At 39.3% G+C, this 140,711-nt stretch overlaps 2 protein-coding genes across 4 annotated transcripts; one reads left to right on the top strand and one right to left on the bottom strand.

Annotated features, from left to right (window-relative positions):
- The first annotated feature begins 24,834 nt into the window (after window positions 1-24,834).
- On the top strand, window positions 24,835-56,784 carry slc6a15 (solute carrier family 6 member 15). The gene is made up of 12 exons (XM_038309030.1): window positions 24,835-24,992; window positions 27,147-27,656; window positions 37,371-37,528; window positions 39,161-39,287; window positions 40,294-40,475; window positions 44,169-44,279; window positions 48,997-49,238; window positions 49,468-49,666; window positions 51,781-51,973; window positions 52,230-52,389; window positions 53,909-54,071; window positions 55,699-56,784. The coding sequence occupies exons 2-12, from the start codon at window positions 27,356-27,358 to the stop codon at window positions 56,074-56,076; spliced, it is 2,214 nt and encodes a 737-aa protein (XP_038164958.1). The 5' UTR covers window positions 24,835-24,992; window positions 27,147-27,355; the 3' UTR covers window positions 56,077-56,784.
- A 4,898-nt stretch (window positions 56,785-61,682) lies between these two features.
- Window positions 61,683-139,712, bottom strand: lrrk2 (leucine-rich repeat kinase 2). Of its 3 annotated transcripts, XM_038309031.1 has the most exons (51): window positions 139,625-139,712; window positions 139,269-139,378; window positions 135,493-135,581; window positions 130,668-130,802; window positions 130,057-130,191; window positions 127,610-127,741; window positions 125,328-125,447; window positions 121,154-121,314; window positions 120,998-121,077; window positions 120,806-120,912; window positions 116,221-116,350; window positions 113,920-114,044; window positions 112,785-112,912; window positions 112,498-112,642; window positions 110,519-110,658; window positions 110,054-110,179; window positions 107,954-108,124; window positions 107,582-107,843; window positions 106,561-106,749; window positions 104,604-104,719; window positions 104,420-104,489; window positions 102,593-102,786; window positions 102,266-102,516; window positions 101,044-101,192; window positions 95,768-95,861; window positions 95,510-95,696; window positions 94,074-94,255; window positions 93,755-93,972; window positions 91,547-91,674; window positions 91,226-91,444; window positions 90,949-91,150; window positions 90,669-90,757; window positions 88,841-89,028; window positions 88,600-88,754; window positions 86,256-86,402; window positions 85,840-86,031; window positions 83,451-83,597; window positions 83,246-83,358; window positions 82,052-82,242; window positions 73,630-73,790; window positions 73,387-73,557; window positions 73,213-73,313; window positions 72,794-73,015; window positions 68,940-69,133; window positions 64,309-64,381; window positions 64,036-64,226; window positions 63,744-63,896; window positions 63,464-63,672; window positions 62,960-63,028; window positions 62,730-62,861; window positions 61,683-62,304 (listed from the first exon to the last, which is right to left on the bottom strand). In XM_038309031.1, the coding sequence occupies exons 1-50, from the start codon at window positions 139,646-139,648 to the stop codon at window positions 62,737-62,739; spliced, it is 7,410 nt and encodes a 2,469-aa protein (XP_038164959.1). In that variant the 5' UTR covers window positions 139,649-139,712; the 3' UTR covers window positions 61,683-62,304; window positions 62,730-62,736. The 3 variants fall into 3 exon arrangements, 2 of the variants coding, with proteins under 2 accessions (XP_038164959.1, XP_038164960.1); XM_038309032.1 differs by lacking the exon at window positions 127,610-127,741 and having other exon boundaries at window positions 62,702-62,861; XR_005282824.1 differs by lacking the exon at window positions 61,683-62,304 and having other exon boundaries at window positions 62,804-62,861; window positions 63,516-63,672.
- Window positions 139,713-140,711: the final 999 nt, after the last annotated feature.

Below are 140,711 nucleotides of genomic sequence, written 5' to 3'. Positions count from 1 at the left end.
ACAGTGGTTAGAATCCAACCTGGATTCGAAGTCATGGAGATACAACAAAGATCTAGGCTTTAGCGCTGACCAACTGGAACAACACTGCGGCGTTGAGGCTAGGTCTGAAGACAGCTTATATAGTGGATCCTCTGATGATCTAGATGAGCTGCAGCTGTGCAGGAGGCTCCCTCAGAGGATCCACGGCGGACTCTGCTGGAGAAAGATGGGATTTTCTCCTGCTCCCAACACACCTAAAGGTTGATCACCCACTTCCTTTAAAACAAGGAAGAAAATTGCTGAATTGCTGATTTCAACACACGTGCACATTTGCAGTATAATGTTTGGTTGAAGAGAGTCATAATTTGTGATTATGGACTCGATAATTTGTCATTTGTGCTTGTATTCTATTGAGATTTTTTACTTGTACTGATAACTTTTAAACTTGTATTCTCAAACATGAAGATCTGATGTCAAAAAGCAAATTTTAAATTTGTTTATGTTATTGACTTGGTTTTACAAATCCAGACAGAAAGGCATGCTTTTCTTACTGACAGTAACAGTGGGTAAAATAAGTATTGAGCACACCCCGATTTTTCTCAGTAATTGTATTTCTAGAGGTACCAGTGTTGTCAAAAGTACACACATTTGTTACATAAGTAAAAGTATAGATGCTGCAGTTTAAAAACATTCTGACACTCTTTTTAACTATTTCGAAAAATTCTGAATCCAACATTGCTGTGCTAAAAAGTCGCACACTATCTACACTTGTGCATGGAGCCCAGAGGTAGGCTCGTGCTGCTTGTGCGAGAGCGGGGAAACGACTTTTATTGTCTCGCCAAAAAACAAGCGGCTGTCCGCTCCGTGGGATGACTGGCTCTGATAGGTAGAGGTTCATCTGCGATGATGTTGAGCTGCTGATGTCACCGCCACCATGTTCCCCGTCTTCATCCAACAACTCAGCATACATAGCGTTTAAGGAGCCAGCTCGTGGTACTTTCTCTGGGGGCTCGGTGCCAGTCGCTTCCAGGACAAGGACATCAGAAAGCAGCCCGCGAATCTGGGGCCTGAGTGCGTCGGAGAAATATCTGTCTTTATACCTTTTTTTTTTGGTTGAAAATAAAAATAAAACTTAAATGATTTACTTAAACAAACAAGATTTTATTTTAGCTGCGCCTAGATTACCTAAATGCACTACCGGGCCACCGTCCGTTTTCTTCTTCTTCCCCACTTCCAGTCGCATACCAATGCAGAGCAACTACAGCGCCCCTAGAGGAATCGGAGGAGTGAATCCAACAAGTAGTGCGTCTCATCGGCCCATCTGATCGGCCTTTATGGAGACCGCCGATCAAACTATTTAAAGCCTTTATCGGCCGATAACGATCGGTGACCGATCAATTGGAGCACCCTTAACAGATACCTAATAAGTGTAAAGTAGTTGTACTTCGTTAATTGACACCTCTGTGCATTACATTTTCACCAGATGTCGGTAACAATCCATGCTATCCACACAAAGGGAGAAATCAAACCATAGATTTCCAGAAATTGAGTTCTGTGTTTTAATGTGGAACGGCACAGGGAAAAGTACTGAACAAGTGAAGGAAGGGATGTGCAGAAAAGCATGGAAATCCAAGACACCCGCCAAAATCTCTCAGTAATTAGATAGTAATCCTGCCCCTTGTCAGCGCAAATCAATGTGAGCTGGTTCAAAGTGGATAGCGCTGGGTAGCACTGCTGCCTTGCAGCAAGAAGGTTCTGGGTTTGATTCCCAGCCCGGGGTCTTGCTGCAAAGAGTTCGCATGTTCTCCCTGTGCATGCATAGGTTCCCCCAAGGTACTACGGCTTTTCCTGCAGTCCAAAAACATGACTGTTGGTTGGTTAACTGACTTCTCTGTGTGAATGTGTGGGTGAATGGTTGTTTGTCCTGTTTGTCTCTGTGTTGCCCTGATATAGCCTGGCAACCTGTCTAGGGTGTATCCACCTCTCGCCGATTGACAGCTGGTGATAGACACCAGCACCCGTCGTGACTCCAGTAGCAATAAGCATTACGAAAGATGGATGGATGGATGGATGGATGGATGGATGGATGGATGGATGGATGGATGGATGGATGGATGGAATGTTCAGTTCCAAATGATGGCCTATAAAAAGGTTTCTCTGCTATCACACAAGAAACATCTCATGATGGGTAAAAGTAAAGAGCTTTCTCAAGACCTCCACAAACTTATTGTTAGTTCTGTTGTTCTGACAGAATTGTTAAAATGATTGTCAGAAGAGTTGTCCAGGAGCCAAAGACTACTTGTGGAGAACTTCAGAAAGACCTGGAATAAGCAGGTGCAATTGTTTCAAAGAAAACGAAAAGTAATGCAATCAACCACCATGGTCTGTATGCACGCTCACAACGCAAGACACCAAAACTGAATTCTTTGCATGCCATAATGGCACTGATCACCCGGGGCTTAATGAAATCTAGCTCTCTTTGTATATTTCGCTAAATGACTGACTTGTACTGTAGCCGAAGAGCCTAGAAAAAATGTGACAAGCCCTATAGGGTGTTTTTTGTTGACACAGAGAACAGATATCCATTGTATCGAATCCAAATGAATCTCAATGAGCAGAGGCAAAGGACAGAGAGACAGCTCTCCCATAGCAGTCATCGCAGAATTTAAGATTTACAGAAAAGTGTCAACTAGAGTAACATAAGACAAATCTGTAGGATTGAATACTTTTAAGGAAATCTAGAAAATAAAATCACCAATTTGCCATATAACACTGGTGCCATTATGTCTGGGTTATGAGTTTGTTCATTTTCATGACTGCAGAACTTTTACTTTGCTCTCTCTTAATTGTTCCTGTGACACTCAGTGGCACTTAACACATAAATATAAACCAGGAAAAGAAACCCTGGCAGCACCCACCAACAAAATGTAAAGATTTCATACATTTATTTCAATTCAGTTTATTTATATAATACCAATGATGTCATATCAATGATCTCTACAGAGACTGAGAGATTGGTTAAAGTAGTGTTGTAGTCAAGACCACACCAACTGAGACAAAGGAGTACTAAGACAAGGTCAAGGCCTTTAGAGCCCAAGACCAAGACAAAACGAAGACATGTAGAGGCTGTGACCATACAAGGTCTTAGTTCTGGTCTTTTTCTCAGCCTCTAAATGTCTTGGCCTTGTCTCGGTCTCGGTACTCCTTTGTCTTGGTCGGTGAGGTCTTGACTAAAACACTAGTTAATCATTTTCTGAGGAAACAGCTGACACTGACTTTACAGGATTTGCTTCTCTTGATTGTGTTTGTGGCAACAGTAGAGAGTTGCTTGCATTTTGTTGATGATGCTGCAGCAGTCCTTCACATCGAGCATGCATGCAGCAACAGTGGAGAGGAACAACTCCCTTTTAATAGGAAGAAACCACCAGGGGTTGGCCTATTGCCGAGGCATATTGGGGATTCAAGGAGACAGAAACAGACAGACAAAAGGAGCAGATAAGCACTAGTTCCACAGATGGCAAACCGTTTTTATGTCAAAAAGGATGAAAGAAGGCACACATAATTATTCGCAGTAAAAGTTAAGTCCATATCGTCTAGGAGAGAAACAGGACTAATACTGAAAAAAAGGCCAAAGTCATCAATAAGGAAATTCTTCATGGATGACTTTATTTTCTTGCACAATCCTGGAGGGGGGCAGCAGCCCAGCTGATGTTTTCCACCAGGATGATATCAAAGCTAAGCGAAGAGCCAAGCCAGATGAAGCTACGATTTTGTGGAAATGCAGAAGGAAAATAAAGTTAGGATTTGAACTAGCAAATAATGCAGAACTGGATAGTAAAAGAAATAAACAATAGAAAGCGATCCTTATGTCTTCCAGCAGCATATGTCTATAGCATCATGACTATAGACAAAGCTCAGGATAACCTGAGCCACTCAAACTATAAGCTTTATCTAAAAGTAAGGTTTTATGCCTAGCCATAGAAGTAGACAGAGTGATGGCCTCATGGGCTAAAACTGATGGTTGGTTCCACAAGAGGATAATGAAAACTAAAGTATTTGTCTCCCATTGTGCTTTCAAAAATTCACTGAACCATTACTTGCAGATTTAGAGCTAAGTACTCTGTTAGCAACATGAGGAATAATCAGATCTACCTCTGAACCTATGAGGAAGTCTCTAGAGCCCTGGCCTCATTAACTTACATTTTTAAATCTTTTTTTACAAATACAAATTAATTCATGCTGATCCAATTCATTACCTTATCAGCTTACATTAACAAAAATATTGACTGAAAAATGTGTTTAATGAAAAACAGACAGAAACTGAACTTGTACTCTGGAAGGGTACATGCTGAGAAATCCAGATGTAATAACAGATACAGTTCAATAAAGCAGCATCCATCACTGGTGAGATGTACTATGTTGGTCCCATGAATTGTTTTTGGATTTTTTTTCAGAGAGGAGAGTCTAGAAGAAGAAGAGACGAGGCTCCACTTTTGCAAAATAAAAAAAAAGCCATTTAGATTTACTTAGTTTAATTAGTGTCTATTAGTAAAATTGTGTTTTTTTTCTCTTTTTGTTATTATATCTTAACATTGTTAGGATCGAAAAGAAAGATCAGACATGAAACTTGAAGAATTGGCACTGGCTTCTTCTCCAGAACATAAAAAATAACTTCAAATGAGAAAGAATATCTAAACCAGAATCAGTAGGAACTGGAATCCTCAGACGTAACATGATAAAGGATATAAATCTGTATCCCCTGTTCTTCTTCTCACATAATATCTATCCAACAACGCTTGATGTGGCCTTGGGATCTGACTTTGAATACACAACACACCGTCAAGGCTCCCACAGCCAACGTCACTGTTACCTCAGCATCGACTGCTTTCTTTTGTTTAATCAAATCAGGTTAGAGCTGCACATTGCCTCTCACAGAACACAGTGTTATCTCGTTTCATGGCAGGTCTTAGACACGGAATGTAATGAATGTTCCTTCAGGTACAAAGGAAGGGTTTAAAGAGCCTTATATAGAGACATTAAAGAGTGAAGCCTCTACCTGCAACTGAAAAGGAAATGGATAATACTAACCTTTAATATCCTTTTATTAAATTAACCCCCTTGTCTTCAGAATAAGTTCTAAGTAGTTTACTTTTGGAAGAATACTGCCTTCTATAACTCTGTACACAAGGCAATGTGTCCTCTCATTCCATTTAACATCTAGGAGGAGAAACTGCTGAGGACAGACCCCCGTTGAATCAGTTTTGTTACCAAACTTGGAGTCGGTTAATGAGGAATTAGACAGCTACAGGTTTGCCATCTGTGACTGGCTGGATCAGAAAACAGTTTTAAAACCAAAAATATATTGGATCTTTAGAAGGAAAGCTGTTTTTCTGCTAATGTCTTGTAAATAGCATGGCCAAGACAGAGCTGCCAAATCTTAACAGAGAAAAGGTTCAACATCGTATTGAACAGAGCAGCAGGTAGTAGCAGCAATATTTACTCATTCATTATATTCACACACTGAGGGACCAAAAGTATACCTTATCAAACCCAGCGGCTTTTCTTGTGCCGTTACCATTACTTTCTTTATTATTAAAAATAAAATCCTTTTATACATAACTAGTTAAAAATTAAAAGAATAAAGTTCAGTTGATAAAGCAGAACCCTTATGAATATCATCTTTAAGACAAAAACAAAACAGCAAAATATAAAAGCCTGTTGATTAGATAGTATTCATACTCTTTGTCTTCCGCTTTATCGTGGACCGGGTCGCGGGGGTAGCAGACTCAGCAGAGACTCCCATACTTCCATCTCTGCAGACACCTCCTCCAGCCCTGCTGGGGGAAGCCTGAGGTGCTCCCAGACCAGCAGAGAGACATATACCCCATTAACAATACCCTTGAAAAACTGTGCCGAGACTGGTTAGAGCTCAGTGACTGACATAACTTATCGTGTGTAAATGGAAAGCAAATTGATGGCTCGGTTCTCTGATAACAAGAGCGCATGAGCAGAAAGCGTCATCTCCGTCTGGCTGCACATCGTGATTCACACTCTATTCCAGTAGTTGGCGGTAATGCCCCTCCGGAAGTTGCTTGCCAACCAACACAAAACAGAAGAAGAAGAACAACTATGAACAAGAATCGAAATCTTCTCCACACAACATATGACGGTATGGCCTTAAGCCAAATTCTGACCCTACCATCCGAATGTCGCATATATATATATATATATATATATATATATATATATATATATATATATATATATATATATATATATATATATATATATATATATATATATATATATTAGGGCTGTCAGTTTTAAGGTGTTATTAACGCGTTAACTGCTTTGAACTATAACGCCGACATTTTTTTTAACGCACGTTAATCGCGCATCAAAACAAATGCACCGTGTGCTGTACAGTTTGTTTTAACCCTCGGCGCTTTCCGTAGCTTCAGGAACGCTAAGTTTTGGGAGAGTCCGCAGCATAACAGACCCGTGCTTTGAATGAGCAAAAATGGCCAGCAGACAAGGTATCCTGAATGATAAGTTTCATTTTAAAGTTATCCCAGAAGGCTGTCTTGACAAAACCTGAGTCCTATGTCTATGTTGTCCAGAAGAAACAAGCATCTCACTGGCTTAGTGCCAACAAGACAAAGAAATAAATTAAGTCATGTGGAATGCACTGCTGCTGCAATTCCTGTTCAGACCAAAGGAATATTAAAGCATTTTGAAAATGTTCTACATGTAAAATGTTGTGTTGTTGAGATGACTGCAAAGCCCAGTTATTGTAAATTTGTTTGATTTATTTATTATTTTGTGAGTAACTTCATTTTATTTGAATTAAGTCTGAATTTCATAACGGAATGTGCACTTTATTTTAACAGTACATCTTTATTTTTGTCCTATGTTTGAGAAAAAACTTAATTTTATGGAGTTTTTTGAAGTACTGTTTACTGTTCTGTAGTTTTGTAATTTTTTTTTACAATTTTTGAATAATTATTGGCCGGAATTTAAACCAGGATATTTTTATTCTAGTTTTTTAAAAGTGCTTTAAAAAAATAATAATTAAAAAAACTTATTGTATAAGCAAGTTTTTTTTACATTATTGCATATATATATATATATATACAGTGCTGCTTGAAAGTTTGTGAACCATCCAAACATGGCCATTGTTTTCTAAAGAAAAATTATAATAATCATGTAAAATGAACATCCAAAGCTCAAATTGTAATGCGGACCTTCCAGATAAGGAACACAAAGACAAAAAAGATGCATCTTTTTATTATTTATTCAACAAAAGTATTTTATCTGTCAAAGACAGAAAATATGCCAAGTGCAAAAGTATGTGAACTCTTTCAGTTAGTACCTTGTGGCACCGCCTTTTGCAGCCATTACTTCAACTAAACGTCTTCTGTAACCACAAACAAGTGTCTCACATCTGCTTTTGGGGATTTTTGTCCACTCCTCCTTGCAGAACTCTGCCAGTTGAGAGATGTTGGAGGGACATCTGGCATGTACTGCCCGTTTCAGATCTTGCCACAGCATTTCTATGGGATTGAGGTCTGGACTTTGACTGGGCCAATCCAGAGTGTAAATCTTCTTTCTCTTAAGCCATTCTTTGGTACTTTTGCTGGAATGCTTTGGGTCATTGTCTTGTTGCATAATCCATTTCCGTCCCAGCTTCAACTCCCTGACTGATGGCAAGAGATTCTGATCAAGAATTTGTTGATAGCCCTGGGAATTGACGGTTCCCTGGATAATATGGAGTCGTCCAGGTCCAGAGGCAGAAAAGCAGGCCCAGACTTTCACATTTCCACCACCGTGCTTCACTGTTGGGAGGAGGTTCTTCTCTTTAAATTCAGTGTTTACTTTTCTCCAAACATGGCGCCTGTGATTGTGGCCAAATAATTCAATTTTGGACTCATCCGTCCAGATAATGGACTTCCAGAAAGCCTCTGGTTTGTCCAAGTGTTCTCTGGCAAACTTTAAACATGCAGCTTTGTTCTTTCTTGAGAGCAGAGGCTTCCTTCTAGCAACTCTCCCATGAATGCCATGTCTATTGATATTTCGCCTGATTGTAGACGCATGTACATTTATCCCAGACGCTGACAGAGAGGTCTGCAATTCTCTGGAGGTGATGCGTGGGTTGGCCTTTACCTGCATCATTATTTTTCTGGTGCTTCTTTGTGAAAGTTTTGACGGCCGTCCACATCTGGGCAGAGTTGTAGTGATGCCTAGTGCCCTCCATTTGTAAATGATTTGTCTTACAGTGGATGGATGAAGCTGGAATCTTTTGGAGATGGTCTTATAGCTTTCCCCAGTCTGATGGGCTGTCACCACCTTCTTCCTGACATCCTCAGATGTCTCCCTTCCTCTCGGCATTGTTGATCTGGTCTTTATGCCTTGACACAACAGTGGTTTGTTTGGTTTCGTCTCCCTTTTAACCAGTGCACCTCCAAACTTTTCCCAAGGACATCTCATTTGATTGGTCTGCTTAATTGATTACTCAAGCACTAACATGTGCTTCACCTGAGTCATTTACCTGATTGTCTTTACCACTGCAGCTGTGGTTCATTTACTTTTGCAGATGCTCTGATTCCGTTTTTCATTTAGTTTGCTCTCAACTCCCACATTTTCCTCAAAACAAATGAATGGAATTGATGAACATAAACCTGACATTTCATATACAAAAACTGGTGATGAAAAAATAAGAAAATCATGGTAAAAAAAAAAAAAATAAAAAAAATAAAAAATCTAAACTACTCAACTAGTTCACAAACTTTCAAGCAGCACTGTATATATATATATATATATATATATATATATATATATATGCGACATTCGGACGGTAGGGTCAGAATTTGGCATCTACATGAAAGCATGGATCCATCCTGCCTTGTATCAACGGTTCAGGCTGGTGGTGGTGGTGTCATGGTGTGGGGAATATTTTCTTGGCACTCTTTGGGCCCCTTGGTACCAATTAAGCATCGTTGCAACGCCACAGCCTACCTGAGTATTGTTGCTGACCATGTCCATCCCTTTATGACCACAATGTACCCAACTTCTGATGGCTACTTTCAGCAGGATAATGCGCCATGTCATAAAGCTGGAATCATCTCAGACTTTTTTCTTGAACATGACAATGAGTTCACTGTATTCAAATGGCCTCCACTGTCACCAGATCTCAATCCAATAGAGCATCTTTGGGATGTGGTGGAACAGGAGATTCGCATCATGGATGTGCAGCCGACAAATCTGCGGCAACTGTGTGATGCCATCATGTCAATAGAGACCAAACTCCCTGAGGAATGCTTCCAGCACCTTGTTGAATCTATGCCACGAAGAATTGAGGCAGTTCTTAAGGCAAAAGGGGGTCCAACCATGGGGTACCTAATAAAGTGGCCGGTGAGTGTATATATATATATATATATATATATATATATATATATATATATATATATATATATATATATATATATATATATATACACACACACATATAAAGAACATGTATGTTCTACATAATAAGAACAAATATATATATATAATATATATATATATATATATACATATATATATATATACACACACACACATATAAAGAACATGTATGTTCTACATAATAAGAACAAATATATATATATATATATATATATATATATATATATATATATTGTTCTAATTGTATGTCTTTTATAAATAAAGAGGAAGGCTGACAGGCTGGCAGATTTGACAAAAAAAAGTAGCACACAATTGGTCTCTATCTGTATTTACAAATACTTTTCTGCTGTCTGGTTACCAGCATTTTATACCTCTGCCAAGGAGGTCATGCTTTAGGTCATGTTAGTTTGTTAGCAGGATTTACTTGAAAATTTATGAAAAGATTGTTATGCCCTTTTTTTTACCAGAGGTGGTGCTTCCGGCCAAAGAACAATTTGGTTATGATCCAGATTATGTGTGGGTTTTAGCTATATTTGCAAGTCCCAATATGGGGCAAAATATGCTGTTTAGCTGAGGTCTGCATTCTCCAAATGCTTCTCCAGAATGAATGTAATACTTTGGCATTTTGGTACCCCTGCTCACCTTTAGGCCCTAAGCAGCTGCATAATAGCCTTATATAGCGGTTTGCTGCGATGTAGGTATATATTGCCCTACAGTTTAAAAGCTAAAGGTCCAAATCATTCAAGTTTTGAATTTACAAACTCTCAATGCCCATATATAGACTGTTTTCCAAATACACCCAACTTTCTGACACATATACATTTACTGTATGTTAGTGCCGATATGAAGGGAATTTTGTTCCATTACTGTTGTGAGCAAAGAACACATTTTGTGATCAAAAAAAGGTTTCGTGAGTAACTTTGCTCTTATCTTATATATATTTTTTTCAAATAAGATTTTTTTAATGTTATTTTATGAAACTTTATTTTATAAAATTTTTCTTAATTTTTTTTTTATTTCTCTTTTTTAAGTTGCATTTTGGCACTTTTATTTTTTCCAAATTGTGTTTTATAGATCACATTCTTTTCTCTTTAACCCCTTACAAATGCTTTGCTTCAACCAATGCAACGAAAACGTGTCTTCGCTCCTCATTGCAGAGGAGAAGCTGCCACCAGAAGTAAAGAGAATGTGATCTAGAAAATGGAATTTGAAAAACTGAAATAAGAAAAAGGAAAATGTGAAAATATATTAAAAAATATAAAATATAATATGCAAAAGTAAAATTCATTCAAAAAATACATAAAAAAGATTAAATCTGAGAAAACAACAAAGTTACTCCCCATAACTTTTTTATGGGTTGCATTGTTTTTAAAATTCCATTTACAGAACATGTTCCTTGCTTCCAACAATAAAGGAATAACATTCACTCCATATGCCCACTAAATGCATTCCTCTTTAGTTTATGTCGGCCTTTGGATTAACTAAAGTAAACTGTCTAGTTTGGACCCAGCACTGTAATCTTAAAGCCTTAAGCTCACACTATATTTACATCTTTTCACATTTTCTCAGTCTGATTTCTGTTTTGTGTATAGCTGTAGGCTTATTAAAGTTTTGCATTATTAAATTTTATTGTAAATGCAAAAACTAATCTGAACCTAACATTTGAAAATATACTTAAACAGATTAGAGACTATATTTCCATCCCATGTGGTTAGCATCCGTTATCATCAAAGGCAGTTTTTTATTAAACAAACTGATGTATTTTACTAAATGTTTTATGATAAACACTTTTAGGTAATACTTTTTATCTACAGTGGGTAAGAGCAAGTATTTGCTACCTCGTCTATTTTCCAGGTTTTCCCACTTGGAAAGCCTGTGAAAGTATTTTTCAATCAACAGTTTTCTTCAACTGTGAGTGACATAATCTAAAACAATAACACAGAAAATCATATTTTCCGATTTTTAATTAACTGATTTGCATTTTATCACAAACTTCAGACCCTCACAGACCTGCTAGTTGTTCTTTGAGAAGCCCTCCTGCTCTCCTCTCATTAACCGTAGTAACTGCACCTGTTTGAACTCGTTATCTGTATAAAAAGACACCTTTCCATATGCTAAATGAAACTAATTGTAACTGCACAAGGGCCAAGACAAAAGAGCTCTGTAAGCACATCTGGGATTAAACATAAAAACAGACTTGCACAAGGGTGGGATGGGCTTTAGGGAAATAGTCAGGCAGTATGGGGAAAGGGCAAAAACTGTTGACACATTTATAAAAAATGGAAGAAGTTCAAGATGGTGTTCAATCTCTTGGTCTGGGGTTCCATGCAAATCTCACCTCTTGAGGCATCAGTGATCATTAGGAAGGTGAGGGATCAGCTTAGAACTACACAGCAGGCCCTATGCAATGGCCTAAAAAATATTAGGAACAGAATATGCCACCATAGCAAAAACAAATCCTGCAGCACACACAAGGTTCCCAGGCACATCTGAAGTTTACCAGTGACCATCTGGATGATCCAGAGGAAGAATGTCATGTGCTCTGAGACAAAAAAAGGGATTTTTTGGTCTAAACTCCTCTCGTCGTGTTTGGAGGAGAAAGACAAATTAGTACAACCCCAAACAACACCATCCCAGTCGTGGAACTCCTATGGCTAAGATTGTTGGCTAAGATCTCCAATCAGAAGATTCCCTCAGTAAGGGCATTGAAAACGGGTACAGGCTGGGTCTTCCTGAAGCACACACCTCAGGCATGAAGGTGTGGCTTTGTAAGAACCATCTTAAGGTCCTGGAGTCACCTAGCCGGTCTGTAGTCCTGTAACCAGTTGAAAGTCTTTCAAGAGAGCTGAAAGTTCATATCATGAAGGATCAGTAGAAGGTCCATATGGAGGAGAGGTCTGCAGTGTTTGTAAACCTCTACAGGAACTACAGAAAATGTCTGATTTCTGTATTTGCAAACCATGAATTCAAATTATAAATAGCTTTTGACGTGTGAAATGCTTATCCCCTTGAACCCTACGGACCCACCGTCCGCATGCTCCAACTCCTTCTCTCTGTGCCTACCTCGTTATGTTTGTGATTCCCCTGATGTCCCCATGGTTTCTGGTACGTTAGACTTGTTTTCATGTTTTTGATTTTTAGGATTTTTGGACTTCTGGTTTCTTGTTTGTTTGGACTTGTTTTCCTTTGGATTTTTGGATAACCAGCCTCAGATTTCTGTTAAGTCATAGTTAAAACCACAACAGATTCACTTCTGCCTCTCTGCCTCTGCTTTTGGGTCTACACTCAATAACCAAATCCTGACAGTAATAAAGTGTTTTGTTTTAAAGCACTTCCGTTCCGCCTGCCTGAATTCTGGGTCCTATTTTCTGAGCCTTGACAAAAACCAGTAAAATCAACATTATATCAAATACTTGTTCTCCCCATATAAATGTCTTTTAGTATATTTTCTATTGACATTGCTTTAAATAAAGGTACACTAAAGTAGACACATTTATTGTAGGCTAAATGTTATTAAAAGTGTAAAAAGCATATTTGTGTCAATACATTAGTAAAACATTATACATATATTATATCATGTCAATCATGTCCTACGTGCTCGCCCCCATTTTCACTTAGGCCTATGCCGAGAAATACCTGGCTGGTGAGAATTACCTCCCCTCTCGCACACCTTTAAAAAAAAAAAGCATAGAAATACAAACGAAAAGGGAACTTTTAAACATTCTTAGTGTTTTCATATTTCTTATACATTGATGCCCTAAAATTCAGTTTTGATGGACATATAAAGTTGAATGACAATGATTTTTACAAGTTTAAGTCTATGTGCTACAGTCAGTGTCAGACTAATTTATTCTCTGCTCAGTGGATTGTCATGATCATGGCTCTGGAAGTTGGTCTGATTGCTCATTTCATCCACCTGCCTATCTCTTCCAGGTACGCACCTGCTTCTCCTTCTTTATATAAGGCTCAATACCTGCTATCTGGGCCAGATCATTGAGGTTTAGATTATTGCTGATGCCATATTTCATGTTCTTGTTCTCGGTGGCCAGTGGTGAGAGACGGTTTTAGCATTTTCGTAGTGTTTCTGATCATGTTCTGACTCTTATCCACTGAGCGTGGCCTGTCTTGGCTTAGTGGAGAGAGCGGTTTTAGTGTTTCGTACTGTTCCCGATATCCTGTTCTGTTCTGCCTCTCAACTACTGAGTCTGCCAGTTCCCATCTGAACGTTCTGCCTGAACTGTCTGTGGACTCCTGGAACCCTTTACTCGCCTGTTCCTGTTCTGATCGGATTCCCTGAGTGGGTTACGGACTCTTGCAACTTTGAACCTTCCTGTTCTGATCTGTTTCCCTGACCTGGCTCGGACTCATGCTTGACCTCTGGGACTGTAGCATCGGGGAGAATCTGGGTGGCCCCCGCCGCATCTAGTTGGCAGGCCTCTGGCTGGATTCTACCGCGTTAAATAAAGATGGAATGAACTGTAAAACCAGGTAAGTGACTCACATGGATAATCATCATTAATCGTCAGATTACCATGGTCACTTATCAGTGTTTTTCCTCCACCAGAGTATCCAGTGATGGGCGGTGCCCCGCCCTAGCCAAAAAAGTAAGTGTTTTAAATTATCCCACTGTCTGTCTCGCCTTGAATACTGGGTTTTTCTGTCCACCTTCATGACATGGATAGCATTTCCCACTTTTGCTATCAATACCATTTAATATAATTTCTGACAAAATATTAAGAATATGTTTGAAAGTTCCCTTTTTTATTCAGATTTCAATCCATTTTTCAGCAATGGGTGAGAGTTTTATGCTCCCGAGACAGGGGAGGTAAGTCTTGGCAAGCAGAAATTTCTCTGCATTTATCTGTCCACCAAAACTCTCAGTTTTAGGGCATCCCTACATAAGAAATATGAAAATATTAAGAATGTGTTTATGAGTTGTATTTTCTTTCATATTTCAATGCATTTTATCATTAGTGTGTTGGGGGGAGGTAATTCCCAGCATGCAGGTGTTTCTTGGCATAATACGGTGGTGAATCTGAAATAGTAAAAAAACGGCTAATCTTCTTTTGGAAAGTTGGCTTGTATGTGCAGTGCAAACAATAACTTTTAAACAGAGCATGCAGAAGGATAAATGGGCTCATACATGCTTTTTGCAAGCATTTAATTGGTGCTCCCTCTCAGGAGACTGTACAGGGTTGTGCATGTGCATTTTTTTTTTTTGTGGAGAGTGTGGGTCTTTTCAAAAATTTGCGAAAATCCTCCACTATACCCTTAAGTTTTAAGCATTGAAATATCATAAAAAAGTTACCAAAATGCTCCCCACAGCATCAGGATAAAGAAGTTACTTTATATATGCCATTCTGGAAACCAAACAGAAAGGGGTTTCCTATCAGCCTGGGAAATGTTTCCAGCTGTATCCACTGACATTATGGATAAGGTCAAAAACAAAAACACAGCAATTCAACATCTTCTCACCACTTTAAGAAAGAAGCCCTTAATATATTTAATTTGTTCAATAAGGTCATAAATGTAGGGAAAGGCAGTTTTTTTCTCTTTTTTTAATACTTTAAACTGTGACTGGGCAGGCGGTTAGTTCCTCCATTAGGAATTGTTTTAATTTCTTTGCTTTTTATTGTGTGGTCAGAAATTTAATCGCTAAGCATACACTGCTCTTGGACTCTTTGAATGCTTTCTGTAAATTTCTCAGCTAAGTTTGATTACTATTCAATGTTCCGTCCTTCTCTGTCTCTCAACTTTTTCTTTCTCTCTTTTTAATCTTGTGGACCACATGTTCGTTCCTTGGTGATCACACAGCTAGCTCAGCTTTTAGCTGTTTGCCCACCACACTCTACCTCTACTGTATTCACACGTGTCCACAGCCTACAGTAGTAGCCATTCAACATTTCACCACTTTCCTTGTGGGGTCCTTGGCTCGTTCTTGGCTGGTCCCCTATAATTCCTTTTTAAACATCAATCTTTGTACTAAATATTTTTTTCTGTCATGATTTGTGGACATTAAGATCTAAAGAGAAGTGTTATCTCCTGCCAGGCCCTGTAATTCAGTGAAAGGGTGGAGTCAGAGTAAAAGAATATGCAGGAGAAGGCCAGTGGCTGGAAATTGGAGAGGATTTTGCTGGGAACTGCAGGGAAGATGGCTGCCATTCAGTTGGCGTTTGACTGGGAAGGGCCATTTTGAATGGCAGCTACCATATTGTTGATGAGTGAAGCATTTGTAAAGCCAGAACCTTGAGTCCCACCTTAATTTTCTCCACATTTCGAATTTACCTCTCTGCTGTTTATTTTATATATGATGTGAGTTTAATAATTATTCTGTACTGAATCTGCTAAAACCCTTTTGTTTGTTCTTCCTGTAGGTTTTTGTTTTCTAGTTAAGTAATATTAAACAGAATAATTGCGTATAACATGGAATTATTGTGTTTATTAAATCCCAAACCCCCACATTGTTTTGATTGATTTGAATTAATTAATGGTTGATTGATAATCTAAATTACTCAATATAAATATTAAAGGGTGGTAGCCCTCAATCAAAATCCGTCCATCTTTTCCAAACTATCCGCCAGATTCATCTTCAGCAGTCTATGAGCGAAAGGCAGGGTACACTGTGGATAGATATCCAGTCTGTCACATGGCAACACATGTTCACACCTAAGGAAAAATTAAACTTAAATGAATTGCTTCAACTCGTAAAAAGCAATTGAATTATACCTAATAAAAATTTGGAGTCAACAATTAATCTAACAGTCATGTCTCTGGAAAAGCGGAGGAAGCTGGAGTACCCACAGAGAACCCCCACAGGCATGGGAGAACATGCAAACTCAATGCAGAATATCCTCAGGCCAGGAATTGAGCTCATGCCTTCTTGCTGCAATACAAAAAGTGCCACAAACTGTGCAATAATGCAGCCTGCTTTCAACCACAGTTATCTAAATTATCCATTTGTTCCTAATTAGTTTTTGTTTTGAATCATATTTTTTTAATCATAATTCCTCATAATTATTAATAAATATTAATCAAATAATGTAAAATGCATAACATTCGGCATAGACCTATGTAAGTAATCATCTACAGGCAGAATCTGCTGGTTTCTCTTCACAATCTTGCTTACTAATCTGAATTATTTCCACTAGTAAAAATGCATAATGCAGCAAATCTAATGATGAAATATTGCTGTAGACTGACTAAGACTTTAAAGGTTTGTTTTTAGTTTGACCTCTGCTAATAGTTTAGCGGCTCTGTCTAGATTAACTTCCTCTTTCACTTCCTATTTCTGGCTTCCAGGAAACTTAATTTGTATTTTGAGTGTCTTAATGCGGCTTAATGTTGCATCAGTGTGTCTGATGCAACATTAAGACGCGCTGATATTAAAAACACGTTTGGTGTTGAGAGCTTAACAGAAAAAGAACAGATGACATCTCAACTGGAGAAAGTAAGGGTGTAGTGTAGTAGCGAGGCACAGTAAGACCAAGGTAGGCGCTTCCTGGAGGAGGCAAGGATTCACTCTCCTACATTAAACAATCAGGGCAACTCATTTTCCAGGATGGAGGGATTGGAGATTGCTGCTAACAGAGCAGAATTTAGTCAGTCATTTATCAATCACAGGCAAAACTATTTTGGGCTGATTTTGGCCCTTTAAGATACATCCAAAGACACAATGTATTGATTTAGATCAAAGCATATTTATACATTAGAATGGCCTAGTCAAAGCCCAGGCTCAATCCAATTAAGAATTTGTTTCAATGCCTAAAATATAATTTTCTGAGTTTGACTGAGCTTGAGCTACAGTAGATTCCAAAGAAGAATGGAAGATTATTCCTAGATCTCTAAAAAAGCAAAGTTGGTAGTTAGATTCCCCTGAAAACTTTGCAATCACTGAGAAAAGTGATTCTATGCAGTGTGGTGTGCTGTTGGTCGGTTGCATAATATCCCAGACTGTGAGGTAACAAAAAGCGGAAAAAAGAGGTGTGTATACTTCTGTAAGAAATAGTGGATCCTTAAATCCTGGTGGTTTAAAGACAGTGAAACTATTAGAAAGTAAATCATTATGCTTCCAAACTCCATTTGTCCTAAAACGTACACTGAAAGAAATCAACCTTCAACAATCCTAAAAAAAACTATAAGAACATGCATGTTTAACTTAGACACAAACCTCAAAACTCTATATGCTAAACTGAGCTGTCATTGATAGTAGAAGCAAAATGTAATCATACTAACAGTTTCAGTGACTATTCTCCTTCTGTGCTCAGAGTCTCTGTCCCTCCTTGCAGAGACGATAGAAGCTATTAGCAGTGATCAATAAGACTGCTACTTACTCAGCCTTTGTGCAGAAAGGAAAAAAGAGCTGGGAGCTGGTGCTTTGTTAAAACAAGGAAATGGTGACGAGTTGTATTCAGGTCAGTAGTACAGAGAAGCAAAATGTGTGGTAAATGTTTATCCCTCAGCAGAGGAACTCTGTAGTGAAAAGAGGCATGATTGGACCTCTGATGATGATGCAACTGAAACAATTATAGTGAATGAGCTGCTTTCCCATCACCAGGAAAGACTTGCATTAATGGATTATAAATAAAACAATGAACTTGGCTTCCCGGAATATAAATAAGAGTTATATAGTTCTATAGAATAGAAAAGTTTCTAGATTACGTCAAACAATTTGACAATTTATCACAAGCATTTTGGAGGAATTTTAGCTCTAAAACAGTCTAAAACATTTTCAGGAAGAAAAATGTCCTAACGGGTCGTTTAAGATTAACCAGATATTTTGTTCACATTAAAACCAGATTAAAACGTAGTCGCAGTTGAATCTTTTCATCATAAAAATACAATCTACAATCTTCATGTAACATGCCACTAAAATAAACTAAAAAATACTTTATTACATAATGTGATTCAAAATAACGAGTAGAACACAGAGTTGTTAAAGATGTATAGCCACTTTATATAACTTGACAAAAAATAGCTTTTTATCATGATAAAATAAGATCCAGAAGACATGGCAGTAAGGAGATGCAGGCAAGGTTTGCTATAGATTTTCAGGCTGAATGTGTGACTAGGCTCCAAAAGTGATAAATTATTAGAAAAGAATAAAATATTTTAATAAAAAAAAAATTCAAAAGCTTAAAAAGTACAATCAAAGGACACTCTAAAGAAATATTTCCACATTAGCAAGTACTTTCTGTGTTTTAAATAAAACATGTCAGTATCTATTGTGTGCGATCTTTGGGTAGAAATCTGACCTCACAGCAGTTCTTTTTAACAAGATATATATCAACAATTTGATCTTTTCTGTAAATGAATGTTTTATTTGAAGGCTATGGGAGGCTTTCGGACAAAAACATGATCAGTAATTCCTGGTATTTTAAGGACATTAAAGTAGAGAGGCCAGCATGGGCATTGCCCCCCCATCCTGTAGATCCGCCTCTGGGTCGGAACAAATTTGATGATTTTCAATTTGGCCAGTAGTTTTTCCCTTTTAAATTAGAGATTGATTTGTTTTCACTACAGAAATCTGTTTAAAATTCACAGCATGATAAATAATAATAATAATTAACAATAATGATAACAATAATAATGACAGTACATTTCATTAAAAACACCTTTCAAAACACCCAAAACACTTTACAACAAAAATGATCAACAATACAGAGTGATAAAAACAGAACAAGCGATCTATGGAGGTATGCATTTGTCAACAAGGTATCAGTATCACCAATAAAGGAGAGAGTGAATTCTAGAGGGATTTTTAAATTATGTTCAATTCATTCTTTTTTCCACTTTTCATTGTATATTTTTAGTTTCCATTGCTTTATATATTTTGTGAATTCTGTGTATGTATCTAATGTCACGATTTATTTGGAGGTTTTTATGACCCAAATGCAGAGGCAGAGAGGCTAAGGTGAATACTTGTAGTTTTAATGATGAAAATAGTTAACAAAGCAGCAATCCAAAAATCCAACTAAAAATGTAACAGACCAGAACCATGGAGACATCAAGGGAAAAAGTGCACAACGAGCCAGGGAGAGACGAGGTGAGAGGACAACGGCGACGTCAGGACCAGCAACAACAGAGGAACCAACAAAGAGTGAGAGCAGAGGGAGAGAATATATAGCTGACTGAGACAAAGGGAGGGCTAACGAGCTGACAAGGAGCAGGTGTGAGAGGAGACAACGAAGGAGCCAAGGGGAAAGGAACACACACACACAAGAGGGCAACAGAAAAAACATGAGAAATAACATAAATCTAGAAATTACAACAAAACTGGAATTAAACCAATAAAACCAGAAAACAAGGAGCAAAGTAAAGCACAACAGAACCAAGACCATGACATCTAATAGTGGTAATCTTTTTTAAATCCATTTTTTTTTGGTGAAATTTTAAGTAAATAAAAATTTTTTCACCCTAACTTTTAGTGCTCTAAAACTAAAATGCGAATCCAACTTAAATGAATTGCTTCAACTCGTAAAAAGCAATTGAATTACACCTACCGGTAATAAAAATTTGGAGTCAACAATTAATCTAACAGTCATGTCTTTGGATAACAGGAGGAAGCTGGAGTACCAGCAGAGAACCCCCACAGGCATGGGAGAACATGCAAACTCAATGCAGAAAATCCTCAGGCCAGGAACTGAGCTCATGCTTTTTGCTGCAATACCATGGTACCACGAACTGTGCAAATTATTAATAAATTATTAATCATAATCCCCTATTATAATTATTGATAAATATTCATAATAAAATAAGATAAAATGCACAACATTCGGCATAGAGATGTGTAAGTAATCATCTACAGGCAGAATCTGCTGGTTTTACAGTAGTAGAAATTATTAAGTTTATATAAATAAATAAATTAAGTTGGGCAAACTTAATTAATTTACTTCACTGCATGAAAAGTGGGATTTTCGTCAATATACGGCACTGTAGATTGTCGTGGAACTTCAGGTTAGCGGCAGTTTACGGCAATTTGCAGGCTTCGTCGAAAACTCCCGTAAATTGTCAGAAATTGACGTGGACTCTCTTAGGCAGTGTTCCCCCCATGCCTCCCCCCCATGGAATTCTAGGGGAGGCTTTAACATGTAAATGAACATGCTGTGAGCTATACAAATGCAAACCAGGGTTGCAGGGGGGGGTTTACCCCAAGTGACATCTTTCTGAGGAAGAAAATCTCTGATACAAAGAGATCAGGCTTAGTATAGCCTCTCACATTTTAGCTTGAATTGATTTATTTAATTAAAGTATAGAGACCAAAACAGATCTTTAGCCGACAGAGCAATACATTTAGAGCAGTAATTATTTTTTTAAAAATTTGCATTTAAGATAAAAAATAAAATGTTGTCTGTCAATATGCTCAATTCACAATTACTTAAGTGGAAAAGTTTCAAGAAATGAGTCTGAGATGATTCACTTTATAACATGGCGCATTATCCTGTTGGAAGTAGCCATCAGAAGATTGGTACACTGTGGTCATAAGGTCCGGCCAGGTCAAGATCCGCAATTGCAATTGCACCAAACAGGAAAAAGAACATCGACAAATTCCGGTTCGTCAAATTAAAATATAGCAGCAACAGATCGGTGACTAGAAATTATAGCACAATTCTTATATATATATATAAAAAAAAAAAAACTAACACCGTTTATTTAAATGATTGGATCCAAACTATTGGTTATTCACCAACGAGGAAGCAGATTTCTCATCTCCATCAAAATATTTATTTTATACCGAGGGACTTAAACTTTAATGAAATCCATTCAAAAGAAACTTCTTATTACAGGAATGAAAAGAGATGCTGAGTTTGGAAGTAGTGAACAAGTTCATTAAAAAAAAAGCAGTTTTGAATTATCCTTATCCCCGTTACAAAAATCTACAAAAATATATATATATATATTTGGGCAGAAACTGAACATATGCTGGATGATGGTGGGATTTTTTTAATATGTCATATTAAATTAAGCGTTCACAGTGTTCATACAGGAATGAGTGACTCTAATTTAATGCTATTTAAATGCTATTAGAAATGATTTTAATGCCATCAACAAGAATCATGTACACAAGTTATTAGTGTACATGAAATATGAAGGAGCTGTAAGCAGAGTTCCATGACTCCTGTATGTATGTAAACACACACACACACATATATACGTATATATATATCCTCTAGCTTTTTCTCCGCCTGGAGCGATATAATATATCTGACGAAATTGTTTTTATAAGCATTTTTTATTAAAGAATTATAAATACTACGATAAACATATTTAAATAATTTTAGTGCCAATTAAGGCCTTGATTTAAAAAAAAAAAAAAAAGAATGATTTTTTAATTATTTTTATTGATCCGCGGAAACTCTGGTTCATCTCGCGCATGCTCTGTACAATCTCCAAGAAACTTAGAGCGGCGGGGTCTGGATCCACAGTGGAGGATGCTGCTTTGCTTTGTGCAGGCGGTCTGGAGCGTCTGGATTTCGGGGTAAAACTCCTCTTGGACGCGATGGCGACTCTGCATCGAACAAGACGAACTCAAAGAAGAGATGCTAGCGGTAAATATATGTTCGATTACTGCCTGCTAAGCTAAAAGCAGCCTAGCCTAAGCTACGGCTAATAGCAGCCTAGCTATTAGCCTATCTAGCCTAGCCTTGCAAGAACAAGCTTTATTAAAGTGTATTTTTTGTGATTACAGGAAGCAGTACGCCGTCTTCACAACTCGGAGACTAATTGCAGGCGCTATGAACCGGAGCAAGGGTAAGATTTAAAGAATATGCTTTCATTCTGCGGTAAAAGGCAATGGATACGGATAGATACCGATCATAGCTTTACATTTTGTTTTCACAGACTACTGTCGCCTCACAATGAGGCGGTGACCTCCTATTTGCTCGGAGCCATAATCAGCAAGTCCAGATTTGCACGATGTTGATAAAGACGACATTGTGTGTAAGTGACTTGTTTTAATGTTTTCTCCTTCCTTGTTACTGTGACTTGCGTTTGATTTTTTATTTATACCACTCTCATTTAATTGTTTTCCAGCTGCCTGTAAGACGTATTTTCAGACGGTACGCAGGAGCTTCAGATATAGGCTGCCAGCCACACGCTGCGTGCGGAGGCTATCTGCTCGGAGTCGGGCCAGAAGAAAGAGGGTAAGACTTTATTTGGTGACTATTTTTCAGGTGCATTAATAGATGTGTTGTGTCCATACGCAGTGCGCTGATTCATTGTTTTTTTTTTTCAGCTGCTGAAAGCGAGGCAGAGTGTGCTAACAGATGAGGAAGTGGAACTCTGGAAGTCCGCCTTCCTCGGCGGTGTCTCTGGATGGATTGTACGGTCGCCGCCATTTCGTAGGCCGGATCTCACTGAACTCTGTGTTAAGCTGCAGTCCCGGTTAGAAGCGATGCCGAAGTACAGGGCCACGCACAGTAGGCGTCTGCACATCGGACCTGCCTCGGAGGGAATGCTGCCAGTTACCTCCAACCCCGAGGAAGCAAACGGACCCTTCACGGACTTTTAATTTTTAGAAACGCATGTGTTTGGATACGCGTTGTATATAGTTGTGTGTTTTAATAAAGCTCTTTCTTTGCATAAACAGCTTCCTGCAAATGTTCATTTCCTGTATAAATTCATTCGTGTCCTTGATGGTAGCCTAATAATTGTGTAGTAGTGTAGGATAACATAAATACACACCATATGAATGAATAAATATATGAATGAATAAATATATATATATATGAATGAATAAATATATATATATATGAATGAATAAATATATATATATATGAATAAATATATATATGTAAATATATATATATATGCCAACCAATCACGAGCGACTTTACTTGTTTAAAAAGAAGTGGTTCCGTCCAATACTCAGTAAGAAAATTAAAGCCTGGCGTGGCCATGTGTGGTTTTGCTGCCAATCACGAGCGATTTCATTTGTTTGAGAATAGTGGTTTCAGCCAATACTGAGTAGGTTATTTAAGCCAGACCTGGCCAGCCGCGCGGGTTTGCTGCATTCATATGCTAATTAGGGCCATTAGTACAGCTGATCGCTCTCCACATACGTCACGGTACGTTTTCGACAATTTGTGGCACGACAAACGCGGACAAGCACGGGTTGCAAATTGTCGGAAACTGACGAAAATCAGGCAGATCTGCGGGAGTTTACGGGGGTTTACGGGGACGAAAATCTCACTTTTCATGCAGTGCTTGTTACTGTAAAAGCATGCAGTTTAACCATGGACGGTTCTAGACAGGGGCAACTGGGCCAATGCCCCTGTAGATCATGTCCTGGCCCCTGTCATGGCCCCTGTACTGAAGACATAATACTTTGTTACTTTATTTTTCTCTGTTTTACTTTTTTTTTTTTTTTAAAGAAACAATAAGGTAGCTTCAGTGGTATTGAGAAAGGATCCCAGTTTTCATCTACTAAATGTTTTTTTTTTCTCTACTTTGTACAGCTGAATTTACCAGCTTTTCATGGGTTCTAATTCAGATTTTATAAAAAACTGTAATTTTAACTTAAAAAATCCCTAAATCCTGAATTTATATCGACCTAATAAGAAATAGAATTTTAATTACATTTAATTGAATAGAAATTTTACTTTATGTAGCTCTCTTTATTCATTTGAACATTTGGTCTAGAACCGCCACTGAGTTTAACCCAATATTTCGACTGTAGTTAGAGTTTAAACAACCCACTCTTGGCACAGAATTTTTAAGTGTATATAGTTTTTTTTTGTTGTTGTTAGGATTTATTGTCAAAGCATTAATAAAATAAAACCATCAATTATCAAGCTGGATGAAATCTTACATATTCAATTATTAAAATATGACACCTTGTAAATGTCTTCTGTGTTTAATATTTGTCAAAGAAACAACATATATGTTGTATTTATTGAATACTCAGGTGGCAGCACGTGTGTGATGAATCCAGCGCATCTTTTAATGTGAAATGGAGCTGCCTGTCTGCTCTTTGTGTTTCATCGCGACATCCTGAGAGATGTGGAGGAGGATGACGGACTCTATTCCGACCACAAGCAAACAAAAGAGGCTTAATTTTCTCCTCCTTCTGATGAAACAGGAAACATTTATTATCACATAAACTGTTGAAGGTGTGAACAGAAATATCCAAAGCAATCCGCAGCCATTGTCGCACTATACAGCGTTTCTAAACACACGCGCACATGAGCCAGCCCACTTTCAGTAGTACCATCGTGGGTTAAACCAATGCACCTGACAGTAGGGGTGCATTAAGAAGACAAAAAAATATGAAATCCTCGAATATACTCCTTATAAAGACATAAAAATGCATTTGTTGTGAATGAAATAAGCGGATTAAAATGTAAACAGAAAGAGATCGGGGGGGACGGTGGGTTAGGATGGGTGTGTGAGCGGGGCGGGGGGGGCTCCACTAAACTGGGCGGTGAACTGGAGAGAAATTGAGCGCTGGAGTCGGATGAGGGCACATAGAGCGGTCGGACCGAAACGAGTGATGATGTCTTCCCCGTGCATGTCCTCTCACAACTTCATCCCTTGATACGCATCGTGGCAGAAAATTTCATTAAGCTCAGGTAAGACTGACTTAAAGACGTTTTGACATCGCGGATGATGGAGGGGCTTGTTTTTATCTATTTAGGACAAAGGCATCTGAGGATGTGTCTGTGTGTGTGAGGCTGAGTGGGGTACCAGTGCAGCAGGATGGAGCTGAAGGCGGTGAATGATGAAACACCTCACATGGATGTCATGAGGCGCGCGCAACCGCTCTAATTTATGCCCATTCCTCCCAGAACAAATTGTGCTCAGTGGGCGCACATGGCATCACTATTCATATTACTGTTTATTTACATTTTTTATCGTTTTTCCTGATATTTTAGTGCTATTACCGGGTAGAAAATTTAGACATTGTTTTTTTTGTGTGTGTGTTGAATTGAAACCACCCAGAGATGTTGCGCTTCAACATCCTCGTGTTCTGAATAAAATTAATGAAAGCAGGGAAAGCATTTTATCCTTTATTCGACACCTAAACTGGAAGTGTTAATCTAATCTAATCTAATCACCGTTTAATCCTGTGGTCGGTGGGCGGGAAGCGCGCTCTGCCCCCCGTCCCCATCATTTTGCACTGGGTATAAAATAAACCACGCGCGTCGTTTCCTTTAAGAAAATAAAAAATAAAAGCTGAAGCTGGACTGTGGCAGACCAGGAGGCTGCGCACCTTCCCCTCCTGTGGATGGCCTGTCTGGATGAAGACACCCTGAAGGCTCCAAACCCGCAATGGTCATAAATTACGCTCATTTGGAGAGGAGGGTTGAAAGGTGGAAGAAAATCCGATGGTTTTCAGGAGAGAAGCAGAAATAAGGATGTTTGGGTTTGGATGCAGCTTTGTCTCTTCAAATATTCAGGAGGCTGAGAAACGTGAGGGCTCCACCTGTCCCGGCACAAACCGCTCCCAGGCCCTAAGTTTCCCAGAACAAAATGATCCCCATTCATTGCTGCCCATGCCAGCCATGTGATTTCCATGTGAGGGGGGCATCCTTTAGATCACACTAGTCGTTGCCATGGGGATGAGGATCTTGTATTTATGAGTAAAATATTATTAAACAAAAAACTCAAACTAAATTATTTTAGAAATAGAAAATAGTAATTTTATTTGTAGTGGTGCTAAAATAATTCCATAAAAGTAATGCAAACTATTGCATTATTTAGATTCAATGAAAATAATTTTAACTAAAAATAAAATTTAAGTTGTGCTTTCAAGTGCTACTTTACACAAAATGATTGCTATATGCTTTTGGCCTGTATGGAAATTAGCTTGTGAATTAGTCAGGCTATCTGCACAGGTGCAGTCACAAATGGTCACCATTTTAGTTAAAAAAAATAAAAAAACAAAAGTTGAGTACTATTCTTTCAGCCAGCTGACAGGAAATGCACAGCAGTGGGAATGGAGGGGTATCACATTTGGAAACTAACTCATCATGTGCAACAAATTCAGCTTAATTTTGGGGACCTAACATTTTTATCAGACTTGTGAAGAAAAAAAAAAGAACCAGCTGCTAATTTGAATTATGATGATGAACTCATTCCTTGATGAATAAAGTTAAGACTCGTATTTCTTCTGTTTTTTTCAGCTCGCACATATATGTAACGTCAGATGTTTCTTACTGATGTCACAAGTTTAGAAGTTACATCTTTGTTTCAAAATTCATAGTATTTCATTTGTGACTCATACCTGTAAGTTTGTCTTTCCTACTTATAATATGTTTGTACTTGGCCATTTGGAATTTGTACTATTTGTGTTATTTAAACACAAACATTCTTGTACATTTAGTCTATTTGTAACTTTTTTTGTATAATTGTATTGTTACCAAGCTTCGTAACTTGTAATCCTAACTAAGATTTTTATTCTCACAAATGAAACATCTGATGAGTTGACAGCAAGGAATGAATATAGTTTTTATATAGAAGCTTGTCGACTTCCTTTACAAATTTAGACACATGAGCATATGTTTTTAATTGACAGTACTTACCCAATATAGCGCTTTCAAAAATACTTGCAGACTTGTTCATAAACATCCTGACCAATGTTTTTCAATACTTTTCATTATAATGCAAGATGTTCTGTAAAAAGAGTAAATAGTTTTACAGTCATAGATGAGGAGGCTGAGTAAAGGCTAGTGGGGAATGTTTTATTATTACTGTTATTCACAGTTTCTTTCTCTGCTCCACAGACATTTGGTGATAATGAAGAAGTAAAGCGTTTATTAACCACTCAACCTTCACAGACTTTTCCCCTTCCCCGGACTCAGATATTTTCTAAGCTGACTTTCACCAGTTGCAGGCTCTGCCATTGAAGCCCACCTACCAAGACTTATAAAAAAAAACAAAAAAAAAAAACGAGAAGACGTTCCAAACCCCTCGCCCGTGTTTGCTTTATCAAATGCCCAAAAACAGCAAGGCCGTCAAGAGAGAGCTTGACGACGATGTCACGGAGTCTGTCAGGGACCTGCTTTCCAATGAGGATGCCTGCGACGATTCCTTCAAGAAGAGCTCGCTGATTGTCGACGACCCTGAAGGCGAAGGCAAGGAGTGCGATGTGGAGGAAGGGGCCTCGGATGGCGAGGATGAGGAGCGCCCAGCCTGGAACAGCAAGCTCCAGTACATCCTGGCCCAGGTCGGCTTCTCTGTAGGCCTGGGTAACGTGTGGAGGTTCCCCTACCTGTGTCAGAAGAACGGAGGTGGTGAGTTGCCCGCGTTAGGCCTCATTTACAGCGCTTCTGTGGGCGGCTAGAGCTTCCTCCCAACCATACCGAACAGCAGTAATAGGAGCATGTATAAGCTCCACAACTAAGGGGTTATAGGATTTAATTGCTGGAAAATAACACCAATTTATCAAATCAAACCTCAACAATGTTGACAGATGAAATTCCTAAAAAGACTGACTTTGGCTCCTTCCTTTAAGTATTAATATGCCCCTCAATATGTAAATTCAGGCTTTTTTCTGCACACATTCACTTTTCAGCAGATAAAATGTTCATAACTCTTTACACGTTTATGATGCCAAGAACTATAGTTATTTCATCCTAGAGTGTCTGCTGTCTGTCTGTTTAAATCTCTGGAAAGCTGTAAGGAGCTTTACCAAAATGAAATTATGAAATGTTTGCCTTTGAAAAGGCCAAAGTCGGGATGGTACCTCAGCAGAACTGAATCGATGCTTCAGGACTGTGTGGTTTTAGAAATAGTAGGTTTCTTTGCAGAAAATCCTCTTTGATTAGAAAATCATGGCATCGAACTGTAGCCACATTCTCCAACAAAATCCGGCTGGGCGATATAATGACAAAGCATGATGGGAGTCAGACAACAGATTAACCAAATTAGACACTCAAAGGTGTTATTTGGGGCCAAAGAAAAGTCAGTAATTATTGGCTTCATGAGGAATAGTACTGAGCTAAGGCTAAAGGTTCAAAATGGAGAGAACTTTTTAAATGTTTCACGCTTAAATCTCATGATAGTTATATTGATTTTTCAAAAACAAGCTTTAAAAAAAAGTGAACTGAAGGAGCTTAATGTTACAATATTCAGATAATCAGTATTTGTTTCATTCACAATATTTTAGAGCTAAACAATATGTGTTGAAGATAACTTCAACATGTGTATGTGTCAAAATGTGATTCAATAAAATAGTCTAAATTTAAAACTATATGAATTCCTTGTTTTCAACTCTGAAACCTTAAAAGTTACAAAGCAACAGCTTGGCAACAAAACAAGTATTAATTATAAATCACAAATATATTAATACAAATCGCAGACTTGCAAATAAGAAAATCATTTTACTTGTTCCAATCACAAATTTACTAATAGGATTCAGAAATTGATATGTATGAATCACGTATTTATGAGTTTATTTCACAAATTCCTAGTAAAAATCAGCAATTTACAAGTACAAACAAAAGATGTTCAAGTTTATATCACACATTTAAGAATATACACTATACACTATATGTCGCGCCAACACATTTTTTTGAAAAAATTGGAAACGTATGTATATATATATATATATATATATATATATATATGATTAATATACGCTTGTATATGATATTATATAATATTATTATATGATGTATCCCTAAGCTTATATATGATATTATCCCTAAGCTGGATAATATCTACTCAACCACCAAACCTTTAGGGGGAGCTCTACCTTTAGGGAGTAGCGACGAAAAAAAAGCTAGCAGACAAGCTAGCCCCCATTAGCATGTTGGCCCGCAGCATTACTAGCTTCTGCTGAAAGATGGGGCTTCGTCAGCTCTTATTTTCAGCTCTGTAGGAGTTGAGCTCAGTCTCTTCACTGGTTGGGCAGCTTTAATGCGGCAAATAAATGGTATAATCTTTTGTATGGAGGGGTAAAGGGGACAAAATAAAAAAGATAAATAGATGTAGCGTTAAATAAATTGGTGTAAATGTATTAAAAATAATGTAAATCTACAATAAAATGTGAGATTAAATAAATAGATAAACTATTAAATATACCGTAAAATAAAATAATTCGATGCCTCATTCAATTCTGATAAAATGATCAATTAAACAACTCAAAATGCCATTAAATATTACCTGTAAATTTTGACGTTAGATAAATAAAGGTAATTGCTTTAAATTAATTTATTCAGATATAATGTTTTTCATTCCAAAGTCAACAGTTTATCTGAGAAGTTGGAAATAACAAAAAAAAAACATGTTATACATAAGTAAATGGTATATTTATATATTAAATTTCATTATTTTGTGGCAAATTTAATGATTTACTAGGGCTGTTAAATGATTAATTTGTTTAATTGCAGAAGCTTCATAGTTAACTCCGATTAATCGCGGTTTTAATTGCGTGTAATTGGCATATCAAGGCAGTTCTAAGTTTATTATATAGAAAAATCAGCCATAGTCTTCAATGAGACTCAAAGGAACACATAGAATTTCCTTTTTGACTTTTTTAAAAAGGTAAATTCAGACCAACTTCCAAATATAAAAAGAAATTCAAGTGACACTGCTGACTTAAGAGATCGAACAGGATATCAGGCCACTTTCTTAAGCAACTTCAAAAATGAACAATAACGCCATTAGATGGGTTTAATTCTTTCTGGACTTTCTTTTGGCATTACATATAGTTTTAATATTTCAATATTTGACTCTTAAAAAATATGAGTGGAAAATAATTCCATATTAAAGGGTGAAATTACCTTTCATCTTAAAAGGGTGAAATATGATGTCTTAAATATATTAATAATGATATATATCTTAGTATTTATTCTAAAAAACAAGGAATAATAACAAATCTTTGCTCTTTTTTTGATCATAGTTGATGGATCTTATTTCAGGATCTGTTAAGTATCCAGTTATGATAGGAAACATTAAAAAGTTATATTAGGAGGCCCCGCAGAGCTGGTATTAATTAACACTTGTCTCTTTTAACCAGACAGCTTTAAGTTGTAAAAAGTGTAACCTCACCTCCTGGACTGCAACCAGAGGTAATAATGCATCTGCAAACTACTTTATTTAAATCAGTCAGTTTTTCAAAACAGTAACCTCCTGCAAACATGTTCCGCTTAGAATGACAGACTAAATGTATGCGTCCTAGGAAGGTTGGAAGAAGCTGCTTGCACTTCCCACCTGGAGATTATACAAATCTGTCTCCTGCTTCATGAAAGCGGATTAAAAGTAACTGACAGAGACGGGTTTGTCTGGAAGGAGACAGACTCTTAATCTATAGGTGTGTTATCACTAAAAAGATGGTGTCAAAAATATGTTTTATGATCTAGCTTAATGCAATTCCTGTTAAACTGCCTTGTCATGCGCAGAAAAAAACACATTTCTCACATATTTCCAAACATAAAAGTTGTATATACATTTGAACAATATAGAAAATCCAATTTATATAAAAAACAAGAACTAAAGACAGTATCCTTTAAAGTGTTTCTAAGAAAGTTGATATCTTGTGAGGTCTGATTTAGAACATTCATTAATTCATTAAAGAGGATAAAATTACACACAGGTGTCCTGTGTTGTGCTCCAGTCTGTTAGAGTCAGAGTAAACTCCAGCTTTAGGAAGAAGATGGTAGCAGTTTGTGAGTCCAGTGAGGGTTTTAACGAGGGCTCATAAGATGTGGGGTCTTTTTATCATATGGGGAATAAAATACTTTTCCCAAAAATGCAACAACATGCCCAGGTTTGGCTGTTCATACAGGTCTACCCTGAAAGCAACCTGCAAGGGTGCTGAAGAACCTCACCTCAAACAGGAGGATCTTGCTAGTATAAAATATTATATTATATTATATATATTAGAGAGGCTGCAGAGGAGGGAGGCAAGGTTTGGGTGAAAAGACCAGACGTTTTTTAGCTGTTTGGGTTACAGTGTCATAACTGTTGCATCAGCTAGAAAATAAACATTTTTGTGTTATATTTGTCATATAAATGTTTTTATTTAAATTAGCAAAACACTGTTTAATTTTGTTGTTTCATAAGAATAGTTATTCTTTATTTCTTAACAATGAGCTGAATATTTCATTGGCTTTCCTAATTTATTAACAGCCTTTTAAATATGCAACAAAACATTTCCATTTAGGTTTATTTTGATGCAAAATGTCGACCACCACAGGACGAAGACTAAAGCATAGCAAAAATCAACAGAGCTACCCACTAATAAGTTCAAAACACCATTGATCCATCAGGTTAGCAAATGTTTGTCATTCTGGCTTACATCCCTGTGTTTCTGGACTGGCTTGTTTTCAGGTTTGCTTTAAACAACTACTTGAACCCTGCTGTGCTCATCTATAATTTGATTAAAATGGCAGCGCTGGGGCCTGAAGCAGATCCCTGTGGGTGTCCTTGTATCTCCATTCTACTCAGGACCTTTAATGAGATGTTAACGGTTTAACTGAGAGCTTGTTTCCCTCAGTTTGATGCCCTTAACAGGGGGGGTTTGAAGTTGACGTGTGGCTGAGATATTTAGGGTGATTGACAGAAATAAATCTGCTTTAATGTTGCCTCTTCATCCACTGATACAGTAGAAGAGCATTGGGCTATATTTCAACACCTTACAGATTTTATTTTTGGTTTTGATGACTGATTTATTTTCTGTGGCCTTGGTTAGATCTTAATATTCATGTTTTCAGACACAGGTTATACGATAAGGTTTTTTTATCCCACACTTATCTTTCTTCCAAGTCATTTCATATGAACAGAAAAATGAAAATCTCAAAGGTTCAAGTTGAAATGGATAGATGATAAAACCTCTGCAGATATTTTAAATGTGCATGTATGGAATACATTTTGTTCCATTATTTTTGCATCGAAGACAAAATGTTGTAAAGGGAAATTTGAAAAAAAAAATACGATCCACTTTGAAAAGTTTCTTGACCAAAAAACCATTTTGAGAGAAACTTTGCTGGTTTCTCAGGTTTTCTTTTATATCTATTTTGTAAAAGTTATTACTTATACTCTTTTTAGCTTCACAGAAATGCAACACTAGATTAAACACAGAAGGAAGATAAAAAGGTATGGAATGAGTTGCATGTTACTGAGATGGAAAACAAACTATAAGATTTAAACCGGGGGCAGCCATGTTGGATTTAAGACGCACGCTAGAGAATGTAGGGTGAATTGTTTCCATTATTGTTGAAAGAAAAAAATGCATTTTGTAAATGAAAATTCTAAAGAAATAAAATGCAGAAATTAGTCCTTGGAAAAAATTTTAATTAAAAAAAACGTTAAGAGAGTAACTTTACTGTTTAAACAGGTTTTACTTCTCTTTTTTATTTTCATATTTTGGTTGTTCAAATTATTCATACTTGAATTTTATTTTTCTATTTTGTCTGTTTCAGATGGAGTTTTATGAATTGCATTCTTTTCTAATTGCGTTTTACAGATCACATTATCTTCACTTCATAAAAGCTAATTTATTTCATTTAATTCAGATTCCACTTAATAATTCTCTGAACTCTATCATCTGAACCATTTCGGGGCTAGCTAAATGATTACAACTATATTAGCGAAGCTGGCTTTCGTCATCCATCCTCACAGCGACATGGTTTTAACTCAGCTAAAACAATGTTGCAAAGAAAAGATGAGTTTTCTTTTTTAAGTTTTCATCTCAAAGTTTTGTTCTGGTCCACAGAAAGACAAAATTTGAACACTTGGAAACAGCACTGTGGTAAATATGCCAGGCCTTTTGGTGGTGCTGTAACACCGCCACAGAATCGCAGCAAAACTGTTGAAAAAAACACCTCCATGTCCAAACAGCTCATGCAAGGCAAACAAAGCAACAGGACAGCAAACGTGCACTTTGCAATCATTAACTCCTACATTAATAAATGCTATAACTGTAAGTCTATGTAACTTTCCTGGCTTTTGACCTGCCATTCGAAATGTTCAACTTAAATGGTGTCAAGTCCAACTGGAACGCCCCTGAAACCTTTATTTATGAGCCAGGAAAGGTCTCAAACAGAATGACATCCATGTTCAAGAGGGATTCCTGTTATGAATAAGATAAATCTCTCAAGGCTCGAAACGGGAGACTCAATATTCAAGGCAAACAGACAGTACGGTTACCCAAAAAAGCATTTATTAAAGAACGTATCTACAGTAGCAGCGGCTAGGGGGTTTAGGGCAGAACCTCTGCAGAAAGGAAACACAGGTTAGTGACCACGTAAATCTGGCAGAGGTATATTATGAACTTGAGTCACTAACCCGGTTCAATAGTTCAGTCTGTGCCCGGAGAACGTGGTTGATTCCAGTCGGTCGGCTGATGACAAGACACGGCAGAGGCCGCTCATAGAGTGCCAGATGCTGTAGCCCCGGAGGACGGAAAACAAGCAGGAGACCAGATCCGGGCAGATGAGGTAAAGCAGCATAATGCAGAGGGCGAAGCCAAAGGTGAAGACGTGCTCAGGATACAGAAAAGGGAGATCAGAAGTCTGAAGAGGTTCCAGAGGGAAATCCAGGTCGGTGAAAGGAAACAGCTCCAAGTTCAGCAAACAGGCAGAAACCAGCAGGAGTTCACAGACAGGTCAGACAAACAGATCAGACTGGAACAGACAGTTACATTGGCTAGCTGTAAGTGTTTAGAGCAGGGGTCTTCAATGTTTTCCAGGCCAATGACCCCCAAAGTAAAGGCGAGATGGAGCAGGGACAAACTAATTATTTATTTTTTATTAAATTGTGTTATATCAAACTGGTCGTATAGTCGCTGTATTACAGATGGAGTAATGTAACGAAAGTAATTCCTCCCTGACATTATTAAAGTATTTCAGATTCTGATTACTGGTTGATGGGACAGGTGTGGTAAATTAAACGGTGCCTAGCTTGAAAGAGCTCCTGTGTGTCGCTGAATGTGTGCATTGATGACTGAAATATATCTGCCTCCATTTATCTATTTACTACAGTGTGTTGAATTATTAGTTATTGTGTATTTAAAGACATTTAGTGGAAAAATTGCAGGGGGGAATATAAAAAAAAAAGAGTCTAATCAACCAAACCTTTCGCGACCCCCATGCAGTACCTCCGTGGACCCCCTAGGGGTCGCGGATCCCCTGTTGAAAACCTTTGGTTTAGAGGATATGTTTCATTGCTGTGTTTCGGCACAGAACACCATGTAGAACAGTGTTTCTGTCACTGTTTGGGTTTTCACAGTGATCGTAGTGAAAATAAAGAATACAGGGATCTCTGATATTTCGCTGCTTCAACCTGTTTAACTTAAATTCTTTGGAAAATGGATCACACAGTGAGGTTCTTGTGAAATACGAAAGGCTTCAAGAAGACAGAATTTTCTTTTTTGTACCACTTCAAGTAAGAGATGACATTTCTTCTTGTCAAGTTTGTACCGGCCTCAGTTCTACTTAAACATTTTAAAATGATGGAAAATGACAAACACTATTTGCACTACTGGGTAACGGTTTATTTTAGCCATGTTGTTGAATATAACAAGCAGCTAGCAAACAGCTAACTACTTAGTTTGGTTTCTTATAGATACATTATTGGAAAAAAAATCAAATTTTACACCACATCATCTTTTCTTTCCTGGCGCAAGCTCTGAACCCTCAAATAGTTTAGGTTTCATTATTTTGCATCAAATTACAGCATTTTACAGCTTCTATCTAAAATGTGCTTAAGTTAACTTGCTAAAAGCTAAGATCTAAATAGTTAAACATCTGAAACTTTGAGAGGACACAAATAATTCAGTTTGGCAAAAGCCGAATGTTAGACACATTTTTTTACTCATCTTAATGTTTCATAATCCTCATCATTCAATATGATGCAATTTAAAAAAAGAAAATGCATGCACATCATGAGTTTGTACATAGGAATAAAAACTTGAGATGATTTATTTCAGGAAGGAAACAAAAAAGAATGTAACTTTATCAGGCTGCTGGCTTTGTTGAAAAAGAGATCAAACACAGATTCCTCGTAAGGTAACCAGCTGCATGTAAGCAAACCAGAATTAGCTGTTTTAATATAAAAAACAGGTTATACATAACACATCCTCAAATAAAAAAAACACCATGATGGAACACACACGCTGCTTTTCTTTGTATTGCCTCCCCTATCACGGTCAAATCTGGGAGGGACGGCTGAACTCAGGAACAGTTTTCAATAAACGCCCGCCATATGAAACAATAAGATCTGTTGAAACAGACATAATACAAGCGACCCACCAGGGTTCACATCTGTTGTTGTGGTTTGTCCACGAGACATAATGGGCCCGCTGTGGCTCAGCAGGAGAGTAGTCGTCTGAGAACTGAGTTTGATTCCAGCAACCTGCTGCCCCCTGAAATCCAATCCAATCAGGGAAAGTCTGACTTTTAGCACTTTGAAAAGTCTACATGTTTATAAAAACTGAGCATCTATCTCTACCTATTTACCTTACACATTTCTGTTTCTTGTTTTTTTTTTTCATTTTGCACACAGAAATTATGGAGTAAATTTTGTTCCATTATTGTTGCAAGCAGAAAACACGTTCTGTAAATGGAAATTAAAAAAAGAAATACAATCTATTGAAATTCTAAAAATTTTTTGAAGAAAAAGATTGAGAGTAACTCTATTTTCTAAGATTTTATTATTTCCAATTTCTATTTTTGAAATTTTATTTGAAAATTTTTATTTTTTTACATATTTTATATATTGATAATTTTTTCTTTCAAATTTGTGTTTTTCCAATAAAATTTACGACTCATTCTTCAAAACAAGCCCAATATGAACGCTTGGTCTTGATGCACACATTGACCAATAAAATGTTGCTAGTAGCAACCACGTAGACCAAAATAGAGCCCGCCGCCAGAAGTGAAGAGAAGTGATCTGTAAAACGCGGATAGGAAAGAATGCAATCCATAAACATTTATCTGAAAAACACAAAAATAAAAAGAATCTCTAGAAAATATTTTTTGTAAAAATACAATTTGAAAAATAAAACATAAAAAAAAAGTAAAGAAAAAAGGAAAAAGTCTTAGAAAACGGCAGTTAAAACCTTTTTCCAACTGAAACGACTGCTTATAGTTAAGCCTGAAGAAGCTTTGTTAACATTACTACAGTAGCTGCAACTAGCAAGAAAACAGTACTGTCTAAAGAGGCGGGGTTTCCTGAAAAGTAGCCAAAAGTGACAAAAGTCGACATGAGCTACAGAAACAGGTCCAGACACGAGTAGGAGATAATCTACAGGAGCATAAAAAGCAGCAGAGCAGAGAAGGAGCATGGAGTCATGGTGGAGAGACTCATGGGGGGATTATGGTGTTCAATCTACACTCATAAAACCTTTAAAATGTGCATTTAGACTAGTTTACACGTGTGTATGAATATGTATGAGTATTTATTACTCCTGTGCCCAGGCTTGGCTTGATACATTTAGAAGTAACAAATGAAAATGAGCTCATATGTCTTGATCTTTTATATATATATATATATATATATTAGCATTAATTTAATGATGTGAGTTTATTATGGGATTGAGAAATCCACACCCACAGCACTGTACCTCCAGTATGAAAACAGCTGATGCAGTAGCTTCTGGTCAATTCGCAAATAAGTGGTGTAACCATCACATGGTATATAACATTTCCCTTGACATGGAGGGGTGTAAAGACACATTATGTAAAATCTGAAGACATCTAATCCTCTGCTCTTTAAATCTCTTTGAACTATCAGTTTTAACTCTTGTCTTTCCAGATGTGATTATGTTCTAATGTTGATAAATCAGCTTCTAGGTGTAAGTTTAGAAATGATGCAGTTAAAATAGGCCATTAATGGATGCTGTTTGATTGTAGCAGACATCCTATGGGGGTAAGTGTTTAGGTGCAGGTTTTTAACATGTGGTTGATGTTAGAGGAAATGAAAGTATCTGATGCAGTATCTGAGTTTCCTGTCCTTGCAGTGTGCCACATCTAATGTGTTGTGCTTATTGCTTTGTTTGGTAGGAGCGTACCTGGTGCCCTATCTAATCCTGCTTATACTGATCGGCATCCCGCTGTTCTTCCTGGAGCTCGCAGTGGGCCAGCGTATCCGCAGAGGCAGCATCGGCGTGTGGAACTACATCAGCCCCCGGCTGGGGGGCATCGGCTTTGCAAGCTGTGTGGTGAGTCAGACATCAGGGACTTTTTTCTGGTTTGAACTTTAAAAAAGAAATCCTACAAAGGCTCCATCTGTTGCAATGCATGACATGTAAGCCACTGTAGGATGTCAAGAGGTATAAAACGTTAAATGCAAGTGCATTAGCAGGTTTCCTCCTAAGCAAAGGTCTTTAGGTTTTTGTTTTGTTTTGTGAAAAAATATATAAAGAGGAAAATGTATTGGATTTTATCAGCCAGTATCTAAAATCTGGATATTTTCATGCTAATAGAAACACTCTGTCTCTGTTAAAAGTTTCTGTAACTAATTGGCTAATTTTACATGAGTCGGTTGTTTTCATACCTATTGTTAACTTTTGTTCCCCCCTTTCCTAATACTGCTTTATCAAGCCTTTTCTGACTTTCTGCAGTATAAAATAAGTTATAAACGTAGGCATAATTCAAACTAATATTTTATTGGTTCAATATTGATACCAATTCTCAAAGCTGCGATATTAGTATCGTATCGGAAATGAAAAAGCTGTCTGTAGTTTTTCAAGTGTTGTAATATTTATTTTTCAAATTTTATACTTTTAAAATTTATATTTCCAAGTTTTATTTCTTTAGTTCTTCGAATGATAGTTAACAGATTTTATATTTATAGCTGTTTTTTTTTTTTTTTTCAAATACCTGTTTTTCATTTTGAGTTTTAGAAGTTGCACCAGACCATGACAGGACTAAGCAGGAGAAAATGGATGGATGGATGAGTTGCATTCTTTTCAAGATCGCATTCTCTTGTTAGAAAAAAAATATGTGGGAAAAAAGGAAATAATTATTTTCATGTCTGTATTGCATTTTTTTTTTTTCAAATTTCAGTTTACAAAAGCTACACTTGGTTACAACAATAATGGAACAAAATTCACTCCATATATGATTCATATGAAAATCAATTGCAAACTGTGTTTACACAAAGATTTAAAGGAAAACTGTTTCAAATGATTGAATTTCATTTTTTAAACAGGAAAGTAGAATTACTCTTACTGCTGCTAAAATAGCATCTATTATTTCATCTATTATTATTTAATAAATAATCATTTACAACTTCCATTTACTTTTTTGATGCATGGACAAGCACAAAGTCACAAAAAATAACTAAATCTGCTAAATGTAGTGTTAGTTGTTTTTAGTCAACATATTCTCATTATTAGTTCGTATGAAATCGTACGAAAAGTTATGCACACTATTTCGTACGTTTTGGACGTTTTTCCTCAAAAAACCAGATCAGTGCCCATGCGCTGGCAGACAGACAAAAAAAGCAGATCCGCGGACGGACGTAAAACTGGGAAAAACAGTGCAATAATCACTTCTTCATGTCTCTAACAACGTTGCTTGCTGTTTTATATCTTAGGGTTAGGGTCAGGGCTAATTGTGTTTTAAATTCTATGTTCTTGAATGGTGCGTAAAATGCGCATGCTTATACGCATGTTCGTATGAAATCGTACTTTTCATACGAACTCATAATGAGAATACACTGTTTTAGTAGGTGTTTGAAACACCACCGTATAAAACTGATGTTAATGTCAGTACTGCTAAGCGGATGAAGTCTTGTTTGATGTTTTGTTCTGGGTGTTTAAAGTTGAACATGTCCCCTTTGCTGACAGGTTTGCTTCTTTGTGGCCCTCTACTACAATGTCATCATCAGCTGGAGTCTCTTCTACTTCTCCCAGTCCTTCCAGCAGCCTCTGCCATGGCATGAGTGTCCACTTATCAAGAACAAGACCAGTACATGTAAGACACCGAGACAGGATAATGTATGGTAGCCAAATGTGTCGCTTTCTTACCCTTGGTTTTTATCACATAAAGTCGTAGGGAAATCATATTTAAATGTAAAATCATTCTGGCTTAAATATGTACATAAATGTACTCTTTATAAGACCATATTGTCCCAAAATGTAGAAAATTTCTATTTAAAAAAAAATCCTGTCTTAAAATCTGTTTTTTTTCTTCGTTATCTTTTGCAGGGCAGTTAGTTATACGTCAGTTTGTACACCTAAAATCGGCCAATCATATATCAACGGTCATCTGTCAATTAAATTTTTTCAGTCATAGCATCTTGATTCATATGTCACAGCTAATATACGCAACAATTGAAATGAGAATCATTTCCTTTACCATTGAGTTCCGTCCCAGTGTTCACGGGGATGGACGTCTGTGTCTTCTGCAGGCAAGGGCTCAAACATGTACGGCTGTAAGCCTTCTACACCAAATCAAGCATCTGCTGCTCTGGTGTCCTCTTCCACAACATATTCATCCCTGTTTTCCCCCTTTAAATAAAAAATGTATGATGGAGCGACCTCCGACACAAAACTCTCCTCCTCTTGCATGTTTCCGCTGTCCATAGCGTTCCTTGACAGTGTTGTTTCTAAGTCACCAATTTAGTGCTACAGTACTTGGTCCCAATGGACCACAACCGGCCCCAACCAAACTGGCTTGGGAACCTTCCACCCCAGCAATCCAGCCCTCTCGATAAACGACCAATCATATTCACTTTATTCACTCTTGTAAAGTCGTGTATCACTCGGGACAATTCGTAAATGCAATTCTTGGAACAGCCGTTTCCCCACGACTTTGATTTAAAAATTACATCAATAAACCTACATTTCATATAAAGAGGCAAGAGATAAAAGCTTTGTTGCCCACAGAGAAGATTCAAACTAGAAATAAGATCCAAATATTATACAAATAATCCCAGTTAGCAGATAAAGACGGCACTCTGCTTGGTTTTTAACTATAGATGTGGTGCCAGAGTGTGAGAAGAGCTCGGCCACCACTTACTACTGGTACCGTGAGGCCCTGGATATCTCCGACAGCATTTCTGAAAGCGGAGGACTCAACTGGAAGATGACATTGAGCCTGCTGGCTGCCTGGTCCATGGTGTGCCTCGCCATGATCAAGGGAATCCAGTCTTCAGGGAAGGTGAGGAGGCTTTCTATTCATCTTCAGTTAAACATAGACAGTGTTGAGCAGCTGCTTTAATGAAAAATAAAAATAGTTCCTTAGATGACTTAAAAAAAGGCTAAGAAGCAAAAGGCATGGCTGGAAAAATGAGGCTGTGGTGACAGAAAAGCTCACTTTAGCTAAATCTAAAGCACCCGATGAGATGTAACTTAATTAATCTTTTTAATGAAAGTGTTTGCGAACTATTTCTCAGACCACATGTGATCTTTAAAGGATTTGTGCCTCAGCTTATCCTAACAAAGCGTCCGTGATACACCGTGATCTTAATGGTCGCAGAGTTTCTCCAGTCATATGACGAGTATTAACCGTGTTCTTCCTAGTTCAAAGTCAGGCTTTTGCTTCTCCGTTTCTAATCTTTTAAAGATCCACCTTAATGCTGAGGGTGATTGGCTTTGACGTTAAGTCGGATATGAACCGCCATCAGTATGCATCTGAAAAGAATGTATTTCATTTCAATAATGGCAGCCTTTATCTTTAAAACAGAGGAGAGAATTAGACTGAACTCTAGGTCAGTGTTTGAGTGTTACTTATTTATTTCAGGTCTAACGTTTGATCCTGTCTGAACTCAGGGTACCCTCATCTTCAGGCGGCAGTGTGAACAAAACAATGCAGCAAAGCTTCAAGCATTTGTTTTTATCTCTGTTGTTGGGCTAGAAGCTCTGTGTCACAACAACAAGAGTTCCCAAAAGTGAACTAATTAGAACGCATCACACCGGTGACAGGGAGAGGTTTCTGAAAGCTAAATGAGATTTCCTGCTTTCTATCTGGGCGTCAGCCATTGATTTGGGTTTTACACCTACAGCCAGGTACAGTTCGCTTGGCTCCAGATCACAACACTCTGATCTCTGATCTTCTTTCCCCTACAGGAGTCGATTTACTAAAAACTTTCACTGTTTTTCTCAAAATCTCTTCTTCATATTTATCTTTGTATTTTCTGACAGATTGTTGTTCTCCTCTCTGCATTTATAGTTTGTTTTAGCAGAGGTGGGTAGTAACTAGTTACATTTACTCAGTTACTTGACTAACTTTTGAGTATTTTTAAAAGATTGCACTTTTTACCTTTACTTGAGTAAAATTTCTGGTTACTCTATCCTATATAATGCACTGAATGAAAAAAAGTTTGTTTTAAGGGAATCTGCAACGTTAAGAGACAAGCTTTCTTCTTTTTTACAGTCAAGGCTTGTTGGTTAAATGTTATTTTTCTATCTGCTGAGTCTAAGTCATTTGGAGGCTGAGTAAAAATAAAGTAAGGAAAGGCAAGGAAAGTTTACCTGTATAGCACAATTCAGTACATGGACATTTCAAAGTGCTTTGCATGAGTTAGTTAATTAAAATAAAAGCATATAAAGATAAAAAAAAAGTATTGTAATTCAAGCTATTAATAATTTCAGGTTTTATAACTCAAGAACATTTTTTTCTAAATATGTATTTCTGTATGTTATGTGTTTATTTTTATCTTGTCGTTTGAAACACGAAAATTAGCATATCAATGAATATTTTGTTACATTTTATATAATTTTGTAAAATATTAAATCAGTTGATCAGTCACTCATTATCCTTTTTACCAAATACTTTTTTTCTTTTTTTCTTTAAAGGCTACTTTTTACTTTTACTTAAGTACAATTTTTGGGTACTTATTAATCTAACCTATATCTGATTAATCTATATCTGATGGTATAAGACATTTTTGAAGCAACAGCGTCAACATTAACAAGACTAAAATATTTTTTCAGAAAAAAAACAATGGAAAGTTGGCTGAGTTTCACTTTCCTCCCAGTTATACGACCAATGGTTACTGAAGTTAGATGGGAATAGTTAATGAAATAAATCAGTTGTTTCCAGCATACATTTTTTTTAATATATTATTACTATAGAATGATTCTAATTTTCTTAATGTGTTTTGAAATGATCTGGTCTTCTTCACCATAAACTATTGTTTTTTTCCTAGAGAGGGTTTTGAAGATGCAGTGGTCAATGGAAATGCTCACCTTAAAGGCACAAAAGCCTCGCCTAAAGAACTACCCTGAGAGAAAGAGAGTTTCCGTGCCAAATGTACATGTGTGTGGGCAGACCACTTGGTTACCATGGTAACCTTTGGTTCGCTTTGGATGCAGGAGTTTGGGCTATGATGAGATGTACTTGGTTCATCTGTTCACTAATAAACAATCAGACATCTCAGACTTCAAAGTATTGTGGCGACAGTGGGGAAATAAAAAGGTTCACATACCGTCATGGAAAAAAAAAGAAAAAAAAAAGGGGCGGGTTGTATCACGTGTTTGAAGATTAAATTTGGGATTCCCAGAATTTGACCTTTACAGATGCTGTATCTTTAGCAGAAAAAAGTTTTTTTTTCTTTTGGACATTTGACATCACATTGGTTCAAATCCTATCTTTTGTAAACTGTTGCTAACCCTTTTTAATTGGCTTTAAGACATCATGTGCCAAGAACATACTTAATAAATACCAAATAATAAATCATTTTCTTTTTAAATCTTTCTTTTTTTTAGATCTAATCGCCTGCAGCTCTTTATTTTTTATTCGTTGCACTGTTCATGCATCTTTAACTCAAAGAGGCAAAGTCATAGTTGTCCTCTTGGCTCTAGCTCTAGAATTTCAATTGCATTTCCTTTATGTGTTTGTTTGTTGTTGCCATTTTCTTAATAACTTATTAAACTACAGTAAAATGTTCTTAGAATAAAATATATTATGGATGCTGGTCTCAGACCTGTGTCACCGATGTGTTCGGTGTGGTGCATTAGTAATTTAAGACATGTTTCCATTGGAGCTGCATATGGACCACCAAGAGACAGGCGTAATGTTTCTGAATCACCTATGACTCAACCACAAACCAAAATAAGAGAGTCTGCAGCCACACCCTCTCAGCCTGTCCTCTAAGTGCAGCGTGTGCCGGCTGGATGACTCAGGTCCTCCATCCTGTCTTTAAGTCACTCCTTTAGTGATTAAACAAACTCATCAGTTTGGGATGGTTTTGGTTTTGGAATCTGGGTTAACTAGTCTAACAGCAAACAGACTGCAGGGAAACGATCCTCTGCACTTGAATCTTGATAAACTGGACAAAGATTTGCATCACGAGAGCTGCAGGAATAATACCATTTATTCAAACGGCTGCTAAAGAATCAACTAAAACGGTTAAAATCACAGTTATATCACCTAATGCTACCTGATGTCATACAGATGGTTTCCTCACCCAGTGGGTTTTTCTCCAGAGTGAAGAGAAAAGGTGCTTTTCTGTTGGTCTGCTGGATGTTAGCATCATTGTTTTTATTGGTCAAAAGGCGAGGGTTTGTATTTGGCTTCGGGTGAAGAGAATTTAAAATACTCTCTCTGGAAAATAATTTTTCCAACCAAAAAGAAAAATATACTTGAAAGCATAAATCCGTGAGCAAAAAAAAAAAAAAAAATGTAAAAAAAATTAAATAGAAAAAAAAAATACATTTGAAAAAAAAAAAAAGGAAATAAAATCTTTAAAAAAAAAAAAAACATTATTTGTTCTTTATTTACTACATTAATGGAACAAATTTAACTCCATATACCCCCAATTAATCAGGCAGTGAGTTTAAACATTTCATTGTGAACTTTCTCAGACTTCCACTTCAACAGCTTAACAGGACTCCTCTCCTCTCCCTGCAGGTGATGTACTTCAGCTCCTTGTTTCCGTACGTTGTCCTGATCTGCTTCCTGGTTCGGGCTCTGCTGCTAAAGGGCTCCATCGATGGAATACGACACATGTTCACACCCAAGGTAGAAACAAATCCAGGCTGTTTGGTCTCATCTGAGCATAGATTTCCACAAAATCCATCCTCACTTGTTATCGTATATCAGAGGTCATGGATTAGTGAACTGCGGTCCAGCTCCGGACGCACCTGCTGGCTAATACGGACCCAACCTGATTTAAAACATTTATAAATTACTGCATGTTGTCCGACGACAGTGTCTAACTTCACTTGCACTGCTTGTCCTGTTAATATGGTAAAGCCGTCCGGAGCATCTGGCACCAGGCTGCACGTGATACAAATTAGCAATGAGCTGCTGTCAGTCTGGGTTGCTGCTGCTGTGACTTTTAGACACAGCAGACAAACCTGTGGCAAGCCGGGCGATGGGAAAGAAGGAGAAGACGATGAGAAAAAGAGCAGAGAAAGTGTGAACTGCTGGAAGAACTGTGGTGAACTGGTGAAAGAAAAGTGAAATGGTGCTCAAAGATGACCCTGCACAGTTAGAGGATGTTTGGCTCAACCTGCTGCTGTAAAGCAGGATTCTCCACCATGAACAGAATCAAAAATAAATATGGATCCAGGCTCAAAATGAGCTCCTTGATATGTGCTTTAGAATGACTTTGTCTCCATTCAAACAGCTTTAAAGCCTTGCAGGGCAGCATAAAGCCCACTGCCAACATTAAGACAGAAAAAAGAAAAAAAACAAACAAAAAAACGGTCAGTTCAGGCGTTTTATTAAATATGTAAATCAGGATAATGTCTATATACCAAACTGAACGATTGTCAATATATAACATGGATGCGGGCTGCTCAGTGGCACAGAACATAGCACAGCCGCCTTGCAGCAAGAAGATCTGGATTTGATTCCCGGCCTTTGGTCTTTCTGTGTGGAGTTTGCCTGTTCTCCCTGAGCATGCATGGTTCTCTCCAGGTACTCCAGCTTTCATGTCAAAAAACATGACTGTTTTTCTCTGTGCTGCCCTGCGATGGACTGGCGACCTGGACCCCGCCTCTCGCCCGTAGACAGCTGGAGATAGGCACCAGCACCCCTTGTGACCCTGCTTGGGATAAGCGTGACAGAAAATGGATGCATAAAGACCTCATTTTATTTCCGTGTTAAATTCTGTTTAAAGTAACAGATTATAATAAAAAATGTCCCCGGACCTTTAATGGTTGATGATTTTCTTTATCCGGACCCCACTGATTTTTAATTGGTGACCCCTGTCTTGTATTAAACATGCACTTCAGAGTTTCTACTGTCCCCTCGCTGCATTGCCTGGTAGTTTCATTGTGTTAAACTCAAACAGTACATCTGCATGTAATAGGCCGGCTCCTCGGCAGCACGCAGCCAATAGCGCTTCAGGCCGCTGAACCATGTTACCATGGAAACAGCAGTTACAGGGTCCTTATGTAAGCAGACAGCCCGAAGACGGCGGTTTTTAGCAGAGCTCGTCTGTCTTTTGTGTCTGCCTCCTTCTTGCTGCTTCAGACGGACATCAAAGCATTCGGGGTGTGTCCTCCTCCTGGGGGGGGGGGGGGGGGGGGGGGGGGGCTGGATGATGCCACACAGTGGCTGTCGGGTTTTTCAGTCGTCGTCCGACGGGATGGGATAGTAAATTTTCAGGTAATATCATTTGCTGTGAGGATTTAGGGCCTCTGATCCTGTAAGGAGGGAAGTTCACGGAGTCAGACGGGGTCTGGGTTTTCAGGTTAGAGGTGCAGCTGAAAGCCAAATCACTACTACTAAATGAATAGTTACAAAATCTCTGCGTCAAACACCTTTAAGAGGCCCCCAGAGAAGAAGCTTTACAAACCATATCAGCAAAACATAAACAGTTTCAGTGAGACGATTTAAAGAATTACTTGAGACATTTGATTTCCAGGGGGAAAGAATTTAATTATACATAAAATGAGCTACTGAGCCGTATTTCTTCTTAGTCACTCTGCCATTAAAGAAAGGTCCTTTCTGACTGCATTATTGATCAGCTACATGCTTCAAGATCATCAGTTCAGACAATCTTTAAATAAATGTCTTGAAATGTAGGAAATTCAATTTGATTATTTACCAAGTTCGATGTGGAAATAATCTAATTGAACATGATTAAAATGGTTAGCCTGCAGATTTTATATCTGTTACTTAACTAAAACTACTTTAACTAAAAGGTAAAATCTTTTTACATGATTATGTAAGTTATTGATGGATTTGTTGCATCAGAATTTAAACCTTGGCTTAAATATTTCACCAGAAATAAAAGCAAGTTGATTTAAAAATCATAAAAGGAGCATTTCTCTACGTTTATCATTTTAAGCCAATCTTAGAATGGAATCACATTGCAGAAAAATCATTAATAAAATGAAAGCATCAGGTTATTTTTGTAGGATTACTCAGTTCAGATTTTAAACCTAAAACACTCTGAAAAAGAGCTGGCCTGTTTGTTCAGATGAGAAAAAACAGAATATTTCTTTACCATTCCTTGCTGTGAGGTAGTTTGTTTGTTTGTGGGATCTAAATATGAAATTGGAAAAAAGAAAAATAGGGACCTGTCAGAAACTATTGAGCTATGATGCATCAGGCAGGTGGATAAGAAATGTTCATTTGAAACGTATTTGATTAAATAAAAACAGATTGAAAAAGGACAAATTCACAAGACAGGAGCAAGGAACCATTATTTCCCTGTAAAGGTTGAAAAACAGATAGATAAATGACCGAACCTGAGCAGAAACCAAGGCTGATCACAGACAGCAGGTGGATGGACCGATTACACAGAAAATACAAACAACGAAAAGCATCAAATAACCAGAGCAAAACTGCTGAAGAGATCAAACAAATAAAGCTAAACCAAGATAAATGAGAGAAAGGAAACTAAAGAATAAGAGATTAGGGCTGGGTATTTTCACCATAGCCCTGAATCGATTTGATTTTGATTCATACAGTTCTAAATCGATTAATTTCTATTCAATCTGTTTTTACAATAATAAAAGAGGTTCAACTGTGTTTCGAAATACTCGTGTATTTTATTTTTTCCTGTCATATTAAACACAAAGTGCAAACTTGTAAATCAGACAGTTTAAACTTGAGATGTGAACAAAACAGTGCAAACTTGTTTGAGAAAAGTGAAAAAGTGAAGCCTCACTTGTGCAAGCGGACGTGACACATTATATCTGCAGCGTTGTCTGTAACAGCCACCACGTGTTTGCTGCTCAGCCCCCATGTCTTCAGTCAACCTATTGGCTATATTTGCAGCTGTCTGACTTGAAGTAATCTTGAGTGCATCTTTCCTGCTCATTTGAACGTCACGCGCATCACTATAAAACTAATCGATCTCATTCCCCAGACATTGATTTTGCAAAAATGTAAAGGAATCTATTCAAAATCGATTAAATCAATTTTTTTACCCAGCCCTATAAGAGAAAATACTTAACTCATGTGGACATAAAAAATAAACTATTAGGGCTAAAACTAAACACCAAAACTAATGACAGGCTTAAGGCAAAACCCAAACAGGAAATTCTTAACGTAAAAGTTAAAATTCCAAATAAAAAAGAATAAAAAGAAAACAAATAGCAAAGTTTAAAGTTCTCAATAAAAAAAATGAGGATGCAATTATGGATAAGCAGACGATACTCAGAGGGCATCTCAATTATTAGCCAGAAATTTCTGATTCTTTGGTTGAAGTTTTCACATGAAGCAAGCTGTGGAATTATGGTGAATGTAAAGACTGCCGATCAAGGAAGTAGGTCCTGATCCAAGATCGATCCAGGACTTCAGGTACGACTGATATTTACAGCCTCTATCAGGTCCAGAGGACAGGCTGAAGTAATGCGGCGTGATAATACGTAGTTTGACTCATGGTGATGTTAAGAAATGGATGGAGTAATGAACAAAGAGGAGAAGCTCCAAGTTTAACCCATTAGGAGAAGCTCTGTCTGAGAGTCCAGCCGTCATGGCACCACAAGCAGAGATTTAAAATTAGAACTGTACAACATGCAAAGAAAAAGAAGAAAAGCTGTGACTTTATTCCCTTCATTAGGACCATTGGGTGAGATTTTACCAGACAACAAAGATTGATTCCTGATTAATGCAGCCCAACTTTATTAACGGATTATCAGGATTATTCACAGTATTTTGTTCAATGAGTTTTAAGCTTTTTTATAATAAAAGTAGGAACTCTATTGATGATGATGATCTATAATGGAGGTCTTCAGCAGGGGGTCTGCGACCCCTATGGGGTCAATAGAGGTACTGCATGGGGGTTACGAAAGTTTTGGTTGATTGGACTTTTTTTTATATTCCCCCCTGCAAATTTTTCCACTAGTTGAAATGTCTTTAAATCCACATTAACATGAATTCAACAGACTGTAGTAAACAGATAAATGGAGGCAGAAGAAGTCTTTCAGTTGTCAATGCTCACATTCAGCGACACACAGGAGCTCTTTCAATCTGGGCACAGTTTCATTCACAACACCTGTCCCATCAACCAGGAATCAGAATCAGAAATACTTTAATAATCCCAGGGATTAATTAATTTCATTAAATTACATTACTCCATATGTTTAGAGTGACTATAGGACCAGTTTGATATAACACAATTTCATACCAGATATATAATTAGGGGGTCCCCGCTCCATCTCACCATCAGTTTGGGGGTCCTTGGCCAGGAAAATGTTGAAGACCCCTGATCTATAAGGCTCCTCTGAATCTGTGGACCTCTGAGTTTCCTCTCCTCTGTTTGCTTTAACCTCAGCTGGAGATCATGCTGGAGGCCAAAGTGTGGCGAGAGGCGGCCACGCAGGTCTTCTTCGCGCTGGGCCTCGGCTTCGGCGGCGTCATCGCCTTCTCCAGCTACAACAAGCGCGACAACAACTGCCACTTTGATGCTGTGCTGGTGTCCTTCATCAACTTCTTCACCTCCGTGCTGGCCACCCTGGTGGTGTTCGCTGTGCTGGGCTTCAAGGCCAACATCATGAACAGCAAATGTGTTGCGCTGTAAGTTTGAGCTTCATCCCCGAATCTACTTCCCCACTATCGGGGATCAGACTCTCACTGATGTCCTATAAAAACTCTAATTTTATTTGTCTATGACTTCATTAATGCGGGTGTAATATGTTTAACGTTGATACAGACATAGTAAATAAGCTAAATTAATTACTTCATAGCAAAATTAAAAATTTTTATATATTATTTATGCATTGTTTCCCTTTCTTCTGTTCTGTAGAAACACTAATAAGATAGTGGGGCTGTTGGGTAATGGCATCGAACCAAGCCTTATTCCCCACCATATCAACCTGACTCAGGTTAGTCAGATCACTGCAGAAGACTACCATCAGATGATAGAGATCATCAAAGGAGTGAAGGAGAACGAGTTCCCCAAACTGGGGCTGGAGTCGTGCAGCATTGAAGATGAACTCAATCAGGTACAAGCTGCTAAAATCTGAGAATGATCTTTGTGATTAGAAGGCAGCATGTTGTTCATGCTGCATTTAACAGTTATTTTATTAAGCCCATTAAACTGCTTTTTTAAAAATAATTTATAATTAGTAATTAACCTTATAAAGCAAAGTCGTTCCTCAGGCAGTTAAGCCTCGTCTCTGCTGCTTGCCCGCTCTCTCTAAAGGCCAATATATGCTTCTGACTCATAGCCTCTGCAACCGTCAAATCTGTCTCTGTGTGCGACTACGCCGACTATGCAGCTGTGATTGGTCCTTAGTATGTCTTTCCGGCTGTCTGTTTGGTCGTCCTTCTCGATTCGGTGCCGGGATGCGCCATTTTTAAAAACCAAGGACCTACAATGGACAAATACTACGAAAGGTTAATCAGTCTGTTTACCAACTCCATTAACAGAACCTGTTCCTCTTCGATGTCTAGCAACTCTAGATCCATCTCCGTGACCGCCAAAGTTCTCGCGAGTTCTCGAATAGGCTCCCCCTTGCGCCTTGGCGGGAAACTGGTGTGCATCCCTAGAATTTTCCCACCAACGGTGCGGAAGCATACCAGCTAAGCTGTTTCACTTCCAGACTAGGGGTGTAAATCACATCCATCATGGCGATTCGATTCATTATCGATTTCCTGACCCAATGATTCGATTATTTTCGATACTCAAGAATACACCACGATTCGATTCGATTAATCTATTAATCGGTTAAATTTTTTTTTAATCATTATTATTTTTTTTACACCTTACAGGCTAAACAAAGTTTCAAGTTTGAAATAAATCAATGAAAGCTGTAATACCGTTATGCATTTTTGTAGAAACAACAGCAAATAACAGAAGTAGAAAAGTTGCATCAAAAAATACTGCAAAAATTCTGCAGAAAATCAGTGCAATGAGTGCAATGCAATACCTCGGCTCCAGAGTGTGGACGTCCCCGCCCCCTTGAGAGAAGCTCCTCTACACCTCTCCCAAATTGTAACTGACCGCAAACAGTGCCGCGGACAGGAGGCCAGCTTGTTTTGTTTTTATGACCAAAATTGCGGAAAACAACTCGTGAAATTTGACCCGCTAGAAGAGCGAGATGCGCGAGAGCGCTGGGAAAACATGAATCGATTATCTTGCAGACGTGTCGATGCATCGAATCGTTGGCTTTTGGATCGATGCATCGATACAAAACGATTATTATTTACAACCCTAATCCAGACCCAGCGACATTTGATGTGTGCGGTTGCAGAAGTATACTCCGCCCTTTAGGGGAAATTGATGCTTCTTTCTAAAGATACAAAAGTTGTTCCCTTACTATGGTTTAGGGACGAAATCACCTTTATCCTTAAGCAGAACGCTGGTAATAACATCGAGACAAGTTTTTTCTTGCAGCTATCACTTCGTCTTTGGACCTATCAAATTCAGAAGCTGATATTAAGCGGGTATTGTAGTTGATTTGGAAGGCTTATTTACTGTTAGCTATGCTTTCCCGTTAAATTTCTAATTTAATAAACAGAAGTGCATTTGGAAACAAAGAAAGGAGTAGTTTTTTTTACTTATTTTACCTTTAATAGTTTATTACATTTCTTTCATTTTTTAACTTCTTGTTCACTTTATTTTGCAAAATTACCACAAACCTGCAGCTGAGAAGCCTATTGATGCACATTCTGCTCCTAGGAAGGACTGTATTTGGAGCACTGTGCTGCCATCTATTGGTCAAAGCCTGAATTTCATCTGGTGTTGACTTGATCGTCTTTTCAAAATGTGATAATAAAAGAGTGATTCAAACGTAGATGTGTTCTGGTATTAAAAAGATTTAAAAAGCCAGTTTGAGGAGCAGGGATTAAAAAGTCATATCTCTGAATGGAAAACATATTTTGTTCAGATTTTGCTCAGATAATCACTGTGTCACTGCATTTTTTATATATATATTTACAAATAAATTCAGGCAGTTAAATGTCAATTAAATAATTTTCTGTCAATGTTTTTAATCAGGAAACCAGATAAACTTGAACATCTCCCAAAGTAGAACGCCTGAAGTCAGGGACTAGCAATTAAGCTTTAATACCTTGTGGGTTTCCTATTACCTACTTATTTTTCGTGCTCTAACAGGCAGTCCAAGGCACAGGCTTGGCCTTCATCGCCTTCACTGAAGCTATGACCCACTTCCCTGCCTCGCCTTTCTGGTCCGTCATGTTCTTCCTCATGTTGATCAACCTGGGCCTCGGCAGCATGTTTGGCACCATCGAGGGAATCCTCACTCCGCTCATCGATACGTTCAAAGTCCGGAAAGAGTTTCTCACAGGTCAGAGAACAGAAGGTTCTTTGTTATCCTGAAGCATTCTAAATGTGTTGTAAAAAAGAAAAAAAAAATTGATAATTTCAAAGATGCACAAAATATGAAATGAAAGTATTAATTATTTTAAATGATTTATTATTATTTTAAATTATTTTAAAGTAAAGAATTAAAGTAGCTGAAAAGCAAAAGGTTTCAGGAGGAGATGGCTGTGTTTGTTCTGCATTTATTTTCCAGTAACGGGGTTCCTCCCTGTCTCTTGCAGTGGGCTGCTGTGTGCTGGCCTTCTCCATCGGTCTTCTTTTTGTTCAGCGCTCAGGGAACTACTTTGTGACCATGTTTGATGACTACTCCGCCACTTTACCGCTGCTCATTGTCGTGGTGCTGGAAAACGTGGCAATCGCCTGGTTCTATGGGATCAACAAGTAAGCAGGCGTTACTATCAGCAGATTAGTATGGAGTTAGTTTTGTTCCATTATCAGGTGCATTTCCGTCAGGTTTTTCTAAGGCACATTTTGAAGCGTCACATGGAAGAAAATTTCTTCTCTGTGCTAGCTATGTGTTTTGGGCTTTCTTGAAAAAGTGTTAATGCATAAAACAGGAAATGGAAATATTTATTTTGAATCAGCTCAGATGTAGCAAACTTTTATGTCACATGACTGATGAGCTGTCTCTGCTGTCGGCGTCTTCCTTGATGTTCCTATTATACAGATAAACATGGCTGGAAGCAACATCTCTATTACTAGCTGAAATGTTAATGTAAGAACAACTAACCACATAGCAACACATTCATTCAAACCTACCTCCATTTCTGATCTGTGGTCAGTGCTTAACTTCAGCCTCTACTTCCTGTTTATAATAGCCGACCGTGATGTAATGTCTACAGCAACATGTTATGAGATTTAGCTTTACATGGCTTGCATAATTCGCTTTAAACCAAACGAAGTGTTTTACTCATATACCTTTTTTTTTTTTCACTTTTAAAAGTTTGTTAAAATTTTGCATTTCAGTTGGATGAAAGCAGGCTAAAGCAAAGTACGCATTTTGTTAATTCAGATAAAAAGATGGAATACAGGACAATCTTCTTAAGCAAAAAATGCTCTTGAGAGGAACTTTGTTGTTTTCTCTGATTATTTTTTTCTAATATTTTTTTCCTAATTTATTTTTTCAAACTTTGTTTTCCTTTTATATATACATATATATATATACTTTTTACAGATTGAGTATTATGAATTGCATTCTTTTAAAATTACTTTTTCCAAATCCCTTTCAGCCCAATGCAAACATTCGCCCATTGACCAATAAAATGTTGTTTCTAACATCTAGCAGAAATGGGTCTTCTCTCCAGAGGAAAGCCCGCCCTTAGAAGTGAAGATAATTTGACCTATAATTAAAGAAAAAAGTTCTCCAGGGCTGATATTTAATGAGGAGTTTATTTGCTATTTAGGTGTAGAAGAAAACCTGGCTTTGACCCTATATGCTGATACACTCCTGCTGGTAAATCTGTGAGGGGGAGGTTGGTCAAGAAATGAATGAAATAAATATATTATTTGCATTATCTTAGCCTGGGCTCCATCTGGGCAGATGTTGTACATTACCTGTGGAACCCCTTGCTGCAAGTAAAAAGACGCAGGATGTCAACAAGGCGGGGGTCTTGTTTCACTTTTAGTGTGATGAATATTTTTCCAACAAAAATCCTAAAAAAAATTAACAGTGAAAATGTGAAAAAAAAACAGTTAAGTTTAATTCTGGATTGTTGTTTATTTTTTATTTTTTTTTTTTATCTTCATATACTAAACATGTTTTTTGCTTAACAATAATGGAACAAATGTCACTCCATACTGTAGGTTGGCATGTGACTAAAATAAAGTCAACAGTTCTTTTTTTTATAATTTGTTTGCTTCTAAAGAAAATGTGATTGGGTTCTCCTCCCCACTTCCTCAGATTCTTTGAAGATCTGAGGGACATGCTGGGCTTTACGCCGTACCGCTTCTACTATTACATGTGGAAGTACATCACGCCCATCCTGCTGCTGGTCCTTCTCTGCTCCAGCTTCATCCAGCTGGCGATGACGCCGCCCAGCTATAGTGCCTGGATACAGGAAGAGGTGAGTCGCCGTCTCTGTTCCATCTGCTGAGACCCGGGCAGTGGTGGAAAGTAACAAAGTACATTTACTTGATTACTCTATTAAAGTACTTTTTTAGAGTATCTACTTTACTTGAGTAATATTTCTGGTGGGTACTTAAAACTTTCACTCCACTACATTTCAAGGTCAAATATTGTACTTTCCTTTAGGCTCAGCTTAGTTTGTGAACCTCTGTTGCTGTTGTTCTTTCTTGAAATGCAATTTTAAAATGCCAGACAGCAGCCCTGAGGAATGAATTTGGACGTCCTGATGACATTCCACAAATGGGAGAAACTCAGGGCAGATATTATTTGTAGTTTGAATTTTATTAAGTCGTTAGTTCTTGCCATATGGCTAGTTTCTGTTTCTTTAGTCACTATTCCACAGTGAAAGTGTGAGGAAAATGGAAAAAAAAAAAAACGTATGTTTTCGTTTTGGTTTGTTTTTAAATAAAAAAAAAGGTGTCATTTTTTTAGCAGCATTTTTATGCTGAAGCTCTTTACAAGTGGTGTGGAATCTGTAGCGGGTGGTTCTACGCATCGATACATCAGATGTACTGATATTAGAACATTTTATTGGTGTTTTTGAATATTTTTGAGTAGCTTAAGTACTTTTAAATGCAAGTACTTTTGAATACTATATTCAAAAGTGTGTCCTTCAATACTTTAACTTCAGTAGATGTTTGACTGAGTTACTTTTACTTATAGTTGAGTAAGATTTAACTATGAGTTTCAATACTCATGAACTGCTGTTGAGTACTTCGTCCAGCACTGGACCCGGGCTCTGTGGCTCGGTCACCCTGGAGTTAAATGAAAGCCGGGAACAATAAACAGGATGTTTGGTCAAAGACCCAAAGCTGTGATTTTACAACCAAAGATAATAAAAGCTGAAGGAGACACAGTTCTAAACATAGTCTTTAGTTTGTCAGGTAAAGCTAAAGTTTTCGTATTTTTAATTTTAAAGAAGTCACAACATTTAATGTATTTTATAGAGATCGGATGTCGTGAGACACCATGAATTAGTAACTCATTGGGAAAGAAAAGTAAAAAGAAATGTTTTTTACAGTTTGTTTTCCTAATAAAACACTAAAATTTATGGTTGGTTTGTTGGGTCATCAATTCCACTTCGCCCAGCTTCCCTATTGGTGCTTTAGAAAAGGATGTTGACAGCATGGGGCAATGCTGCGTTCAGAGCATCGTCTTCCACATATGAGCTGTGGATCTCTGCAGCTCCTCCAGAGGTATCCCAGCCCAGTTGCTTTTAGCTCTGATCGAAGCTCCCCATGAACCGTTTGGATGTCAGACCTGTTTTTCTTTAGAAGTGCTTTTTCTGGATTCGTTTAGTTGCACTGAAGTTTCATTTAGGGGGTAATAGAGTAAAGGAGGTAAAATGTAATTCAGCTGTTAGATTTTTAAAGGTAAAACATTTCAAAAACCTTCCTTAGCAACTGCTTTAGTTTCACTATTATATAAAATTTACTGAGGTTTGTGGTTTTATTGTGATGTTTCCTGAGGTTTGATTACTTTCTGAAGGAGCTGTAAGGAGTAAATAACATATTTTGGATTAGAGCTGATCATACATCTATTTTCTTTCCTCTCCCATCCTTCAGGCCACGGAGAAGACCCTTCACTTCCCTCCCTGGGGGATCGCGGTGTGCATCTCCCTGGTGGTGATGGCCATCATGCCCGTTCCGGTGGTCTTCTGCCTGCGCTTCTTCAACATCATCGATGAGAACACCGGCGGCCTGTCCACCGTCTCCTATAAGAAGGGCCGTGTCATTAAGGAGACCCCCCGGCCAGAGGACGACGACGACGCCAGCCTGATCCATGGCAAGACGCCCAGTGAGGCACCCTCGCCGATGCCCGGCAAAAACATCTACCGAAAGCAGAGCGGCGGGGGGGCGGAGGTTAACACGGCTCCAAACGGCCGTTACGGGATTGGTTACCTGATGGCGGACATGCCAGATATGCCCGAGTCGGACTTGTAGACCGACTGATAGTTCGCCCTACCCGGCCGTTCCTCTCCTCCACCCTTGTGCGTGCGTTTAGTCAGCCATTATCATCGTACATTGTTACCACAAAGTCTGATCTGAGTAGATAAGGTAGCTGCTCTGTTGTTTGTCGTCCCTGAACCTTATGTGACTGTAAGCAGAAAAACTAACGGTTTCGGAAGAGAAGTTGTTGTCTAACCCGACTGCACCTCACAACCAGAAAAGAATTGCTGTATAAAATGTTTTTTAGGTCTCATTTTAATCAAGTATTGAAGTTGTTTTCAGTGGATTCACTATGGAAGGACACAAAGATCTAAATCTTTCTTCATTTCTGGCCAAATTTCACGTCAGCCTCGATTAAATCAGTGAGAAGACAGTGTTTGTATCCCGTTGTGGTCTGGGACTGAAGTGTGCCTAAATCATTTATATTTGTTTATAGAATACACACGTTGTAAATTTGAGGTATTCTGTAAATACAATATAAATATTATATATTTATCCTGATGGTTTGGATATCAGAGCAGTGTTTTTAAGGTTCAGAGGTACTTAACTCTCATGTCTTTGTTTTTTTACTAATGTTCTGTCCATGTCGGTGAGGACCGAGTCCTCTTTGTAAATATTTTTTCATGAAATGCTTAACTTGCGATGTCTCACCCCACCCCCTCCCTCCTCCAGTTCAAAAATAAAAGTCAAAGACGATCCACATTTTGACCGTTTTTTGTTTTTTCATGATTTCTTTATGATGAGATATATTTCATTGGGAGACACTCAGAGGATAAATGCACATGTTGAGCCATTTAAAAAATGGATATAAAAGGAACAAATTTGTAAAGGCTTCATGAAATGATTGTTTAGAAAAATTAAATGGTAAATAAACAGACACAACTTACACTTTATATTTAAAAACATTTACAAAGGGGGTAATGTTTATTTCTTACTGCGTATTTGATGCCCAAACAGCTCAGCAGATTGGAAATGTCTATAAAAACAATTAAAACCATAGCAGCCTGATAATTTAATGATCTAAGAGCGACAGTAGAGAGGAAAAAACCCTCTTAACAGGATGAAACCTACAGCAGAAACAGGCTCAGTGTGAGTGGCCATCTTCCAAGTACTAATGGGGTTCAAGGAGACAGAAGCAGATGTACAGAAAGAAGCAGAGATACAAAAGGTAAATGTCAACCAGCTCCATCTCGCCCCGTTCAGGAAACAAACAGCCAGGCAGACGAGCTCTGATCTAACTCTCATGTCAGAGGATGAAAGACAGAGAAACAGGACTATACTGAAAAACAGGCCAGAGTGGGAGAATAGAGATAGAATGAAGCAGAATGATGAAAAGGGGTCCTTATGTCCTCCAGCAGTCTAATCCTATAGCAGCATAACTATAGAGTTAGCTCTGGATAATCTAAACCACTCTAACTATAAGCGTTAGTCCCTAAAGATCTGCCTCCCATTCTACTTTTAGAAATTCTAGGAACCACCAGTAAACATGCAGATTGTTCAGCATTTGATTTGAAAAAAGGGCCACATTGCTGTGGAAATGCTTTACTTAGATGGTGATTTGGTAAACTAACAGGTTATTGAATACAGATCAATAAATTTAATAATTGATGAATACATTTATGGATTGTAGTTATGGATCAGCCAAAAAATGGGAGTCAGCCCACCAGGCAAATGCCCTGTATGCCCAGTGACCAGTCCATCCGTGGGTGCCAGCCTCATTAATTAGTTTTTTGTTTTTTAATGCACTAGGATAAGCCCTTGTTGTAGATGCTGAGCCCAACAGGACCACACAGTCCTCCGCTGTGACCTTTCTAAAGGTGGAAGCATAAAGACAGATGGGTCATTCCTTTCTCCAGGGATTCCTAAACCCCTACTTAAAAAAAATCAATGAACAGCATCATTACAGTAGTTGGAAAACAGTTATAACTGTTATAGTTATAAAAGTTATAAAAGATTTAAAAAAATAAATAATAAAAACAAAAGTCTGCATTTGGATGTCATCTACCTCAGAATCCAAAATGGCTGCATAAACACCAAAAATAAACGTCTGATCTGCACTTTTGACATGTTTTACTTTATCAACTCTGTTGCATCTAAATTTATAAACAACACAGATGAAGATACCTTTTTTTTTTTTATCTGCGATACATTTGTTAAAGACCCTGATCACAATATTAAGACTGTTAAAAAAATATAAATAAAAAAAATCCAAGAAGTTACATTTTCTAAGTGGAGCTTCACAATGTTTACTAAAGAAATGAGAGCAAGCAGTCTATTCAGAACAATTGAACTGAAATAGGCCATATATCAGCTGGTCAATAGTTAAAATAAAAAATAGAAAATGTAAATCAAGACCAGATTTCCATAAAACCTCACTAATGAACATTTGTACATATTTAAGTAAAGTTAGAGATGACGATCCTCTTCCTGGGGCTTGATCTGATCTCTTTGTTGGCTCACATGCCAGCCTTTCTGACTATCTTACAATGTTATGAGAAGAGGAGGAAGGTGTTTATGGGATATTCTTTCACATGATGGCAGAAGAGCAGATAGGATCTGTTTTAAAGAGACAGTGTAAAATATTTATCGCCATCTAGTACTCACCTGGTAAAATCAACACCTGTTGTTTTTTTTCCTGGCTATTATGTCTTTTCTTTTTTCTTAAAATTATTTCTCTCACTTGAAAAAAAGTACGGATGTTGCTCCATTGCAAGAGAAAGTGGAAGATAGAATGACCTACAGTTTATTTTGCTTATTTTAACCAGCACATCTCCAGACACAGGTAAAACATGTTTGTCTTCTTTCAGCTTCTCTAATCTTAAATGCAGATACAACATGGCATATCCCATTGGGATGATATTTATTAAAGCAATACTAGAACTCAGTCTGAGAAATACAGAAGAAGGAAGGCAATTAGAATGGTTTTATTGAAACAATATTTTTAGACTTTGGCACTCCGGCATCAGTGGGGTAAATGAACAATTCATTTTACTTTGATTATATGCAGCAGCTGCTGAATGGGAACAGAGATGAAGCCCACCAGGGATGCAATTGGTGGTGGAACGCAGATGGAAGGAAGATGGATGCCAGGTGGAACAAGGCGCAGGTTTATATGAGCTTGCGCGATGAGCAAGCATAGAGCGACAGTGGAGAAAAAAAAACTCCCCTTGGAAAGAAATCTGACAGGACCAGGCTTACCATGGCAGTCTTCTGCCGGACTGGCTGGTGTTGCCTTGTGAAAGCAGTATGAGTCCAGGGTATTAGTTCAATAGGAGACAGATGGAGCTTTAGGAGATATGAAGAAGAGGATGGAGGAGAGTTGAATCAGAGTAATCAGAATCAAAGTTTGACACATGATCCAACTAAAATACTTGTTGGGGAGCAAGTTGAGCTGTTGATTTGAATGTTTCAGCAGGAATCTGATACTATTTGGATTATGAGGTGGTTAAATGCTAATTCGCTGCTTCATTCATGGATAAGCCTCTGATTGCATGATCCAGTTTATTCCGATGAATTTCAGCCTAGGCTTCATTTTTTGCCAATATAAATCCAGATTTGACACTGTCCCTTTAAAGCATGCAGATATTCAAAAAGTGACCTGGGTGTTTTTTTTAGCTACATTTCTGAGGGGAAAGTCATGTGATAAGCTTTTACGGTTCTCAATAACATTTATATAAACATCGATTAATACATGCATTAAAATGGTTTAGTTATTATCACTAAATATGCATGAAACTCCTAGATCAGGTTGTCTTATCCGTGGTCCTCGGGGCCTAATGTCCTACATATTTTAGGCTTTCCCATGCCTCCAAACAGCCGACCTGAATAAAAAGCTGCTGTTCGATGCTCTTCTGCAACCATTTTTTTATTAAAGCATCTCCAATCATGATGCTCCCTCCATCTACTGTTCCACACAGTGGATGCCCTTCAACACTTGAAACTACATTCCCACTAAGCCTCTTAAGCCCATGTAACACCTTGATGATTTAGCTAGCGTATGTCTGACATACAAAAAAATCAGGCAAAAACGCTGGCATACAATGGATGAATAATGGGTCAGTTTTGTATAAGTTAGGAGCACGCTGAAACGCAGGCACACGTCGACATACTGCAAGTATTTGTTTTGAGCATGCTCTAAATTTCTTGACATATGCCAGTGTACGCTCATACATGGGCCATAAGTTACAGATTAATTATTTGATCATTGGCATACGTTAAAGCTGCAGTCTGTAACATTGAGAGAGCAGACTTCGACTGAAAATTTGAAGAAAAACAGGTTTCACGCCACTCCCCCACCCTCTCTGCTTCACTCATGCCCCACCTCCAAGCTCCACCCCTCTCACAGCCCCTGCGCGGCTACCGCATGCGACCAGAAGGGGGGGGGGGATTCAGCTGTGATTGACACTCCATCAGACGCTCCTCTGGCTGTGATTGGTTGTTTTGACTCGTCCCGAATTATTCTTTCCAGATTGAAATACAGGCAGTAGGCGGTACCAATTGAAGCAGTTTTTTTCACAGGTTACATATCACATGTACTGCTGTCTGGGCATAGGGACAGTTTTAGCCAATATGACAAAAAAGTGATTTTTAAAAACTTACAGACTTCAGCTTTAAGTGTAAGTTACTCATAAGTCATGGTGTATAGCTTATCCAAAACCTATGAGTAAGTGGTGCATAACTTATCACCAACGCATGTCAACTAAGTATTTCTATTTAATAATTTTTTTGAGTTTTTACTGCACTAGTGGACCGTTTTTTTGACATTAGGCTGAAAGGAAAGGGGGTATGAGAGAGAGGGAGAGACATGTGGCAAAGGACCACGGGCCGGATTCGAAGCCGGGTCGCCCGCATCGAGGACTAAGGCCTCCATACATGGGTCGTGCACGCCAACCACTGCCCACCTGCACGCCCATATCAACGTATTGACGTGTTCCAGACGACTGCTGAACATGTTTCTAACTCACAGCTACTGTATAATGGTGTATTGGCAGCGTTTGGTATAAAAGGGGGTTCACAGGAGGAAACCGCCAGTCCTAGCACACATGACGCTCTTTTTATTAATTTATTTATGCTTCTTTGGCTGGCAGTACCTCTGGGTGCATTGCTTCCCACCTCAGGAGCAGCGATGTACCTGTGGAGAGCAGCTTTAATTTATGCATTACGCAGTCATGCGGTATGCATAAGGTAGACTGTCGTTGGACATAGAGTATGCTTAATGAATGCAGAACCTATGTATACACCCAAAATTGGAGAACCACAGAAAGTTCAGCATATGCCACAGTTTTAGGGGATTCTGGGACGTCAGGCATATGCTGGCTAAATCGTCGAGGTGTGACAGTGGCTTCAGAAACACTAGCATCAATATGCCTGAAAGAGTCATTACTGAGTCCTTTGTTACTCTGATTTATTTTCAGCTTTGTAAAAAGTTTTTTTCTTAAAAAAGCTTTTTGTCTCTTGCTCCTTCTTCTCCTTTTTACACCGATAAGCTTGAATTATAACCTTCTTTAGATCAAATCAAGCATTTTCTCTCTTTTTAGCATACCTGCAATTCTCCAATTTTTTTGCATGGGAACAGAACTATCTAACCTCACGGTACCGAATGGAAAATACTGTCAGATTTATTGTACATTAGCATCATAAATATTTTTAAGCAAATAAAAAAAAAGAAAAAACAGATTTGATCAACAGAAACCGAGAGTCAGTACCATGTACAAAATAGCTTTACTGACTTGCTTTGTTTGGCATCACAATAAATTCAGCTAAAAGGATGTAAATACAATCAGAAAAAATTTACAAAGCAGGCAGTATTGGAAAATTTAGAGATTAATAAACCGGTATATATATACATATGTTTACACATACAGAAATAAATAATCAAATGACACTTTAATGGCTTTTCTTTTTGCGTCTTTTTCCAGTTTTTTTTCTGTCCTGTTGTCCACCAGGTTTAAATCCACCTCTGTTTTTTTCGGGGCAGGATTTTGTTCACATCTCTGCTTGAGGACGAAAGAACCCAGATTAAACCAATGGTGATAAAGACGCCTATTGTCTGATCAAACATGAGTCGGTCAATCCCAGGGTTCCTGCAGGAGCGCCGCAGCCTTTCTGTCTTCAACATCCAGCGTCAGAAAAGTCTGTGAAAAGTACGCCTGGTTTTTAGATGCTGAGGTAAAACATCCTCTTCATTGCAGCTGAAGAGTTAATCCCTTTTGGCTGACTCATCTGTAAAACAAAACATGTACTGATGTAAAACTTCAGCACCTGCTATTACTGATAATAATTGTTGGGGCTAAAGCTACTTATAAAAACCAAGCATAATTGGTTTAACCCATTAACACCAAGCATACAGATACTGGTACGACTCTCTAAGGGTGGAGCTTTGTCTTTTTTTATTAACAGCTTTAACTTTATAGCCCCATTTACCCTACTGTCTGAAAACCGATAAGTGACAGAAGGATGTATTTCTATGGATATGGAGGGATGTGTAATAACATCTGCCAATATTTTGGGTTAAATGTGTCTAAAGCAAAAGCATTTAACTGTATTTTTGAAATAAAGTAAAAAAAGAATTCAAGATTTTTTTTTCTGATTAATTTAAAATGATTCTGACGATACGAACCGAGCCAAAAGCCTGATGGTGAGAGAACCTGTGGCTCAGGTGTGATGGAGCTGCTCCCTCATTCTGGCTGCGGCTCGCTCTCTCTTCTCACAGTGCTTTTTCAGGTCTTTGACCTCCAGAGGCAACATGCTGTTCCACACCATCAGCACCGACTCCTCATCTGAGGGACCAAAAACAAACAGGAACACCCACGTGTTACTTCTGCAGAGAACGCCGCGCAGCGAGGCGACAGAGCAAACGAGGACACTTCGCACCCACCGTCATGGTTCTTGTCTCGTGGGAGCCTCCGACCCAAAACCAGCACAGCGTTCTTCCAGTTTAACGACTCTGATTGATGGAAAGAGGAAAAAGAAAAGCAACATTAGTGCACACACTGTTACATATGAAGGAAAACTCACAGCGTGCCGGGTCATGCGCACGCAAATAGCCCCAGAAACTGTGAAGCTAAAAGCCAAACAAAAACCCAGCTGCTTAAAAATGTTTTTCTTTTCTTATCTTTAGTTACTCAACTCTTTTTTTTTCTATTTGTTCTCACACTCTCTTTGCTACAAAGGAGATACGAGCAGAAGGACTGAGGAGTTAACCTTCAGGCTGTTGCTCAGAGTAAAAGAGAAGTAATTTGACGTATTTAACTGTAAACTCAGCCTGAAGCTGTTGGTAAAATCCTTCAAAACCAAATCAGCTCCTTAGATCTACGTTTTTCCTCAGTAATGAACCCCTGAAATGACCAACGTGAAGCGGCTGTACATGCCGTGGACCCACGTATGAAAGCAGAGGCGATGGAGCGAACGGAATCACACAATGGCGCCAACACCTGCAGCGTCTGATGCTTGGAGAGCTCCAGCAGGAGCAGGTAGCCCCCTCTAGTGCCGATCCAGAGAGCTGCAGTGTTCTGCATCATCAGGGCCTTCACCGTGGCCCAGGTGGGGGAAACCTCGGCGGACGGCTCCACTCTGCAGCCAGAATCACGCCTACAGGGGAACAGAACCTGTTAAAGTCTGTCTGCTTTAGCGGGCGAACTCTAGGCGGCGGCGGCATGTACCTGATGATCTGAGCGCAGTCGATGCAATCCACCATCCTCTCACTCCTTTTATCCCACACCTCGACAGTCTGAGTCCCAGCTTTGCTGAGATACACGTGTTTGTCCACAACCATGCGGGAGACGGACGCCTCGCTGCTCAGAGACCGCTGCTGGCTGTAATGGCGCACATGCAAACAAACACAGATACGTTAGCAGGACTCATTTCAACGCTGCGGATTAAACATAAAAACAGGAGCAGCACCGTTCAGGAAGCTTTTTTTTAGATTTTAAAAAACCCACATAGGAGACTCACTGGAAGATGAGGTTTGGCCTCGTGTCGATGGCCTTGCAGACGTCGTAGTCGACGGAGAAAGCGAGGATCTTGGTCCCGCAGCTAGCCCACACGGTCCTGCTGTCCAGCGAGTGAGTGGACTGGCCCAGGCAGAGCAGAGGAGTGCTGACGCTTCCAACCGTCAGAGTTTTAACAGGCTGACCGTCCTCCTGCTGGAGGGAGAGGAGAAGCAGGTGGTTACTATGACAACAATATCTACAACACTTCATTTTATCATTAGGCATGAGTACTTACCATGAGCGCAGACTCAGTATAAACACTAAGAACTCCGTCTGCAGTCCCGACCAGCAAGTAGTTCTGTCTTTGGCTGCAAAGAAATCCAGAATTAAACTTTTTCCTGATTTAGATAATAAAAAATGTTTAAGATTGATGAGCCAGTCTTTGCAAAAGGTTTTATGGATAAGCACAATATTCTCGGAACCTGTGCAGCACTTAAAGAAGCGTAGTCGGGTTATATGTAGTGTAGAAATGATCAAGACCCATTTGATCCTGATAAAATAGGGTTATATCCACCAAACACCCATCCTGTTTAAACCGTCCTTGTTAAGCCTAAATAGAACCCCATCACTGGGTGTGACCAGCTGATCTAAATGTGGCGCCATCTACTGTATTATATAATATATATTATGTGTATTAACTGATCTGCAGCAACTCTAAGTTCTAGTCAATCCTCCTCAGAGCCTCTTATCAGAACATAGAGGAAAAATTAACGGAATAAATCGATTACCGTTCATAACAAATGCAGAGACACGGCATCAAGGTGAGAGTCAACAGTCCATTAATCTGTTTATAATATTCCTTGTACTTAGACTGAAGAGACTTAATATCGTTGCTGAAAATTGTATAAGTAATAATAAGGACATTTATTTACACATCCATTACTTCAGCAGCTGAGCACCTCAGCAGATTTAGCTTCTACTTAAGTGAACACCAAAGTTCAGACTGGATTCCCAGCGCTGTTCTATTCTTATCCTCTTGGAATCTTTTGTTTTTTAAACGTCATCTAGGACTTTCATTATTTCCACACTTCACTGAGAGATGCTAACCAGCCTAGCCACAGTTAGGGCCATCAACTCTAACTGAAAAAAACAAAAAGGAACACCTGATGGGCATTAGCGTTAAATTAGATGCATATTTGCTGGTCATGTTGTCAGCTCATTGGTCACAATGCAATTATATTTGTATATTCGGAAGGATTCTGTTTTTCAAGGGACGGTTGGCAACCCTAGCCACAGTAGACTACAGCCCTGTTTACTTCCAGCCAACATTCTCAGTATTTTACCTCGTTTGTTATTGTAAGGATACACAAACGGCCTATATTTACTAAGAAAGTAAGAAACAACAACAACTTTTTAAACAAAATAACAAATATTACACCAGCAGGATGAGGTAATCTTCCAGAAAAACTCTTGTGTGCCATTAGCGTGAGCTACTGTACATTTAAATAATGTCATAACATGTTTATGTCCCTTTAACCGTGCAAATCCCTAGAGTAATAGGTTTTCCTGCGATCGCCCCTCCCCTCTGAAAGGGTGTGCCTTCACTCCACCTTGATAACTGGCACTATTGTAAAGCAAATAATCCCTAACAGCACCAGGCCGAGTGCATGTAATAACAGAAAGGCTGAGCCAAGCATCATAAAGAGCCTACCTCCCATGTCAATGTTTTAGTCACTATTAGCTTCCAGTCGTAATATTTAAGTTATGAGATTCACTCTGCACCATCAACATTACTGATCTCCTCTGTTTCTCTAAAGTCTTTTAAACCGTCCATCCATCCATCCTTCTGAAATTTGTTTCAGATCAGGTAATCAAATGCGGTATACAAATGTGCTCACAATGTGAATTTAATCTCTTATGCAAATTGCATGCAAAAAATAAAATAATACAACTCTGACTCAACCTGTTTCAGTTGTCTAAACCCCCCTAGCAGCAAAACAAAGAACAGACCTCGCTTTAGTTCTGTGTATCAATATAAAGTTACATATGAATAGTTGTACAGGTGCTGGTCATAAAATTAGAATATCATGAAAAAGTAGATTGATTTCAGTAATTCCATTTAAAAAGTGAAACTTGTATATTATATTCATACATTACATACAAACTCATATATTTCAGATGTTTATTTTGTTTAATTTTGATGATTACAAATGACAACAAATGAAAATCTCAAATTCATCATATCAGAAAATTAGAATATTGTGAAAAGGTTCAAAATTGATGGCCCCTGGTGCCACACTCTAATCAGCTAATTAACTCAAACCACCTGCAAAAGCCTTTAAATGGTCTTTCAGTCTAGTTCTATAGGCTACACAATCATGGGGAAGACTGCTGACTTGACAGTTGTCCAAAAGACGACCATCGACACCTTGCACAAGGAGGGCAAGACACAAAAGGTCATCGCTAAACAGGCTGGCTGTTCACAGAGCTCAGTGTCCAAGCACATTAATAGAGAGGCGAAGGGAAGGAAAAGATGTGGTCGAAAAAAGTGTACAAGCAAGAGAGATAACCGCACCCTGGAGAGGATTGTGAAACAAAACCCATTCAAAAATGTGGGGGAGATTCACAAAGAGTGGACTGCAGCTGGAGTGAGTGCTTCAAGAACCACCACACACAGACGTATGAAAGACATGGGTTTCTGCTGTCGCATTCCTTGTGTCAAGCCACTCTTGAACCACAGACAGCGTCAGAAGCGTCTTGCCTGGGCTAAAGAGAAACAGGACTGGACTGCTGGTGAGTGGTCCAAAGTCATGTTCTCTGATGAAAGTAAATTTTGCATTTCCTTTGGAAATCAAGGTCCCAGAGTCTGGAGGAAAAGAAGAGAGGCACTTCATCCACGTTGCTTGAAGTCCAGTGTAAAGTTTCCACAGTCAGTGATGGTTTGGGGTGCCATGTCATCTGCTGGTGTTGGTCCATTGTGTTTTCTGAGGTCCAGGGTCAACGCAGCCACATACCAGGAAGTTTTAGAGCACTTCATGCTTCCTGCAGCTGACCAACTTTTTGGAGATGCAGATTTCATTTTCCAACAGGACTTGGCACCTGCACACAGTGCCAAAGCTACCAGTACCTGGTTGAAGGACCATGGTATCCCTGTTCTTAATTGGCCAGCAAACTCTCCTGACCTTAACCCCATAGAAAATCTAAGGGGTATTGTGAAGAAGAAGATGCAATACACCAGACCCAACAATTCAGAAGAGCTAAAAGCCACTATTAGAGCAACCTGGGCTATCATAACACCTGAGCAGTGCCACAGACTGATCGACTCCATGCCACGCCGCATTGCTGCAGTAATACAGGCCAAAGGAGGCCCAACTAAATACTGAGTGCTGTACATGCTCATACTTTTCATGTTCATACTTTTCAGTTGGCCAACATTTCTATAAATCCTTTGTTTTTATTGGTCTTCAGTAATATTCTAATTTTCTGATATGATGAATTTGAGATTTTCATTTGTTGTCATTTGTAATCATCAAAATTAAACAAAATAAACATCTGAAATATATGAGTTTGTATGTAATGTATGAATATAATATACAAGTTTCACTTTTTAAATGGAATTACTGAAATCAATCTACTTTTTCATGATATTCTAATTTTATGACCAGCACCTGTATTTGCCTCATTGTCAATACAGCAGATGCTGCACAGTTGAATAAAGAAGTAGCCATTCAAAATTTATCCACTCTCCTTGATGGGTCCTTGGCTGTCATCCAACAATTCCTTTTTTTTACATCAATCTGTCCTAAAATATTCTGTCTGTCATGAGTGGAGATCTAAAGAAAAGCGCCATCTCCCTCTAATTCAGTGAAAGGGTGGAGTCAGGGTCAATAAATATGGATGCCCAGGAGAAGGAGGGGGGTCACAGCAGTGGCTTTTGCTGGGAGCTGCAGGGAAGTGGGCTGCAATTCGGCTGGCTTTTGACTGGGAAGGGCCATTTTGAATGGCTGCTACTGTATGTATCTAGATAGTATATTTATCTTTCTACCAGTCTATTTAGTTGTATTACTACTGCAATAATCTATGTAATGTATCCAGAGTAAATATGTTATGTTTTTTTTTTTTTTTTTTTTTTTTTTACCATGGACTGAAAATATTGGAATAAAACATTGCAGCTTGTATTTACTCTGCTTCTGCATACACGAGACCAAAGGGCCCAGTGTATTTTTTCCAGCATCAAAGCAGAACACAGCGTATTCTCTACTGTGATGAAGTTAGTTTCAAGTTTAATATTGAATATTCAAGCAGCTGCATCTAGCAATACGATTCAGGTTCTCAGATGTTGGCCATCCGTTCTGTTGCACTCTTTTCTTCGGAATCAGAGTCCCTCAATCAGATCAACCATGAGCTAGATGCTGCCGACTCCCGAGCTTGAATAGCTAACTTGGAAATAATTTCACCGCAATAGGGAATCAAATGCTGCTCAATATTTGCAGAGATGAACCGAGGCTGCAGAAACAGAGGAAGCCATTTTTTTTTTCTCAGGCAACAGAGAGCCTTGAGCTGAAATGTAGCTCTGAAGGTTAGATGGTTCTCTGAGAAAAGCGTTAATCCAGGCATTTACATGAGAAAAGGGATTAATGAACTGAGTGGGGACTGCAGCCTTCAGGAGTTTGACAAAAAATCTATGGAACCTAAAGTTAAGGTTTGAGATGACGGCGGCTCAACTGTGATTTCTGTACAGCGGTAAAACTAAAAGCCAACTGATTTACAACACCCCCTGCTCGTTACATCACTTCCCTTCTCAACTTTATTTTATGATTAAACATTTTCTTCTCTTAAAACATCCTTTGGGATTGTCCGAACTAGTATAAGATGATTTCCATCGCCGGAGCGGCAGGGGGTCCACTGCCTATGTTTATAACTTACGTGCGCCGCGGATGTACGTGGAAGTAGAGTGAGGTGACGGCGTCGCTAACGCTCTGCAGGTGGTGCCAAGAGGACACGTCCTTAGTGCTGATGACCAGTAGGGAGCCAGACTGTGTTCCTGCTACAAGCCAATCACATTCCTCGTTTGGGATTTGGACTGTTGCTAGGCAAAGGACGGGGCTGGTGTCGACCTCCTGTTTCAGAGGAAAGAGAAAGCTGTGAACCACAGTTGGACTTGGCAGTATCTTCTAGATGCATTGCACCAATACAAAGTATTTTCACATTTACTACCTGCCAAATTTCTCTCATTCTGACATGATCTGGCTGAATTCTCTCTGTAAACTTACCGTTGTTGTGAATTGGAGCTATATAAATAAACTGCATTGGATTTAATCCATTTATTTTCAGCCACCTTTGTAACGATGCCCCCTAAACAAACTTTAACTTTAAATAACCTAAATAAGGTTTGCTTTGTGAAAAAAGCTCTGAGTAAATTCAGCTGGTCTTTAAAGGCCTTGTAGGTTTGCTTGGAGAAAATGTGTAAATAACCAGAAACATGAATTCAGGATATAGGAAATCAGATTTCTGCCAAGAGGTCAAACGCCTGGTAAATATGCATAAGATCAGTTCTATCTAAAATAGAGGCACATAAACTACTCTCTGTGCACTTTTAAAATGTTTTACATGTCCAGATTCAATACCAAAAGCCCCCCAGTTGTTATGGTCTTAATTTTGTTAGGTTTTCTTTGAGTTTTCAGTTTTCATGTCGATTCATGTTTTTTCTTTGTGTTCTAGTTTTATTGGTTTAATTCCTATTTTGTTGTGTTTTCTGGATATATCTGAGTTCTTAGGCTTTTCTTTGTTGCCCTCTTGTGTTTGTTTTCTTTTCCTTAGCTCTTTTCCTAGAAGCCTCTGTTCTCACCTGCTCCCAATCAGCTTGTTAGTCCTCCCTTTGTTCACTCAGCCATAAATACTCTCCCTATGCAGTTCCTCGTCTTTCCTAGTCGCTCCTTGTCTTTCCTTGGCTCCTTGTGCTTGTTTTTCCCCTAAAGTCTCCATGGTTCTGGTTTGCGTGTCATTTTAAGTTGGATTTTTAGATTCCTGCCTCCGTTACCTGTTTTTATCATTAAAACTGCAAGAACTCACCTCTGCCTCTGCATTTAGGTCATCAAATCACAACCAAAGCTGACAGCAATATGTCACAACCATGCTCCTTTAGATTCTTTCCTGTGGACCTGTTTCTTTGGCTCATGTCAACTTTTATCACATTGAGGGAAGCCATGCCGGGATTGGCTACTTTACAGGACTTTTATTCCTAGTTGCACACAGTTACATTACATATCACGCTCATGTGAGACCCACAATTATTACGGCAGTTTCGCCTGCTTTTGCTTTCCTTGAAATTTGCCTGGCCAGTGAAAGCAATTTGCACAGCGAGTAAACCCACTAAGGCTACGTTCACACGCAGCCTGAAGTGACCCAAATCCGATTTTTTTTTGCCCATATGCGACCTGGATCTGATCTTTTCATGGCAGTCTGAACAACACAGATTTGATTTTTTCCAATGCGACCCAGGCCACTTGACTATGTGGTCCTGAATCCGATACGAATCTGATCTTTTGAAATGCAACCTGTGTCGGAACGGCCAGGTCGGATTCATCTGACCTGAACGTCATTAATACCAGACAAAGGCCACTATTATGCGTCTTGCTACGCAGAAGCGGCAAGAAAAACAACAACCATGGCAGATGATGATGCAGAGAGCAGTATTTATGTTTAAACATGTGATGATTTTATGGTTGGAAAAGACCGCTAGATGTGCACTGGCACTAACATCCATTTTTACTTCCGTAAACATAGAGCACGCTGGTCTGTGACGTCATTGCGTCCTCTACTCCGCATGCAGGACAATTGCTTTGTATGACTGCAGTTCTCACAGGAGATCACATACAAGTCGCATATATTTAGAAATATGAACGGCAACGTAAAAACAAAAAATCAGATTTCACAAAATAATCGGAATTCAGCATCAAGACCTGCAGCGTCAACGTAGTCTAAGTGATGAGTTTTCTGCTTGCTGGTTTAACTTGGATTTATCGAGGCACTAACAGCGCTTTCATTTTCTTTTAAAAGCTGAACAAATACCCCTGCCTCCTCCAGTAGCTACATCCTAATGATGGTTACTTTCAGCCGTACCTCCGCCTATCCCTGACCAAGTTCTGGGCCCTGCTGTCCGGCGTTGGCCGATGAAACACCCAGACAACAGAGGTGAGTCGGCGTTTCGGTGCTCAGATAGGAGCAGCAAGAAATCAGTGTGAGCACATCGACGGAGTGAGAAACAGAACCGGGACAAGGCGGCCAGCTGTGTCTCCCTCTGGCGCCAAGTAACCACAGCGGAAGATAGGGAAACAGCACCAGAGCTAGGACAGGCTACAGCTGCCTGGGGCTAACTGCGGAAGATGGGAGAACAGCAGCAGAGAATGCGTCGCTGGCCGATGTCTGCGCTGAAGGTAGGACAAAGACACAGTCCTTCTAGGACTAAATTAAAACTATTTCTTTTAAAAGCATCCTAAAAACCTCTTAAGAGCATTCCCATTTCATACAGAAGCACCAACCAGAACCTTAAGGCAACAACCGTAATGGTTTGCTTGTAAAAACAAATCTATTGGGCTATTACCTAGCTCCGGGAAATCGATACCTGGAGTTATATTGGCAAAACAGGACACACAAAAAACGGTGAATAGAAGTCATCATTAAATAACTTAGTTTAATATTAACATTTGAAATTTAATTATCTCACATTGGAGAATTTTACCTCTGCATTTAACCCATCCCCTTGGAGAGCGGTGGGCTGCCATGGTGCGGCACCAAGGAGCAGTGTGAAGTTAAGGGTCTTTGCTCAGGGACACAGAGTGGCAGTCTGTGGAAGTGGGGCTCGAACTCAGAACCTCAGGATTCCAGGCTCTATGCCCTAACCACTCGGCCGCCACTCCCCCTCATTAATGTGTTCTGACAGCAGTAGTAATATCCTCTAAAAAGATTGATGTTAAATTTGGAACGTCATATAAGCTAAGCTAAGGATTTCTTCACTGTTTATATTGAGGAGAGTAATGCTTGAATGAACTCAGGTTTACAGCTTGTCATTTACATTTCTGATCACTTTAGAGCTACTGTTAAGCACTTTATCTTTTGTGTCCAGAATTGTGTTCATAAAATTTTTAGTTAATGACAGAGACAGCGGTTGGATTAGAACTAAGAGTTAATCTCTAGAAAAGAGCAGCATTTAACCTGAAGATGCTTTGCTAATTATCATAGCCGCAGTTATGAGGAAAACAGTGCTCTCTGAAGAGGCGGGATCTCGTGAAAAGTAGCCAATCACAGGCATTTTACCTTTTCAGGTTGGTTCTACCCTCAAAGTGACTAAGTGACAAAGTTTCTATAAGCCACAAAAGCAGGTTCATGGGAGAGACTCTACAGCAGCGTAAATAGAGAGCAGAAAAGGCGCACAGAGTCCTGGTGGTGACATAGTTGGGCGCTTATGAGATGTTGTTTCCTGCAGTATTTATTATGCTTTTGATGTATTGGCAGACATCTGTCCTCATATTCATAGAGCCCTGTTTGACCCATATTCTACAACTCAAAAAGAATCTTGCACTTCTGAAAATCTATGTCATTGTCATTTAACTGGAATGACATGATGGAGCTAAATCCAGGGCAATGATAGTGGAAGAACCGTTAAGAGGCTGCAGAGGATTCCTCTTCCAATGAGCATAAATAGACTGGTCCAACTATCAATCTGCATTGACAATGTTTTTCTCTGCAGGAGGAATGGGGTCAAGGATCGGTGCGTGTACCTGTGAGGTGACCGTATTGGTCTGCAGGTCCACTGCTGTGACCAAGCCCCTCTTGTGATAGCTGCTGCCTCCGCCGAGCCAGGCCACGGGGTTTGACGTCCTCTGGTGGCTGCTGCTGCAGCGGCTGTAGCTCATAGTGATGCACTGAGCACCGAACATGCTGGAAACCTTCACTTCACTCATCAAGCAAAGCATTTCCCCTGAATTCAGCCTGTCGAACACCTGCACACATCCCAGAAAAAAGATGAATGAGCGTGGATAGAGAGAAAATGTTTTAATTGTAAAAAACAAACTGAGAAGAAAAAGCTTCCTGGTTGGAATCTGTGTCCTTTTCTAAAACCTAGCTGGTACCTGCAGATATTCAGGTCCACTTTAAGAGTTATTTTTACACATTCCTTTGATGTTGCTGAGGTCCTCACCTGAGCAGAAGTGGGACGATCCTGTGGGCTTTCCTTCAGACAATCTGTCATCAGAGCCTGGAAGCTTGGCCAAGGTGAGCAGCCGTAGTGCTTTACCGGATCTGTGCACATTAACAAACCCTATATGAGTGTATGAACAAAAAAACCTAGCAAAGTTGAGCAGTTAAACCTCACCTGGCAGCTTTCCCTGCACTGCCGTTTCATCAAACTCACTGGGGAACTTCATCCCGTCTGAAATGCGTTCGCCACTCGTCAGCAGGTCGTAGAGCAGCAGGCCGAACGAGAACACATCAGCCTGCTGGTTGTAGATGACGTTACCTCGGGCCACCTCAGGAGCTCGGAAACCTGCCGCATGGAGATCCGTCAGAACTTTTCATACACTGTGGCATGCTGTCAGAGAAGGGGCCTCTGTCCTACCTGGAGTTCCCTCGGAGCTCCTCACTCCCATGCTGCAGCAGTACTGAGCGATTCCGTAGTCTGTGATTTTGGCGATGATGTCGGAGTCGCTTTTCAGGTTGAACAGGAGCACGTTGTGGGGTTTCAGATCTCGGTATATGATCATGGCGGAATGGAGGTACCTGATCAACAAAGACAACCACTGAATAAGATAACACAAACATACAGAGGCATCTGAAAAATGTAACACACACTGGGAAATATTTCATGCTTTTATTTCTTAGAATATTAATAATTTTACCTTACAGATAATAAAGCAAAATGTTAGCGCTAAAGGTCAATCACCTTTAAACACCTGCACAGGTTTCTGCAGCCTCTACATCTAGTAATTTTTTTTTTTTAAATAAGTGCATTTGTTCTTGGATTGAAGAGGTAAAAGAGATCTTGCCAATGGAACAAGACAATTTACACTTAAAATAAGAAAACACAATTGCATTGTCTCATTTCAAGTGCATATTATCAAATTATCTTATTTTAAAAGTAAAAATACTCATTCCATTGGCCAACTATCTCGTTTACCTGCTCAAATTATGGTTAAATAAACTTAATTTAAGAAATGTTTACGTATTTCTAGATCATTTTTCCAGTGTAGTAGAGCATCAGCACCTACAGTAATAACTCCAGCAGCAATTCAAAGAGCTGCACATTTTTACTACTTTAAATGTCATTTAACAAAAAAATTTATATTTTTTTTAATCAATTCATCCTATTTATTAACCAATTTCTTGAAGATAAAAACAGCTGTCCACCTCTAACCAATCATTGTTTCATGAGCTGATGAAACTATGGTTTAAACATGTTAATAGTCCTTCAAAAGAGCTGAATAAACTGCAGAGGTGTGATAAGAGTCTTTGCTGAAATTAAGTGGAAACGGAGGAGAGAGATGAACTTCGGCAGACAAGACAAATTGAGGGTTACCCATAAAAATCATTGTTAATTACTGACACAATGATAGTCATGATAGTATCTCTAATAAGACACCGAAGGATTTTTTGTAATCCAGATCTATGCCTTTAATTGTATTAATAAAGCATTTTGAAAAGGGAATTTAAGTCCAACAAACTCGCATCAGATTTGGTTCTGTGTCTGAAACGGAGAATCATATTGCCGCACAACTATAAAGTGTTTAAATCCAACATCCAGCAAAAACAGAGAGAGAAACCTCAGGCAGTAGGAAGGGCTTCCCTTTGATCCCAAATGGATGAAACCAGGAAGAATGATGCAACACTGTGGTAATTTGGATTGTCTGTGTTGTTTGAAAACAGTGAGGAAATGATAAAAATGAAGCATATTTTGCGAAACATCATATCCTGCCACGATGTCCTTTGATTATCCTGTTTATTGAGCTTTTAAGATTTGAAAGTTCATTTTCTTGATGCCATCGTCTCCTTTTTTTTTTCTTTTTAAAGTCATTAATGATCTCATGACCCCTATGGAGGTTTCTTACATTGTTGGTGCAAGTAAAGAACATATTTTGGAAATGGAAATTTGAAAAAATAAATTAATAATTAATCAATAAAATGCAATCCAGAAATGAAACTTTAAAAAACATTTTAATCAAAAATAGGTTGTGAGAGAGACTCAGATTTGGTTTTTCATTGTTTTCCGTCTTCTTATATATATTTTTTTTATGTATTTATTTTTCATATGTTATCTTTGACTAGTTATTCTTAATTTCATTTTATCTGAATATTTTTACATATATACTTGTACATTTTATTTCAAAAAATATATTTTTACAGATTTTATATTTTTTATTTTTTGTTTTAAAGTTCTGTTTTTTCAGATTACAGATAATTCTCTTCCTTAAAATTGAGAGACCTGTGTCCCTTCTTAAAAAGAGAGAAAGTGATCTGTAAAACAATTTTAAAAGAATGGACTTTGTAAAAACAATCTGAGAAACAGAATTAAAAAAAGAGGAATATATAAAATCTGTTGAAAACTTAAATAGTACAATTTAAAAACAGAAAGAAAAATAAAATCTGAGAAAACAAGAAAGTTGCTCTTACAATCTATTGATTAAAATCTATAATGTTTTTTCAAATTTCCATTCACAAAATGTTTTCTTTACTTGCAAAAATAATGGGAAAAATTTAACGCCATAGGCGTGAAGCTCATGGTTCTATTTCATCCCTACTGACCGCCAGAGGCGGTGCTTCAAGCACTGAATGATCATTCTTGCGCATGCGCAGGTCGAGTATTAATGACAACAAAGTCAGCTGTGACCTGCCGGGGACCCACGTGACTCTATATAGTCACGTGGCACCCGGCAATCAATCCCTTTTGTTCTTCTCGCGCGCAGGTGTGTTGAGTACCGGAGTGTGGTCGTGTGAAGCTGGTTGCTTCTGTGTATACCACTAGTTTCCTGGCTGCTTGTTGCTGGTAGCCCCGTGACCGGGTTTGGTCGGAGCTGCGGGTAAGTCTCGCCCTCCAGGGGCTGCACAAGCTGCTTTCACCTTACCAGATCTGCGGTGACTGGTAAGTTTTCGTTCTTTTCTCAGCAGTAGTTTACTGTTCGCTTTGATTTGCCACGTTAATTTTGTGGCTCTTTTGACTCACGGTAGCGTTTCTGCTCGCGCTGAGTTGTTTTCAGTTTGTTTGCCTAAGCCCACCAGTAGCGTTTCTGCTCGCGTTGGGTTCTTCTATAGTTTGTTTATCTACACTCACCAGTGGCGTTTCTGCTCGCGCTGAGTTGTTTTCAGTTTGTTTGCCTAAGCCCACCAGTAGCGTTTCTGCCCGCGTTGGGTTCTTCTATAGTTTGTTTATCTACACTCACCAGTGGCGTTTCTGCTCGCGCTGAGTTGTTTTCAGTTTGTTTGCCTAAGCCCACCAGTAGCGTTTCTGCTCGCGTTGGGTTCTTCTATAGTTTGTTTGCCTAAACTCACCAGTGGCGTCTCTGCTCGTGCTGAGTTCATCTTTAGTTAATAATCGATTTGCTAGTGGCGTTTCTGCTCACGCTGAGTTTGGAATCTCTGCGGGGGTTTTCCTACAACGAGTCGCCAGTAGCGTTTCCTGCTCGTGTTGACTTGTCCTTGGTAGCAGGCTGATCACGCCTTTCAGCAGTATGATGCTGGATAATTTATGTTGCTCGACCTGTCTGGCTCCACTTCAGCCGGATGACGGGCATGACTTGTGTCCCTCCTGCCTCGGTGTGGAACATCTCCGGGAGGCGCTGTCAGATGACGCTTGCCCCAACTGTCGCGTCATGCCCCGGTCGGTCAGACTGGATCGGTTGGCTGCACTGGAGCAGCCTACCGACTGGGCGAGCGCTTCGCCGCGTGCTCGTTTGCCGATGGAGAAAGCGGTGTGCAAACGATCTACTGTGGCTGCACCTTCGGTACCAACGAAGCGTGCTAGACGGACCGATGCAGGGAGGTTGTCCACCAGAGTGGATCATCTCACTACTGAGCTGGCCCAAATGAAAGCCCTCCTCCAGTCCTTTCAGACTGCTGGTGATCGCGGCACGGCTCTCCCTACCGAGCAGGATGAAACGTCAGTCAATGACGACGATGCTGTTTCTGTGGCGGCCTCTGGCACCCATTTCTGTGAGGACCTTCCGGAGCTGGGCTCCGGGGCCTCTGGGTCGGACTCCATTGCCTCCCAGGAGGATACGGGGGAGTCTGTGACATCCGCTATTCGAACGGCTCTTGCCCGTTTACAGATTAGTGTTCCTCAGGCCCAGCCTGCGGCTTCCAGCGCCTTCTTTAGGCGCAGTAGGTCAGAGACTGCCTTTGTGGTTCCTCCCTCGGCGGAGTATGTGCGGGAACTGCATGCTTGCTGGTCAGACACCAAGGCGTTTTCACGTCTGACGACGGATGGCAGGGTCCTGGCAGCTATGCAGGAGGCACCCAAGGTTGGCTTGGGGCAGATGCCAGCGGTGGAACCGGGCATTGCCTCTCTTATAATCCCGTCTGATGAGGCCTTGCGGCCCAATGCCCGTTGTCCGCGTCCTCAGTGCCGTATTACCGACGACCTTCTCTGTAAGGCCTATGACTCTGGGGCCCGCATGGGCCGGATTGGGAACTCTCTCTCCCATCTTATGCTGGCCCTGTCTTCCTCCTTGGAATCTGTTCCGCTGGATCATGCAGCGCAAGGCCTGGTTGATGCATCTCTGCAGGCCTTTGCTCTTATGACGAGGGAACTTGGACGCACACTCTCCACACTGGTTCATGCTCGCCGCCAGGTCTGGTTGGCGCAGTCACCACTAACTGAGCCTTGTAGGAGGACCCTCCGGGCCCTGCCTGTGGTCCCGGGGGAGCTTTTTGGTTCAGCGGCACTGGACGCCTTGGACCGTACGGCTCAGGCCTCTAGAACGAGGCAACAGCTGGCAGGGCTTCACAGACGTGATCGCCAGCCAGTAAGCACCTGGGCAGCTGCGGGTCCTTCACGGAGGTCCTTAGTGCCTTCTCCTTCTCCCACTGAGCCCCAGGGTCTGTTACCAGGTCAGAGATCGGTCCGGGGACCTGCTCTAGATCGGAGGAACAGAGCTCGAGACCAGGCTGGGACGAGGTCCTTTCATCCCTTTCGAGCCGCGCAGTCTGGCCGGCGTCCTCCCGGGCCTTCGAAGGGCCGGGGGACCCGCAGATGATGCCTTAGGGCCGGCGGTCGGTTATTTTTCCCCGGGACAGCTCAGCTTCTGGGCTGCCCACACCCCGGACTTGTGGGTGTTGTCCACCCTGTCCCGGGGGTACCGTCTTCAATTCCGCCGCCGGCCACCTATCCCTGGCCGGGTCAGGATGACTGTGATCCACGACCCGGTGAAGGCACAGGCACTGAACCAAGAAATCTGCACCTTGCTGGCCAAGGGTGCTATAGTGCCTGTGGACCCCCTGCTGGATCCAGGGGGCTTTTATTCCACGTATTTTCTGGTTCCGAAGAAGACCGGGGGCCTGCGTCCAGTCTTGGACCTCAGAGGCCTGAATGTGTACTTGAAGGCCATGCCCTTTCATATGCTGACCACCAAGGAAGTGTTGCAGGCGATTTCCCCGGGCGATTGGTTCACTTCCATAGATCTCAGGGATGCTTATTTTCACGTTCCGATCGCTCCGCCCCATTGGCGGTTTCTTCGTTTTGCTTTTCAAGGGAGGCATTTCCAGTTCAGGGTCCTCCCGTTCGGACTTTCACTGTCCCCCAGGGTGTTCACCCGATGTGTTGCAGCGGCCCTCTCTCCTCTGCAGGCACAGGGATTGAGGATCCTCCCATATCTGGACGACTGGCTCATTTGTGCCGCGACGTGGGACCAGGCGGTTCGAGATACTCGGTTAGTGCTCCATCATGTGGGATGCTTGGGCTTGCAGGTGAACATGGAGAAAAGCAGTCTGACCCCCTCACAGGAGACTGTCTTCCTGGGCATTGCCATGGATTCCATCTCAATGACTGCTTGCCCGTCACCCCAGCGGGTGGACAGTATATTGAGCGTGCTCCCGGAATTCAGGCGCGGCATGGCGCTGCCTCTTGTGCGGTATCTTCGACTCTTGGGCATGCTTACAGCTGCGTCCGCCGTAGTGCCCTTGGGGCTGCTGTCATTGCGGCCCCTCCAGATGTGGTTGAACAGCTTGAATCTGGATCCCACACGGAACACTCATCGTCTCCGAAGACTTCGGGTGGGGCCTCAGTGTCTTCAGTCTCTGTCCCAATGGAGGGTGAGGTTGTTTATGACCACAGGGGTCCCGCTCGGTTCCCTCCCGTGTCGTCGGGAAGTTGTGTTTACAGATGCATCCTCCACGGGCTGGGGTGCAACCTGGCGGGGTCAAATGGCACAGGGGACATGGTCCCAGCGGCAGGGCAGGGAACACATCAATGTCCTGGAGTTACAGGCTGTGCTTCTGGCTCTTCAGAGCTTTCTTCCAGGCTTGCGGGGGAAGCACGTGCTGGTGAGGTCAGACAACACCACAGTGGTCTTTCACATCAACCACCAGGGGGGCACGAGGTCAAGGAAACTGTTGTGCTTGACTCAACGGCTTCTGACCTGGGCAGCTCCACGCATAGCCAGCCTCAGAGCAGCCTACATCCCAGGGCCGGAGAACGTGCCAGCAGATTTTCTATCCCGTCAGAAGCCGCTTCCAGGGGAGTGGAAGCTTCACCAAGAGGTGGTGGAGTGCATCTGGAAGGTCTTTGGCAGGGCGGACGTGGACCTCTTTGCCTCAAGGGACGCATTTCACTGTCCCCTTTGGTTCTCGTTGGACAACAGCAGCCCTCTGGGCCACGATGCTCTGGCACACGACTGGCCCAGGACCCTCCTTTATGCCTTTCCGCCATTCAGCCTACTTTTTCAGACTCTCCTCAGGGTACGTCAGGAGGGGCACAGGGTCCTGCTGGTGGCCCCCTACTGGCCAGCGAGGACTTGGTTTCCTCTACTGTGCGAGCTCAGCTCCGGCTCGCCAATGCGTCTCCCCTCCAGGAGAGACCTTCTTTCCCAGATGGGGGGTCAGATCTTGCACCCCGAACCGGACCGGCTCCAGCTCTGGATTTGGCCCCTGCAAGGCCGGGGTCCACCTTCTCAAGATACACTGGGTCCATAGGGCATACAATGGCTAATGCATGGGCGCCGTCCACGCGAGCTGTCTATGCTAACAAGTGGACGGTCTTTGCGACCTGGTGCCGTGATAGAGGGCAGGACCCGGTGCAGTGCTCAGTTTCTGACATACTGACCTTCCTGCAGGCATTGCTGGATCAAGGACGGTCCCCATCTACCTTAAAGGTGTATGTGGCTGCCATTTCCTGTTGGCATGTTGGGCTGAATGGTTGTTCTGTGGGCCGAGACAAGGATGTTGTACTGTTTTTAAGAGGTGCTCGGCGTTTGCACCCACCCAACCGCCCTGTGGCACCGGCGTGGGACCTTTCTCTTGTGCTTGAGGCTCTTCTGTCCCTCCCATTTGAGCCCCTGGCGTCGGCGGACCTCAAATGGCTCTCACTGAAGACTGCGTTCCTTTTAGCTATGGTTTCCGCAAAACGTGTAGGGGAGTTACAGGCTCTCTCGATAGCCGAACCCTGCTGCCGGTGGAATCCTGATGGCTCAGGCGTTACACTGTGGGCTGATGTAGCATTTATTCCTAAGGTATCACTGCCAGCAGGCAGCACCCAGCCTCTCCATCTTGCCCGGTTTGACTCCGGAAGTCCCTCTGAACCACTGTGTCCTGTCCGTGCCCTTGAGACATACATCAATGCCACGGCATCCTTCCGAAAGACAAATAGCCTTTTTGTTTGCTACGCTGGCTCACGGAAAGGTCAGGCACTTTCTAAGCAGCGACTTGCACACTGGGTTGTGGATTTGATCTCCAAGGCTTATGCCTTGCAGGACCGGCCACTGCCGGCGGGAGTGAAATGCCACTCTACAAGGGGCATGTCGACATCGTTTGCTGCTATGACTGGGGTGCCATTGGATGTTATATGTCGTGCGGCCTCCTGGAAGTCACCTAGTACCTTTACTCGGTTCTACAGGGTGAATGTGGCTGCGCCCCATCCGCTTCAGGGAATCCTCGAGCAGCATGCCTCTACATCACATTAGGTGGGTGGTGTAGTCGTTGTTCCTTGAATGTTGCTGATTCCTCGTGACCTTGTTGATATGAGTCATCCAGTGCTTGAAGCACCGCCTCTGGCGGTCAGTAGGGATGAAATAGAACGAAAGTTACTACCGTAACTACGGTTCTATGAATCCCGGATGACCGCCAGAGTGCTTGGTCCCTCGGAATCTCTGCTTTCGCGAGAAGATTGAGGGATTGATTGCCGGGTGCCACGTGACTATATAGAGTCACGTGGGTCCCCGGCAGGTCACAGCTGACTTTGTTGTCATTAATACTCGACCTGCGCATGCGCAAGAATGATCATTCAGTGCTTGAAGCACCGCCTCTGGCGGTCATCCGGGATTCATAGAACCGTAGTTACGGTAGTAACTTTCGTTAAATACTCTCCAATCCTGCCCAAATATGTGAACTAATAATTTTCTATTAAATTAAATTAAATTAAATACTGTTAAGTCCCTGTTTCAGCAACAATTATCCCATTTTATAAAAAATTTTCTGAAGTCTAGCTGGGCCCTACAGAAACAACTAAAATATGTATCATAGCCATAGCTGTTACAATTGGTTTGATCAGTTTTCTAAAAAATATCTATACATATCTGGTGATTTTGCCACTAAACTCACAGAATATTTCCAGTAGCTTGTTTATTTGATTATAGCAAATATAATGGATATAAAGCAGAGGATATATGTATTAAAAGCAAGATAATGTATTTCATAGCAAAATTTAGCCATATAATCCGTGATATTAGGGGGCATACGGATCAATAGTAATAAAAAGTCTCATCAAGTTTCACCACTACTAAAAAAACAAAACAAAACAAAAAAAAACAGCACAAGTTAAGACTCGCTGTTTAACATACCTTAGTCCATCTGCCACATGCAGGGCGATCCTGTGCTGCAGTTTTCGGTTGAGGCTACTTTTCTCATGGCCAAAGAAGGAGTCTAGAGAGCCTCTGAGAGCCAGCTCCATCACCAGGACCCGAGGAGCAGAGCTTGCGGCCAGCAGCCCCACCAGGCTGGGGTGACGGAGACGGCCCAGGACTGCCAGCTCCTGGGAAAGAAGAATATCAATTTTAGTTGTGGAAACAGATCCAAAGATTTTTGTTTTTTTGCTCATAAGCTGCAAATAAGCATTTTTATAAATATCAGAAAGTGATTGGCTCCTACATATTTTCAAAATGCACCAATAAAGTGGTCTTAACACAGTTTACGTTCCACAATGGATGCATTTAGACCCCATTGATTTATCCAAACAGCCTCTCTTTTATTTTGAAATCCCCAATTTCCTGTGTGGTTCATCTGGGTTTTAGAATAAATACATTTTTCTTCATCATCAGCTAAAAAGAAGAAGATTTGATCCATATTTTAGACAGATGAAATAGAAGGGCTGTCCCATCATTCTCCATCTCCACAGAGTGAGTGGGAATTACCCCATCCACTACAGAGGCTTATAATTGCGAGTAGGGTTGTCACGATACTAAACTTTTCAACTCGATACCGATACTAAGGAAAATATTCGATACTCGATACCATTTTCGATACCACAAGAATAAAAACAAAGACTCCAAAATTCTACAGAAATATTTTCATTAATAAATAAAATACAATAAATAAATACAATAAAGGTTGTATGCTGTGCACAATATTAAGCAAGCTTGATAAAAAACTTATAAAATTAAGTGTTCCTTCCCTGGCTATGCTTTGCACACATAACAATGACACTAGCCAAACTGGTTAAGAAACAAAAATAATTCTCAGCAGCTGCAACAGTCTGAAACTGAAAAGTGCACAGATTTATTCAATCATACAGTGTTCTGAAAGTGCATTGTCATCTATTCTGCACTTTAGATGAATGACTGCTTAGGTGCCACTGGTGGTGGCACTGTATCGATACTTTAAAAAACGAGTATTGTATCCGGATACAACGTTTCAGTATCGATACTTTTTTGAGTATCTATACTTTTGACAACCCTACTTGCGACGGAGAGAAAACCCCACGGATGATGTGAATGTGGGGTAACACCACCTTCCGCAGTCAAGTCTTCTAGCAGTACCTGTCTGAGTAGTCTGTGGACGTAAAGCTCAGAAGCATGTTTGTTGAAAATCTTCAAAGCCACCTCTTCATTTTTATAAACTCCGCGATAAACTGTTCCAAAACCGCCATCCCCTTCAAAAACACAATTGACACATTTAAAATAAGTGCAGGGCAATACATTTTAAGACATTTTATAAAAATATTTTTTTTTAAAAGAGCTGTACCTAGTCTGTTCTCCAAGGAGAGGTCCACTTCCAATTCCTCACTGTCCAGTAATGTTCCTGCAAGTTGATCATCCAGTACCAGGTCCGGGGCAATCTGAGAGATCGGAATCAAGCAGCGAGGATCCTCTGGGTTCACCAGTAAAAAATCTACCATCGACAAAATTGATTTAAGGTTATTTAAGTTTGAATAAAGCTAAGGCAAAATTAAAGGATTAACCAGTGGCGGCTGGTGAAAAATATTTTTGGTGGGGCTGATATAGCCTAGTGTATGTCTCCAACTAATCCGGAATAAGAATTCAAATAAACAATTGGACAATACATACAATTTAACAGTAATGATTTAATTTTCTATATAATAACAGTAACAGTGATGATTTGGGTCACTGTGACGGGGTTCTTTGGCCTCCAAGAATCCAGGCTCAGTCGGCTTACCTGTGTTGGTGATTTATTGTGCTCAAAAACTCAAAACAGGGTGCAAAAGAAACTAAACATGTACAAGATACTCTGGGCCTCAGCCTCCCTCCAGTTACCAGCAATGTAACAAAGAAACAGAAAACAAAAATGGCCTCTTTTCTTCCCACAGCCCTCATAAAATAGTTTAAGCCCCTCACCTCAGGCTCTCTTATTTCTGATTTCTTCTCATTAATCAGTTTTGTCCATATATTACCTCCACAAACAATTGATGTACAAAGACAAATAATTTTTACAACTTAATTATTTTACACAGATTCATTGACTTATTCAATTACACCAAACTGGGTTTGAACCCAGCAAAGACGCAGGCAGACTGAAGATGACAAGTCCCCATAGCATAAACACATACACCCCCCCCCAGGTGACCAGGAACAGCTTGTGTGTTTTAAGTTAATGGAACTACTGGGCTCAGCACGAGCGGATTGGTCCTCACAAGCACAGTATAGCAGGAATGTGTGTGTGGCGCGCAAAGTTAGATGATGTTTTAAGCGACGAGGTGGATTCGTCACAGTCACAATAACCATGACATGAAATTTTCATATCCTACAACAGGGATGTTCTTCTGGCAAACGGGTAGATAAATAAGGATCTCACCGAATTTGGTGGAAGCTGCACCTCGTTCGTTACATTCGCCATCTTCCCTCTAATTGTCTGCACCTGCGCTTGGGTTCAGAAGCCTGTTAAAGTGCAGTATTTTCAGAGCGCCAAGACCATAAAGTTCTGAGACGCTGATTGGCCATTAAATTCCCCTAGCAATAGTACATGATTGACAGATTCTCTGCAAATGTGGCGCAGTCTGATCACAGCCCCAAGACAGAGACTGTAGGAGTCTGTCTGTGGAAATCCACAAATGAATGACAGTAGATAGGGAAATGTAGTTTATATAATTTGTTTTGCTTATAGGTACACACTCTAGAGAGTAAAACTGACATTTATGAGTTAATTGCTAAAAATATATTTTACGTTTCTCTCTTCTTATCAGGGAGGGCGGTGCCCCAGCGCCCCCTATTGGCCGACCGCCACTGGGATTAACTAAACTGTGAGTTTTAAAATCACTTTTAGAAAATCAATTAAAGGTATAGAGGAGGATCTTTTATTTCCTGGTGGATCATCTAAATAAGTGGTGTTCCTAATTGTCAGTCATTCTGGGGATGTGTTCACGTAAGGCCGTCCAACGTTCTCGTCCCATTAGCTATATTTTTCTGCGCATGCACACTTTAAGGTGTCTATGTGTGGTGAGCTACAGTTTCAACCAGTCATTGAAGCTTACCTTTCTCACTACGGTTCTTTGAAAATGGCCGAGGGTCGTAAGAGAAAACGTGTCTATGAAGTGTACGAGAAGAAGAGAAAGGCCTCAGAAGAGGCAGATATGTCCCAGAATGCTTTGTGCTGAGAGCTTTCCTCGCAAAGCATTATGGGATTTGCTGTCACAGCGGCCCGCTGTCGCCATAGGCTGGCGCTACCAGTCAGAGGTGACTAATAACAAAGATGGCGCAGGCACCGCGCCATGGAGGAGGAGTTGACCAACGGGGAGCAAAAAGCAGTGATTATCTGTAAAAGTCAGTTAACTGAGTTCGCTATAAAGTCCACTGCTCTATATATAGTGATATAGGGATTTGGGGGTTAGGGTGGACATAAGCGTAAGCTTGTATGAGCTATGAGAACATCAAACTTTTAAACAGAGGGTGCATGAGGAGAAATGGGCTTGTGGGTGCTCTTGTGGCGTTCCCTCTCGGGAGTGGGTACAGGGTTGTGCTTGTACATTTTTTGGAGAGGGCGGGTCTTTTAAAAAATTCGCTAAAATCCTCCACAATACCTTTAACTCTGTTTCACAACAAATTCAATTAAGACCAAAAAAAGCATCATGTCATCAGCATACATGTTGAATTTCTTGTGGGGAATTAAAAACATCTACCTTTATCAAAATGATTACAGAGGTCTTCTAGCAGAATCTTGCTCCACTCCTGGCCATCTTCAAAACTATAGAGAGCCCATTTCTTCAGCAATGTTTCTCCATTGCCATGCATGTCGGTGTTGAGCAGACCTGGAAACCACTCCTCTAGTACAGAGTCGACATGGTCCACCACTTGGCCCAGTAAAACCCGGCCTGGGCCAAAATAGACAACAGATAACATAATATAATTAGATAAGTAATATAATTACATGTGGCCACTGATGTGTTTAAACCTACAGAATACAATCACATAAGAGGACAATCTTTTAAAATTTAAAGAATACATAAAAAACCTCTTACTTATGCTTTTTTATTTTTAGGACTTTATATATTTTACTTTTTAGATATTCTTTAAACCCTTTCAAAGACTACAGTACCTTTTCGAGATGAAGGCACGGTTATCCTGACAAAGCTGGATGGATTCTGCTCTTCTGAGGCGGCTTCCATGAGACAGTAAGCTTCAGACGACCAGTTAAGGTAAATACCTTGCCTCCAGTAAATCCTGTTGGGTCGAAGCACCTTTTCTGGAGAGGAAAGAAATATGTTGCACATTTAGTGGCCACTTCCTTCTTTCTTCAAATGCCAAAAGGTCACATCATAATACACTTACGAGCACTTTTATTTAAAAAAATAAATAAAAACAATCTCTAAGCGCATTTTTAAAAGTTTTATATGTGCAGATTTAATTCAATGAGTCCAATGCTCTTTCTCTGATTCTTAGGACCTGTTTCTCTGTGATCATGTAAACTTCTGTCACTTAAAGGGGGGAATTGATTTAACATTAATAAAATATCTTCAATCTAATCACTACAGAGTTAAAATAAAAGTGAGATTATCTTCTAATAAGTTTGTCGTACATTCATGAATATGTTCTGTCAGCAGAAGTAATATGCTCAAAGATGATTGTTACACTTGGAAATTTGTTTGAACTAAGCTAACATCAGCTTTATTGTTCAGTTTTAGTTTAAGTTTTTTTTTTTTTACATTTCCAATCAGCTTATGGCAAATGTGAAGCACTTTTTCCTTTGTGTACAAGATTGTATTAATAAAATTTTTGGTTGATGAAAGCGATGGATGTTGGTTTTAAGTTAATTCTTTAAGAAAACAGTGATTTTGCTTGTAGTTTATGTGCAAGTATTTTAGATAAAAATGCCTGTATAAATATTTATCAACCATCCTTTGGTATCATTATGACAAAAGTGACCCACAAGTGTATATTATGCTCCATGGATGTATTGGTACTTTTATTCACCACAATCTTATATAATCCTAAACCAGTGTATATTTTACACGACATGTGCACACGAAGTAGTGTAAAATACACAATTTAGTGACCATGAGGGCAGCAGAGCATAGAACGCTTTGGTTACATTTCGGGCCTTGATGGGGGGATTGTTGAACTCTGGATGATCTTGAAACAAAACTAGCTCAAATTATTATTTTAACCGGAAAAACATCCACTAAGGAAACATTTCAGTTTATTTGCAGAGGTTTTTTTTTTTTTTAAGTGGGTGGGGTGTCTGCTTTACGAAGCTAAGCATCGTTTGCGGTCACCGAATTGTGCGCATGTAGTAAATGCACTCCTTTAACATTTTATAAGATTGTGGAGAATGATAACAGGTGGTACTGATGTGCGCATGGAGCATAATACACGCTGGTTCACTTTTGTTGTAACAATGACACCATGTATGTGCACTTTTGGCAAAATCCAGACTCCATAAATTGTCACACTGCTTCTTATCTTGCTAGTGCCTTAAAAAACATTTATTAACTTGATGTGAATGTGAGAAACTGAACGATGTTTCACCCTGCCACATCTCTGAGGCATGTTTGTCACTTTTGTTCAGTGGTAGGTGCATGTCTGCAAAGACAATAAGGTGGTAAAAGGCTGCTAATAAGGTGGCTAACTTTTTATGAATGGGATTAGCTTTTTTTGTTACTATGCTAACTATATACATCTGAAAACGGCAATCCCAAGATGCACCTTTACCACAATATGATGTAAGGTTTGTTTGTAATGGCGATACATTTGAAGTTATCACAAAATCTGCCATGAAACAATATATATTTGATTCAATTTGCAAGTGTGTGATCAATATGATGCATCATCATCTGCCATCTAAAACCATAATTTCCACTGTTAAATTAAGTGGTTAAATGATTTTACCATTTTAGTTAGTTTTCCTAAATGAATCTGGTGAGCTGAACATAGGTTACTTAAGTTGATGTTATGGTTAGGTTTACCAGCCTGCTTCTGATGAGCTCATATTCCAAACACTGCATAATACCCTGGAATCTAAGGCTTAGAATTCATGGCAAAGTATGTAACTTCTTATTGGACTCATTGTATTGTTTAATCTTTTTCCTTCATTAAAAAATACATTTTGAATGTAGGAATTGCGTTGTGATGCTCCTGCATTGTAAGGACTTTATCTTTTAGTTTCAAGCATTCAGCATCCTGAGGTGAGTAAAGCATCAGTATACCATAACAAAAAAAGTGGGTCATTGCAGCGATCTACAAGTCTTCAAAAAGTCAGTGGCAACCTTGCACACCACATATGGCGAACTGCTTGTTCATGTATGCAACAGAGTAAAATGTTTCTTTAAAAGGTGGGGTAGCATTTTTTTCCTACGTGTCTTCCTATGCATTGAAATATAAAGCATATATGCAGCAAAGTAACAAGGAGCAGAAATGCTACGAGCAGCCATTATTGATTTTACCTCTTCCACAGAGCAAATACGAAGAAACCTCTAAAAGGCGACTTATCTGCCGGGACCAAAAATCCATGGGGAAGTACGGCATCTCATACAGACGTATAATGACCTCAGAGTTCTCACAGTGTGGTAGCTCTATAACTGGTCTGTGTTTGGACAAACTGTTCAAAATAGGACATGTCAGAGAGCAGGAGACATCAGGAGGCTCAAGACATACGCATTTCCAAACATAGAAATCTACCCCTACCTGCTGGGTACCAACAGCTGGTCCTCACCAAACGGAAGGGCAATCTGAAACTTCTCCAAAAGTTTAAAGAACTGGACAATGTGGCTCTTTGGGAAACATTTGGTCTCCAACAGAAATCTTTCCACAACAGAACGTTGAACCACTCCTTTTGGTTGCTCCAAGAGGCCACAGCTCTTTAATGTCAGTTTCTGCATAGAGGACATGTACCACATGTATCTAGCACTTAGGTTTAGGTCACCATACCTTACCAACAACATTTATATAACATTAAATCCATAAATATGGGATGTTTGAAAAAAAAAAAAAAGGTCTAGTATGAAAGATTTCCAATGTAAGACGATGTACTCCTAAGGAAATGTCAAAAAGAGTTTTGCACATTAAGTAAAGAAAGCCAAGTTAATGTTTTTTTTTTTTTTATCACTTTTGAATCGCTTAAGCCCTGAAGAAAACTAGTTATAATGCATCTTCTTTACAGCGGGGGGAGTAATTCATGTATGAAAAAAAAAAGACCCCATGTCTGAGCTCTGTAGAACATCAACTGTAATCAAGATAACAAAATGCAGTCCACAGCGAGTTATAAATACGACCAATATTGCAATGCAGAAAACATCTATCTTAAATCCCCAGTATTCAACCTCAGTATCCAGAGGACATGTTTGGCCTGTTGCATGGAGCTTCCCTGCAGTTCAGGCCTAAAATATTATTTGATTTCCGGTCAAGGAGAAGCAAGGCTGGTTTAGATATTATTGTCTAACGACTTCAATTTGTTCATGTTAATGATCGATCCTCCTTAAGCTCAGTGGCAGCTGCTGCTCTCTGAAACAGGAGAAGCTCAGTGGTGTTATTAAATCCAAACGGCTGATTAATTCCTGTTAATAATCTATGCCCTCAAACATGAGGATATTTGAGGGCATATATGATGCAGATTAATGACTACATTTATGAAGTTTGACAATGCATATTTTACCAATAATTTTATGAAATTTAAAGGGGAAGTTTAGTCTCCCTAGTATTCATTGAGAAATCACCATTGCTCAAGAATCAGGATTACTTGTGGAGTACCACAGGGATCAGTGCTAGGGCCAATTCTCTTCCCTACACTGCAAAAAAATGTTAATCTAAGTCAACTTTTCTTAAAATAAGTGCATTTTTTTAATTAAGCAGCTGAGTGAGACCCTTTTCAATGGAATAAGATGATTTAAATTTGAAATACGGAAAAAAAACAACTGCATCATCTTATGTCAAGTCTATAATATCCAAATACCTTATTTTGAGCGTAAAAAAATACTCATTCCATTGGGAGATCGTCTTATGTACCAACTCAAATTAAGGTTGAATACACTTATTTAAAAAAAATTCTATTTATGTTTAGATATTTTTAGTAGTGTATATGTATATATGGTTTCAATTGGTAGAATTATCAGACAGCATGTGATTAACCTTCTGTTATGCTGATGATACTCAGCTATATTTGTCCCTAAATCCTGATTAAACTGAAAGGCTAGATAGACTCGAGGCATGTCTCGAAGACATAAAAAACTGGATGACTTTAAATCTTCTCTTTTAAAATTCTGACATAAGTTATATTCTTAGCACCAGTCTTTGAAAAAGAAGCTTAGTAATTTAATTGTCCTTGAAAGGAAGTGCATACAAAGTTTCAGGGGTGTTGTTATGAAGCTAAAAAGAAAAGGGTGAGGAAAATATGGGCAAAGCAAAATATCAATCATTATTAGAATATTCAACAATAATCTTGGTCCATTTTCATCATACTCCCTCTCAATTGTTATGAACAGATGATTTCATAAAAAAAAAAAATTCACATGCTTACCTGAGATAGAATGTTACACAACCATTGAGGGTCAAGAAAATAAAGTTCTCGAAGTTGAAGCGCAGGGTCGTCAAAATGCAATAAAATGCCTGAAATGAGAAACCATTAAAAGCTATTAAAATAATGGCTTAAACTTGCTGAAATCAGAATAAATTACTGTGCAGGAAAACTAATGTTATATAAACTAGAACACAGGTTTATACCAGACTTTAGGCATTGCCATTAGAACATGTTTGAAACTGGTGCCAGCATTAGAAATAAAGCCCAGCTCTTAACTGACCAACTTCACTAAGGAAATGAACGGCGTGAGGCAGCTCAGCTTCCTCCAGCTGCAGCTGACTTTCCTGGATAAGCTGCAGAAGCTTATCGTGCTTGAGGACAGGAAACTCTGGTGGGACTTTGGTCCTTTCCTGGAGGATTCTGCGTTCCAGCTCTACATAACTGTCCGGCACCAACTGACCCATAATCTGCTGGCCCTGGATCTGGTAAAAAGGGTGTCAACAGGTTCAATCGGGATGGCTGTTCCAATGCCTGATTTCCTGCATGCTTCCCATTACCTTGAAGCTGGTGACCTCTCTGATGATTGCTTTGCGAAGTCTGACAATGGAGTCAGAATCCTCACAAAGTGAGACCATGTGATAATCTCTGATGGCCGGGAAGCTCTGATGGTTAAGCAGCTCCGCTCTGATTTTACTTAGGCAGGACTGAAGCTGCAGCTCCTCACTCACATCAGTGTGAGTTCCAATGAGGATGACTGGAGAAAGTGGAGCCACTGCCTGAAAATAAAAGAGTAAGAAAGTGAGAAACAAAATAAAGTTTGCACAAAAAAAAAAGAAGTAGTTTGTCTTAAATATGTAAAGCCTTTGTGTGAGGCTCACTTTAATGTTGAAGAGCCATGGTTTGATAGCATCCACCTGACTGGCTCCTTTACTGAGGTTGTAAACAACCAAGTAGAGAGCTCTGGATGTCAAAAAGAGAGGATGAGAGCCAGTCAGCTCCGCTCCACCTGTGGAGCAAACAGGATTACATTGTGTTGAACTCATTTTGCTCTTAAAATGTCAGATTTTGTCAAATCCAAACATGAATTTTCGAAGTAACATTGTAATATGAGATAGAATCTGCAAAAATCAACTGAAATTAAAATAGAAAAACGCAAATGCTTAAGTGTGCACCGTCTTTTGATTCGTTTTGTGTTTTGCCAAATCTTTACTTTGAAATATGTTTTCATTCTGATTTGTCAAATTTCTTCAAATCCCACTGTGTGGTGGAAAAATCCTCTTTTTTGGGATATACCACAGATTTTTTAGATAAGCCAATCCACAACTTTGCAGATAAAGCCCTGCTATTGTTGACTTGAGTGAATGTGAGGGCTCCCAATGGGGCTAAAAATAAATCAGAAATAGACCCCTAGTTTAATTACTATGGAAGCCCATTTCAGCCATTTAAAAGAAAAACAAAAGCACATACTATGTCATAAGTATGAGATTTAAAGTATTTGTTATATGATGCTTTATAGGTCATTATTATAATTTTGATGGTTCAAATGATAATTTTGCATCTCATAATTATGGCCTTTTTTTACTTTTAAGTGGTGGAAATAGGCTTTCACACTCTTCAACTATTGCAAAGAAAAATAAAAAATTGCAATATTTTACTGTGTTGTTTCTGTTCACTTTTGTGGTGGATGCCATGCTGCTGTTTTATTCCAAGCAAATATTTTTCCGTTGAAAGCACTATCACAAATTAAACTGTTGGAAAAAAAACTCTAAATCCGGCCACATATCGATGATCTGCATCACACTGATACAATCATACCAAAAGAACTCAAAAATGTTTTTCTACTGCATTTTTGCTCCATATATATTTGTTGTTGCACTGCTTTGAACTTCCACATCAATGCCCTTTAGTACCGAGTAGGAGGGGAGTGGTGGCCCAGTGGTTAGCGCATGCAGCTTGGAATCCTGAGGTTGTGGGTTCGAACCCACTCCCACAGACTGCCACTCTGGCTACCTCTAAGCAGGACTCTTAACCCCCAATTGCTCCCTGGGTGCCCCACGAAGGCAGCCCACTGCTCCCAAAGGGGATGGGATAAATGCAGAGGTTAATTTCTCCAATATGAGATCAATAATGTTCAATTATTATTAACATGTTTTCTCCCACACTGTTTACATTTGATCACTCCTGTACTTTATGTTCCTTTTCACGGCCAAGCTGCAGCTCATTAACTGTCTAAAAGCTGTATTAATGATATCTCATTTTGCACTCTGTATACAAAATGATTATAAAGTCTAAAAACAGATCATCAAAAACATCAATAGGGAAGAGGGCTCCTATAGACTCTAGACTGCAGGTCAGAGACTGAAATAGTCAAAATGAACATATTACCAAGTTAAAGAAATTATTCTAGACAGCAAGAGCAAATTTGTTCATTTTTCAAAGCATAACAGAACATTTATCGTTCCACACCACTAATGTATTTCTGCCCGCCCATTATCTCTCTTTTCCTAAGTTACTCTATAACCTGCTGCTATAAGGCAACTACAGTCAGACCAATGAAAGTTATTTACGATTAGTCTTAATGTGATGTGAATTTGTAAGCTTTGGTAAAGTTGTGTTTTGTTTTTAAGGCCGTTCTAGGGAAGGAAATTGCATATTAGTCTAGCTATAAATGTTTTAGTGCCAAACGTTCACATACCCCATCATATAAATAAACAAATAAAACCTAAGTGAGGTTACATTTATTTTTACATCATTCTAAACTCCCGTTAACAACTCCTCCTCTAAGCCCTGACATTTTAAAGAAGGCAGGGGATTATCACATAATAAACACAAAAACCACAGAGATTCCAGCCGCGTCCAGTGTTGCTTCATTCATACCAGAAATCAAATTTAAACCTTTATAACTTGCATTAAATACGGTTTCAGCTCAAGGAAGCAAATTAACAACTATTTTTAAAATGCTTCCAAAACAGCTGATCTTCAAGTTCAATTCAGTTGATCTTTTATGAGTTGTGTTCCTACAGAGACTAAATGTTGAAAAAGTGTTAAAACGCAGTTCACAGGTAAAGTTGTGAGATAAAGCCCACCTGAGAAGTCCCAGACATTCAGCAACATTTTCTTCTTGTCCCGTTCCTTGATGGTCCAGTCAAAAACGTCGACAGCACTCTGCTTTGAGTTCTGCTGACAGCGTTTCAGCTTCATCAGCTGCCTGACAAGGGTGCTCTTCCCACAGCCGGTGTTCCCAACTACAATGAGTTTCATGCGGTGGTACGGCACTGCCTTCTTTAGCCGCTGCTGCAGGAACCTGGGAGGTGATGTAACACATTATCATCAGTGTAATCGGCTGTGAAATAGAAATGATTCTTAATCAACAGCTACAGAAATCTGCTTTGAACCCAGTCTAACCTGACTACATCTTTGGTCTTGTTGCCAAGAACTTTCAGGTCCAGCTCCAGTCGAAGGCCGTCCAGTGGCAGGTCCCACAGTCTGCCCAGCTTCCCCATCTCATTCGGGAAGGACCTGAGGTTAGAGTTACGACTCACATCCAGAGACGTCAGTCCTTCCATCATGCCGATCTGTGGCGGGATCTGAACCCCAAAAAAACACAATGGTCTATATCATTCTCCCGGGTAAAATTCATATATATATATATATATATATATATATATATATATATATATATATATATATATATATATATATATATATATATGTGAATAAAAATAAACACCCGTTTTGTTTTAGATTTAGATATTTAATTTCAACCATGACCTCTAGGTACTATTTTAATCACTTCATATGTGTTTAATCTAAAAAAACATAATAAGGTACCTCCAAAACTGCCTTATAATGCCATAACAATATGGGCCTTAATTCAAAAGATGTATACAATACAAGAATAAGTTTACACCTTATTTGAATACTAAGAAACAGAAACTATAGGAGAAATATTCAAAGCAAGTATTTGTGTCTTTTATATCTGGGGTCTTCATCCCAAAATAAACACACAGCGATTAAATATTTATTCTGGATTAAGGGTGGGCATTTATTGCATTACTTATTGTTATTGTGATTTATTTCTAGTCATAATAACAATTTTGATTCATCGTTTAAACAATAAGTTAGAATTTGCAACCATAAAAAAACAAAAAAATAAAAACAAATTAATATTTCTTTTTTTTTCCTTGCTTGGTCATTGGAAAACTAGAAGAATATGACAGAAAACGGCTACTATGTTCAGTGATATAAGCCACTCTTCTTTGTGTAACTGTTGTTTTGAAGAAGCCTAATTGAAATGTGTATATTTTTCTAGGGCGGTGTTTGTAATTGTGGGGCTGATTGTTGTGACCTGCAGTTATAAAGCTACCCAGGAAAGACTTCAAAGAATTAATCAATCAATTTTAATGTTATAAAGATAGTTTCACAAAATGTTGTGATAAGATTTTTTTTAACCATATGCCCCAGCCTATTCTGGGGGATATGGTTTAAAAATGTAGGGATTCATTTGGAAGACATTTAAGAAAATTTTACATAAATTCTTGTGCGCAGAAAGAAATAAAATCCTGAAAATTAGACAAAAGTATTTCTTACATTTTGCAGATAAATTTCTGGACAAGCTGCCAGAGCAGAGTTTGTCAGAGTTGAAACGCAATAAATAAGCCTGTGTGAGATTTAAACATCTTTCTCACTAAGATCTGAGATTGGTAACTGTGCTGTCCAGCAGACAGCTGGTCTACCTGGAACTGCACACGATCCCTAAATGTTTTACTGGTAAGCCGTACGGGACCAGCCCAGGTCATCCTGATCAGGAATCTGTCATTAATATTCCTTATTTCCTTCACCTCACTCAGCTTGTTGTCACTCAGATGAAGTTTCTCCAGTCTTGCCCATCTGTAGATTGGTCCACTCAGATCCAGGCCTTTGATGCAGTTCTGACTGAACATCAGCTCTCTGATATTACGGGACGCCCAGCATCCCGGGCCGGGCAGAACAGCAATGCTGTTGGTCCTCATGTCCACTGAACGTAAGCTGAGGAGAGAGAAAAAAACACTTCAAAAACTGTGGGATTCTCTCAGCAAGAGAGTATCTGTGGAACGTACTTTGGTAGATGGAGTATGGCCTCAGGAATGTGATTGAAGTTGTTGTTTGCCAGCTTCAATGTCATCAACTTGGAAGGCAGCAGTGAAAGGGAACCTGGACAAGCAAAGGTAACGTTGTCTCACTTTATTCCATCAAATACTATAAACCTTAATGTAAGGTAACTACTTAACTAAAGGTTATAAACTCATACAGTTTCTCAGCTTTTTTAACACACATTTACAGCAGTTATCGTTACACCCCAAATGAAGTACTGTACTTCTGAAACGTCAGTCGATCTACAGAGTTTAGAGCCCCGACTTAAAGAAGCTTCTTAACATCTCCTGCTTTTACATCCCTGGTTTACTCCATGCTGGGAACATGTGAGGAGTTCTCTGATGGCCTGATTGGTCTAAATCAGTGGTTCTCAACCTTCGTTCTCAAATACCGCCTTCCTGTAAGTTTTAGGTTTCTCCTTAGCATCAAACACCTGACTTATATGAGGGAATGATTGACAGGATTCTGTAGCTCAGGCAGTCATTTGAAGCTGGTGTGCTGTAACAGAGACATACATGAATAAAGGTGGTACTTGAGGACCAAGATTGAGAAACGATGGTCTAACCCCGAGATTCCACATACTTTGTCAGCGCTCCACTTCACCCCGCTCACATACTTCGTGTGGATTACTTGTCTGTCATGTTAATCAATGAGAACTGTTCCTCATCCACCACACGTCACTGTCCACTTACGTCTTCTGCGTCCTTCACAGTAAAAATATGTAAGGTCAAGATCCGAAATTGCAATCGCACCAAACAGGAAAAAGAATGGCGAGAAGATCCGGTTTTTCAAATTAAATTATGGTAAAGATGGATTGGTAACTGCAAATTAGAGCATAATTCTTATATATTCCCCAAAACTAAGACAGTGTAATTAAATGATTGGATGCAATTTAATGGTACTTTAACATACCAAAAGGCAGATTTCTCAACTCTATCCAAATATTTATTTTATACCGAGAGGCTTAAAAGTTTAATCAAATCCAGTCAAAAGAAACTTCTTATTGCAGGCATAGATGAAGAGATGAGTTTGGAAGTAGAGAACAAACATAATTCATAAAAAAACTATTTTGTATGATCCAAAAAATCCTAAACTAAATATTTGGGCAGAAACTGGCTGCTGATGGGTATTTTTTAAATATGTAATATTAAATGAAGCGTTAATTTCTGCATGTTTTACTCCTATAAATTTAATAATAATATACAGGTGCTGGTCATAAAATTAGAATATCATGAAAAAGTAGATTGATTTCAGTAATTCCATTTAAAAAGTGAAACTTGTATATTATATTCATACATTACATACAAACTCATATATTTCAGATGTTTATTTTGTTTAATTTTGATGATTACAAATGACAACAAATGAAAATCTCAAATTCATCATATCAGAAAATTAGAATATTGTGAAAAGGTTCAAAATTGATGGCCCCTGGTGCCACACTCTAATCAGCTAATTAACTCAAACCACCTGCAAAAGCCTTTAAATGGTCTTTCAGTCTAGTTCTATAGGCTACACAATCATGGGGAAGACTGCTGACTTGACAGTTGTCCAAAAGACGACCATCGACACCTTGCACAAGGAGGGCAAGACACAAAAGGTCATCGCTAAAGAGGCTGGCTGTTCACAGAGCTCAGTGTCCAAGCACATTAATAGAGAGGCGAAGGGAAGGAAAAGATGTGGTCGAAAAAAGTGTACAAGCAAGAGAGATAACCGCACCCTGGAGAGGATTGTGAAACAAAACCCATTCAAAAATGTGGGGGAGATTCACAAAGAGTGGACTGCAGCTGGAGTGAGTGCTTCAAGAACCACCACACACAGACGTATGAAAGACATGGGTTTCTGCTGTCGCATTCCTTGTGTCAAGCCACTCTTGAACCACAGACAGCGTCAGAAGCGTCTTGCCTGGGCTAAAGAGAAACAGGACTGGACTGCTGGTGAGTGGTCCAAAGTCATGTTCTCTGATGAAAGTAAATTTTGCATTTCCTTTGGAAATCAAGGTCCCAGAGTCTGGAGGAAAAGAAGAGAGGCACTTCATCCACGTTGCTTGAAGTCCAGTGTAAAGTTTCCACAGTCAGTGATGGTTTGGGGTGCCATGTCATCTGCTGGTGTTGGTCCATTGTGTTTTCTGAGGTCCAGGGTCAACGCAGCCACATACCAGGAAGTTTTAGAGCACTTCATGCTTCCTGCAGCTGACCAACTTTTTGGAGATGCAGATTTCATTTTCCAACAGGACTTGGCACCTGCACACAGTGCCAAAGCTACCAGTACCTGGTTGAAGGACCATGGTATCCCTGTTCTTAATTGGCCAGCAAACTCTCCTGACCTTAACCCCATAGAAAATCTATGGGGTATTGTGAAGAAGAAGATGCAATACACCAGACCCAACAATTCAGAAGAGCTAAAAGCCACTATTAGAGAAACCTGGGCTATCATAACACCTGAGCAGTGCCACAGACTGATCGACTCCATGCCACGCCGCATTGCTGCAGTAATACAGGCCAAAGGAGGCCCAACTAAATACTGAGTGCTGTACATGCTCATACTTTTCATGTTCATACTTTTCAGTTGGCCAACATTTCTATAAATCCTTTGTTTTTATTGGTCTTCAGTAATATTCTAATTTTCTGATATGATGAATTTGAGATTTTCATTTGTTGTCATTTGTAATCATCAAAATTAAACAAAATAAACATCTGAAATATATGAGTTTGTATGTAATGTATGAATATAATATACAAGTTTCACTTTTTAAATGGAATTACTGAAATCAATCTACTTTTTCATGATATTCTAATTTTATGACCAGCACCTGTAGCTCAGGCTTTTGCTTGGCGCAGGTGGTCTGGAGCGAAGCGGGGCCGAGACGGATAATGTGGGATTCACATTGGACCAACAGAAAAATATATAGACTCAAACACATTCAGTGTGTTATAGAATAACAGGAGTCCCACAAGGTTCACTTAAAGGCCACTTTTAATAAAATTTTATGTTAAAAAAATGTACTGGACAAGTATATTTACAGCTAAAGGGCAACTTTGTACAGATATCAGAGGCTCTTCTCTGAGACAGGCTGTTGAAGAGCTTCAGACTGACTTTCAGCTACTACAGGGTGCAGGCTTTATGTTAGCTCTTAGTTCAGTTCAATTCATATTTGATCAAAAATAGTTTCTTAATCCCTGAACAAAATGAAATGATTAATTGATCTAAAAGAGTCTAGAATAAAACAAGTCTAGAATGGCGCTGCTTAAGGCAGGTGTACAGTGGAGTTGCTCTGCTAGCTTGCCTTTGATATTCATTTCCAAGAGAACTTTAATTCCTCCATTTTTGGATCAGAGTTACCTTTTTCTTATGTTTTTCGCCTCTGTTGTTAAATGCTGTGAAACCGGAGGGATTTTCACAAGTTGATGCTTTTACACCCAGGAGCAGCTCTTTAACATCTCTAAAGCTGAAATAATACTTCCAACTATTTCCACAAGAACCAGCTAGGTTGAAAATGAGGCACCGGGGATGCAGAGCAGGAGCAAGGAGAAGAGAGAGGAAGAAGAAATTTAAGCCATCTCTTCCATCAATCATAATCAGCAATATTACATCTTTAGTAAACAAGTTAGAAGAACTCCAAGCCCTAGCAAGGACCCAGCCGGAGCATCGGCAATGCAGTATTGTGTGTTTTACTGAAACATGGCTACAGTATCATATCTCGGACTCCAGCTGCCCTCTGCCAGGCTTTCTGACCACACAACCAGACGGAGATTTAAAGAAGACTGGGAAACTCAAAGGAGGAACTCTTCTAGAAACCTTGGAGATTATTTCACAAAGAGGAATTCTTCCTAAAGTCCATAACATTACAGTATGAAAAACATTGAGCATCCTTCAGAAGATCAGAAGATTTTAAAACAAGTGTCTTCAGCAACAGGCTTCTCCAGATCCGGTGCAAGACAGAACGATACAGAATAGGGGTGGAACGGTTCACAAAATCCACAGTTCGGTTCGATTCATGGTTTCGTGGTCACGGTTTTCGGTTCGGTATATGTTGATTGTTAGCCTGACATGTTGGTCGTGTTGCTGTTAGCATAAACAAAATGTGTTGCACAATGCTTGCACACTGTTGCACTTTTATCCACAACTTTCTTTCCGCCATCATCGTAGGTCACTCTAAATGCAAAGCGGTCCCATACAGCAGACCCATAAAGCGCTTCTTCTTCTTCTTGTTTACTACTGGTGGTTGGCTTTGGTTGCAGTACCGCCACCTTCTGCTCTGGAGTGTAAACGCTTCGCCTATGAGAAAAAGGAGCAGCAAATGAACTGAACGCAACACACGAGAACCAAACCGAGACAGTCGAACCGAACGGTTCGGACGGTTTTCATAAACCGTTCCATCCCTAATACAGAAGATCAACAACACCTGGTTAAATCTGACCTACAAGTAGCGGCCATTCAAAATGGCCCTTCCCATTCAAATGGCAGCCCAATGGCAGCCAACTTCCCTGCAACTCCCAGCAAAATCCCCTCCAACTTCAACTCCAACTCCTGGACATGCATATTGTTTTTACTCTGACTCCACCCTTTCAATGAATTACAGGGTCTGACCAGGAGATAACTTTTTTCTTTAGCTCTTAATGTCCACAAATCATGACAAAAAGAATATTTTAGTACAAAGATTGATGTTTAAAAAGGAAAGTGGGGAAATTTTGAATGGCTACTATTGTATGAGTTACTTCAATATTTAATATACCTTTGGGATTAATAAAGTTTTATTGAATTGAATCAAAGTGGATACACGGATAAGTCTGGTATGTCTACCCTAATATTTTTAGAGAGCATCATTCTACAAATATCCAAACATTTGGTTAAAAGACTACCTTTCTTTCAGAGTGGATATTGAAAATTTTGAGAGGATCTGAATTATCCAAGAAATGTCTGCCTTAAAGAGATCCATGAATAGTTGTAGCTAAAGTTGAAACTAAGCATCTTTTAGTTCCCAGCTCTCCGCCATACTCTCTTGTGGAAAGCGGTTTCAATTCTCCCATAATACTTTGTCATTATTACTCAGCATCAGCTTATTTTATGACAAAGGGTCACATATTAATTTCAGCAAAAAACAAACCAATCAATGCAGCAGAGAAATGGAAAACTTGTATTTTACTAAAGCTTCTTATGAGGCAATTATTATAGAGTTGACTTCTATGCTACAAGGCTTTCAAAAATCAGTACAAATCAGGATGAGAAGATGAAAACGTACAGATTTTGTTCATTGAAGCATTCAAGGTTTCCAGTTTGGGGCAGCCGGTCAGGAACTCAGGAGAAATATTCTCAACGTTATTCTTGCTCACATCCAGCAGCTTCAACTCCGGGAGATTTACAGCAGAGCACAGGTCAGTTAAACTGTTACTGAAAAACAAAATAATACAAATTTGGTTTAACAGACAGTAGTTCTACATAAAGCAAGCAGAGGTGGAAATATGTGATGAAATATGGCAAATAGTTGCGCATCCTAAATTCGGAGTCTTTTTTTTCTCCAGCTTTTTTGTTTTCATTACACTGTCAAAAGTACAGAGCAAAGAAATTAACTCTCTGCAATTAATCCATCCCATTGGGGAGCAGTGGGCTGCCATTGTGCGGCGTCCGAGGAGCGGTGTGGAGTTAAGGGCCTTTGCTTAGGAAGCCAGAGTGTCAGTCCGTGGGAGTGGGGGTGGAAACTCAGAACCTCGTAATACCAAGCACAATGCCCTAACCACTAGGACACAATCCCCCTACATAAGTAAATAAGAATCATCAGATTCTAAAATCAGTAAAATACTAAATCTGCCCATTTTTGCACTTTATTATGGAAAATATCTTGGAATAGATTTAAAATACATCTTAGGTATTTTGTGTTCTGTATAAAACAATGAGGCTGTTTAGAATGAAAATGTCGTTTGATGTGATATAAGCTGTCAATCAAAAACTTAAGGGTCAATGATGCTGCAAAACATTTTGTGCTCATTTGGCCCCGCCTTCTACCGTCTGCGAGCGGACGCACCACTGCTGACCACACGACTTGTGTTTCATTTTTTGGGTTAAGATATAAATACTACTAATGGTTCGGTGAAACGCCAGATGAATAACAAACTTTTTCACAGTTGTTTTTTGTTTTAAAGATATGATACATATGTTTAATTGTTCAATAATTATTTGCAAACATTTATAGGTGTGCTTTATTAACTGATAGAGATCTAAAAGTTTTCATCAACTCATCAGTGTGTGAATGTGTGTGTGTGAATGGGGGAATGAATGTAGTGTAAGGCGCTTTGGTCAAGTCTCCTAACTTGAATAAAGGCGTTATATAAGTACATGCCATTTACCATTTAACTAAAACTTGATCAAAACTTTTACATATGAAATGACTTAATTGTGACTCTTTCATTCAAAAGATTTAGACTAAATCTAAAAAATGAAAGGCTTCCAAAAAGAAGGCATCCTACCCCTCCATGAACAGCTCCTCCAGCTTTTCCATAGTCTGGCCCAGCTCGTAGGGGAATGTGGTGATTTTATTGAACGACAGATTGAGCTGCCTCAGTGAGGGGCAGGTGACAGCAGGATGGAAGCTCAGCACAGGACCGATGAGGTTACGGGAGACATTGAGCATTCTCAGTGAGGGCAGCGCCAGCAGGCCGTCTGGCAACAACTGAAGCTGGTTACCCTGCAGGTCCAGTCGGGTCAGGCTGCTTAAACTCTGTCCCAAAACAAAAGAAATAATTACCATCCTCCTCTATTATATGACCTAATGACGCTTGGACTGAACGCGTTACCTGGCAGATGGCAGATGGGAACTCCGGCAGACCGTTGTTGCTCAGGTCCAAACGAATGACGTGCCACAGCTGCTGTTGGACAAAAGCATCGTCCTGGAGACAGGACAGAGAGCCCAACTCGTTCCCGGACAAATCCAGGAGGCGAATTCTCTCCTTTTCTTTGGGCAGAGCAGCAGAGTTCTCGCCATACAACACTAGAGTGGGTAAACCAAAACACAGACATGCACAGAAAAGACTTGGATTACCAAAGCATGCATAACAAAGGAGAGAGTGAGACAGAAATGGTTTGAAGTGTCATGTCTTCATGACACCTGCTTTAACTTTGTTCTTAATATTCAGTTACAGTGCTCCTTTCAACCTTCTGACTTTTAAAAATTGTAAAGCCTATGCACCTGCTTTAAATTAGAAATTATGTTGTGTCTTATACAAAATCAAACAATAAGCATTGCCCCTAATGAATCACCATCAGATCCCAAGGATCCAGTTATCAAACTAGCCTAAGAAATCTGGGGTTGATCATGGAGAAAGGTACGCGTCTTTTAATCATCAGAAAACTTAGGTAAGAAGATTAACAGACTGACATGTGAGCACATGCAGATGTGGACATAATGTTGGTATCCTTTGAATAATGACATAAAAACCCACAAGGCCACAGAAATAATCTGACAAATTTAACAATAAAAAGAATTTTTATGAAAATGAAAATCAGTCATTGTTTTTTCAATCTTGCATCAACAGAAGGATTTAAAAAAATAAGGCTTGGATAAAAAGTAGCGTGGGATCCCATTTCCGGTGCAGATTGGGCACAGACGACTGATAAAAGAAAGGATTTTAAGGCATTTATTTTCTCAACAAATACAATATTAACCTTCAACACATATTTTAGTACGTTTATTATTTTTGGGAAGGGAAAACGTCTTTTAGGTATTTTAACAAAACAAATTCGAGGAAGACCCAGCAGTATATCTGGATGTGCATGCGCAAATAAGCTGATGGCGCGTTTGCAGAACGGATCGTGCTTCCGGAACGGATCGGGTAGTGACAGATAGCTTGTCGGCTCGCAGCAGTAAGGGCTTCGGCTGAAACTTGGGGCTTCGTCAGCTCTTTATTTCAGCTCTGCAGGAGTTGAGCCCAGTCTCTTCATTGGTTTATTTGCCGCATTAAACTTTAATGCGATCGGCAGCTTTAATTTAGCATTAAAGTTTAATAAATGGCAAATAAAGGCAAAATATGTGTGAATTTGGGACATTTGTTCTCTGTCGTGCCTGCTGCTAGCATGTTCTTGTGCTTAATGAAACTTAGCTCCTTATTCTTTCATTTCCAACTTTTACGTCCCTCCTCTGGCAGTTAGAAAAAAATCCACAGAAAAGCAGCACCTTCTTAAAAGCTGCATGGATCACAGGGTGGAGAAATAGTAGCAGCTTATAGTCCGGAAATTATTTTTAAATATACTTGACTTGAACTATTTTCCACTTTTTATCCAAGTATGACATTTTATTAACAACTACACAGCATTGTTTCATTCTGAAATGTGTTTTCTCTTTTACAAAACAGACTTTATCACATTATTTAGTCTTTTTTGTACCTCTAGCTTTCATATCTCTATTTGTTTTGCCAATGTCACACCCAAATATTCCCACTGTGGGACAATAAAGCTTCTTCTATTCCATTTTCTCATATCATTTGCTGTTTTCAACATAACATCTCTGAAAATCACAGGAAGCATCTATAAATGTGGGAATATTTTTCTAATACATCTTTTGAATCGTGAAAATGTGCCACCTCAACTTTTTAACAGTTTTGTTCCTTCTTTTCACACCGTGTTACCTGACTTAGAGTTAGTCCGTACAAATCTTCTGTGTATAGGTTCACTGTTTTCACTTTCAGCTTGAGGACTCTGCAAATGCGAGAAAAAAGATGGATCTATACTTTGCTTTGCTTTGGTGAAATATAAGGAACAACGCTAAGGAAAGGACACCCCTAATAGTGTGAAAAAACAAATGGCACTGACCTCTGAGCTGGGGTGTCTGTGGCGTCCCTGCTTCTTTTTGAAGGAGTCTCCCCTAAGCTCCTCTGCTGAGCTGTTTTTGGACTTTGGAGAGAAAGCCCCCAGCAATGAATCACTTCCTAATCACAGCAAAACACAAAAACAACAGGAACTAAACAAAAACTCCACAAATATCATCTGTTTATATATATATATTTTCAGCATGTGACTAACAGATACTTGTCAACTTTGTACAAGTGTTTCAGATCCCAAATTAGTTTTCATTTTGGACAAAGATAGTTAGGTTTTTATCTATAAGGTGGAAAAGATACCCAGACGACAGTGGGAGAAAATTCCCCAGAACTACTAGATGAACACAAGTTCATTAAAGAGACAGTGTGGAACTAATTTGGCATTTTTTTCATTGTATTAAAGTCAACTAATGTATGCCTTTAATAAATACATATACTGTGAAAAGTGTACTAACGTCACATGATAAATGAAATCGTTCTCATAGCTTATAGTTTGTAAATGCATAGGGGGCGATGGACCCAATGGGAGACGCCTTATTGGGTCGCCGTTTTTGATCAGAGTAGCTGAGTTGGGCCAAACTTGTCAGTTTTATGCCTTTTACCTCTAACTGAAAACATTTTAGTGAGGGAAAGTTAAAAACAAGCAAAAACAACCATAGATGATTATACTTTCTTTTACAGTGGAGGACGTCCCCTTTTTCCAGTGAGAGGAACGACAGAAAAATAAAGAAAGAAATTATTGGAAGAAACAAGAGTCTATATCTGTGCATCTTTAATCAGGTGGAGATTTTTTTAAGGGGGCGGGACATAAGAACAGAAACAGAGGTTTCAGGTTTTCTACTTGACAAGGAAGGTAGTTCGATGCAGCAAGTAGTCCGCCCCTCCACCAGAGATGGCAAATTTGTTATCCCATACAGAATGAGCAATTATCAGCTGTTATTCCTCACCAACTAACCAGCATATGCCTTTCTTTTCAGTCCTGTTTAAGAAAATGTCCAATAAGTTTCATGTATTTTGGCTGATTTGACAAGAGTGACAGAGGTTAATGTATCCCCTCCATCTAGAGAGAACACAATGTCACTCCCCAGCTTCCGTAGGTGATCTAACAAGCTTGACAAAGAGAAACTAGTCCATTGTTTGTAATTCATTTAATGCACCACTAGATGAAGGCAAATCTTTTTTGTGTGTGTGTCCTGTTTTGCCAATATAGCTCTAGGAATAGATGTCCCAGAGCCATCTGATAGCCCAACGGCTTTGCATTCACTAGCAGACCATTATGACTGTTGCAATATGGTTTAACTAGATACCTGTCTATGAAACTTTATTAAAATTATTTATGGTGGATAAAACAGACAGAGATAGAGAGAGGGAGGTGAGAGAGAAAGAGGGTATAAGAACTAAGGGGGGAGAAAGATAGAGATAGGAATTAGTGAATGAAAAAAGGAAAAATGAAACAAAACAGCAAGAATAGACAACACAGATGATATACAGTGATTCTTAGAAGTTTGCTTCCACACCTGCATGAGATGAGAGGAACACAATACAGAGCATAACAGCAAAAAGAAGACAACAGACAGCCAAAGGTAACAATCCCTGAGAGGCCAAATCCCAGAGGCCATGGTGCAGGGGTCCCACAGCCAGGATACATTTTATAAACCTGACTGTAGAAACCCTGTCTTTAGAGAAATGTAGTAAATACATGAAAACCCAGCAGATAGTCTGATTTAAAATATTAAAATTAAGCCTAAATTTCACCACAACAATGTGAAAGTCCTGATGGCATCACGGAGTAACACAAGCAGCCATTAGATTTAGGGGGTAAGAACTTGTTCAGATGTGTTCAGGTTAGTTTCGAAACCTTTGAAATCATCATATCATAATGGATTTTATATATATTCAGGTTACCCGTGTGCTATATGAGAAAGAAAAAACAAAAGTTAAAAATTTACCGTCACTCTCTATATCGTCGTTCATGAACAAGCTGTCATCCATAGACACGGCGCTGAAGCTGGAGTCGTCGCTTTCATCTGATATGTAACCAGAAGTCAGACACTGGTCTGACATTAGTCTGGAAAAAGCAACGACGCCCTTTGACCTCTGCAGAGACTGAATGTACCTCGCCAAGCTTACACCTTTACCTTCAAGAACAAAAAAAAAAAAAACAGGCTGAAAAATTATTCTAGGGTGGACATTTTGTCCATTTTTGTTGCAGGCAAAGAGCATGGTTTGTAAATGGAAATGTGAAAAACATGCGATCAAGAAAAAAATTATAAAAAAAAAAGGTTTCCAAAGCAACTCTGCTTTTTTCCTTTAAATATGCATTTTGATTTATTTCAACTTATTTTAAAAACGTTAAATAAGAAAATGTTTTTTGTCATGTTTCACAATTAATTTTTCTTCATAAGCTATATTTCTACTTTTCTCCTGAGTTTTATTAATTGCATTCTTTTCAAATTAAGCTTCACAGATACTATTCTCTTTATTTCAAGGACAATACAGACACTCGCTCTTGACCAATAAAAATGTAGCTAATATCCAGCAGATCAATAGAAATTCATCTTTGCTCCTCGCTCCTTAGGAAAGCATACTCCCAGAAATGAAGGGAATGTGATCAATAAAATGCAATTTAAAAATAATTTATTTTATAAAATACAGAGGAAAAACCAACCTGAAATTTGAAAATATAAAAAAATGAAGAAACTGTACATTAAAAATGGTGAAAAAATATTTAACTAAAACAATTTGAAAAAACAGCAATGTTTCTCTCAAAACCCTTTCTTGATTTAGACTTTTTTCACAATTTCATTTGATTTATTGTTTTTTTTCATTTATTAAAATTTACAAAATGTGTTTTTTGTTTGACACAATGATGGAAGAAAATTAACTCCATAGATTTCCACATCATTTTTGTTTAAAAGCTTTGAGGTAATTTGAGGAAACCGATGAGAGAAGAATTTTAGCCCTTCTTACTGTTGTAACGCAGACTGTTGGCCCTGCTCCGATCAGCCAGCAGAGGACTCAGCCAGGCCGCATCCAGTCGGCCGAGCCTGAAGCCTCCGAGGCAGAGGGCGCTGTTGTTGAGGTCCAGACCGAGCCGGCCGAGCAGCAGGATAACAATTGGCCCATCGCCCCTCTTCACGCTCACAGCCAGAGCCCTGCGGAGGGACTGCTCAGGAGCGCCTCTGCTCACCAGGAGTTCCACCAGCTCCAGAGGACCACCTTTCTCACACACCTCAGAAACGTAAAAAGGAAGCACCATGATTCCCACACTTCTTAGATCAAACAAACCGTTCCGTCAGATTTTAATTGAACTTATATAAACCAACATTCTTAGCCTCTAACCTGATAAACGAGCGACTCATTTTTTGTCTTCTTGTTGATGTCAGCGCCCAGCTCAATGAGGCACTCTGCCATCATGGTGTCGCCATCCATGCAGGCCTTTTCCAGCATGCTGTAGTGTAGCTCAGAGTCGCACCACATCTTGGACAAAGCGAGACACGCCGTTTTCCGCAGCTAATGATAGAGAGGAATACAGTCATTGAGAAAAGTTGGAACCCATTCTTTCAATTCAAGGGGCTGACTTATAACATTAATAGTCAGACTGACTGTTGACGTCTTTGTAATTTATCAAACAAACCACTGCAGTGCAGCATTTTTAGGCAGGTAGAGGTCTGGATGTTGATTGGTCGTCTTTGTTTTAGTGTTTCTAATGTAGAGAATGGCTTAAACTGAACTGATTTAGATGTTTTTTTTGTTATACGTAGAATTTTATCATCAGCTCAATTAGGGCAAGATCCTTCTGTCCATTTTCCATCACATTTACCCCAAGCTGGCTCGACAGGGGTGCTGTTGTCTATCTCCAGCTGTCAATGGGTGAGAGGCAGGGTACAACTAACACAGGTCGCCAGTCAATCGCAGGGCAACACAGAGACAAACCGGACAAACAACCATTCACGCATACTCTCACACCATTTTCTTCAAAATAAGAGCCCAAATATACACCCGTCCATATTCATGACTGTTGGCATGCTGAGCTTGTATTGACTCGCTGCATTTGCTTTTTATTTAAATAAAATTTAACTCATTATAATCTTTTGAAATATGACGAATGCCACAACACAGTAAATAACATTACATTTAAATATGCCATTATTTATTAAAATTAGATATCAATACAGAATTCATTAAAAAGCATCTAATTAATGATATGAGTCTTAACTAAATATAGTGATTTAATTTAAAAATTTCATGTTTCTTCTGTAAGCAAACCATGACGATCAGCCATAGGTTTCTATGGCAGAGGCTCTGCCATAGAAACCCTGACGTCTGGTTGACTGTTTCTCACTGAGCAGGAGAAGACAACTTCTGTTTTTTTGTTTGTTTGTTCTCTTTTCTTCTAAATATTTAAACTGAAAATAAATAAAAAAAATAAAATTCAAAAATGTGAGCAGCTCCAGCATCGATATTAAACTTTTAGAGACAAAACTATGAATATAGATGCAGGAGTGGTGAACTGGAAAGTGTCTTGAGATGACATGTGTTGTGAACTGGCGCTATAAAAATAAACTGAATTAAGGAGTCGCTAACTGAATGTGCTGTAAATAAAGATGTTTAGAGTGTTGTATACAACTCATCCAGCAAAAATCCTGACTAAGGTGCTTACAGCAAGAAGCAACTTTAAGGCCAAAATGCAAAGCACCATGTGTGGCGGAGAACTAACACTGCAAATCCCTGAAAGCACCATCCCAACTGGCACCACAGTCGTGGCACCATCGTGCTCTGGGTTTGCTTCCGTTCAGCAGGGAAAGACAAAATAGAAGGAGCTGAATGCGGGACAACCTGTTGGAGTCTGCAAAAGACTTGAGTGGAGGTTCACCTACCGGCAGAACAACCACCCAAAAATAAAGCTGGAGCTACAAGGGAACAGTTTGGGTATGGCCTAGTCAAAGTCCACACCTAAACCCATCCAAGAATTTGTGACAAAAAACCTGTCAGATTAGAAGAGAGTCATTGTGATCTGCAAGTTTGAGCCAAAGAGGAAGATGAGCAAAGCTGGTAGAGACAAACTCCAAAAGACCTTTAACTGATTACAGCAAAATGTTCCACAAAGTATTGAGAAATGCTGAATACTTTTTCCACAAAATCCTCTTCAGTTTTTATTTGTAAAAAAAAAAAGGTTGTTCATACAAGATTCCAGTAAAATATACTGATGGTTGTGGTTGTAATGCAACAAAATGTGGAGAAGTTTAAGGGGTATGAATACATTTGGAAGCCACTGTATAAAACACAGTTTGATCAGTTCCTTGATGCGTTTCTTCATAGTTTTGGGGGGATTTATAAAATTTATAAAATGAATTGCTAATCCTGGCTAAAGGAAGGTATTTGGCTCCTTTTGGCAGCTTTCACGGGATAGCTGAGTCTCATTTAGGTAAATGAACTTACTGGGCTGACGGTCTGCTCACTATCCTGCCTGAGGTGCTGGAAGATCTGTCTGTCGAAGTTTTCCCTTTGCAGTTCAGCTGCTGCCCCTGAGCAGGCGTCCAACATCCTCAGCGCCACCTGAAAACACTGAAAAAGCAGCGATGGTCACAATTATGTCCCTGAAAATACTCAAAAAGGGTTTGTCTAAATAAAACAGAAAGAGAGTAGAAAGTAGCTTTAAAGAGCTTCAGCATCTCGCCTCATTTATACAAAACAGCTAAAGATTTCAGCATATATTGACATAATCTTTCATGTTTTTGGAGGCGAAAAATAAAGACCACAGTAGTGATGTACATTAATTCCTGTTTTAGTGTATTTAACTGGTGAGTTTAATACCCAAAGATAGCTGAGAGAAATGTATCATGCAGTAAGTGGTCGATCCAAATGAAACTAAAAGCTGAAATTCAGATATAAACATCGGCTCACCTTCAACACCATCTCTGAATCGTTTCTGTACTGACTGAGGGAGGCTACCACAACAGACGCCAGGATCGGCACCATCATCCTCGACAGCTTCTTCTTCACCACCAGGTAGCTAAGCAGGGTTAGACCCCAGTAGTGTATCTCTGGAAGGATAAAAAAATGTATTTGACAAATTGAGAACTACTGTTTTCCTTTTTACTGTTGATGATCACTCACAAGATGATTATACATTTTTTTCATCTATCAGAGAATGCATCAGGCTAAAGAGCTAAAGTCCCTGACACACATTGATCATTTAGACCAGCGTTTGCCTAACTTAGGAAAAATCTGGCAAAAATGTTGGCATATGTTGGATACGTTATGGGTCAGTTTTTGTTATGAAAACGCTGAATCACGCTGGCACACATCTACATACAGCAAGTACTTCGGCAAGAAACCTTGAGCATGTTCAAACTACAGATCCAGTGCATGCTGAAAGTTTCCCAACATAAACCAGCGTATAAGTGGGGCATAAGTCACAGGTAAGATAACTGATTGTTGACGCACGTGTCAGTTACTCCTAAGTCGTGATGTCTAGCTTATCCAAAACCTATGAGTAACTTGTGCATAACTTCTCTCCAACATATATCAACCTATTTCATGTGTTCCAGACGACAGCTGAACGTGTTTCTAACGTACAGCTACTGTTTAATGGCGTATTGGCAGCGTTTTGGTATGAAAAGGGGTTCACAGGGGGAAACTGTCACTACTCCTCCAGACTGCATCCCCATCATAAGGTGAACATGAAGGAGAGTGATGGATCCTCCATGCGTTCACATTAGAGACTGACATTTTTTCAGGAATCCCATGGGATTCCCGTGGGATTGCCGTGGGATGGGAGTCAGTATTAGTAACGATCACGTGATTGGGACGGTACAGGATTAAACATTAACGGGAGCAGACGGGAGTGGGAGCAAACCAATAATAAAAAATAAAAAAAAACTAGGATCGATGCCAAAAAATTAAATAAAATTGAAAGAAAAAAAATCCAGTACTGGCGCGGCGCCGCCATTTTGTAGTTTTTTTCCTTGAAGCCTACACTATAATGTGAGTCAAAAAAAACTACAGGACCCAAAAACCAACAGTGCTTCCGCTCTGAGTTTTTCACCCGTGCTAAAAAACAAGATTGGGAGTGGTGCGGGGGCGGCAGTCATTCTGAATGGGAGCGGGATGGGAGTGGGAGTAATTTCACCAGGAGTGGGACGGGACAGGATTTAGATTTCTACTCTGGCCCGGGATCGGGACGGGACACAATTTTTTTCTGTGGGAGAGGGACGGGACAGGAGTGAAAATCCACTCCCGTGTCAGTCTCTAGTTCACATCCACGACCAACAAACTTCCTGCCAGACATGACGCTAAATCTGCCGTTTGAAGCAGTATCCATTTTTCTATTTCATTGCGCTCGGATTTATTATCTAATTAATGTAAATTGTGCTTTACAAATAAAATTGCATCGTCTTGCCTGGCCATGTGAATTTGAAATCGCTACACATCTAGGATCCAGCTGAGTATTATGAGCTGGGTCCTAGATTCAGGGGAATGTTGGCCGAGTGGTTAGAGCAGTGCGCTTGTGCGCTGAGAAGGTTGAAAGTATGCGGTTTGATCCTCACAGTCTGCACTCTGGGTTCCTGAGCAAAGACTCTTAATGCCACACTGCTCTCTGGGCGCCGCACAGTGGCAGCCCACTGCTCCCAAAGGGGATAGGTTAAATGCACAGTGAATTTCCCCATTGTATGACCAATAAAGTTAAATTTCTATCCTTATCTACAATTCGTGCCTTGAGTCCAGGAGTTAGAGAGATATTTGTTTTAGTAAAGTTTACTCCACTCTAAACACTAGTGTCAACTTGAAGGTTTTAATATTGACCTACTTACTTGTTTTCATCATTAAAAAAAATCTGTTTTAGTTTACTTTGGGTGAATTCTGCCAGAGCAGTAAAATACCTCGCTCCTTTGGGAACATCTGTAGTGTATGGAGCACTGTGTCTATCGCCCCCTGCTGGCACAACAGATCCACTGCACCCGAGCAGTCAGCCAGGGATGACAGCACCTTCAGGCCACACTGCTGCAGGATGGGTCTCCTGATGAACTACAAACACACACACATAAAGAGGATTTCAGAGAATACACATAGAAAATTTAAGAAATGCATTATTAAAAATAAATCTAACTTAACACAAAGAAGGAAAATGATTTAGAAGACAATGTTGAGGAGGAATTATTCTACAAACCCTGTTGAGGACCTCCAGGTAGAGTGTGTGAGCTCCCTCCAACACACACTGGTTCTTCAGGACTCTGAGCGACACATCGGCCATGTCAGGATCTGCAACAGACGCCCCGTTCTCCCTTAAACTCCTGTCTGGGAATTCCCACACAGAAAGGCCACAATATGAAAAATAAATGCAGAAAGAGAGAGAGGGAGAGAGGAAAACAGTATGGTTAATGACTAATCTAATTACAGCTGTACCGAGGACGGCTTTCTTCAGCAGGGAAAATCAACCAGATTTAGATGGAAGAGAAAAACAAAGCTGCAGCAATGAATCAGCTCTGCATTCCTGCTCCGAACGCAGAGCACAGCCACTTCACAGCCTCACAAACAACAACATGGGCTAAGATCACTGGGGTTTCTGGCAGATAAATAAAAGCAGAACGTATTTTCCATTAACGCCACATGTTGCTCTTTGCTGGCCTTTTTAAAAACCAGATGGAACGATCCAATCCTGCTGCGAGTTTTGTCAGTGTTTCCATTACATTCAATTATCAGAATCAACAGATGACACTTAGCACATTTAGAAATAAAGAAACATCTGTTTGTTTGCATGGGGGACATTTCTTAGTCTGAACATAACTGAGCAATTCCCTCTGGAAGCCTGCTGGGAAACATTAGAAGATATTTAGAAACAGTAACTATTTTCACAGAGCCATAGAAGGACTGCTGCATTATTTATCACTAGTCCTCCTCCCTCAGGTTCATAGCTGTCCTGGGCACCGGCTGCTTCTGCCCTGTCCTCTCTGCCAGACGGGGCGCAGCCACTGTAGTCATTAGCGACTTTAATGGGCTTCCCTTATTAAATAAAAACAAAGCAACCCACAGCTCTAAATCCTGTTGCTCCATGGTAAAGTGACACCTATAAGAAGCAGATAGAAGCTCCTCTGATCAGGAGGGAAGCTTGTGGTCCGCCGTGCTAATTACTTAAACATCAAGCAGAGCATCTGCCCCGAATATAGCAACAGAAAGCACACCATAAGGTGTATATTTGTGTACATAACAAAAACTAAAGTGATGCATTCCCTTATAGTGTTGCTTCGATGGGTCTTAGTAGAAAACAGGGTGCTGTAAATAAACATGGCAGCCATTGAACATACCTGGGCAAAGGAAGATCAGACTGGCCTCCAGAGCTGCCAGCTGGACCTCTGAATGGAAGTTATGGACCTTCATGGTTGTGAGGATCTGGCTCATGGCCATGTTCAGCTCGTCCAGGCTGGCGGTCCTACAAATGCAAGGAAAGTCATCATTAGGGGGCTAACTCTCCACTGCTAGCAGAAAACCTTGATGATCTTTAGATAAAAGAAACACATTTCATATGATCGCAAATATTATCTCACCAACAAAACCTCAGTTTTACTATTTAAATAGATTAGAGCTGAAACTATAAATGCATTATTGAGACAATCGTCAGCTGATGTGGTAATTGATTAATCTATACCTGGAGTGCACAAACTCTGCCATTAACTTAAAGAGTGACCTCAGAACAGTAATTATGACAATATTGCAAATAAATAAATAAATAAATAAATAAATAAATAAACATTATGCATTTAAGATGAAAAACCTTTTTCATCAGTGAAAAAGCTCTATCCAGAACCCCTCCAATGGCATGGCTTTAGCTTCCCCTGTTTTACATTCTGTATAAAACCTTTAAGACACCTTCAGCTATCTGATTATTCATTAGCAAAATAAGTTGCAGCCCTAATTTATTCCATCTGTAAATAAATACGAGGGATGGGAATCGAAAACCGGTTCCTGTTCAGAACCTGTTCTGTGTGTTCCAATTCCATGCCACCGTTTGGCAGCTCGCTTAACGATTCTCTTATCGGTTCCAGGCAGAACCAGAGCCTAGCGCTGGACAGCGCGACTTACGTCACGTTTTTTTACGCAAGTTACGCACATGGTATTCAGTAAGCAAGTACGACGTGACCAGGCGTAAGTCTAGAAAAGCAAAACAAAAGCGCTCAAAACGATCAAAAGTTTGGCTTCATTTTAAGGAAGAGAAAGATGGCAACAAGGTGCTTTGTAATCATTGCAAAGTGGCAATAACATCCAAGGGAGGAAATACATCCAACATGCAGAAACACCTGCGCACACAACATGGCATACATTTTAACGAATGCCGTGTTCTTGATGCTTCGAGACAGAAGCTAAAGTTACGACCAGCATGGAAGGCAACTCTGGTGGGAAGTAGCTAGTTTTATATCACTGGCTGTGCTTAACGTGGTTCCTAGTAAATCATATGCCATTTATGGAAATAAACCAATGTTCTACCTCTCTTTGGGGCTATTAAACATGCTAGGAAGTTGCTCTGCAGTTCGGGGGAGCGAGAGAAAGGTGAGAGAAAGGCTTGTTTATTTAAACAGATGCCATTATTAAACGGATGCCTTCTCCATTAGGTTTAGATGACTGTGACGAGACGGGTAGCCTGGCTGGCTCAGAGGCTGGCAGCTCCCGGTCACTGCCTTCTGTTTTCGGCGGGGAGGCAGAAAGGTGAAGCCAGGCGAAGGTAGACGAATGTCACCGTGCACTTACTAAGTTCACTGTTTCACAGAATCGATAAGGAAATCAGAAACGTGAAAATCTTATCAATTCCCTACTCTAATAAATACACAATTTTAATATAAACCCCAAAGCAGAGTATATAGTTCATCTTTACAGATATGAAATATCCAATAGTAATTCATCCTGAATCCCCTTTAGTCTAACCTTGAAGTGTAGAGGTTGAAATTTTTTTTTCTTAAATTATGAAATTTCCTTTATGTTGGAGACATGTTTTCAAACCTACTTTACAAAATAATGCGTCCTTATTGGTTAGTTTGATAGTTTGACAAGGATCTGGGTCTCTAAAGACGACATAATAAGCCTTTTTTTTTCATTGCTCCATCTCCCCTCTTTAGACAGTATTTTCTAACAGTAATTTCACATTTCCGGGTCCAAACCATCTAATTAAGGGGATAGTAAAAAGATTTTTCGGCTACCAATCCCTGGGGGGGGTTATCTAATTTGTTGTTTGTCCTTCTTGCCAATCGTTGACCCGCTGTCCTAACAGCAGTTAGCATAGTTTACTCTTGCTGTGCACTTCTAGTGTTTCTGGATCAAGTGAGCCTGGGTTTCAGAGGCGAATCATTCGGGAATTTCACAGAGTAATGAAAATGTCCTCTTTTGCTATGTTGGTGTTTTTGAACCATGTGGACAGACAAACTACAAAAAAAAGGGAATAAAATTTTCATAACATAGTAGAATAACATTTCTAATTTCTGTTCATTCTACCACAAAAAAATTTCAATATTCAAATCCATTCATGAACTTTCCATTGGCTTTATATTAAACACAATAATTCAGCATAATGGGATTATGTACATAATGAGTAAAAGACAAGCAGTTTAATTCCAAACCTTCCATAGAAAAGCAGCTTTAACAACTTGCATGCGCTGATGGAAACATCTGCTGAACCTGCGTGTCTCCTCATCATCTCCACCAGATTAACATGGAGGCCTCCAGACAGCAACAAGGAGCTCATTTTACCTGCAAGCAAAGCAGAACCCTTCTATGCACTGGAAAAAATCAAAACCTAGATAAGTCATTTCTTCTTAAAATAAGTCCATTTGTTCTTGAGTTGAGAAGGTAAAAGAGACATATTCCCAATGTAACAAGACAATTTACATTTAAAATAAGAAAACGAGATTGCATTGTCTTATTTCAGTGCATTTTAGACTTTAGACTCTTACACAAGTGTAAAACAAAAATAAATTTCGTTTGGAAACAGCTCACTGGACAATTACATCTTTTAAAAGTGTAACCTTGAAAAATAGTAAAAATGACTGTAAATTTACAGTTCTAACAATTTTAATTTTTTTTCTAAATATCTTATTTTAAGAGTAAAAATACTCATTTCATTAGCAAATCATGTCATTTACCTACTCAAAAAAAGGGTAAATACACTTAATGTAAGACATTTTTACTTATTTGTAGATCGTTTTTCCAGTGTAGAGGCAGCAACAGGTTTCTCTCAAATGTTTTTTTTTTTTTTTACCAAAGATATTCATGTAAATCCCTTTTTTGTCCCACAATGGAAAGGAAATGGAATGAAACTTGTTCTCTGCATTTTAACCTATCCCCTTGAGGAGCAGTGGGCTGCCATTGTGTGGCCCCCAGGGAGCAATAAGGGATTAAGGGTAAAACAGGGTTCCCATACCGGGAGTCCAACCCGGGCCGTCTGGGTGAAAACCAGGAATCCTAACTGCTAGAACATATGGGACTATACCATCTGCATTGCCTAGAAATAAACCAGGTTGATAGAATAATCCAACAAAACTAAATCGTGTTTGACATGATCAAGCAACTTTCAGACTGCTGCTAAAATAGTAAAAATACGGAATCTTACATAAAAAATTAAATAAGCCATCTTCATCTTCTGGGAGACAAATATTCCAGCTGTGTTCATCCTGGTCACAGATTTGTAGCTTTTCAGATCCGCACATGGTTTTTAAACGGACATGAAGAAGCATTTCCACCTGGAGGTATTCCAGTGGGGCTCCAGCTGCAGCAGAGTACCATTTCTTAGATCTTTGTAGACATGATGCCAGGATCTAATCATGAAGAGGTATGGGTCTGGTTTGGGAATCTCAAGGTCACAGCTTTGTCTTTTAGGTGTTTCTCTGCCTCAACTCACCTAAACTGAGTGAAAAGACCATCAACAGGCTTTTGTAGAATTGTAGAATTTGATGGCTGCAGAGGAAGTAATGCAATCATTTGAAACAGGCATGCTTGAGTAGACCTCATCTAAAACTTGAAGGGCATTGGGTCCTGAGGACCAGGAATAAGAAACATGGTGTAGGGAGGAGTCAGATTCTCCTAGCATGAGGCCCTGGAAAAAGGTTGAATGCTTACTTAGATTGAGAGGGAGTCTCTGCTTCATGTGGAGGAGTTTAAATGAGTTTTATCATGCGAAATTAGGGCTGGGCGATAATTCAATAACGATATATATCGATCGATAGACGTGTGGTGCAATAGAAAAAAAGTGGCTTGATAAAAGTTCGATAAAAAAAACGCAGTTTTCCTTCCTTCTCATTGTAGCCTATCATGTAGGTTTATGCTAGTCACTACTTCCTCCCAACCAATCACAATTGCGGACCCAGGCACGCCGTCACAAAGCCCCGCCCTCTCAAACCACAACACAGAGCACATGAAGATGTCGCAGCAAGGAGAGGCGGAGGAAATTGTTCCAAAGAAGGGTTTTTGTAGTTAGGCAGTCTGGAAGTATTTAGGTTATGGCAAGTCGGACAAAAAACAAACCACAGTTATCTGTAAAATGTGTCGGGAACCAGTGAAAACTAAGTCTGATAACGCAACCAACTTTTTTTTTTTTCTTTATCTATCATCTCAGCCGCTTACAGCTGCAGGAGTACGACCTGTTTAGGCCCCGGCACGGCTCTCCTCCGAGGAATCTCGGGGAAAAAAAAAAAAAAAAAAAAAAAATATATATATATATATATATATATATATATATATATATATATATATATATATATATATATATATATATATATATATTCAGTATATATATATATATATATATAGATATATATATTCAGTTCTGGGCTGTTTCCCACGTAGTTCTAACAGTTGAGAGAAAAATGCTGAGGGGCCAGCAACTTCAAAGTAATAACTCAGGTTAAAGCAGGAATCTAAGCTGAACCATAACGAGGTGCCAGCAGCACCTCTAGAAGAATAGGGGTGAGAAAAAATACACCTAGGCTAGGCTAAAGGGTGAGTTTATTTGGGTTTTTGTTCTTGTTGAGTAGAGTTTACATGGTAGCCTAGTCCTACAATCTTTTAATTACCACAAGCTGGTGGTGTACTATTCCCACCCAAATAGGGTATTCTATTTATTTATTTGTTATATTTATTTTGGTCACTTTTCTGGTCACTTTAGTTTATTCTTTGTCAGTATTTAATAATATAACTCAGTAAGTTATTTTTCTTTAAAACAATTATGGTATGGTTAAAAATGTTGGTTAAATAAAGATTTATTTGGAAGTCTGTGTTTGTGTTCTTTATTAAAATTAAATCATTTAGCAAGATTATAAAAAGTCCAGGCAGAGCTGCACATAAAATATGGTTTCAAATCTTTTCAATAATTATTGATATCGATCAATATGCATTTTTTTTTTATCGATAAGCTTTTTTTCTATATCGCCCAGCCCTATGCGAAATCACCTTTTTATTGGCTTTTAGCAGATGCATCAAAACTTTATGTAACCGTTAGCAACCCTCAACAATAGTTTGCTCTAATTGGCAGCTCCACCAGCATCTCCTAGAAATAAACCCAGCGGATATAAGAATCCAGCAAAACCCTCCAAAGCACCTAAAGAAATAGGCATTCAGCAGAAATAGTTGAAAATTGTATAAACTCTCAACTTATAATGTATAAAAATTTAATGCAAACTTAACTAAAACTAACCTTAATAAAATAATAGTAACTAATGAAAAAAATAACAAACCCGTTCAAGAACTAAACAAAAATGAATTAATTAATTCAATCTACAAAAGAAAGTAAAATCCATTTTTTTTCTAACTTTGGAAGGCAGGATGGAGTGATGTTTCTCTTATTTGGTCTTTAGATTAGCCCTGAATTACTAAATAAGACATTTAATGGTATTTTATTTTTAAGGCTGCAGCAGCTGCTTCAAAATGCTTGAAGAAGCACTATCAAACACATCTCTACTGGATCAGAGACCAATGAAGGGGTTTTCCCTAAATGGATGAACCGTACCTCTCAGCCTGATGACCTGTCTGTCTCTGGGTTTGGAAGCTTCCATTATGATGTAGAGCTGTAGGACTTGGACACTTAGTTCTGATATAGGGAACTATCAGCGATTCTGCTTACAGACGTTTCACTGTTCAGGCCATCTACGGAGTGAGGTTTGTTCCATTATCGTTGCAAGCAAAAATAAGACGTATTGTAAATTAAAATAATTTTTAAAAACACTTTTTCAATAGAAGATTTTCTACATAAAGTTTTTGAGTGGAAATTTTAAGAAAATGCAATCTTAAAATGAAACCAAAAATCTTCTCAATCGAAAAAAAAGTTTTTTACAATCCCTGCTGTTTTTCACAGATTTTATTTTTTAAATATTGTTCCTTTTTACCTTGTTTCCATATTTTTATATATTCAATCATAAAAAAATAATTTTACAATTTTATTTTATAATTCCTCTGAAGTGAGGAATAAGAGGCATTTTGGCCACAACATTTGTTTTGGTCAATTATGTGCATCAAGAGCAAGAGTTTGTATTGGGCTGGAAGTGAAGTGAATTGGATCTTTAAAACACAATTTGAAATAGAAAACAATTTGTAAAACCAAATATGAAAAAAAAAAATTATAATCAAGAAATATAAAATCTAAATAAAAAAAAAATAAGATAAGATAAATAAAATATGAATAAAAGTTTTTTTTTTTTTTTTTTTTTTAAACATGAGAAAAAAAGCTAATTTACTCTAAAAACCTGCATTACTTCTCGGATTTCCATTTACAAAAACTGTTATTTGCTTGCAACAATAATGGGACAAAATTCACTCCATAGTTTCAACGGTACAAATGTTAAATTAAGAAAGACATGGAAGACTGAGTTAGATGTTAAAGAACTGGACGGCTGCCCACAGGCCTGACCTCCAGTCCTGGGTTAAATAAGACCATAGACTATGCGTAAAAAACAAAAAAACGTATCTTGCTCAGGATAAAAGAATCCAGTCTTATGATGTCTGTAAAAATGAGAACACCTTGAAGTGAAAGAGTCAGTGCAAACCACCAGTGATTCTCTGCTACCAAAATAAATCAGAGGTGTAGTTTGTTTGGACCAACGCAGGAATTCAATGGAAATGTCATGAGTCAGACAGGAAGTAAGACAAGATGGCAAATCAAAACATTTCCTCTGTTTGGAAAACACAAACAAAACATGGAGGAAAAAGCTTACTCACTGTTGTTTGTAATGAGCGTGGCGATGGCGCTGGTGGCTGCGATGAACACACTGGGAGAGGACGGGTGCAGCAGCATTGCAGCCATTAACCGCCTGTGAACAGGAGTCCTGACAGACAAACATCCAGATCTAATCAAACAGCTCTGAACTCATTCAGAAGACTTTTTCTAAACCTGACCTCTACGCCACCCACCTGCCCTCTAGCTCCTCTTCTGAAGGGTTTACTTGAGCTCCGTTCAACAGCAGATTATGAATGGCCCAGCTTGCTGCTTCCTGAAATGACCAAACGAGTCCAGCATTAGCCGCTTCCCTTCTCAAACCGCGGCGTCTGGAAGTTACAGGACCTCACCTGAACAGCCTGCTCAGCTGCATGGAGCTCCAGCGCGGTGCAGCAGTCTTCCATCCAGCCCAGGCCCATGTCCTCCACCTCCTCCATGCCTCTCTCTGCTTCCAGCTCTCCTTCCTCCAGACCCTGCTCAGCCACCGCCTTGCTCTGCACGATGGTTGCAGCTGAAAGGTGGCATCAAGGGAAGAATGAACTAATAAATGACCTACTAGTAAACAAAGGCTAAAACAAGGAAAAAAGAAAATCCAAATAGCAAATTGAATTTTAAAAGTGAGTCGCATCAAATAATAAAACAGAAGCTTAGATTAGCCGTTTATCTCGCTGACCCTGGAGGAGCTGCTGTTTAGATCCAAAGGGCTTTTAGAGATGCTGCAAAATATTAAAGCTACACTACAGATTCACATTAATCCCACTTGCTTTTAAAGATCATTCTTCCAAACAGCTGTTAGACTTGATAACGGTCTCTGCTCTGAACAAACATCACATTTCTATAGTGTTGTACCGATACCGATACCAGTATCGGACGGGGCCCCGATACTGCCCTAAAATGGTGGTATCGGTATCGGCGAGTACCAACAAATAGGGCACCGATACCATTTTGAGAGCCATAAGTTTATTCAACTATTGTCACCCACTCCTGTTAGGCAATACAAAGTTCTACTGGATTCACTTTGTATTAGATTTTTTCCTGCTTCACAAAGGTAGGAGCAGCTTGACAAGCCATGATGGCAATTATTTTACATTATTATGGTATCGGCCGATACTGCACAGCCAGGTATCGGGTATCGGTATCGGGGCCAAGAAATGGCATCGGTGCAACACTATATTTCTACATACCTGTTGTTTTGCAGCCTTATTTTTATTCTTGTGAAGAACGCCTTTTTATGTATAAACTTTCACATTTTCCTCAGTTTTTAAAACCGCTTCTTCTTTCTACACTGCTTTATTTTTTTATTTTGTTCTACTTTTAATAACTGAACTGTAAGATTTTTCCTATGTTGTAAACTTGATTCATTCTTTAGTGCCTCCGTGTTTTTTTTTTTGCCTGATCCTTTTGTGTTTCACTTTCCTGCTTGGAAAACCTGAACATTTTCCACTGTGGGAAAGTAAACTAAATTTATGTTCTCTGCTAATTTCAGATTTAGATGAATATATGACATGGTATTTTTGAAATAAATCTAACTATCTATGTACCTGGGGGAAGGAAAATATAAATCTCCCAGAGTTCCCTGAAAGAGAGCTGTACTAAAGAAGAACATATTTAGGTCCAGAAGTCCCAAAAAAAAAAAAAACATTAAAGAATATAAAATATGTTTAAAGAAGTTGAAAGTTTGAAAATTGAAACAAATAAAATATGGAAAGTAAATGTGAAAAACAGAAACTGAGAAAACAGCAAAGTCTAAAAGCCTTTTTTTTTTTTTTTATTAAAAACCTATTCAACGTTAAATTTCTAGATAGCTTTTTGTTTTAAATGTCCCATTTACAAAACATGTTCTTTGCCTGCAGCAAAAATGGGAAAAAAATGCAATTCCCTTAGAGTAATAAGGACAAAACATGAGGAATATATGTGAAAACATGCATATCGTCGCTGTCGGGAAAAAACCTTGTAACTTCCATTTTGGACTTTTTTTTTTTCATAAATTGATACGATGGGTCAGTCCCCACGTGTGAACATATGTTTTGGAAAATATTAACCAATTAAAAGTGTTGAAAAAAGGTTGGGACTTAATCTCGTTACTCCATTGGACTCTTCCGCTGTCGCTGTTTTTACAATTTCCTGTAAACTTTATGGTTTTGGACATACGAGGTTTCCGTCCGACAGCGACGAGATCATTTATGTATGGAGAAGAAGTAGGTCTGACTTCCAAAACCACCTGGGGACCCTGCTGGATTACATAATCTGACCAACTTTTATCCTTAAGAAAGTGGTGGACTCTGCCAGAAAATGAAAAGATTGTTGCTAGTGGGTCTTTTAACTGCATGATGATCCAAAACAAATGGCCACGTCACTGCAGGTAACAACTAAATCCTCAAACAGAAGCTGTGCTATGTGAGCTAAACAGAAAGAAAAGGGTGAGAAGACTGATAAATCAGACTAATTGTGGAATTAAATGTGTAATTTAGTCTGGCCCTGATGAATGAGACATCAGAAGATTGTTGATGAAAACAACCCGTTCTCTTTCAAACCATGTCTGTGCCTTTCGGCCAACGCTCTGACCAATGTGTGCAACTGACTGTGACATAGTAAGCACGCCAGCTGGTGGTGGGGTGTAAACAAACAGCCTGTCGGTAAAACGGCAAATACATCCTTCTCAAAAATGAATGAGCGTAGAGCCTCTTCCTGCTCAAGTTTCAACGAAAACCCCAAGTCTAATCCTTCCAAAACTGAGTCAAACGAGAACTGTTCAATAGTTGTTGCTATCTTCCTTGTTGTGTTTTCTCCAGCGTTGCGCAGCTTTATCGTCACGCCCAGAAAACCCCGCCCGCTTTGCATCCAAAAATTTAAAAAATCATCTCTGCGTTGTGATTGGCCCACCAGTTCTAGGGCCTGGGACATTAATCAAGGCTAGACCACTTTATTACTAATGAAAGCAGCTCATAACGGTGTCATTGGCTTCTTTTGCATGACAATCAGCTTCTCCACCCCACCTCTATCACCTTATCAGCCAAACTTATCAACCCAGCTTTTCCCTATGCAGTGTTAAACCAAAATGTTCCATCTTCTTTTTATTAACCAATGTAATAGTTTTATTAAACCCCTAATTCACCTAAACTCTGTCCCTGTCCTTTAAGTCTTACAGCAGATCCAAATTTAAACGATATAAGAGAGAATAGAAATATGGAGACACTTTAACCCAACAGGGTGAAGAAAAACTGTACTGTATTTGCAGCGTTTTGGTATAAAAGGGGGTTCACAGGAGGAAACTGTCAGTTCTCTTTCGGACCTCATCCCCATCATAGGGTGAGCAAGAAGGTGACTGTGATGGTTTCTCCCTGCGTTCACGCCTACAGTCACAACCAACAATCTTCCAAGCAGACATGACGCTTAATCTGCTGCGACTTCAAACCTTATTTCTTTCTTTTTATTTATCTTTTTTTTTTTTTGGTGGGCAGTAAACAGCAGCTAGGTTAATACCACGATCAAAGAAATATTTCTATGCAGGCCGGGCGCATTGCTGCCTCCCTCAGGACACTGGCTTGAGCATTACGCTGCCGTGCGTTATGCATAAGTTAGGCTGTTGTTGGACAAACAGTAAGCTCTGGACCCGTTATGAATACTCTAAATATACATCCAAACTTGAAAAAATACATAGAAAGTTTAGCGTATGCCAGCGTTTTAGGAGATTCTGGGACGTCAGGCATTCTTTGGCTAAATCAGCAAGGTGTGACAGGGTTACAGAAAGATACAACACCAATGCATGCCAGAGTCCAAGAGCCTTGATCTATGGGATGCTCCACCTTTTATACTAACTGACAGTGAATACTTTCTTAGTAAATACGTGACACAAGAACTATGTGTTTGCCACAAAGGCTTTTATCTGTTTACTGATGTTTTCCTAATTATGTGTAATCTATTGTTAAGTGACTTGTATGTCCTCAGAGGAACAATGTGTTCCAGCTCTCCACCACCCCATTTTCCACAGTTTGCAATGAGTTTGTGGTGATATGTTTTATAAGCCAAGGCTAGACTAAAAAGAAATGTTTAGCACTGTCACCACTTGCAAAATACCCACAAATTTCAGCCTACTAGCCTGCAGGAAATCCACTTAAAACAGACAATAATAAAAAATAAAAAAAGCCAGATTGAATATTTGTAGGGAACGTTTTTAATTTTTTAATGGAGTGGCAGTCTAGTGGCTAAGGCATAGAGCTTGGTATCCTGAGGTTCTGAGTTTGAGCCCCACTCCCACAGATTGCCACTCTGGGTCCCTGAGCAAGACCCTTAACCCCTGATTGCTCCCCAGGCTCCACACGATGGCAGCCCACTGCTCCCCAAGGGGATGGGTTAAATGCAGAGGTAAATTTCTCCAATGTGAGATCAATAAAGTTAAATTATTATTATTATTTATTAACCTGTAGCTATGCATCAGAGTAATTTTGTTTAGCTGATTATTTGTGTGGACTAACTTCTCAGATATCATTGATTTAAGTATATTCTGTAATCATTTCTCCTCACTCAAGTCAGCCAGGCAGGAGAGTGCAGCGGCTTGCAGGGCAGCGTTATCGGGAAACGTCTGACATGCTCTCAGACAGACTCTCTGGACTCCGTTCAGCACCAGGATGTTGTAGAAACTCTCTGCAGGAAAGAAAAAGTAATACAAAAAGATCTGAGTTAGAAAGAGGCTTCCTTTCACCTCATCAGTCATTAAAAAAAAAGACTAGCTTATCGAAGTGAATCAAATTCAAACACTATTGTATTGATTTGATGAGCAATGTTATCTAGCTCTGTCAACATGTAGGCAGATACTGCAGTTATTCATCAACAGGGGATAACAGCTCTATCTTTACTGCTTTGCTACTCAGACAACAAAACAACAACTTCTCTAATAGAAAGAATAAATATTTGTACAAACATGATTTTAAATATGAATTAGCTTTTCAAGTCTCTCTATATATTTGAGGTGTTTCTTGTTTCAAGGAACTTTCAAGAACCAATTTCCTCTCATTCAAGGACCCTGTGTGGCAGCATGAACCTACTTCTACCACTGAATATGTGGTCAATGAATGATTTTATCACCATGCAAAGTCAATATTAAGAAAATGGATCAGAATTAGAAGTGGACAATAATTCAATTTCTCGTTTTATCAACAGTAGGCTAACAGGAAAGGGTTAATGAGAGAGAGGGAGAGACATGCGGCAAAGGACCACAGGTCGGATTCGAACCCAGGTTTGCTGCGTCGAGGATTAAGGCCTCTATACATAGGTCGTGCGCCATAACTGCTGCACCACCTGCATGCCCTGCACTACTTTTAAGACGTTTTTAACATATTTTAAATATTTTAATATACATTACAGTCTATAATTATGGCAGATTTTATGTAGTTTTGTCCGTTTTATTTTTAAAAGCAAATATTTCTAAACCATTATATTGGAGCAATTTCATAATTTTAATTTTAGCGAAAATGCTTGTTATAAATGTGTACAGGATACAGTTGTAAACATTAATTGAAGACATGCTCTGGTTTATATAATATATAATTTGCCTAGAGGTTAGAGTAGGGCACTTTGAGACGGTTGCAAGTACCAAGTTCGATCCCCACAGCCTCCACTCTGGGTTCCAGAGCAAGACCCTTAAACCCACACTGCTACCCATGCACCGCACAGTGGCAACCCACTGCTCCTCAAGGGGATGGGTTAAATGCAGAGAGGGAATTTCCCCATTGTGGGACAATAAAGGGACTTAGATTTACATTGAAAAATATATCATGATACAAGTTTTGGCCATATCATCAAGAAAGTTAATTGACTGTAGCCTAGATACTTCTCAACAACACACGGCTGACGAATGAGCAGTAATGCAACATTTAGGCTTAATTAAAAAGCTTGATAAAAGCTACAAACGCTCACTGGGGCAATTTAGAGGTTAATAAATAAAAATCTGTCAAGTCTGAAAGATCAAATTGTACGAAATGATGGATTTGAAAGGAAATTGCCTGAACACATTATTACTCTGTTATAGTTCAATATCCTGCTTATATGAAGTAGAGTCAGTGTAAATTAATGATAAAAAGTTAAAATAATGAACATGTTGTAGTCTGTAGAAAAAAAAACTCAACTTCCTTGGGCAAGCGATTTATGCTGACAGTTTTTGCATTTCCTTGGGCTGGCATTACATGCCAGCAGCTCGATGATTGACTCATTGTGAATTTAACTGGGGGTAGACTGCACCCTGGATGCAGGTGATGTTATGTCAACTATGCTGAGTACAAAACACAAAAGAATCAAGTGATGAAAGAATAACAAAACATTCAAGGAGTTTGAAGGATGGCTGTCTTTCCAGGCCCTTTACCTTAATTTGTTTTTGTATTTACAAATTATTTCAAGAAGCCTTGGGAACCCTGTTTGGGCACTCAAATGAGCTTGACCTATCAAAACCTTATAAATCCAGAACAGCATAATCTGGACTTTCTGAAATGGTTTAATGGCACAGAAAGCTTTGTAAATCTAAACGTGTGATTTTAAAGAAATTGGTTTTAAAAAATCTCTAACAAATAAAAATAATTCTAGGAATCTTTGCTGACCTCTAGCAAGAAAATGTCCGTCTCATTTTATCTCAGACAGTGAGACGAAAAATAAGGTTTTTGTGTGAAAATTTTAAAACAGAATTTTTTTTTTAGGGTAGATGACATGAAACTAACAATGAAATCCAGGCCCAGTGACTAACGTTGGCAGAGAAGAACAATTATAAAACGGGGAAAACAAGCCACTCCCTGCTTCCTTGGATGCAGGGCTCTGACCTGAAGTGAACCTCCTCAACAGCAGGCAGGCCACCTCCTGCAGCTCCTCCACCTCAGGGAAGGCGTCCATGGCAGAGATGACTATGCTGTAACACCGAGTGCCTCCTGACATCAACACCTCCACGTTACTGGCTGCATAAGAGACGCATGTAAGCAATATGCAAGGTAGAGTAGATACTAAGAGAAGATTTCATAACAAACTAACAAGGTGTGAACAGATACAGACTTATTCACAAACTTATCCAACATTGATAAAGTGATGCAGTTAAAGCCTGGAAACACCATCCATGATGGTCTCCAGGTTTGAGATAATCCTTGTAACTCAAACTGAGAGGGACTCTGTCAACATCAGAGTGGAAAATAAGCTGGAACGGTCCAGAACTGCATGCTAGTAAAAGTTTTAGAAGTGGTGCACCGTTCTGGAAACAACTGCTTAGTGTTATTTTGTACCGCTAACTTCGGCAGACACTTACAGCCAATCTGTGATTGTAGCTCAATCAAGTTTAGCTTCATGTCTGCACAATCTCAGCAGCTTATTGCTCTCCCAACATCTTCTGTGCGCTCAGCTGTCTCTGCCTGGTGACCTAATAAACTATTTAAAGCTAAAAATGACTTGCCCAGTGCAAAAATTATTTTATCTAACTTCCAAAATAGTATTTCTTCCAGTTCACATGTAGTGATGCCACACTTACTTTAATTTCTGCAAGGAATCTACATGATATCCAAAATAATTAAATTATATTTCATGGTTATTTTTGGATATAAACCCATATAAAAAAAAGCACACATACTTTCTTGTATGAGTCTTTCACATAGTTCCTGTTTCTATCTATTCAAATAAGACGTAAATGTTTGCTTGCATAGTCACAAAAAGGTTTTTTTTTTTTATTCATTTATTCTGGGTATAGCCAAAAAAAGTTACAATCCCTGCATAGTTTGATCTCCATAATGCCAGTAAAGGCTTTTTAATCAACTAAAGGATGTGAAGAAATACTGACAGGGTTTTATTGTTCAATATTTTAAAGCTGGATTTAACAGTACGGAAATGATCACATTTATTCTGACGGTAAAGAATGTGCTTTTTGTTATTTTAAATGAATCAAGTATTTCATAGTAAAGCTAAGAGCTCAAAAATCTAAAATACAAAAGTGTAATTTAGCTGTTTTATATATGGGTTAAACTGGTCTATATCTAAGAAAAATAAAATGTTTGATCTAATATTTTAAAAACACAGACAGGGTGTAAGAAAACAATACCAGCTAGTTATTTTTACATACAGTCCCAGCAAGAATGTAAAACTACTTTCAGCACTGGACATACATGCAATGAAATACAGTAAACCAACATATTCTAGAGTGTGACGGCTAAGTCAATAAATAAGGTTTGTTTGCTCATATCCTCTCAGTTCCAGACCGCAGCGTCCACCTGATGAAGTCAACTTAATTACAGCTTCGCCTGACTCGCTGCAATCTTCCTGAATGTTATGGACTCAACCATGTTGATTGCTTGTTAACCTCTAGAGAGCAGTAGTACCGTAGCTCGCCACTAGGAGGAGTGATACCGTGCTAGCGTGGTGTGTAAAGGGCTGGTTATACTACCGCAGCAGTGTCTTGCAGTGAGCTTGTCGCAGGTATGACGCAGATACTTTTGATTTATGCCCAATATTGAAGCGTTGTCCACGCTATGTTATTCCACGCCACAGGGACAATCATGAGCTAGCTGTGGGTCTAGATACGGCCGAGGCGGTAAGGAAGTGGGGGCAAGTTTGTACGACAACAGAGGGACGTGAGGGCCCAAAAAAGCGGGGATCCAGGTGGAAAAAGGGTCCCAGTGTTGTTGCACAGGTACCAAAAAGGAAATACGCATAGTGTAGAGCGGATGTAGATTTGAGAAACAAGGTCGTCTGCGTGTGTGTCGCAGTGAACGCAGATACTCTGGTGCACCTCTCCAAAATTGTAGGTGACCGCAGATAGTGCCGCAGACAGGAGGCCTCTGATCGGTCAAATCTACATCCGATCTACACTATGTTCATTTCCTGTTTGGTACCTTACCGGCTTGTTTTGTTTGTATGACCGCCATAGTGAAAAACGATGTGCGAAGAGCGATGTGCGCGCGGACACTGGGACCCTTTTTCCACCTGGATCCCCGCTCTTTTTCGCCCTCATGTCCCTCTGTTGTCGCAAACTTGCCACTTGCGTTTTCCACTTCCTCACTGCCTCGGTCGAATCTACACCCACAGCTAGTTCGTGATCGTCCCTCTTTATCACGCTTCAAAATTGGGCAGAAATAAAAAATATCTGCCACAAGCTTACTGCAACGCACCACTGTAGGAATATAACCAGCCCTTCAGAGGCCTCCTGTCTGCGGCACTGTCTGCAGTCACCTACATTTATGGAGAGGTGCCCCAGAGTGTCTGGTAGTAGTATTAGGAAGAATCATGGTCGTACCTGGGCCAGCCAGAGGGAGCAACACTTTGATGGCCTGTATGAGAAGCTCAGGGCTGTCAGAGAAGTTCTGCAGAGCTGCAAGAACCACATGGTGGTCCTGGTTTTCCACAAACTCCAGTAGATGATCATCACTCACTAAGAAAGAAAAAAAAGGAACAAATAAATATTCTGTGATTATTAATAAACAGTCATTTACTTTCAGCTCCTATAGATGTAAAAGAATTTCATAAACAGGAGTCCTAACGTTCTTCTACACCTTCAGGTATTTCTAAACAAACAATGGCTCACGACATGGCGTACCATTATAATTTAATAATAAATCATTTCATGTAAATCATCAGTATGCTGACTCAGCACTTTGCAGAAGTGGCCCATTTCTGCAAAACCTCTTCAGGCTCTCATATTTCAGATCAACCTCACAGGTGGGTTCTCACAGTTTTCCAAATAAGACACTTTGCATAAACCAAGCATGTTTTACTCTGGAAAAAGTTCCCGAACTGTTGTGGTTCATTTTTAAGCAAACAAGTTAAGCCACAGTACGTTTAAACATCACTTAAATGAGGCCGCGTTTACTCTTTTATCAATATTAAAGGAAAAGCATGCCGTCCCACCTCTGTCCAGCAACAGCTGCAGAGCTTTGCAACCTTGGAACTGGAGCTCCTCATTGGTAGGAAACGTCTTCATCACCTGCACAACCAGACTGAACACATCCTCCTCTTCTTCAAGAACCAGCAGAGGAACTGGATCTGTCCAAAGATGTCACAAGTCAAAGAGCTGTTAGTTGTTAATATGTGCGTCAGAAGGTTATTAAGAGGGGAAAAAAACTTTGTTCTAAATGTCATCTAGAAATCAGGTTTCACAGAGTTAAAGAAAAAAAAAAATCCTAAAAAAAAAAAAAAAAAAAAAAAAGAGTAGAAATAGTGGTGTTCCACAAGATCCAGTACTTGGCTCCAATGATTTGGAATGCAGGCAAGACATTAAAACCAATAATGTTTATGATGGATCTGTATGAAACTTAGCAAATTATTAGTAAAAACTTCCTAAATGAATTATTTTTTTCCAGCTTTATTCTTTTCAAATGTTATATTTGAAATATATCTTAATTGTATTTTTTCCAATTAGATTTTCTACAGATATTATATTTTTGCTGTTTTTACTTTTTGTTTTTCAGATCGAGTTTTATTAAATGTATTTTATTCAGAATGTGTTTTACTTATTCCATTCTTTTCACTTCAAGCCAAATACCAACACTCAGGAGTAAAGAGAATGTGACCTGGAAAACGCAATTTGAAAAGTATAACTTTTGAAAAACTTTAACTGAAATAAGTAAAATTGAAAAAATAAGATAAAAAAAATCTGAAAGACAAGTAAAAAAAAAAACAAAAATGAAAAAGATTAAATATAAAGATAAAAACTGAAAAAAACAAAAACAGGGGAGCTTCGGGGACGCAGTGGTTAGCGCACATGACCCATGTATAGAGGCCTTAGTCCTCGAGGCGGCTGAACCTGGGTTCAAATCCAACCTGTGGTCCTTTGCCGTATGTGTCTCCCCCTCTCTCATACCCCCTCTCATGTCAGCCTACTGTCCAAAAAAAACGAGCCACTAGTGTTGAAAAAACTCAAACAAAAACAACTAAATCTAAAACAAAAAAGTAAACAAGTTGGTCTTAAACCTTTTTTTGAGTAAAACATTTTTCAAAGTTTAATTCCTAGATTGTCTTTTTAAATTCTATTTAAAAAACAAATCTATTTTCTTGCAAAAATAATGGAAGAAAATCCACTCCATACTGTTCTATCAATCCTCTGAAATCACAGGGAAGACAGACACAAGAAAACTCCAACGATAAGCCTGGAGAATCTCTAGAGATCCATAGCTAAGGTGGGATAGATCCAGGGATTTATGCACCTGCACTTCAAAGGACACAACTTTGAGGACCGTGGTGGTTATGGCCATTGAGCAGAACACACTGTGCCACCAGCTAAACACAGTAGTGGCCGTGTGATACAATGGAAATGCTCTCCATCAGCCAGACAAGGAGATGGAAGGAAAATAAGCTTCAACATTTAACAGGACCACAAAACTAACCATAGAGCCAGAAAAAAAAGAAGTGGTCAAGAGTAAAGCAGGCCGAGTCAAGGTCCAGACCAAAATCCAGTTCAGAATATATACCGTAGCAAGAAACTCTCCATTTGATCTGATGGGCTTTGAGAAATGCTGAAACAAGATATGAGCTAAAGTTAAATTAACTCTACTTGTGCAAACATGGTTCAAAGAAATCCTTCCAGACTTCAAGCTGTACTCGCAGCTGAAGGCGGTTTAAGCTAAATCCAATGAATACTACACACTGAATGTCATATTTAGAAATTAACTGAAAGTCAAATTGGTTTGTGTGCTACTTGTGTTGACTTTTAACACATATTCTCTGACAAATACAATGAAATCTCCATCGGCTAAGCATTTGATACCTTGAACAGACCAGTTAAGCCACAAAACTTCCACTTTCACAATTCCATAGTTAAGTGCTGAATAAGTCCTGACAATTGAAAACATGACCGTGTAAATTCCCCCGCTGCTTCAGATCATTACATTTAAGTTAAGGCCTCTGAGAAGGAAATGGTCGACCAATAATAAAAAAACAAAATAAAAAATAAAAACACCTAAAAATAAAAATGTAATCAGGAAATTAAACTGAAAAACTTCTTGTTCAAAAAAGTATTTTGAGAGGAACTTTGCTGCTTTCTCAGAATTTTTTGTTCATTTTTTCAATTGTTTTTAAACTGATTTGCATTCTTCTCAAACTGCATTTTACTTTAAGGCCAATACAAACACTTGTGCTCAGGCAAAAAAATGTTGCCAATATCCTTGCAGGCCAATAGAAATGCATCTTTGCTCGTCACTCCAGAGGAAAGCCCGCCCCTAAAAGTGAAGAGAATGTGATTTGCAAGAGAAAACTGAAAAGATTCAATAAGAAAAAACATGAGAATCAAATAAGGAAAGAAAAATTGAAACATATTCTAATCTAAAAATAATTGCAAAGTTGTTCTCAAGAACTTATTGTGATTAAGCTTTTCAGGGTTTAATTTTTTGGATGACATTTCAATTCCCAAAACCTGTTCTCTGCTTGCAACAGCAGCAAAAAGCCTTCATACTTGTGGATTATTAATATTTACAGATCAGCAAAGACAAATCATCATGATAAAAAAATAGAAAGACTGTTCTGAGAAAGAGTTTAAATTGGTTGCTCTAAAAATAGAGTTAAAGCGTCACATTGGCCCAGAAGAGGGAAGCCCCACATTCCAGGCGTGCAACAAGCTTTGTCACCAGGAAGAACTCGACCAGTGAGATCACTCCTGCACGGCAAGTGAGAACAATTTAAAACTTGTAATCTTCCAAAGGACAAGGAACAGGAAAACAGAGTTTTGTCAGATGGTTCTATGAGCCATCCTTAAAATGATCCTTATTAACTTTAGATTAATTTAACAATCAAACACTTTACTTGAAATATTCTGGTTTTTCTGTTTTATCAGCATGTTTACAGGAATATATGAAGCATATTTGTGAGGTCAGACACTGATGTTGGATGAGAATGCTCAGCTCATGCCTTTTTATTCCAGCTGTGTCTTATCAGCTTGGTAAATACTCTCTGAGCCTTTCTAGTTCTTTCAAAGCAAACTCACTCATTCATGTTTTTGTGGACGTCTGTCTGACGTCTGTCTTTTACTGGACCTAAGGGACAGAGCCAGATCTCTGACCAACCAACCCCCCTGTGTGATTTCACCTGGACTACTGCTTTGTGGCAGAGCTGCTGTCGTTTTATATCCCTTCCGCTTAGTTCTTACTAAAGATAGACCGATACGTCTGCCGGCTGGTGTTTGTGGGCTAATATATGTTTTCATCTGTTAAAAAATTAATTAATTAACATTCCTTTTTAGTTTAAACTGAGAGTTATGTAACATTTATTATAATTGTGTGATTGTTAATATATAAAAAGAAGAAGAAAAACAATATCTGCTTCAAAAATCTGCCCCCCCTGGAAAAAAAAATAAAAAAAGTTATGGGTAAGTGTTGTAAAAGTTATGAGCACGCTGAAGCATGCTGGCACACATCGACATACGGCGAGTATGCCAGCGTATTCCATATGTAGGCCATAAGATAAGGCTAAGTTATCTGATCATTGCCATGCGTTAAATGTACGGTACTCATAAGTCATTACCCATTACGCTGCCGTGCGTTATGCATAAGTTAGGCTGTTCTTGGACATAAGTTCTGGACTTGTTAGGAATACGCTATATATACGCCCAAAATTGAAAAAATACATAGAAAGTTCAGCACACCCCTATCAATAAGATCAAAAAGGCCTGGGAATACGACTTAAATATCTTACTGTCAAACAATGAATGGGAAACTATTCTCAAACTAACCAATACATCATCTCTATGCGCTCGTCACTGTTTGTTACAATTTAAGGTCGTACACAGAGCCCACTGGTCAAAAGCTAGACTTTCAAGTATCTACCCGAATGTGGACCCTCACTGTGATAAATGCTTGATCAGGGAAGCCTCCCTCATTCACATGTTTTGGACATGCCCAAGCCTGGAGGATTTCTGGAGGGAGGTCTTCCGGACTTTGTCCATAATTCTTGAGATCGATTTAAAGCCCAACCCTTTGGTTGCTATTTTTGGCACCACTGGCGAGGGCAGCACCCGCCTCTCACCAACTCAATGTCATGTTGTGTCTTTCACCTCCCTGCTGGTTCGGCGAGCTGTTCTGATGAGATGGAAGGATGCTGCCCCGCTCACCCATACTCAGTGGCTTAAAGATGTTATGTCATGCCTTACTCTCGAGAAAATTCGTTACTCAATAACTAACTCAGTAGAAAACTTTTTTACTGTGTGGGGACCATTCTTGAAGTACTTCCATCACTATAAATTGAGATGAAGATCTCTCACTGTCTACCTTCCTACCTATGTTGAATTTGAATTCCAGTTAGGTTATAAGTCTTTGGTGTTATCCAGGAACAGGGACCGACTGTACTATAACTGTTACTGCTGGTATGGGTTAGGGGTTTTGTTTTGGTGGTGTTGCTTTCACATTCTGACTTTTTTTTTTCCTTTACACTCTAGACTTGGATGTAAACATCAGTGTACAATGTTGTATGTTAAAATGAAAATTCAATAAAAATATTCTGAGAAAAAGAAAGTTCAGTACATGCCAACGTTTCAGGAGATTCTGGGACCTTGGGCTATGCTGGCTAAATCGTCAAAGTGTGACAGGGTCATTTAGACTGATGTCATAATAATCAGTGTCGGCCGATCTTCAGCTCTTAGATATCATTAACCCTGGCATGAGGCCTAATGATATGGGTCAGTGAATGGATACTTCTGTCCATGCGGTGTACGTAAACAGGAGATCTTTCCTGTGTATTGATCACTTACCCGATCTGAGCATTAGTGCCAGGGCTCTAAATCCAACCACGGTCACTTCAGGGTCGGCAATATGCTGAGAAAGGACCTTCAGGATCTGCCTGGAACATAAAAATCGGAACAATAAACCATAAGAACTGTAAATAGAGCTGCATCACGTTGGAAAATTATGTGTTGGTATTTTTATAAGGGAAGATCAAAACGGCATCTGGTTTAACAAATACAGAATTTCCTGAACCCTCTCCTTTTCTAGCTGAGCTTGCTTTACTCTTTAAGACCTAAAATATGGTGAGAAATATAATCTGATATCAGACTTAGGTTTTTGTTCCTCTTCCCTCCATTAAAGACATTTGATCCCATCATCATCATCGTCAGTGACCCCTTACACCCCCACCATGGACTGTTCTCCCTGCTGCCCTCTGGGAAGAGACTTTGTAGCAAATTCTACAACAGCTTTTTCCCCCACAGACTGTTGAACTGCTGATCTCTAAGCTGGACTCTGCATCATATTATTTTGCACTACCAATGTTGCCGAACTTTTATAATTGTTTTAAATCAGACACAACTCAATGTTTCTACAGCATTTTGCACCATATTTATTTTGCACTGCACTTTTTCATATTAATTCCATTTTGCACCTTTATTTAAACTGGCTTCTTTTTCTCCTACACTGTTTAGATACTGATCACTGCTGCACTTTTTAATGGTAATGTTTATCTACTCCAGCTGCAATATCATTACAACTGTTGTAAGCTGTATGCAACAAAAATTTCATTTTGTATACAGTACACTGTTGCATACAAAATGACAATACAATTTGTCTTGTTGCTGCAATGTATGAACCAAAACAACAATTCTCACTCGGAACCAAAGCCTGAACTCATCACATCACTTATTGCATTGATTTGCTTGATTCATTTTATGAAGTCAAAATTCTGCCCAAATTTCAAATGCGTGATAAAATATATATCAGATATAACTGGTTTTGCGTGTTCGGGCGGAACTCTTTGCAGTTGAGCGTAAAGCCGTATGTTCGGAAAAGAAGCTTGAAGCAGAGAGAAAGCTAGAGAATGGGAAAATGCTAATTTCAACAAAAGTGGCTGGAAATCGGGACAAAGCTGCAGCCTGTCGTGATTATATATATATACATATATGTATATATATATATATATATATATATATATATATATATATATATATATATATATATATATATATATATAAGAAGTCATGCATAAAAACACTCTAAATTCATGTGGAAAGTAGTTTACATACATGTGTGTCTTTTAAATAAGAGTGCTAGTATCAGTATTTTTTTACACGTGAACTTTTGACAAAAATCTGACTTGATAGATTTAGCATGCAGTGAAACTGCTTTAGTGTCGGGTCTTTATGAATGAACCCTTTTCTGTTACTTAAAATAAAATGTTAATCTGTCCAACAAACCATCTCAGAACTTTTAATCAGTTTTTAGTTTAGTTTAGTTTAGTTTCATAGCTGTTGTTTTTGGATAAAGTAAAACTGACGCATGTTGGTGAGTCAGAAAACAGATGCTTGCCTAAATTTCCTTATTTCCACTGTTGGAGCAATAAAGTTGTTTTAAACAATTGGGACTGAAAGGAAAAAGGCTGAACAGGAAGGTGAGCAGATCTTCTCACCAGGCAGGGTGATGACAACCATAAAAATAAGTGCATTGTGAGAAGTAATAAAAGACTGAGCTGGTCGTTAAATTATGGAAAAAAGTGGGAAGACCCAGGTGGTGGGGGGGGCTTAATGTCTAAGGTTCTAAAGAAGGCTTGGTTTTGTCCAACGAGGCAATAATCCCACAGAGAAAACAGAAAATACCCGAGCTGCTTCTGTCATCTGCTCTGAAAAAAGCTCACCATCAGAGAAAGACTGCTTCATTGCTGTCATTACTGCTTTTATGGCAGCTAAAATGCTAACTTGTACATTTATAGATGGGTTTCTGTCTCACACAATGTCAGCATAACTGCAAACTTTAGGGGTTTTTTATCTCTTAAATTGATGGAAAAGGTGAAAGGTTGCTCCTGTTACGAGCAACCTTTCATCTAGATCACGTAGAAAACAAGGCGGGCATCTGCTAAAACCTAAAGTAAGACGAAGAAAGAAGCTGCGCTTTTAATTTAGAGGAGGAACAGACTCCTTTGGGAAGCAGCCATTCAAAATGGCCCTTCCCAGTCAAACGCCAGCCGAATGGCAGTCCACCTCCCTGCAACTAGAAATCCCCTCCAACTTCCAGCCAGTTGAGTGACCCCCTCTACCACATTTTTTACTCTGACTCCACCCTTCCACTGAATTACAGGGTCTGACCAGGAAATGACGCTTCTCTATAGATCTTACTGTCCACAAATCATGACAGAAAGAATATTTTAGTACAAAGATTGCACTCACTCAAGGAAAGTGGGGAAATTTTGAATGGCTCTAACTGTATAACAGTGGTGAGAGGAGTGTTTCATTATTATCTGCCATTTTACATAATATAATCCCACCTACAGGAGCCAATTAGTCACTTCCTTTATTTAAATTTAGACCATACTTTCTAATGCATTGTCACCAACAGATGGCTGATCCACACACTGCTGCGGATTATTCTCTGATATTAGGCAGCTTTATATTTCCAGTTAGCAACTGAGAATCGAAACCAAGAATGGAAAGTAAAAGAATTTAACAATTAAGAAATAATTTAACTGACTGGTTTTGATTGATTCTTGATTTTCAAAGCCAAAGCGACTTAGAAGCATCATAGTTGTCTCATATTTGTTTTTTGTGACCCGATAGCTAACCCATCTAACGCTGATTGAGGTACTAACCCATGTAGCCAAAGTTCTGCTTTGCTCAGAGACCTGTTGCTGTTTAACATAGTTTGCAGCGGCTGGTGTAAATTTCATCAGCTGCGTGGTTTGCATCACAATGCCTGTGTTTTCCCCCTTTTTATAAAGTCCCCCTAAATTTCCATCATCCACTTTTTTTGTTGTTTTTATTCTTTTTTTTTTTTTTTTATCAGATAAAATCATCCAGTAGAAAAAGCAGTGGGCTGCCACACGTGTCACTGACTCCAGACCAGATAGTCTGAATTTTCTGTTGCATGGAGGTAGTGAATAAAAGAATGAAATAAAATAAAAATAAAAACAGGGCTATATCTTATAGTTTAAAGAAGTGGTTCCCAAATAATGTAGAAGGAAGTTACTTGTTTTATATTAACATGAATTTTCTTATTCTTTGTTATTTAAAGAAGATTGTAGTTTATTTCATAGCAATATATAACTTACTGTAGTTGACTTTTCCTTGTTTAACAGTTTAAAAGTTAAAGTGGGGGGGTGGGTTATCTTTTGGTGCTAAAACTATCCTGTGAACCAGAGGGGGGCTCAGAAAAGTTAAATGTTTGAGCCACTGGTCTGCTGCAGACCTCTGGTCTAACAGGGGATCCTATCTCAGTACGGCTGAAGCTAAAAGTGCCAAAGCTCCATTTTTAAATCATTGTTAAAGTAAAACTGTAAAAATAAGTACAACATAAACAATGAGTTACAGTTTCTTTGGAGCGCATATAATCATAAGAAACTCAATCAGTGTTATGTCTTCAGTACAGGAGCCACAAACAGGGGCCAGGACCAGTTCTACGGAGACAAGGGCCCCTGTTGGCCCCGTCTAGGACCGGCCATGATGCAGACTATTGCAAACATTCCAGCTCAACTAATACTGCAGCAAGAACTTTGTGTTTGCAGTACTGCTCACTCTGATGTCTGACCAAGAGGATGTTCTTCACTTACTGGTGCAGTCCCAGTACCTCCCACTCCCCGCTGGCCTGCAGGGGTCTGGTAAGCTCCTCCAGTGTGTTTGGGCATATTTCAATGAGCTTGCAAAGCAACGACAAGCCCACCTGAGGAAACAGAAAGCAGCTTTATTTGAAATCATTTCGACTAAATGCAACAACGAAAAAAAAAAAGGAATGGCATTTAGTGAAAGAGGAATCATATCAGATTTTTCTCCAAATGACTCAGTGGTTTCACTTTCAGGACTCTTTGGAAAAGCCAGAACAGTTTCTGATGTCTGTAACTCATACCTTGATAAGCAAAGGTATAATGTATATTAAGGTTTAACATAAAAACAACTAAAGATGGGTTACCTGCTGGACTCCTTTGCTGCTCATATAAGATGAAAGTACCACAGTAAGGGGAAGGTGAAGGTCTTTGTCTTTAAACAGCTCAGCCGCTGCAACAAAGAGCATCAGACCACACAGGTTAGCTTTAAACAGAGAACTGCTTCTATTTTTATTTGGACTGAAGAATAAAATGTTTCACGGAGATGAAAGATTTAACAAATAGACTAAGAGTTATAAGAGGAAATAGTTCTGAGAATAAAGGCAAAAAAAAATGTCCCCACAGTGTTATTTATGGAGAGACGCATTTTACAGCAGGATAGATAAGTCCAACTATTAAAGCATGACACATAGTTTAAGGATAAATCTATTTTAATATGCATAATTTTTACTTAAGTCCAGATATCCAACAGCATCCAACTAACCTGAAGAATAGACACATAAACTCTGTTAAAACATGAAGTGTTGTTTGCTCTGAGCCAGGTCTCTACAGTTAGGTACGCTCAGATCCGGTGTTCTGTCAGCTCGGCATACCGCATCAGACCAGCATAGCCGTATGCATGCGCACGTGTATTAAGGGCAGATTAGACTTCTGCAACCGCACACATCAAATGTCGCTTGGGTTGCTTGTACCAGTTTTGATGGTATGCTTCTGCACCACCGGTCTGGAATTTCTAGGGACGCACAGCAGTTTCCCACCAAAGCACTAGGGGGAGCCTATTCTAGAACTCATGAGAACCTCGACAGATTCTACTTCCGAACCTCATCAATTAGCCTTTCGTCGTAGTTGTCCGTTGTAGTTGTTCTTCGGTTTTTAAAAAGGGCGTGCCCCAGCACCAAATCTAGAAGGACGACCACACAGACAGCCAGAAAGGCATACCGAGGACCAATCACAGCTGCTCTTTGTCTGCACACTTCCGCTTGAGGTCTGCGCGGGTTTGCCACCGTCCGACACCTAGTCAGGTTTTTTATTAGGTGCCCGACGATGGATGCAAAGCCTCTGCAAGGGGGGGGGGGCATGGTCGCGCACAGATTTGACAATGCAGAGGCTATGCATAAATTGGCCTTTACTGCCGCATGGAAGAGCCGTCAGATTGCAAAAGTTTAAAAAAAA

Source organism: Cyprinodon tularosa, unplaced genomic scaffold (assembly GCF_016077235.1).
Source record: "Cyprinodon tularosa strain WSP-4 unplaced genomic scaffold, ASM1607723v1 ctg654, whole genome shotgun sequence".
Classification (NCBI taxonomy): Eukaryota; Metazoa; Chordata; class Actinopteri; order Cyprinodontiformes; family Cyprinodontidae; genus Cyprinodon; species Cyprinodon tularosa.
The sequence above is the reverse complement of the archived record's forward strand: the minus strand, read 5'-3'. Positions and strand labels throughout refer to the sequence as shown.

What these genes read in the sequence shown, in the direction of transcription:
- lrrk2 (XM_038309031.1), bottom strand. Translation starts at nt 139,648, where the DNA reads ATGAGCAGCAAAGGAGTCCAGCAG. An exon ending in CAGCTGTTGGTACCCAGCAG is followed by an intron (nt 88,755 to 88,840) that starts GTAGGGGTAGAT and finishes TATTTTGAACAG; the next exon opens with TTTGTCCAAACACAGACCAG. An exon ending in ACGAGACAAGAACCATGACG is followed by an intron (nt 62,862 to 62,959) that starts GTGGGTGCGAAG and finishes TTGGTCCCTCAG; the next exon opens with ATGAGGAGTCGGTGCTGATG.
- slc6a15 (XM_038309030.1), top strand. Translation starts at nt 27,356, where the DNA reads ATGCCCAAAAACAGCAAGGCCGTCAAGAGAGAGCTTGACGACGATGTC. An exon ending in GACACATGTTCACACCCAAG is followed by an intron (nt 44,280 to 48,996) that starts GTAGAAACAAAT and finishes CTTTAACCTCAG; the next exon opens with CTGGAGATCATGCTGGAGGC. An exon ending in AACAGCAAATGTGTTGCGCT is followed by an intron (nt 49,239 to 49,467) that starts GTAAGTTTGAGC and finishes TCTGTTCTGTAG; the next exon opens with AAACACTAATAAGATAGTGG.